This window comes from Gadus morhua, chromosome 14 (assembly GCF_902167405.1).
Source record: "Gadus morhua chromosome 14, gadMor3.0, whole genome shotgun sequence".
Classification (NCBI taxonomy): Eukaryota; Metazoa; Chordata; class Actinopteri; order Gadiformes; family Gadidae; genus Gadus; species Gadus morhua.
In genome coordinates this window covers 20,873,316-21,015,655 of record NC_044061.1, presented here as the reverse complement: position 1 = coordinate 21,015,655, position 142,340 = coordinate 20,873,316, and the positions used below count along the sequence as shown (strand labels likewise).

Below are 142,340 nucleotides of genomic sequence, written 5' to 3'. Positions count from 1 at the left end.
TGTGCTTAACCTTAAGCATGTGTGGCACGGTTAATACAGCTTTGACCAAATGCTTGGGCTCTAGCTTACACAAATGCTTGTGTAAGCTAGATCCTGAATACATTTCTTATGAAAAGAAATTCACAATATTTTAGATCTCAGGGGTCATTTTGTTTTTCCAAAAACTGTACATAGATATGTTATGTCAGGGAAACACATTATTTTTTCAATCTTTTATTTTTATTAAGACTAAATGAAAAGTGTTAGGTTGTTAATGACACCAGATTCACAGTTTATTTTTTGAAAGAAATGCATTTGGAATACATGGCTTCCAGAACAAACGGTGCATCATATGTGCAATACGAATGGGCGCATTTGTTAAGGTCGAACTGGGCTTAGTTATGTCTTTCTAAATTGAGGTCACCTCAATTCGACTTTGGTGAATACAAATTTGTATCTGCTTACCAATATAGGGTTTCCTTGTAAACAAAGCAGAATTCTCTAGTGCAAATATTGGAAATCGATAACAGGAATGGCTTTCACATTTGAAAGTCAATTTGTATGCAAAATTGAATCATTTTTAATAATAAGTTGGCTGAGTTTTTTTTCTTAGTCATGTGCCAACGCATACAAACTAGAAGACTGAACACCTCTAGGCCCACGCCACCAAAACAAATGCATTGACATACAATAATGTATAATAAATGATAAACACTTCAAAAAAGCCGCCTTCTAATACAAATACTGGCTACAGCAGATGAGTTTTACACCCATCAAAGGCACGCCCACCGCACCCTGCGTTCCTCTCCCTGTGTATCAGGGCACAGGCAAGAATGAGGCTGAAACGCACATAGGACGAATGAGGCTAAGCTATGGTGATTAGCCGCCTAGCGCTGCAAGTGGTATTAGGCTAAGAGTTCATTTAAGAAGCCTTCGTGGCTCGGAGACAAACAAGTTTGGTTGCAGCGCAAGGGAAGCCTGAACGGGTGCATCACAATACAGTAGCATCGATACGAAAGACCACCAAGGACCCTTAGAAGACCTGATCATGGTATTGGTAACTCTCAAAGCTTTAAGAAAATAAGCCCAGGGATAGTTTTCTAAGACACTGAGTCCACTGGCACTTCTTATTTTAGAGATTCTGGGTCTCAGTTGACCACCTGAAACTGATGGATCCTTGGTGCCCTTTTTTGCAAATTCAAACACCCTAAGGCATAAAAAAACGGTTCTTGACTAAAAGGTCCGGTATAAAGCTAATACCATTGACATTCAATCATTTTCTTAGTAAAACAAATGAATATAAAAAAAAAAAAATTGCATAAATAATGATATGCTAATGAATGCAAAAAAAAAGAACATTACAAGACACAATAGTATTATTGTGCTGTATAGGCGTTACATATATTAATACTGTGTGGATGAAAAGTACATATTTAGTGGAAGAGTATTGAGGTAATTTCATAGGGAGTGTCAAGGCGGGAGTGGACGGGCACTTGTAAAATACTTATATGCAAAAAGGAAAAGGGAGACACTGACATGCATAAGACACATGATAATCATTTGAAATGTAGATAGAGGTGATTTGTGTATATGCCCCGTGGTTCGTACAATTCAAGTTTTTTTTTTTTTTTCTTTTTCAAGGCGCCCATACAAGCATTGGTTAAATACGATAACGATATTTCCGTTGGATATCAAAATCTACTCCCAATACAATTGGATACCTTCCTTTTAAAAAAAACAAAACAGACCTTTGTACGGCTGCAGGTGAGCCACTTAGCTCAGGTGTTGCAGGGGGGAGAGTGAAGGGGTGTGTGTGTGTGTGCGTGTATGTAGGGGAAAGATTGAAGGTGTGTGCGTTGCAGGGGGGAGAGTGAAGGTGTGTGTGTGTGTGTGCTGCAGGGGGGAAGAGTGAAGGTGTGTGTTTGTGCGTGTGTGTGTATCTTTGTGTGTGGAGGGGGGAGAGTGAGGTGAGTGTGTGTGTGTGTGTGTGTGTGCTGCAGGCAGGGGAAGAGTGAAGGTGTCTGTGTGTGTAGCAGGGCGTTCAGGGTAGGAGCTGTTGCAGCTCCTCGTCGTCCAGCTCGTTCGCGGCCACGATGTTGTCCAGGTGCTGCAGGTATCGTTCCGGGTCCTGCATGAAGTGTGGGATCCTGGTCCTACGAAGCACGGCCAAGGGTCGCAGCCTGTCCACGTCCTCGAAGGACACCTGGTGCGGCCATCATCATCATCATCATCATCATCATCACCATCACCATCGTCATCGTCATGACATGGTAAATGGACTGCATTTATATAGTGCTTTTATTCAAAGCGCTTTACAATACTGCCTGACATTCACCCATTCATACACACATTCACACATCGACGGCGGAGTCAACCATGCAAAGGGACAGCCAGCTCGTCGGGAGCAGTTAGGGTGAGGTGTCTTGCTCAGGGACACCTCGACACTCAGCCAACCCGCCCTGCCTCCTGCGCTACCCTGACGCCTCGTGCCCACTACCTCCGTCCGTTGACTGATCCCCATTGACTTTGAATGGGGACGGACGCGCAATGCATTGTGGATCCGTCCGTTCCGTTGGAGCCTTCGGCTCCGTCAAAAAGTTGAAAAATGTTTAACTTTTTAGGCAGCGACGGATCCGTCATCCAATCAGATCGCGTATGCAAATTTAAGCTCTGTGACGCGACTCGGGCTCTGACGATAGTGGAAAGCGGGTCATCTTGCATCGGAAGAAGCGGGAAGAACCTGGCGAAGCGATTTGATTGGCTGACGGATGCCCCTGCAAAGACTACTCCCCCATCAGTCAGCCACGCCTTCCCACGTCCGTTGACTGACGGTGGAGTGGGCACGAAGCGTAACGCCTTGTTCACGCTACATGCGTCCGTCGACGGATGGGGGATCTTTGACGTATCCATGTGTTTTTCCGGGTTGTATTACAATGGCAATTTCATTGGACAGTGTCCTTGCATATATTTGCATAACGCAGTCTGATTGGCCAAAGGATTCGGCGCTGCCTGAAAAGTTCCAACTTTTTGACTCAGGCCATGGAGCCGACAGAACGGATGGACCCACAATCCATTTCGCAAGTGTCCCATGCAAAGTCAATGAGATCCGTCGACGGACGCATGTAGTGTGAACAAGGCGTACACTTTATGATCGGTTGACACGAGACTCACCTTGCCTAAGGAGGTTAACATTTTGAAGTCGATGGTCCGGCGGTGTCGAAGAATCCTGAGGATCCCGTCCAGGTAGACCTGGTCTTTGCTGAAACACCCTAACGAATGGCCATGATGCATAAGTCAGTTATTAACTCAATATTTATGGTTAATACACGGCTCTTCTTAATGCTGTAGAATGCTCCCTTCACTTGAATGGGCTTCCCAACGTCAATTACTTTTGCCTAATTGACCGTTGCTAAGCATTATTGACCTCTGTCAAGTAAAGTGGATTTTTTGCCTCTGATTCACGTCTTTCGTATCACGGTAACTTATCAACCCAAATGTATTTGGTTGCTAATCGACGTCAACGTCTTTGGAAAACTATTTTGCTGCGGATCAACACCAAGAATGGTAACAAATAAATTCTAAAAAGACACACCGTGTGAAGTTATTCTTTCATTTTGGCAAGTAGCCGTATAATAAGCCGGATAATGTATAGAACGCCGGTCATTATTCCAGACCTGTTTGTGCGTGCGTGCGTGCGTGCGTGCGTGCGTGCGTGTCACCTGGCTGCGACGTGTCCATCTGTCCCCTCTTGGCACGCAGGCAGTACTCCCAGCGCACGGCCGGGTCCTGGACGAAGCGGGCGATGTGGCCGAAGAGCTGGCTGAAGCTCATGGAGGCGGCGTGGTACACGGTGTAGTAGAGCAGGGCCGCGCGCCACAGGTAGGGCTGCTTCCTCAGCAGCACGCTGTGCAGGCTGGCCAGGCCCTCCTCCGTGGGGTTGGCCGGCTTCAGGCCGAACTGCTTCCTGCCCACCGCCGTGCTCCACGGCTGCAGGTTGTTGTTCACCCCGCGCAGGTAGTGGGTGCCTTTGACAGGAGAACGGAGCGTGCGACATGACGAGAGGAATAAACTCAGAGATTAGTTCAGGCGCGAATCGGTAGCCTCATAGCAGGACGGCCTAAAGACTGGTTCAATGTCGACGCAACGCAAGGGGGTTTACGGACCCGTTACGTCCGTGCGGACCCTCCTTGCGTCAAACGCAAGGGCCTGACGTGCGCCTCCCAAAATTGTGAACCTTGCGTCGAGGTGATGCAGCAGCAAGGGGCTGTGATTGGTCCGCTCACTAAAACCCGATGCAGAACCAAAACAGGTTCAAGACTGCGTCAAAGCGTCTGCGTGGTCATTGCGTTGCGCAGAGGTGGAACCATAAATTAGCCTTTAGTCATATTTGGGCAAAATGTATCTATCTCACTCTGTTCTGCGAACGCTGCTGATTCACTGTGCCTCATTGGCTTGATCCTAAGCCAATCAGAGTGCTTTTCACATTCCATGATCACAATCTGCCTCAGTTTTCTATTTGATTCAGGCATTTTTGACGCTAAATAAAAGATGAACCTTAAAATAGGACAAAATAGAAAATATAAATACAGCCTGTTTGAACTCTCGGCCGACTCATGTTGTTTCCAGGGCCAGGTCGAAGCCCCTGAGGTTTATTTATTTTATAAAGATTTATTTTTGCCTTTTTATGCTTTGTTATAGAGGGAGATAGAGAGGAAGGTATGGGAGATAGAGGGGAGGACATGCAGCCAAGGACCACGGGGGGGAGTCGGACCCAGGTCGCTGCGATCAGGACTGGACCTATAGGCTACGCGCTTGACCCGATGAGCTCCTGGGGTTCGCCCATCCAATGGAAGCGCACCTATCTCGTGCCTCAGCATGCCCTCCAGCCAGTGCTGTCGCGCGCCTCCCAGGTTGATGGTCAGCGTGGGTCGACATCTCTCCACCATCATCACGGCCTGAGAGAGGAGCTCCTCAGACAGGCACACCACCACCTGGGGAGCACATCCTTCACCGTCATACATCTCCGGATGGAGCTCTCTGCAATGGATTCCTCCTGGTGTTTGTGGGGTCATTTCAAACATGTCTTTAACACTTTATTGGGATACGGAGGGTCTTGGAGCCTCATGGGAAAGCACTTTAGAAATAAACTGTTGTTATACGTGTATTATCGTGTAACAATTAATAGGACATCCTGCCATAGATGGATGGAATTATTCAGGCTTTGTTTCCTTGGATTATACCCAATTCATAAATGTATTATAAGTAGATAGATAAGTAGATGATCATTATATATTATAAATATATATCACTATGGATCATAACACCATTCGTGATAATGGTACGGAAGAGTGATAATGAATGGAAGCTGTAGTAATGACTATTTTATACCTGTCTGATTCCCAAACTTCCCACACAGGGCTCACCTCTCCTACGCAGTGCTCCTTCTGCAGATATTTGCGCACGGCCGCCCACACTCGACTCTTGGGTAGGACGCTGCCACCCGTCACCTCCTCAAAGTTCTCATAGGACTCGAACTTCCGGAGAACACATTCCATGATTCCGACTGCCTGAGAGAGAGAGACAGAGAGAGAGAGAGAGGGGGAGAGGGAGGGGAGAGAGAGAGAGAGAGAGAGAGAGAGAGAGAGAGAGAGAGAGAGAGAGAGAGAGAGAGAGAGAGAGAGAGAGAGAGAGAGAGAGAGAGAGAGAGAGAGAGAGAGAGAGAGAGAGAGAGAGAGAGACACCAGGTTTCAGGTGTCACAGTGTCTTTCCACAAATTCCTCAAAATAGGAGGGGAGATGGCTCCCTACCTGCTGCAGAAAGAGTCCGGACCCTTCCTTGTATTTCTCCAGCACGCTGCTTGGCTCGGGCTGGGAGTACTCAAACTGAGGCTCGTACTTATAGTCCGCCTGGAAGAAGGCCTGCCTCTCCTGCTCCAGGTTGAGGGGCCGGAGGGCCACCAGCAGGCAGGGCCTGGGCCCCGAGGCCAGCGGGCCCCCGCCACTCAGGGGCCCCTTGGGGATGTGTGGCAGGGAGGTGGCGGGCCGCATGCGTCCCGTGCTAGCCCGGAGTCCCAGGGATTTGTTGACAGAGCAGGAGCTCTCGCTGCGCCGCATCCACCCGCCAGGGTTCAGGCTGGGGCTGGTGAGGCTCCGCGTGGGGGGCGCCGGCGGGACCGGCCCGCTGCGCCAGGGGGGCTGGACGGCCCGTCGGTCAGCCGTCGCCGTCTCCAGGGACCCTCGAATGCGCTGCGGCGGCGGCGCCGTCATGTCCAGGCTGAGGGGCCGTCGGAGCAGGGGTCTGGGGCTGGACCGGCCCCTGCTGGGCTTCTTCTCTGCCGTTCGGAGCTGGGGATCATCCAAGGCTTCATTAGGTGCCAGGAGTCCATTGGTGGATGCTGCCTCGTTCCTGGTGAGGCTACTCTTGTTGGCGCCCTTGGCGTGCGATCTGCCGGTGACTTTAGCTTGATCTGTTCTCTGCCCTGATCCCGACAGGTCCACGGTGCTCTGGCGTCTGCCGACATTATCCCCTGAAGCCTGATCCATACAGCCCTCGCCAGGGTTTAATACCATCCCCACGGCAGCAAGACCGGCAGCCCGAGGTACAGCCCCAACGCTACAAGAAACACAACGTGGATGAATATCTTTTTTTTTTGTGCATTCTTTTTGTTCATTTGCCTTCATGGTTTGTTGCAGTCAGGGTGATCTTTACACTTACCGTAACTCTTTAAACAAGATTAGCTTAAAGAAAGACTCTTAATCACGGCCATATCGGATTAGGTCCTTGTAAGGAATTTTAACCTCATTTGTAAACATTTTCCAATCTAAAATGTTGGCGTTTACAGGTCCAGCATAACCAACATTGTTTTTAAGCCGACAACCTTAAAATCAAAACAACCCACTGTATTTACACTTACGACATGCAAACGTGCAGACACCGGTGCAGTAATTCAAAGGAAAACAGTTGTAGCATAAACCGTCCACCATATGGAAAGTGGGTTCGGCTCGGAACCAACTGCTTTTATTCTTAAATCCCACTGAGCTTGTGAAAACAAGAATAGAATAAACCGATTTGTTTTTACCTTGTAGCGTATTCTGGGGCTTAAGCACACAACTGTTAAGTCAATTTTTTCTTTCATTCACTGCGAATTGTATTCCATAGTCAGAGGTAAAGGATCCCCGGTGTAATAGTGTCTTATGAGTGTTGATAGCGGATTTGGGCCTGGGGACCTGGACCGGTGAGGAAGCGAGGATCGCGTTGGAAGAAATGACGTGTGTGGGGCGGGGACCGTCCCGCCGTGCTTCACTTGCACAGCGTACTGACGTAGCGCCGAGGCAATGGCGGGTAGTTCAAAAATCATTTCTATAACTAACAACATATTTGATTGGCTAGAAAGATAGGAGAAAAAGTACTTGATTGTCCTTGTCTAGGAGACATGATAGGCCCATTTAACCGTTCACATTAATTCAATGGAAGTAACGTAAATCCTAAAAATAGACGCAGTAGCCTACTGCTGCAATTTTCTTGTGTCCATTTTATATCAAAAATTGTATTTGATAATTAAACAATGTAAAAACACTTCTGATAAAGAACCTTATTACATTTCAACAGTGTGGCATGTCTGTACTGTGTGTCGGTTTGTTCATGCATTGACCATTAGATCTTAAGCCTACAACACGGTCAGCAGGGCCCAAGAGCAGAGAAGAATGACAGTTTGCTTCAGCCATACGTTTAAGAAATCAAACAGAGATAAAATAGACGATACAGACATTCCTGTTTCATAGAACTTCAAATAACAACCTGATGCATATTTAAGGGCTACTAAAAAATAGATAGTAGCACACGAGAATATGTATCCATGTCAACGTGTTTTAGCATCTGTTAGATTTAGAACAAACCCTGCTATCTGTAAACAACGTTTCCTTACGAGGCATTTGTCGGTATAAAAAACATGTGGTCATCAGATTATTTTTTTGGGCTTTTTTGCACTTGTAAATAGTTAATCGTGTTTGTTTGCAAATTATCCTAAAGAGGTCAACTCTCCGTGCATAGCCCCGCCTACTCCAATGAACCAAGAAAAACGGCTCCGGAATTACCCATCGGTTTTACCCTTGGCAGGGTGTGCCAAGCCACAACCGTACTGGCTTGGCTGTATAGCCTACCACATGTAATTATAGGCTTCTGCTTATTTATTTGAGGAACGTGTTAGACAACGGGCAGTTTTTGTAATGAAGCCTGCGCTTTGTTTTAAGCTTCACCTCTGAAAATATTTGAAACCTTTTATGTAGGCCTATTAAATGTTATCGAATTAATATGATCTAAATGTAGCCAATCAGTTACATTATTTGCTATCATCAACAAACACAGCAGTTCACGTGTTGATTTTTTAGGCCTAGGCCAAAATAAGATTAATTTCTAAAATAGTCACAGATTTGTGAGTTTTTATTCTGCCTTAAAATAGACGACGGCTCATTATTTTTTACTCAGATCTTCATTTAAGTTTTTCAATTAACCATGTTGCAGCCTTAAGGGGATTATTCTTGCAAGCTAGCATATATTAACGTGCGGTTTTTGATGTTAATACACAATCACGTTAGTTTTGAGAGCACTATAGGCTATAGGCTACACAGTAAGTGGTGTTTACATTTCCAGGTGAGCCTCCACGTCACTTGAATCCCAAGTGTCCTGTCTCTTCGCCCTTCATTTTCACTGCATTGAGGCTACCCAAAATCTCACAGGCACACCGTAATTATAGAGATCATGGGACCTCTCATAGGTCCCGCTCATGGGACCTATGAGATCGAAAAATATGAGTGGGTGTCAATGGAGAGAAAATAATTATTTTCTGGTCCCAGTCTTTATATGCCCTGGATTACACATATGTTGTTTGTGGATTTAAATTATTTTAGGATTTTAGGTTTTATGTGAGGCCGCTTTGTGAACTACAGCTCTTCGCTGCTCTCGACGCATATGATATACGTCACCACACCCGCACTTGGAACTCGGCAGAGATGGCACATAGAGATGGCACATAACTAAAACTCTCCACATGCCCCGACTTATAGTGGTTTTCACCTCTTTCTATGCTTTTATCGCCTTGAAAAAAAGTGGTGAAGGGACGGAGAGATCGCCATCTCTGTGCCGAGTTCCAAGTGCGGGTGTGGTGACGTATATCATATGCGTCGAGAGCAGCGAAGAGCTGTAGTTCACAAAGCGGCCTCACATAAAACCTAAAATTATCAAACTTCTTCACGAACATTTTTAGTTTTATTTGCATGAAGTATTATAATTTAAATCCACAAACAACATATGTGTAATCCAGGGCATATAAAGACTGGGACCAGAAAATAATTATTTTCTCTCCATTGACACCCATTCATATTTTTCGATCTCATAGGTCCCATGAGCTCTACCGGAAGGGTCGTGACTTCGCCACTCCATAGCATTTAAAGCTACAGACACGTTTGTGGAAAGCACATTGGGGGACTGGCTAGTATAGCGGCCGTAATTCTGCACCAAGACTGAATTTCTTGAACTAATAATGTATCAGGGGCCCACTAACACCTATTTAAAAGCATCCATGAAGTAGCATGCTGTGGGACCTTTAAGGAACCTTAAAAAAAACCTTACAATTAGGCCTACTTGCCAAAAAATTACATCAATAAAAGGTAAACAAACAAAACATGACTCAATGGTCATTTTCCTGTGAAGATAAAAGAGGCAAAAATAAACAGATTTGCAAAAAATATGCCAAAATTATAAATAGTAGCTATTCTATCCATAATTTACATTCCAGTTTTAACATAATACAGAAGTATACTCTGCAGAAAATGCCCTCTGACGGTTCTTCTTGTTGTGTACTGAACCATTTTGCTTTTTTGCAAGGGGTGATCAAAGAGAAGTCACAACAGTCTTTACTTTTTTGGAATACAATAATATAGCAATTTATTAATAGGCTAAGATTGCATTCACATCGTTATTCATCAATTTATCTATGTTATTAAACTATTTGAAAAAACCCAAAATCCAAACTTCCCATGGCCCTCCTCTGCCCTCAATCTGATTTCACTTGATATAATTCTCTAGCCTGGCTATGGCCAGACCAAGCTCAATCGTATATTGCACATAGGTCTGGGGAGGCTCCCGTCATTTTCTTCAGAACAAGAGGCGTTATCAACGGGCCTAATTCAAATGACTCTGTACGCAATTGGCTGCTTGCCTTCGTCATTTTGTTAAACCACCCATCTTTGAAGAGAAAATTAAGATATGTGTCTGTGCACAATTTATGTTTCTCTTATTTAATATTAATAATTGATTAATACAGTAGTAAATCATGTATTATTATCTAATAGCTCAAGTCAAACATATCAATTACACTTCATTACACACCAAACAGGGCCTTGGGTTCTGTCTATTTCTTAACCCTTTCGGGGTTTATAGTAATAGGGCTTGCCCTATTTCACAGAGATGACACAATTTTATCGGATGTTTTTTTGATTTGGTATATTTAATAATTGCCACATTGAGCCCACAATCTAACCGGGTCCTAAGTTCATAATTGCTTATGGAAAATGGTTCTAGTTGAGAGAGCACTTTGAACACTGTCCCTTTTCCGTTCTGTGATGCCATGGTCTGTGAGACTATCTATACATATCTCATCCTATCCTTTTAATGATTACCTCACCCCTACACATAAACATTCTTTCCCCACTCGTGTCTGAAGAGACCTACACATCAATCTCAACACTGCTATCTCCTTTAAAGTTTGTTCACCAATACCACCCTCTATAGGCGCTTGTGAGTAAGTGTTTTGTGAAATAAAGAAAAACTGATATATTTACGGCATACTTTTTTATTGGTTAGGTCATCCAGCTACCTTACCTTCAAATAGTACCATTTAAATATAATCTTAAAAGATGAAAGCCAAACAAAAGCCATCCAAACATAACGTGATCCGATTTCTGAAATAAAAAAACGGGGACATTTGTAGTTTGGCGATCCATATATCAACAAAATATCTGATGTTAATGTTTCGGGAAATGGAAGAAGCAGACATATTTACATTTAGTCTATTCTGATCATGGTAAATGTACGAATACTATGTATTACTATGATGCATTTTAAACCCAGATACAAGCCAAAATAGGTTAATTAAAATAGGGAATCGTTCTATATTGTAGATAGCCTATTCTTTATGATCGGTCATGCCTGCTTATGGTATAAAGTCTATAGACCCCACTTAGCTAGCTCATGTCAAACGCCATTAGATAGACACAAGACTAATTACCAACTGTCATGAAATTAATATTCATCAGCAAGCTAGAACCTCGGCAAAAATCATTAATATATAGTTTTATTTTAATTTTTTTTCAGTTACAGGCCTCCAAAAACAGATGGCCCAGGAAAATGGGGACGGCTGGTCCCCCTATCCGAAAAAACAACAGAAAACTAACCAACACACACCTAACGCCTACAAGAACTTCAAACCACACTGTGACACAATTGAAATCACGACTCATAAGTGAATCAATCATCGCAAAACGCAGCATGGGCCAAAGCAAGCACACAAGAGCCCTCCTCACTGACGATCATCCATTCCAAGTGAGCCCGCAGTCAACGTCCCTGATGCCTTCAAGCCATTCAATTTCTCTGGGAAATTCCAGCAGTTTTTCCAAGGTGTCGGTGGTGGGGGTGGTGGTAGAGGTGGAGGTGGTGGTGGTGGTGGTGGCGGTGGCGATCGAGGGGGGGTTTGATCACGGTTGTGGGTTTCAATAACCGAAGGTGTTCTCTCCGCTGTAAGCCACGTATAAGAAGCCGTCCTCATCCTTCTCCTTCTCATACAGCTGTCCCATCGTGATGCTGCAACGAGAGGGAAATCATTCAGGAGTCACACACAGACAGTCACCGTCCAAATTAAGCTAATATATCATTGTAATAATATAACTATTAATAATATAAATTATTATAATTATTTATTTTATAAACTTGTGCTTTATTGTCGATCATTCTACCTTACATTTATGAAATCCTGAGCACAATTAGTTGCGCTACATACGTAAATAACTTCCCCCTCCAGAAATGATTATAGAACTTTGCAACATTCACCATAATATTCCCGAATGAGAATACTAATACACTGTTAGTAAACACTACTAGCAGGTACATTCAAGTAAATGTTTTGTATATAGCCAGCCCTTAATCCCGGTTACAGTCTCAAAGGGCTTTTGCCCTCCATAAAGGGCAAGGAACACATTATATTAGGACACAAAAAAAGCTACTGCAGCCTAAACAGAATACATGTCTGAATAGGGGAGGCAATAATAGTCCTCATAAAGTGTCAAAAACCAAGTAAATTCCATTACCAATGTATCAGCACAAACATGGTAAAGTACAGGCTGATTGTACATTGAAATATTTCTCCTTTAAAAAAAGGAACTAAAAAACATGACGGGAAATGTGTCTTTGTTTTTGCCGAGGATGCATTGTGATACGAGCGAGAACACTTTGTCAAGCATCTACTGAGGAGGACTCTGACCTGGACTGAGGCACTGTCTTGTCCACAAACAGGTAGATGGCCTTCTCAGAGGGCATCTGAATGCGTTTTCTGATGATCCACATGAACTGGGCCACTGTTATGTCAGAGGGGACCAGGTACTTCCTCTTGTCAATCTCCACGATTTGTGATCCTGACACCTTCTCCACAATGACCTAACATACAACAACAACAGAATACATTGATTCTACATTGATTCAATTTATTTCCATGCAGTTATGACAATGTCCAATCCATGAAGTGATGAGGTAAGCTGGTGTCACTCACTGGAACCCTATCAGGGTACTTGTTGCGGATTTTGGTTGACTCTATGCACCGATGTTCTGATGGTAAAGAGAAAATGAATATCCAATTAATTAAAGCAATGACCTCACAAGCACCCTATGCCAGTGTCATATGTCACTTGACGCCGACTGAGCTCAGCTGTATAAAAAAGTGCTCTCGTGGTAAGATAGTTGTTTTCCTAAATAAACACAATATTAGATCCCAAAGGGAAATCATTATATTTGCTCATGAATATCCTTAATTATACTAAGAGAACATGTCGTTTTTTATGCCAAAAGGCTGTCATTCTGTTTGCCTACTTTGAATATAACGGGCCCTCTCAAGACCGATCAAAAGTCACTCGTTCTGTTCACGGTGGATATTGTTCATATTGATCCTCCAAGAGTGAAACATGTGCACAATGTCCGGAAAAGTGTTGGGTAGGACCGGCTGTAAATACATGGCAACAGTAGGCTTGCAGAGCAGAGGCTTAAGAGCTTGTTGTTATCGTTCCTTTGTGTTGCTGTCCTTCCCTAAAACGAGGTCGAGTAGGTAGGCCTACTAATCACATGAACACGTCGTCTTGACAATGTACACACGTTAGTCGACATAACGGGATAAGAAGAAATCGTTGTATATCATCACAGCGGATGACACGACCGACATTTGCTTTGTTTTGACTCTAATGCTTCCATCAAGTCAAAAAATAGAAGGGTAGAAATATGGGAATCTAGGGAGTTGTGTTCTCGGGTTATAGATTCGGATGGATCAGATATTGAATAAAATAAACGATCCTACAAACGGTTTTGGTAGATGTTGTGTATTTTTATTATGATCAAATAACCCTCCCTTACCCAAGGAATGATCCTCTTTGAACATCCATTTCATGTTTGACGTTTCCGGGCTCTCGATGCAGTAGGAGAACAATATGTTACGTGGTCAATTCGTATAAAATTGGTGCTTTAATTCAATGTAAACAAGCCTTAATACAAGATGGTAAACTAATCGTCAACAATAAAGCAAAACAACAAGCCTCCCTTGACCTACCAAGCACTGCCGAACCGGTTACGTCACGACTGGACTATACCAAACCGTTTACAGGGGTGACTCACTCGGGTGAAGAAATTGAGCATGGATGGTACGGTCGGTCCGACTTCCACTAAAAGTAGTCCGACTTTTCTATAATTGTTTTAAATAAATTAACCAACTATATTGTGAAATGTGCTTCGATGGATCCACATTTTCGGGTTGACCAAACAAATATCATTTCATGAACAATGCACTTAAATATTTGCCATAACTTCATCCCACAGGCCATTAGACTTTTGAACTCCTGAGCTAGCCTACTTAATTCACCACTATGCCACTTTATAACAGTCAGCATCTGTAAAAATGTCTGTTTACATTTCACACACTCAGTTTATGCTGCATCTGACCCCAGCCATCCCAACCAGAAACTGTTTGAGCTACTGCCGTCAGGGAGGCGGTAAAGCCTATAGGGCCAAAACCCAGAGGATGACAACAGTTTTTTCCCCCAAGCAGTCAGACTCCTGAAAAAACACACTACCCCCCAACCATCCACACGCACACCACAACAACAGACTAGTATTTAACCATCTATTGTATTTGTACAGCATTTATCTATTGCACAATAACCCTACCTGTGGCTGCTATCACTACCACTTGAGCACCCTACTCTTAACACTTTATTACACCTCATTACTTTTTATTATTATTGATGCTGCTACTTACTTATTTATTTTTATACTTATTTTATATTTTTATATTTATATATTTTTTTCATGGTTTCTTATCTTTATTTTTTTTTATCTTGTACTGTTGCTGCTGTATGTGAATGTTGAGGAACCAAGCCTAATAATTTTACTCTTGTGTACAGTACAATAAGTGATTCTGATCTATTTATACATTACAGTCATTACTAATTCTTTATATTATTCGAATTATTATGTCCAGTATAGTATATATGTCCAGTATGTTTATTTTATACTTTTATTTTTATATCGCACTGCGGAAGGAGCCTGAGACTCAAAGATTTCATTGCCAGGTACTGCTTTTGTAATTGTTGTGTTTATGTCAATAAACCATCTTGGATCTTGTAGATATATTATTATTGAATAGCTCTGGTCAAATATATGAATTACATTTCATTACAATGACACCTAACATGGCCTTGGTTGGTTGGGTTTAGTCTAGTTTTTACCCCTTTTTTGTGGTTTATATATACTAGGAGAAAATAGGCAAACGTACACCACTTTGTGGGTAATATTGAGGGTCGCTGGAGTAAGTTACAGGAATGTTCTAGTTTGTGTTGTGATAAGTAATGTGTGACTGGCTACTGACTTTTTTCATTAAATTATTATAAGAAAACACAATATACAGGTATACATTATATTATTGTGCCAGATTTTTTAATATTAAGTAGGTTACACTGAGTAAAAAGCTGTAAATGTCATGCTATATCAGTAAGGAAGCTGAAAGACCAGAATAAAACCTCCTAATCATGTCATGCCTGTTGCCTACCTACGACAAAATTACAGAAAAATTGTCAACTGTGTGCAAAATAGGTCGTTTTGTGTGAGTGTTTTTTTTTTATCTTGCGAAGGTTAACAGAGGTGGTAATAATAATTGTCCAAATACTAAATGATCATTATGAGGACGATGATGATTATTATTATGATGTTTATTATTGACAGATAATTTACCACTAGCCTTCTAAAGAAAGTAAATAATCAGAAAATCATTCGCTAAATAAACAATTTCAAGAACAAACAGAATGCAAACAGAATAAACATTATATAATCGTCACAAAATATGGAAAACACTATGGGTAATGCTGATTGAATGGCTTACTATGACTTACTATTATTAATGTCATCACATTATCTAGATGTGAAGTTGGTAGGCCTAGAGGCTGACGGGCCACCACCAGCTCCACTCTGCGGTGGAGCGTCTGTCTGGTTGTCAGGGGGCAGAGGTTTCCCGAGGTGGTGACCCGTAGTGAGGCCGTGTGGCCGCGAGTTGAGCTCCTCTCTGGCGTCTGGTCGGAGCACGAATCCCCCTTGGAAGCTGAGGTCAAACAGCTCACAGGGGGCAAAAGTCAAAGGCCTCTCAGCGGACAATCCCCGGAGTCTGTCGCGCCATCCGTCCAGCATCGCGGTGCGCACTGGGGCAGGGCAGTGGGCGGGGCCCCAAAATATCTGCGGAGCCAGAACCTGAAATCCACAGAAGTGGAGAGTGCCATTCTGAAAGACAGAACATTAGAAAACATAAATGAAAGGCATAGAAAGTAAGATCGTTTATTGACAATGGTGTTATGCAAGTTATCCTTCACGCACTTCCAATTTATTCTGCTACAAACCTGTAAGGGCCACAGTGTCACATTTATGTCTCCGTTGATTCCATCTGGCTGGAACATTGTCTTGCTGGCGCCTGTGCTAAAGGCGAGCATTGCTTTCTTATCCTTCAAGGAAATACACCACAATGCAAAAAAATAAATAAATTATAATTCAACATCTAAGAGACTGCCCGTATTTTAGTTTTAGGTGTAGTTTAGAATTGTGACCTTTTTTTTATGAGACTAACCTTAAATATGCCATTGTTGTACATCTTTTCCATTGAGAAAGCGAACCCCTGCGCTAGCACTCTATCCATCCATCCCTTCATGATGGCCGGGACACTGAACCAGTACAAGGGAAACTGCATGGAGGGATACAACAAACAGAATAAGCCATATTGGGACTTCAACTCCAACAACACATTTGTTCCACAGGCCTATATAGAAAATAGATAGTCATCTGTAGAACATTTGCAAAAATGAACACCAAGTATGTCAAAAGTCACGCCCAACAACGTTCCCCCCCTCGTAGTTTTATTCAGTTGCATTGTATTGAGATATTGTTGTATTGTGTAATTGGTTTATAACTGTTTTATAGATGGTTGACTTCCACTCTACAAGGAGTCTCTGTGCCAGCAATCCTGGGCTGGATACCGGTTGAAGACTTTTAACTGAATAACTTTACTGAATAATCGTGCTTCAAAAAAGAACCACTTCAATGATTCTAATGACCTCTGACCTGGAAGATGATAAGCTCGGCCTCTTGAACTTTGCGTTGTTCCTCCACAATGTCCTCACTGAGGCGTCCCTCCATCCAGGCATGCATGGTCTCGTCTCCATACTGGAAGAGGTCAGGGTTCTTCAGATCGCCTGTTCCAACCCCAGCCCCGCAGAACAGCACGGTTACTACTCAGGCTTGGGCGGCAGTAGCTCAGGAGGTAGAGCTGGTTTGTTGCTAGTTCGATCCCCGGCTCCTCCTAGCAGAGTGTCGAGGTGTCCCTGAGCAAGGCACCTCAACCCTAACTGCTCCCGAGGAGCTGGCTGTCGCCTTACATGGTTGACTCAGCCGTTGGTGTGTGAATGGGTGAGTGTTGGGCAATTTAATAAAGCGCTATGTAAATGCAGTCCATTTACCATTTTAATGCTCCAGTATACGCATGCCCCATGTGTGCCGTTTGCCTGATATTCACCATGGCTAGTTTATTTGCTTATTTGGATGTACAAAGACAGACATGTGTTATGTATTAACAACAGTTTAACTTATTTATTTTGCATTATTTATATTATTTGATGTTTTTTTCTTTTTTTTCTTCTTTGTATTATTTTTTTTGCCAGAATGTAATTATTATTTTAATTTAAAATGTGTATAATGTTCAAATGTTGTCGACCAAGTCTGTTAACACAACACAACACATTCTTTGTGAATGTATTCCTAAGAGGACCGCTAGATAGTCAGCTGATAGAAAGAGAGAAACACATTCCACACACCAGTGTTTCTGGTTCGAAGATATCGCCTGTGTCGTTTGCCTGTAATCTCCCCACGTGCTCTCGCGTAACTCTAACAATATCTCCAAGCGCTGCTGTTAACTGTGCCTCATTGGCTATAGCATAAACCAATCAGAATTATTTTTAGATTACATAATCACTTTCTGCCTCAGTCATCTATTTGACTTAGGCATTTTTGATGCTGAATAGAAGATGAAACTTAAATTATGACTTTAGAAATAATGCTATGAAGCTTACGATTATTAGGATATTTGTCCTTGCATCTATCCAAATAGATGTAAGGACATCGCTCCCATTATTGTTGTCATAGAATCCACTCAATGCAATTGGATTCCAAGGGGGCAGGGAGATCCATGGTGTACAGTTTAAGGAAGGTTACATCTGAGATAGAGGTTATACTAAGATAGATGAGCTGGAAAAACGAAAGACAGCCATCCCCTGTGTATAATGTGAAAAGACCTTACCTAGGATGTCTTCTCGAGTGGCTGCCGCTCTGAAGTTCATGACATACAGGTCGGACACCACGACACTGTAGCCTTGCTCTTCTAGAACATTCACAGCCACATCCTGCACTGCCTGGTTAAAGGAACCCAGGCTTTGGTGAGCGTACACGATCAGAACCGTCTTCTTCTGAGCTGCTTCTCTCACAAACACACACACACACACACACACACACACACACACACACACACACACACACACACACACACACACACACACACACACACACACACACACACACACACACACACACACACACCAGATGGAATAAATGGATATTTACATTAATATATATACACTACATGTGGCTATTAGTTTGTCCACTAAAAATTGGAACCTTACTCATTTGCGCAGACATTTTTAAGTATTTCCAAATCCCTTGGCTGTTGTCAAAGCTGTCAAAGATGTTACAGTACATCAGGTTCTTCCTCTGTTCCGATCATTATCATAAAGTTCTCTGAACTCTGCAGTGCCACAGACCCAAGCTCTTATACAATGCCATGTCTTGATCTCAGCAAGAAAGCAGCATTTGATTGGAACTACTACGAATGCAGTCAACTCAGACCACTTGCCATTGGCTGAGGAAGAACCTTTTTTCTTCATGTTTTGATCGCAATCATTGAGCTAGCCAGTTGTTCCACCCACAAGCACAAAGGAATACGTTGTGGCTTGTTGGTCCGGAAAATAATGTTTGTGTCACTTTCAAAGGATTATCCTATAGTCATGTGTTCAATACATCTTAATCCTACTTAATTTTGGCTCATTAGGTCGACTACAGGAATATTACTTTGAACGTTATCCGAGGACTTACCCATATCCTTCTGTGACAATAATCCTTGACAGATTCAGTTGGAGGACAGTAACATTCATGCGGCAGGGTGCAGGTCTGTGCTAAGGTATTTGCGTGTCTGGAACACACAGGATTGGAATGTAAACCAGTTTAAAAAAAAACCAGACATGCCTCATGTTACCTGGGCAGTGTTGTCACCTGTTACTGTGTCACATGCAAGGCACAATGCTTCAATTTAATGAGTACTATTTGCAATTTAAATCAGGAGAGACTCGTATTTAAAACAAACCACAACATTTATTGACAATAAATTTGTCAATAAGACGCCATCAAATTATTCTTCATGGGGACGATGGATCCATCCATGCCAGCGGCGGACTCAGGGTGCACTCACCCTAGGCCATCTGGCGGTGGCAGTTTTCACACCTAACCGTGCTCAAATCTGCCAGTGTGAGTGTGGCCAGTCTGGCCAGGCCAGGCCAACTTGGCCACTTGGGAGAGATGTGCTGCTACGGTACGGGCCGCCACGGTACAGATGCTAATGAGCCGACACGCGCACACACACGGCTACGCAACCTGATCTGGATGACGTATAGTCCATGCCACGACCATGGACATAATAAAGGTGACGAGCCTTCTTTCCCATTAAACAGTAAACATGGCGTCAAGCGGTTCAACTGTTGGTTCACATTGGTCCCATCGAGAAGTCAAGTGTCTGTTAGCCATTTGGGCAGACGATGCCATTCAGGCACAGTTGGAGAAGACACACAAGAATTCCGAACTCTGACTGGCGGCAGACTTTAGTATGGTCCATGCTGCGGACGCTTGGTGATGACGTGTTACGACGTGATGACGTATGTACAAGATTTTACCGTGGCCAGGCCACAGTTGCGACGGCCAGCAACGGTCACGGCCAGGTGGCCCAGTGTGAATGCAGGCCAGAGAACAATGGGGCCAGTTGAGCACGGTTAGGTGTGAAAATGGCCAACGGCCACGGCCAGATGGCCTAGTGTGAGTGCACCCTCAGACTGTTTGAAGGGCAGGGACGAAAAAATTAAAAGGCCATATTCTGCACAACATGGGGCCCAACCAGCGTGCAAAAAGCTATGATACATCATGCATGATGAAATAGTCCTCTTCCTTGATTAAGATTAGTATTCAATTACAAGGAGATCCAAATCAAAGTAATTAATGATATGACAATTACAATTATAACCCCTCCTCTATGATAAAACCACACAGGGAACTACAAAACATTTGCAACATTTATTCCACAAACACAGCAAAACACAGAGTGAACTATTAACATTAGTTTCACTATTTGATAATGTCTTTTCCATTCAAGAAAGACAGACCCAACTTACCAGATAACAATATATGTGCTATCCACCGTCTCAGATGCCTAGAAAGGAAGCTGGAGAGAAACGAGCCGTACTACCAAGACTACAAGACCTTCATGGACGAGAGATGCATAATCCGTGGAGATGCAGAAAAGGTCCCACAAGAAGACATCAGCAAAGCCCCAGCATGGTACATTCCCCACCACGGGGTGTATCATCCGCAAAAGCCTGGGGAAATTTGTGTCGTCTTTGACTGCTCCGCAAGATTTAAAGAGACATGCCTAAATTATCATCTCCTGACAGGCCTAGAGTTGACAAACACCTTGGTCGGTCCTCTGTCGGTTTTGTCGAGGTCCTGTAGCAATCATGTGTGATGATGCATGTTTCACCAGTTCCACGTGAAGACAGAAGATCAAGATTACCTACGTTTCCTTAGGTGGGAGAATGGAATTCTCGAAGCAGAACCCTCCATCTACCGGATGAAAGTCCACTTGTTAGGTGCAGCTTCCTCATCAGGCTGCGCCAACTTTGGACTCAAACACCTCGCCACTGAAGGACGTGGACGCTTCAGTGAAGAAACCATCAGCTTCATCCAGAGGAATTTCTATGTTGATGATGGGTTGGCAAGTGTAACATCTGAAAGGCAAGCAAACCAACTAGTGAAAGAGGCAAGAGAACTATGTAGTACAGGCAAACTCCGGCTACATAAATTAATCTCTACCAGCAAGGAAGTCCTAGCCACAATCCTTAAAGAGGAATTTGCTAAAACTGCCAAGGACTTGGACATGGCACTCGGAAAGCAACACATGGATAGATCACTCGGTGTTCAGTGGTGCGTCTCTTCTGACCAGTTCCAGTTCAGGGTACTTGTCAAAGAAAATCCATTTACCCGAAGAGGACTCTTGTCCACGGTTGCCTCAATATATGACCCACTTGGGTTCGTGGCACCCTTCATACTGTTCATCAACCGGCGTTGTTAGCAGGAGCACTACTAACACAGCAAGAGTCCAACAGTGCAACAACAGAAAAGTAGACGAGACGAGTTTTAATCTTCAGCCTCAAGGCATATTTATTTTATAGTGAATAGCTAAACTGCTCTTCCAGCCTTCATGTTGGGAGCGGGCTAAGAGAATGATCAAGTCCGGAACATTCATATTTATAGGGGGCATGACGTCACCAATCATATCACATCTCTTATCAAACTGATAACACCCCCTTGTGGTGTGGAACAGATATACAGTACAGAATACATCACAGACAATCATACATACTTATGTCAACAGGCGTCAACTCATTCTGCTAAAGAATGAGTTGACGCCGGGAAACCAGTGGAAGTTACGATTATCGAAGTTGACCCCGGGAAGGATGAGAGAGTAAGGAAGCTCAAGCTGCTCATTGCCGACTCAACTCTGGATGGAATGGGAAGGCACACCTCCAAGCCGGTGTTGTGTCGAGATCTGTTTCCCCGTCGAGATGTGTTTCCCCTAGTCCCCGCCCCCGTCCGAAATTACCCGAAGAGCGAAGGAAGCGCGCGTACACAAAAAGCTTGCCCACGAGCTGCTGTGCTCGTACCACAGAGGCACTTTGGAGAGAGCTAAGGTTCAAAACTGAATTTTTAGCGAGTTTTATCTGAAGATGTTGTATTGTAGATTTCCATCAATAAAAAATATTATTTTTGTGAGAGACTTTTCATTTTGAATGTTATGGACTTTTGGAAGGAAGTGTGCTCATTCATAATACTGTCAGATACTGTTCCCCCTCTGTTCCATAGGAAAGGAGGCTCACACATCTTTCAAATTCACACTGCTAACTTCTTTCCCCACAACAGATAAGTGCTGTGATTTTCAGGCTGATATCATTCAATTTTACCATTTAGAACAGGGGGAACGCATCCTGAAAGCTTGGAATATTACTGTCAGATACTGTTCCCCCTCTGTTCCATAGGAAAGAAGGCTCACACATCTTTCAAATTCACACTGCTAACTTCTTTCCCCACGAAAGATAAGTGCCGTAATTTTCAGGCTGATATGATTCAATTTGACCATTTACAACAGGGGGAACGCATCCTGACAGTAATATTCCAAGCTGTCAGGATGCGTTCCCCCTGTTCTAAATGGTCAAATTTAGTGATATCAGCCTGAAAATCACAGCACTTATCTGCAGTGTGAATTTCAAAGATGTGTGAGCCTCCTTTCCTATGGAACAGAGGGGGAACAGTATCTGACAGTATTATGAACGAGAACACTTCCTTCCAAAAGTCCATAACATTCAAAATGAAAAGTCTCTCACAAAAATAATATTTTTTATTGATAGAAATCTACAATATAACATCTTCAGATAAAACTCGCTAAAAAAAGTCAGTTTTGAACCTTAGCTCTCTCCAAAGTGCCTCTGTGGTACGAGCACAACAGCTCGTGGGCGAGCTTTTTGTGTACGCGCGCTTCCTTCGCCCTTCGGGTAATTTCGGACGGGGGCGGGGACTAGGGGAAACACATCTCGACGGGGAAACAGATCTCAACACAACACCTGTTCACCTCGAGAGACCCATTCGTAAGACAGTCACACTGTTGGAAGCAGACTAAAGACCTCAGGGTATTAAGCTCACTCTGTTTATTAGTGACCAAAAGTTAGACAGTACCTTTTATTTGATGTTTTATATGTCCTTAAGACATTTAAGTAATCACAGGTGATTGGTGGGTGTGTAACTGCTGCACATTGGCAGTTTGTTTAATTTGTTACCCTCCAGTTTTTTGTTCCTACTGTTTATGATGGCATTGGGGCGGAACTAATTGCCGCCGACATATGTTTCCTACACCACACCTTTTAGCGACATAGCATTAGCATTCCAATGCATGGTTGGTGCGTGATGTTTATTTGCATACGATGAAAAGTCGTGAATATGTATATGTTTGTTAATTAAGTTAGTTAAGTTTATAAACGTACAAGTTAATATTGAGTTGCGGACTGTATGTGATGTGTTTGTAGTGTTTTTTGGTGTAAATGTAACACCTGTTGTGCTGCTGAAAAACCGGACATTTGCATATAGTCGTATTTATTTATTTGAATTACTTTTCTCTTTAAACCCAGTTCTCATGGGTTGGTTCGACCTGGAAAATAAACCCTGTATCCTAGCAAAGACCTCTGGCCTCGTGTGTACTACTTGGGAGCTACAGACCCTTTTGTCAGGGTACATGGACTGTTGCATTTTAACAAACGCAACATGGCGTTTTGCAGATCCGGCAAAAAATGTGTAAAGAATTTTCCACTAAGTTGAAAAACCAAACAAAATGCTGGTTTGATTTGGCACTCTCCACCAATACCAGGTTTAGACAGTGGGCATAGTAGTGCACGTATGAAGCTTTGTAATTATGGCTCTGAATTTGCGACTGTAGACCCTTGTAGCTTCCACTTATGCAGACCCTACATAAGTGGAAGCTACATAAGTGTCGTCTGTTGTAGCTTTGTTTTGTTGATTTGTGGATAGGCCTACTGATGATTGATTTTAAGTAGCCTGAATTAGGCCTGCATAAAATTGGAAATGATTTGCTGTTGCAAAGAATCGTTTATGAATGCACTTTTAAAAAGGTTGTGGAAATAAAATGTCTTCAAATACAATGTTAAAAAATATTTACATTTGATTAGTTATTGAAAGTCATCATTGCCTGGAACACACAAAAGATGGCAATAACTGAAGAGGCGTGTGTTATGTCAGCCGGACGGGGCTCGGCTGTCTTTACCTACTCCGAGGGGAGGCTCACATTCACCCTATTTGAAAACCCCTATTGTTTCTGTAACGTTTTTTTTTTCTCTCAAATTCTATAAAAGTCATACTGCAGCTTATACCGTGAGTCGAAAACGCTTACAATTTTTAAGGTATGGTTACCACTAACCACCTCTACCGATGAACCCAAATCTTTGGTACTGCACCCAAAGGTGGCACTATTGTAAAAAATCATGAATTAGTCTTATTTCTCCTCACCAGATTGACCTGGACTCAAAAAATGTTCAGAATATTAATCTCTAGAATCAGTCACATTTATAAAACCCTGAAGAAATTCACCAAAATCGCCACATAAAATCTTTAGACCGAGCCTCACAAAAATCATCGAATAAAATTTGTTTAACCCATTTGAGAAAAATTGCCAATAAAGTTGGAGCAGTTAGCCCATTTTTCTTGTATGACCATTTTGTTATTGTATAAAAAAACATACAACTATTATTAAGTGGATACCAATACCCCCCACTACTAATAAACCCAAATTCTGGTACTGTACCCAAAGGTGGCGCTATTTAAAAAAACTACGAACTAGCCTTATTTCTCCTTACGAGATTGACCTGGACTCAAAATTCTTACATCATATTAATCTCTAAAATCAGATGCATCTTTTTCACCCTGGTCTTCTGCTCTGTCACGTTTTTGAAGAAAGTAGTCCAATCCGGGTCGCTTTTAACTCACTTTATTTGTTAAAGTATTTCCGTATGGTAACTATGAAGCAAAAGGGAGGGAACTGTATCTAACACGTGTGGAGAGAAATACTTTGAGCTACTTCGAGCCCCAGGGCTTAGGCCCGAGGCTCTCTGCGGGTCCGCCTATGTCTCTGCCCTCCAATCTCACTCCTGCGCTTGTTTGTACTGTTACGTATTTTAAGAACATGAGCTGCCCCCACATAGCCTCTAGGAAGCAGATTCAAACACACAAGCTGTATTACCCTCACATAACCACTAGGAAGCAGGACCAAACATATAAGCCGTAAATACTATACATAGCCACAAGGGGAGCAGGACCTTACTGAAGGCTGCAATAGCTGCTCCATCCACAGAAGGCAGCACCTCAGACAAGTGAGGAAGCCGAGGCTAAGACGTCACACCGGCCACGCCCACTTCACACAGGCCACATGGATTTGACCATAACAGTCTCTAGAGAGAGGTGGGACGGGAGAATCTTCAGGTAGCTCAGGACTCGCGGGTTAGAGTTTTGATCAGCTGGGAGACGCTCAGCATGTGTTCGACACACTTCCCCTCCTTTTGCACCGTAGTTACCATACCGATATACTTTGACAAATAAATGAGTTAAAAGCGATCCAGATTGGACCACTTTCTTCGAAGAATGCTGCAGTACCAAGTGGGCGGGCCTATGTGAAGTAGGCCTGGCCTGTGTGACGTATTGGCTCCGCCCTCCTGACCTGTCTAAAGGTGCTACCATCTGTGGCTGGAGTAGTTATTGCAGCTTATGTGTTCGATCCTGCTTCCTAGTGGCTATCTGAGGGAAATGCAGCTTGTGTGTTCGTCCTGCTTCCTAGTGGCGATGTGGGGGCAGCTTATGTGCTTAAAATATGTAACAGCTCCAAAATGTCCCACAATTTCATAGAAAAGCCAAACGTTCACAGTCTCAAACCATTTTGCCTATATGACCATTTTGTTATCGTATAACTACCATACGGCTATCATTAGGTGCCTACCATTAACAGTGCCAATTTTCAGATCTGTACTCTTTTAAGAAAGCCCATAATTCTCTTGTGAAATGTGTGCTTGGAGTTTTCTTGACGTTGTGTGCTTATCAATCGACATTGTCACCATGTGAATGAGGCTTCATGCAGTTCAGGAAGGTCAGTGACTCAACGGGATAATGCCGTGTACTGGTGATCCTTAGGTTGAGAGTCACAATCCTGATTAGAGAACTATGAACAAGCCGAACATGATATGCTGTCATTGCCACTCATTTTAGAAACATTGAACAGCACCTGAAATTCATCAGGCAATCAACATTCTGGCTCATTTGTTTCAAAGAATCGGACTGCCAAGACACAGTATGACATTAAGGGGATCTTCTTCGTTAACCATCTTTCCTAAATTATTAACTCTATCATGTTTATATTTCATCCATTAGTGTTCTTGACTACAAATGTTTAATTTCCCCAGAATTCCAAAGATTTTTCAGGTAAATGATTTACCTTTAAATAAGTAAATGAGTTAAGTGCTCTATTAGGGTGATACACCCTCATATGAGTTTGTGTAAATTAATCGTTACATAGAACTCCTAAAGTAAGCAACCTGAGTGTCTTCATTAATGCTCCTATCACATGAACCAAGAATAAATATTTGTAGGGGTTGTTCAGAATGTTGTGTTTATGTAACATTTTCATGTTCATGTATTAAAAACAGGTTATATGAGTGCATGTTACAGAAAAATTCAATAGTAGCCCTAGGTCATAAACAAGTGCACATGGATACATTTGATAACTTGGGGGCGGGGGGATTCTGAACAATGAAGATTATAAAATAAAAGGCACATTTCTAACTAGAACTGTAGAATGCATTTTAATGCTGAAGCAATGTTATTATTGCATTTTACACTGATAATCAGATGAATGATAATATAATATAGAAAATAATAGGCCAAAAAAACTAGGCCATTATCGTAAAAATACTGTGTTTTCCTGTGTGGACTACTACGTTTTGGTGTGAGACTAGTTTGGAACTGAGAGAAGTCTAATCTTGTTACCTGTAATCGAGAACCCAGGAAAAGTTAAGCTATATAGCATCATGCCATTTAGTTAATGTTTCTAAATGATTCAATATTCATTCATAATTCATTCAATCATATACATATTTGATGTGTTACATTCACATACATATTTCATACGTAGCTCAAAATATAAATACATCTCACTTCTTATACATTAATATAAAATGCTTCCAATTTGGGAAAAAACAGGTCTTGATTTGAAATAAGGAAATTATTGGGCATATCATTGGGCCCTCTTTGTTGGGGCATTAAAGGTTGGGTAGGTGATTTGCGAAACGCCAGCAGATTTTGAAAATACACAACTCAAATGGTCCTACCCCCTCTCCTTCAACGCTGACTCTGACTCCACCCATTCCAAGTACCTGGACGCGCAATCATGCACGAGCGCGAACAGAGATGCGCGAGAGCGAGCCAGGCTAGCGTAGGTTTTCGTTTAACAACATGGCACTACATTCAGCTGTAAGTTGCACCAAGTACCGCGGGAAGTAGGGGTGCTGCAACACCCCCTGTCCGAGGCCCTGTCTTATCACAGAAAACGATCATTTCTAAAAACTCCAGCCAAAGTGGAGATTTCTGAAAACGCCGGTTATGTGTTGTCGTGTCAACGGGGAGAAACGGGATTTTAGGTTATGAAGCGTCACATTATACACCAGGAAATGCTTAACGTCATGCGAGCGCCCGCTGTACCGTATTGGTCCGAATATAAACACAAACCCCATTGTAAGACGACCTATATTTGGAAAAAAGATTTGAAGACCAGATCCGGTTTTTATGAATAAATAAATTGTATTCATTGAAATAATATACGAAAATAAAAAGGCATCGAATAAAACACTGCATTGCCACTAAAAAGTAGTGCAAATAGGCCGTACTGATGTGTACACCAAAGACTATTCCTGACACTCCTCTGCCCCGCTGTGTTCGCTCTGGCTGTGGTCGCTCCGAACTGTTTCGGCCCGTGGCAAAGCGAGTCATCCTCGCTGCTGTCCAAGGCATTTTGAGACGCAGCATTTATTTAATGCTCATATGACCTAGTGCTGAAAAAAGGTTATATGAAAAAGTGTGAGGGTAGCGGTGGTGCGCTAAACTTGTTCTGTGAGCAGCTGAATGTGAACGATCGATTTTCAACTGTGCGCGCATGCACTGGTGTAATTGAGCTGCGCTGCTATACATCTTTTTTTATCAATGTAACGAGTTGCGAGTCTAGTGCAGGCTGAGTTTTTTTTCCCAGCACCCCCTGCTGAGAATACGTTCTCGCGGCTATGGTTGCACCAGATGTTATAAACATTAAACGGTCACATAAATCATTACTATTTTTAGAAAATGTATGTTTGTTTCATATAATTGTATTGGAAGTCCTGGTTTTCACTAGGGTTGCTGCGGTGTGGACATTTTCACAACGAGTAATACACTCGTCTCAACACCGGTATTACCGAGTATAAACGGTATAAACCTTGAAACTAGGTCAACCGCCACACAAGCATCGGTTTTTAGACCCTTCTCGTCCTTCAGTTGCCGCCAACGTTCGAAAGCAGCGCCTAGGATTATTCTTGATTTCAGTTTTTCTCTTTCAGCGTTTTTATTATCAATTACTCTCTGAAAAAGAGTTTTCCTTCTCTTTGCTGGTGGTGGTGGTGATGTCGGGGATGGTGGCGTCTTGTCTGCCATGGAAATTGTCTTCTACTGCTAGGTCCAAATGTGGATTAACTAGTTCCAGTAGCTACCGCAGGATAACAACAAACAGGAGCTTGCTCTGGGTCACGAGCTCTGGGTCACGAGTACTGCACGAAGGGGTCGCGCGCGGGGCGCGGGGGAGGGGGAGTGCAGTACGACAGTTTGATTGACGTACTTACTGTCCAATGCAACTCGGTGGCAATGGAAATGATTGGCTGGAGTTTTTCGAGCCCTGCCCGTTCCACAGATGATTGACTTGTTTAATTTTCATGTCAGTACTTCTAACTCAGTGGCTGCAAGCGGGTTATGATAAGGATTTCAAGTAATTTTGCAAAAATGGCCAAAAAAGCGAATCACCTACCCAACCTTTAAGGAGGGGAATCTCTTTCTCTTCTTGGCAGAACGGGTCCTCTCTGTTAAAGTCTTCCCATACCTGTATGCGGTTCGCATGAGGTTCGTACGTGATGGCTATCAGCCTAGAATAATCACAGCGGTTGTACAGCACGGGAACAAAATTGAAGTAGTTCACCTGTGGCGGGTCGGACAGATCTATCCCCAGGTACTTCATACAGAACCCCAGATGTATATCCTCAATGTACAGCGGTCTGACATGCCTGGAGGCCTCTACGAGCTTCCCGGGAAGGTCCAAAGACACAATGTACCCCAAGCCCAGAGCGTATCGTGGGTACACTTTCATTGGTAAAACATCCACCGGCAGGTACCACTTGGAGCTAGGATCTCTTCTGACTTCTGCGCCAGTTGTCACCAAGCCGGTCATGTAGCTTCCCCGCGGCGCGTCCAGCAGCATGTTCACCAGGTTGCGGACGTTGAGGAACATGTCTGAGTCGATCTTCATGGCGTAGGAGGCGGCGGGGCAGTGGGCGTCCAGCCACTCCATCATCACCATGGTCTTGATGGTGAGGTTCTTGTAGCAGTCCAGGAAGTTGCTCTGCAGCAGGTCACCATGGACCCTGCTCTCCTGGAGCAGGAGCAGCTGCTGCTGCTGCCCGTCCCCTGGACCTCCTTCTCCTCCTTCGGCCAGTCCCAGGAGGAAGAACAAGCTGACCGTCTTCCCCAGGATGGAGCTCTCCTTGCCCCAGGTCTGGCGGATGATGTCGCGATGGGCCCGGTTGTGTGGCGCCACGGGAACCACGAGAACCAGGAAGGGCCTCAGCCGCTGGCACTTCTCCTCCTGGTTTATGATAAAGTGGTATTTGTGCGGGTATTCCACGTAGAATTGTTTGTAGGCATTTTCCCCTTTCAGAGAGATGTAAAACAGCCTCTCACTCGATTGGAATAGATCTGAATCTATAGCGATTTTAATAATAGTTGTTGTGAGCATCAAGAGAAGGAAAAGAGGGAAGTATGGACAGCAACACCTCTTCCCCTTGCTGAATAGCTCTGCTCCTGCTGGACACACAGAAGGTTATGTTAATTATGGTGACCTAAATGCTTGTATGAATAAAGTTGGATTGATATAGATTATTAAAGACATTTGAAAACCAGAGTTTGGCTGTACTCTGGATCATGAATGAGATTTATGTAACTCAAGGATTAGCAGAGCTCCCAGAGCCGCACATATCTTTAATACAGGCCATATTCTATGACAGGCCTATTCAACTAGCGGCCCGTTGGCCAAATGCAAAAAATAAATAAAATAAAGGAGAAACATAGTTGCATGCAAATCAGGTTTCTGTGTGTAGCCGGTGATACTAGCCAGTATCAGTACCCCACAATCAGGAACTGGCATCACTTATTCTGACAATGTTTGGCTCATCCGATACGTGTGAGTCTAGCTTTTCTCATATGAATGCCATTAGAACAAGGGCACGTTGCTCCATGACCTATGAGACGCTGCATGAGTGTCTCAGGATGAGCCAAACTAGGCAAACAAGGCAGTGCATCTTTCTCACTGACTCACTGGCTCAAAATGTCTCATATGTACAGTAGTTCTTTTTTGTGATGATTCAAACTACATTGTTGAATTCTAAATACCTGTCCAAAATATGTGAGAACAAAATATTTTATAATAATACAATTAAAAGTCAAGAAGGAAGGAATGCGTCTGACAAGTTTATTCCATGTAGTAGCATTATATATATTAAGTTAACACTACTTTAAGTAAGATTCATTTGTAGCGATTTATTCACGTAGTTTTACTCCGTGTGGCCCATGAACCCCCAGTGGTTTTCCTTTTCGGCCCACTTGTTAAGGAGGTTGAATAGCCCTGTTCTATGACATGGCCCTAACCGCCTAGCCTAGCTTCGCCAACCAGACGCACCTAGAGACACTTTAGTGGAGCTGCCAAGGTGTTGGCATGCAGAACACATGGTGAATGCTGACGTGTCATAGCTCTCTTGGGCTTGTTTGGTGAGTGCTGGGTTAACATGTGTACCTTCCTGATTACCAACCGCCCTGAAGATGTGCAGCTGCCTTACCCAGCCTCACAGTCCAATCAGATTGACTTAGGCCAGGTTTGGCTGCTTGATCCAGCTCCCAACAAAGAAACCTTAAAAAATGTACAGACAGGGATATATTTTTAGTGGGACTCACCCGGCTTTAGTGAAATCCTCCGGGTGCCCATTTGAAGCTGTCCTGATGCAAACATTGTCCAAATAGCCATCTGTGGGCTGTGCTGTAGGAAAGCAGAGGATACAACTATCAGGTCTTGAATCGATGTAGGGAGGAATGTGTGATGATGACAATGACAATATAAAGTGCTATCAGTAAACCCTACAATGATAATTAAATGGGCAATCATTTAATGTAAACAAAGCAAAAGGATTCATCCCTTTGCTAAGACAGCCTTATATGGGGCATGAGGATTTCAACTCCTATCGCTTAAAATGTATTGAGATAGTGGTATTATCTTCAATGGTTGTTCCTGATTAAAGTTATAATGGTTTACTGAAAACATTTGACATTGTTTTGATTGTTATCAGGCATACCTCCCTACAAAGATTCAAGATATGCTATAAATAAATTAACCATTACTTAATACCTGTTGAGGGATTGATCCCTTTGCTCTGTAATAGTTAAGCCAGCCTTCTCGAGAATATAGTGCCCGAGGATTTCAACACGTTTATGCGTAACATGAACAGATCCTATCTTCATTCCATTGTGTGTCTGAATGACCGCGGTTCCATGACTTCTAGTCTGATCTTGCCTCAACAATTTTTTTTATTATTATTATTTATTTTTTTTCAACAATAGAAGCCTATGTAGCAAGTGGGATGTAGATTGTGCGAGAGAGTTACAGGGTTCCGGCTGTATGACGTTTTGACAAGCACTCTTCCAGAATGCAGAACAGATGTGAACACGTTCAGCAATCACAAATTGATAGAAACATCAGAAACAATGATAGTTCTTGTCGTAGCAACTATTTTCATAATTCCCTTGCTTGGAGCTATTTCCCTTTCTTCCACCATTCAAGAGAATTCCCTTAATAGTGTCTATGTTGTTTTTAATGACGCATCTTAAAGTTTAATATAGTGTAATAAACACACACACATACTCTCTCTCTCTCTCTCTCTCTCTCTCTCTCTCTCTCTCTCTCCGTCTCTCTCTCCATCTCTCTCTCCGTCTCTCTATGCCTCTCTCTCTCTCTCTCTCTCTCTCTCCATCTCTCTCTCCGTCTCTCTATGCCTCTCTCTCTCTCTCTCTCTCTCTCTCCGTCTCTCTCTCCGTCTCTCTCTCCATCTCTCTCTCTCTCTCTCTCTCTCTCTCCATCTCTCTCTCTCTCTCACTCTCCGTCTCTTTCTCCGTCTCTCTCTCCATCTCTCTCTCTCTCTCTCTCTCTCTCTCTCTCTCTCTCTCTCTCTCTCTCTCTCTCTCTCTCTCTCTCCCTCTCTCTCTCTCTCTCTCTCTCTCTCTCTCTCTCTCCATCTCTCTCTCTCTCTCTCTCTCTCCGTCTCTCTCTCCATCTCTCTCTCCGTCTCTCTATGCCTCTCTCTCTCTCTCCGTCTCTCTCTCCGTCTCTCTATGCCTCTCTCTCTCTCTCCGTCTCTCCCTTTCTATCTGTCACACACACACACACACACACACACACACACACACACACACACACACACACACACACACACACACACACACACACACACACACACACACACACACACACACACACACGCAAACATGGTACATAACCACTTTCCCTGAATATTTATACGTACCTTAGGTTTGAGATTTAGCAGTCCCATATGTGAGTTTCAGAGATGTCACATGTTAATGGTGCTGCCACTGTCTTCAGTTAGATGTTTAAACCACTTTGTATCAATGTATTATCAAGCCATACGACCAGAAACGCCTGTCCATTTGGTCCAACTGTATAGAGGCAGCATGCGACTGTTCTAAACACCTTGTTGTGCCTGCACTTAACCCTAATGTCTTTCACTATATGCTCCCTGGGTCATCTGAGTCAAACCCACACACACACACACCCTTATTTACCATCTCACCTTCTCTGGGCATATCACCTTTCAGGAAGTGGGTACCAGAGAGACTGTTGGTTTGATCATAAATACATTGCACATTCTAAAATGTGCAATGTCTATTCTATTCATTGTTCAGAATCTATTTTACTCATGTTTTGCATATGTTTTCTTTTGCTTATCTATTATTTTATTTTATTGTATGACAATGTTTGGCCCGCCGACAGGGGGGGACAAACGGGTACGTTGTCCCGGGCCCTGGACTGGCCCTGGAATGGGGGGGGGGGCCATAACTGGACCCCCATGAAGTTGGGATTAATTATTGTATGTATACTTCAAAATGTGTTGATTTAGAGAAGAAAAGTGCTTTATTTGCATTCAATTAATGACTCCTAGATTGTTTGCCTTCATTGCCCTTCAAAAAACGGCCAATAACCCCCTATCACCCCTATGCCAAAATGGTTTGGTCTTTGGAGAAGAAAAAAGACGACATCATTCCACTAGTGGTCAGTGCGCGAGTTGATTCAACATGCACAAGTCAGGAGCCCTGAGAAAAAAAGAAAGGCGAAAAAGAGAGGAAGAAGCCGAAAGCCTGAGGGGATCTCTTTATAAATATTTATAAATATGTCGTCAAGTAACACAGGCACAGGGGGCGTGTCAAACATATTAGCGCAGCACCACATGAGCAAGTCGCACGGAGATCAATATCAGACAGACAGGGGGCATTGAATAATTTGATAACCACAACGGCTTTATTACACTGTGTTTCATACGCCTATATCTAATCGAATCTTAGAATATGCACATTACCCCGCAAATAGGCCCATGTCCAAATCAAATGTTTCAGGCAGGCACGTGCTGCGCACTCCAATCAGGCTGAATTGATTTGAGAATCATTCCCAGTCAGCTGAATTACAGCCAGTGTAACGCGGCTCATGGTTTAAAATAAGCCAGTGGCATGGCAACTTGTGAAATTGCCATTTAGTTAGAGTTGGATGTAACGAATGGGTTATAAACGTGACGTTTTGGGGTAGCCTGTAACTTAGTTTCTGATTGCCGTTAACTTGAAACTCGCCAGATGAACGGGCTCCGCCTTGTTCCCCAAACATTCTCTGGAAGTTCAGCGGACATAAACGCGGGTCTGGCGATAAATAAAAGTACCCTTGACATGATTCCCCTTGGTCAAGTGAAAAATGGTCGATGAAATGTGCAGTTAATGAGCTCTAAGTGAATACAATAGCGTGAGTTTTATTGTGGTATGATTCTGAAAGCCATAACTTCACTCAGTCCATATCAATAGCCTATCCAATTAAAGTTGTAAATAATCCTTTTGGTTTATCCGTAATAAATGGGCTTGTCATCCAGACGTCATGTGTTTGGGAGCTGCACAAGGGAATTCTGTGGTTGTGTTTCGGCGTTTGACAATTTTGGGAACAAAAAAAACAACCTTAGATTTTTAAACTTTTGTAGTCTTTGGGATAGAGTTAGCCAAGTTGATCAGTCTATTATTTTCTGTGTTAAATCGTCAAATTAAGGTGTTTTCAATTTGTTCTTTTTTAAATGGTTCATTTTGATCCCTGTTAATTTAGATATAGCCCTTTTTATCGAAATATGTTCACCTTTATAGGAGAGGCTAGAGAGGATGAGAGAGAAGAAGAACAGGCTACCAAACAGGATGAGAGAGAGGAAGAACAGGCTACCAAAGAGGATGAGAGAGAGGAAGAACAGGCTACCAGTGAGATAGAGGAAGAACAGGCTACCAGTGAGAGAGAAGGGGAGGAGAGTGAAGGGAGAGAGAGAGAAAGACACAGTGATTCAGGAGGAGTGGATCCATCCCCCAGAGTAGAGGAAGAGTCAGAGGTTTGAAAAATGCTATTTCAATAAAGTTGCCTTGCCTTGCCTTAGATACAATATAATATATATGTATATAATATTAGCAGCTAATATATACTAGCTGACTATTTGAACGGACTGTAACCACACTAAGTAACTTCAGTGAATCAGGGTAACAGCTCATACTTAAGAAAAACATTTTAGGGGAGAAATAAAGTCCTACAATTATCATACAAGTAAAATTAGCATTACGATACGACAGTATAGTTGATCTAGAAAATGCAATTCCTGCAGAAAATGTGGTGAGTGCTGTAGTACAAAGGGAGGTTAAAAAACTTTTTAATAAAGCCATATCGACTAAAACATAAAGAAACGTTAAATGGCTTAAATCAAGTGAGGAAATAGCTGTGTTTCAATCGTCCCGTGTTTCAATCGACCCGGCTCTCCCCTATCTTAAAAAGTATTATATATTTAAAAAATCGGAAAATCTCTATGTGAAAAATTTAGGAAGGAGATAGGTCCCAAAGTTTGTAGAGTATAATAAAGAGGACATTAAGAAAGAAAGAATAAAACTTATGAACAACAGTAGTCGAGCGCTGCACGCAGTACACGCCTATTTAAACAATAAATAAAGCTTCATTTTTCCTGTGGCCAAGTACGATAAGAAACGATGGGAAGGCTTTGCACCAGATCAATGGGCAAAGTCACAAGTGTCTCTGTCGATGGGCTCCTACAACACCCAGACACAGCTAGAGACAGTTGTGGAGTTGACGGGATGTTGGCATGCAGAGCACATGGTTAGTAACGACGCATTAGAGCTCTCTTAGGCGTGTTTGGTGATGACTGAATGCTCAGTTATGGTTCCACGTCGACACAACGGAATGACAACGTAGTCTTTTCGACGCAGTCGTGAACCTGTTTAGTTCTGCTTCATAATTTTAGTGAGTGGACCAATCACAGCCCTTGCTGCTGCGTCGCCTCGACGTAAGGTAACAATTTTTTGGAAGCGCACGTCAGGCCCTTGTGGAGGACGCAACGAGGGTCCGCAAGGACGTAAGGGGTCCGTAAACCCCCAAGAGTTGCGTCAACGTGGAACTATAACAAAGCCTTGAGTCCTCCTGATTACCAACTGCCCCAAATATGTGCAGCTTCCTCACCGAGCCCCAGAGTGTGATCAGAAAACTACAAGTCTGATCACAACTCAGGCCAGGTTTGGCTGCTGTAACCAGCCGTCAACCGTACACACACACTCCACATAGATTTATCTTTTTCGTAAACGGAAAATTGTGTGGTAAGTAAGACACTTAAAGTTACAGTTAGGGTTTCCTGATTGTGTTGATGTTGCAAAGGCAGGGTCACCTGGTTGCAAACCACCATGCACCATTCATTTGGTTACATTTGGTTACGCAAACTCACAAGGCAGTACCATTGCTGTAGAAAGATTTAGAACGATTCTTTGATATACTTGCTTACAGCAGATATCATACTACTATAGCTAAGTTTAGCAAGGTCGTTTTTTTTTTTTTACTAGCACTAGCAGTTGATCATATATCTGAACATATAAAGCTTGGTGGTTCATATACTAATTGGAATTGCTAGATTTCTAATGTGCCTATTAGCCAAAGGGCCGAGGAGGCAAACACCCTGTAATAACACCAACAATAATCACAGAGGGACTCAAACATGTAATACCACACATACATGAGTCACATACTCATGTCTTTTCAGGAAGCCATTTTTTTATTTCATTCATTGTTATTAGTACTAACTTGGCCTGTCAATTCAGTTGTTCTTGTTGTATATAACTATACATATATTCATGTGTAGCAATGTCCGTGCTACAAAGGCATCGACATTGTATGCCCTATCTAAATACAATCTCTGTCTTTCAGCTGCATTCTTCCGAACACTTTTACCACGGATCTCCCTGCCCCTACCGAATCCCATTGCATGAAAAGTGTAAGGACATGGTGGCACACTCCACCCAGGTGGTTTGACTGGGCTCCTCCAACAATAACATGGATATGGCGTGTATTGTTGAAAGCCGGTTATTGTAGAATTTGATGGACAATGGTACATGAGATGATGACGATGCTGCCATGTAGGAGATCCCCTTGATCGGTGTGGTGATGGCTGGTTTGAACTGTCCACATGAATTGCTCAAGGGACAACAGGTGTGCAGCCTCACCCAGCCAGAATCTATTCAGACTGGGCCAGGTGAGGATACTTAAACCGGTCATCAACCACACACCCTCCACACCTCCCTGTGTTCCAGTACCAATAGTACCATACTATTTATTATGCCATAAAAGGATTGAGTATGTCCCAATACTTAGTAGGGAAAATGCAGTAAGCCAAAAATACCAGGATGTTGTACTACATCCGGTCACATTTCGCAGAATGCAATCCAGCGTGCTTTTTTAGCTTTCTGCCCCACAATCCTGTGTCATCCGAAATCGGCAAAGAAAAGTGCAAAAATTGTTTGTTGGATATAATTGGATATACCCAATTGTTATATAGTAGAAAAGGCGATTTCTCGCAGCACAGCCAGACAGCCAATCTTTTTGGCGGTACCACTCTGTTTGAAAAGACTGCGTTACTTTCTGTCCCGTTGTTTGAAGCAAACCGTTAAGTTCCGGCATTGGTCTTTCTCCATCATTTATTACCTATTTTTTTGATTGAAAGTCCAGTTTTGAGAAATTTCTGAGCTTGGCTATTGAATCATTATCTTCCATGTTTGCAGTCAGAAATGTTTTTTTTTGCACAATGTTATTTTTGAAAACGGAGGGGGGGGGATATTTGTTTCTATAAATACCCTGCTACGTATAAACGTGGCCTAAATTCCAACATTCCTTGCAGGCCCCGCCCTTGATCTCTCAACCAATCAGGATCGCAGGTATAAACCGGCGAACAATTGCGAGCCAAACAAAGTGTATACAAACCTCTGTCATTCATGCTTGTCGGCTGTCATTGGGATGAGGCTCATTGCCCCTCTTCCACTCCCTGCACCTCCGGTACTAATCTCCACCTGTCTATGGAGAAATAGGTGACGTCCTCCATAGCTGAGGAACTCCTTCTATGGTCACACCACCAAAAGTGTCTAGACACCATCAGGGGGAACCATAACCCGGATACTGCATGGATAATTATGAAGGAAAGAGGTTGATGAAGATGTTCCACTTAGTGCAATACTGTGCTTGGCTTTCAGGTGAGCTGCAGAGCAATGGCCGAATGTCATGTTCAGCATGCTCATGCTCTAATCAGGGTTCGAACTATCGCTATGACAGAGTTAATTAGAAAGGAAAAATTGTAAACGAAGAAGTTCCCCTTAATGCCATACTGTGCCTTGCTAGTCAGATTCTTGGAAAGTTACTGATGAGCTGGAATCTTGCCTGATGAATTTCAGGTGCTGTTCAATGTTGTGTTTCTTCAATGAGTGGCAATGACAGAATGTCATGTTCAGCTTGTTCATAATGCTCTAACCAGGATTCAAACTCTCAACCTAAGGATCAATTCTTCTTGGAAACTATTGAGCTGGAAACTTGATTGGCTGAGGAATTTCAGGTGCTGTTCACTGTTGTGTTTCTTCAATGAGTGGCAATGACAGAATGTCATGTTGAGCTTGTTCATAATGCTCTAAACAGGATTCAAACTCTCAACCTAAGGATCACCAGTGCAAGGCATTATCCCGTTGAGTCACTGACATCTCTGACCTGCATGATCCTCATTCACATGGTGAAAATGTCTATTGATAAGCACACAACAATAAAAACTCCAAGCACACATTTCACAAGAGAATTAAGGGCTTTCTTAAAAGAGTACAAATCAGAAAATGTATCCACCTAATGATAGTCTTATGGTAGTTTTACAATAAATGTCATATACAGGCAAAATCGGTAGAGACTGTGGACGTTTGGCTTTTCTATGAAATTGTTGGAAAAGTAAAAAATTTGAGCAGAAGACCAGGGTGAAAAAGATGCATCTGATTTTAGAGATTAATATGATGAAAGAATTTTGAGTCCAGGTTAATCAGGTGAGGAGAAATAAGACTAATTCATGTTACTTTGGTACTGCCACCTTTGGGTGCAGTACCAAACATTTGAAGCATTTTCGAAAAAGAAAAAACGTTACAGAAACAATAGGGGACCGAGCAGAGAATAAATAGGACATAACTGTCCATGAATTGAAAATACTACTTTGATGTTGATGAAGAAAATAAAGTTGTTATTTTAACAGATATACCAGCGATATATGTAAGACCAGCATACTTCTTGACCAATGTCCTCAGCAATGTTCCAGTCTGATATCTGAACCACCAACATCCGGTTCCCTCTCGACCTGCTCATCTGCAATTTCTTTATTTTTTCTGTATTTAGGTCCAAAAATAAACTTCGGAAGGATGTGGGACTATTCAGTGCTACCTCTGTTCCTTCCAAAGTCTCATGCGAGCTCTCCTTCTCATGAGGAAGGCTATCAGGCCACTGCAAAGAGCCAGCAGAGGGAAGGAGCCACAGGCCAGTAGGAGACTCCCCTCCCCAAAATCCCGAATCATCGCTGGCCTTCTCGACAGGAAGTCCTGGAAGAGAGCTTCCTGCTGAGCCAGCGTGCAGAGGGCCAGCAGCAGGTGGAAGAGCTGATGGCCGTGGCCGACGTTGTCGAAATGGCCCGGGGCGTACCGCTCCGGCACGGGACAGGAGAAGAAGAACGCAGCCAGGATGAAGAGCAGCATCTACAGAGGGAGCACAGTGGGCCATCATCTAGCTCACTATCTAGGCAACTGGACCAGGCGAGTAGGACATCTCGTCTACCAGAGGGAAAACTTTACCGGGAGGACTGACGCCCCCCTTCACAATGTATACACGCTGAAAGCCTACTATATGTACTCTATTGGAGAAAGTACTTTATAGCACGGTAGCACCCTAAAAAAGTTAAACCGCACAGGACTACAGTCACACAGCAATAATTAGCCAAGTTATATCCGAGTCAAAGTTAGATATATCTTTATTATCTTTAGCCTGAACTTCTGTGTAGGTGCGGTAAAGAATAAAAGCATGAAGGTAAATAAAGAGTTGCACCTGTAAGCTATGCAGGGGGAATGCCGAGTTGCTGGCCCAGCTGTTGGTAGCGAGGCGGTGGGCGACCGGGCTTATGTCCAGGAGATAGGCCAGACCTGTGGGGACCACCTGGAACAGCTTGCGATGGAGAGGGTATGGCCGCCGGTAATGCAGCTTGGCAAAGCAGCAGCTGGCGCAGGTCAGCCATGCCAGGAGGGCGGCGGCAGGGAGAAAGACCTAGAAGGTGGCAATTAAGAAATACATTAACACCATCACCACCACCACTACCACTTTACCACCGCCATTATACCACCACTCTCACAATCCTTACCACAATCTCTACAAACACCACCATCCTCGCCACCATGCCTACCACCACCTCCACCAACCTCACCCTCACTACCACATCATAACCACCGCAGTCGTCCCCAGCTCACCTCCCCAATCCCGCTGTGTCTCCAGTCAGCAGCAGAGCTGTAGAAGAAGTGGGCCAGGGCACAGCCATACTGATAGACGGCCACACCCACATAGTCCAAGAAGAACAGGGAGTAGTGCGCCAGCTCCGAATGGGACTGCAGCAGGTGTGCGGCTGTGCTGGAAGATTGATTTAAAGGTGACATATTATACCGCCAGGTGAGGGTGTGATTAGCCATTAAAAGCTGTTTTGAAAATCAGCCTCTTCTGACATCATGAATGGGCATGTCCATGTCCTAGATGTGTGCTAGATAGATCAGTCTAACAGCCTACCCAGTGGACTGTAGCAAACGTTGCTCCTCTATCCGTCATACGCCAACGTATGATGTCAGAAGTGGCAGGTTTTCAAAACAGCTTATAACAGCTAATCACACTCACACTTGGTGGTATATTATGCCCCCTTCTCATCACTTCTCGTCACTTCTCATGGGGAAGGAATGGTGGCTCCAGTCAGGTGTTAATTGATGGATCTTGTGTCCCTTATAAGGTCTGACTGTTTCTTGAGGATGTATAGAATAACTGTTTTCTAACCTTTGTATTAAATTAAGCACATGTTATGTATTTAATCTTCGTCAAGGGCCAACCAGGTTGGTTGTAGGTCCTCATAATAATAATCATGATGCATTGGCTGTATCTAGTGCTTTTCTTAGTACCCCAAACCACCACAAGGTGTAAGCTGTTACAGGCATTGAGTAGCAACCAAAACTACAAGCAATGCATTAAACGTCCAATGTTCTTTACTATTATCAAAACTTGAAGAGTTATCCCCTGCTATGAATACTAATGCAGCATATGTAATTAAAATGGTGGACAGTCATTTCAGCACATTGTTTAACACACTGCACTTTGAGTCTGCCTTGTGTATGAAAAGTGCTATATAAATAAAGTTGCCTTGCCTTGCCTAACTTTGCTTAACTTTGTGCTAGCCATGTTTGCCTAGCCACTCTCTTGCTGTTGCCCTGGTTGACACAACCGCCCCTAATTACATCTACATCCTGTACGGATGTAGATGTAATTAGGGGCGGCTGTGTTCCGCACTCACCTGCAGCTCAGGTAGGTGAGGGAGGACAACACGTAGATCACCAGGGGGAGGGAGGCTGGGTCCAGTGAGAGGCCCTGCCCCTCAGGGCCTTGTAGTCTCAGGCCAAGAACACCCTTCACAACAAACACTTTGGTGAGTCACTGTTATGGAAATTCACCACTGGCATGTCCCCCTGTCAAAGTTGACACCAGACATGCCAGGAAGGAATTATTTAGTGTTATATGGTGACTTAAAGGGACACTGTGTAAAAATTACTCCCATACAATTGTAGTGGTACAATTGTACATTGCATTCAAACTAATAGTGCTCGCTTGTTCAAAAACTACGGTGGGCAGTATGTGCCAAGAAGCTGTGTCATGACATCCAATACTACCTCATCGAGTCATTCGAGTGATGATGAGGTTCGTTATTTCAAACAAATTTCATACTGCATTGAATCATTAGTGTAAGCTAATGATGTATGAGCAATATTCCTCGAGCAAGATAGTGAATTATTTCAGTCATCATTCACGCTGGCTCAGTGTTTGCATTTCCTGTACCACGTAGTGCTTTTTGTCCCTCTCGGCAGTTCATAGAACGGAAGAACATGGAAGCCTCCATGAAGCTTACCCGTCCTATGTAACTACATATTAATTATTCTTCGCTCAGGAGGATAAGTGAGATTTTTGGCAGAGATAATTTGACACCAATGAGGACTTATTTATGAATGAATACGTTGATTTGAGGTAATAAATGACTTAAAATATTACACAGTGTCCCTTTAAGGCACAGTTATGTTAACACGTCACGCATCGTAATGAGCAAGCAGACGCTTTGTCGCAGTCGTGAACCTGTTTTGGTTCTGCGTCGGGTTTTGGTAAACCCCTTGCGTTGCGTCGACATGAAATCATAACTAAGCCTTTGGGTAATACAAGAAAGGAATTCAAGCAGATGCTACCCCTCCACGAAACACAGCAAACGCTCCAAATCTCAGCGCAACGCACACTCCGGCCAGCAGGTGGCTCCACACGTTCAGCGTCTCGTTGTGCATTTGGAAGATGCTCAGGACATAGCAGCGCCAGGAGAGTCCCACTGGCCGGTAGCCCGACAGGATGTAGGGCTCCCGGAACAGCGCCGGGACATCTGCGTCTCTGAGCGTGCTCGGCTCGGAGGGTAAGCCGCCTGGGGCAGGTGTAATAAACAGGCCTTTGAGAGGTTGGAGAGAGGGGCAGGAGAGCGACACACGAGGCATTCTGACATAGAGATAGTGAGTGCTAGACCGATGTGACGCTGTTGAGCGTGTATGGCTGGAGAGGTGGGTTTGTACAGGAAGGTTGATCCCAAGGAAGAGCTGTTTCTTGATTGGAAAGCCACCGCAGGGTCAAAGTGAAGGCTGCATTAAGAGTGAGGCTCTAAGCAGACAGGAGGGAAGAACAGAGAGCCAGAGAGAAAGCAGGTAAACAAGATGAGGTGAATAATTGTTTTAGTATATACTAAAAGTGAACACTCCAAAAATAAACCAGATATCACTTTTTGCCTGGGTTTGTTAGTTTTTATTAGCGGCTTATTTGTTTTTAATAGTGTGACGAGACGACCGTCACAATATCCAGAGTTTGACAACTCGATCATGGGATATTGCCCAATAACCCGAGATAGCGAACCAATCGAAATGCTCCATCTTAGGAGGTTAACGTGAAGCATATATTAACATGCTTTAACCAGATTACCTTATCCCTACATTTTCTCAGTGTATAAGTGAAGTTAGCATATCATTGTTCTCATGACGTATCGTAATAGCATCGTACAAATAAAATAACACAAAAATGAACAAACCAGAAATTTGCCAAAAAATAGTTGCATGCTTCTTCATGAATATTGCCGTTAAATTCACACACATATAACGTGTTAACATACACGCATACATATCACAAAGGGATAAACCCCACGACACAGTAGAGGCATCAGAAGGCCAAGGTCTCTGAGGTAAACCCTACCTGAATGCTCTGTCTTTGGTGGTGGGATTTCACAGGCTGTAACCCCGCTGTCGTCCTCATTCGTTCCTCCTCTTAACCACGGCTACTTTCTGTTTCTTCACCCTTGCCCAATTCACTCAATGAACTATTGTCCCATGCAGGGCCACGCACACACCCACACGCACACACCAACACACGCATACAAATTCTCTCTCTCTCTCTCTCTCTCTCTCTCTCTCTCTCTCTCTCTCTCTCTCTCTCTCTCTCTCTCTCTCTCTCTCACACACACACACACGCCAGAAAAACATATTTAATCATGCTTAAATACTTGAACGAACAGTGTTTCATTGAGTCAGCTTATTTTAGGAGTGATTTCGGTGCTGAGTTTCCCATTGTTAATGCGTGTGAGAAAGGGTCGACTATGCATGAGTCCATGCAGAATCTGAACAAGGAGATTATATGTCATGAGAAACTCCTTAAAATCGCCTCAGGCTCCACACAGTATTAACACTAGCTCTGGTCGCTAGTATTTTGTTTTTTCCTGAAGTTTTCTTCAGGACATAATCTCACCTGGTTGATCACATTTTTTTATTATAAGAAATGTGTACATATATATATTAATAAATACATACATTTGTTTTTGTATCTGGAGTGATTTATGTATGCATAATGGGTGTCCTGGGTTACCCTCCAACCCCTTCAAATAATGTCTTATTCACAATATAACAGCATATGTAACAGCATAGTACATTAAAGTTTACGATTTATGTATCCCTTTTTGATTTCCTCTTCCCTGTTTTAAAGCCCTTCATTCTTGAATCATTGAGTGTTTTGAAAGTGTTATGTCGCACTATTCTCCATAATATTTTTGAAGTTAAATATCCTCAAAGTAATATGCGGATAAGGTAAGTATTTTCATGTATAACAGTCAAGTCAAAAGTTTAACCACTAATCAAACCACTATTTATTAAGAAAACCATACACTTATTGACATATACTGGCATGGGGCCGTACAATAGCAGGGAAAATGTAGGAAAAGAGATGTTTTATTTTTTCTTGTTTCAAACCTTTATTTACACTCATAAGGCATTGAGGTTTCCCTCATTTACAATGACGACGAGCAAACAGGAGGGGACATGCGCACAACAACAGCAATGACAAATAAACGTGGAAAAAACAAATGAAATAAATATAAATAAATACAACTAAAAACATTTGCAATTTGATGAGCTGAGAATAAACACCAAACGTTTAAAAATAGTAGCTTAGCAGAATGGAGTACCTCTGAGTTAAATATGTAGGCGAAAACAATGTGTTAGTTGTCAGAATAAATCGAATTTCCATACATTTGAGATATTTGAACATCAGACTTGGCACCCTGAGGGCGTCATGAAAAAAGTCCTCTCAAAATGACGTCTTTATAAGATGTCAGGCCGAATACAAGTGCAGCCCACGGCAACCATCCTGTGGGAGGCGATGTAGCAGTTCTTCTCTGGCCCTTTGTGGAGCACCAGAAGGTTCTGGTATATGGGCACAGCGTTGTTCCTGGCTCCGGCTGGCTGGCTGGGCTCAGAGCAGTCACTGTGGCTGCACTCCGCCTCCCAGATAGTGTGTGGAATCCGGTGTTCTTCCGTGGTCGGCCTGGACACAGAGAAGGCAAAAAAAAACCATGATGGTTAACAGCAAAGATATTTCCAGGAAACCCCAATGTTAAAAAGTAGGCAGAACAAAATTAGGTGCGTTGCCACGGAGATATGGAGAACATGCATAGAAAAGGATTTAGAAGAAAATGAAAGTGAGAGATAATCTTTGACAGAGAGAATGCCATGGTATCATAGTTGTTGTAGAGAATTCTTACAAGGATGAGGTTAGGTATTGACTTGACACTTTCTTTAGATGAAAACATGATTAAAAAACGACTCCCCCTGTAGAATCAATAACTTTCTTTAAAATATATATATATAAAAATGTATTAACTTTATGTATCATGTCAGGTTAAGTCAACCCTATTTGTATAGCTTTATTGATAACATTTTAAAGGAAAAAAAACGGAATAATACAAGCGTATCGACTCACCTCCACGTCCAGGGCGACAGAGAGCGAGTGTGGATGTCGCCGTTGTCATGAGTCACGGCCGTGAGCGTCGAGGAGAAGCTCCTCACCATGAGGCATCTCTCTGGGATCTCTCCAGGCTGTTCCTTGGCCATGACCCAGGTCAACACACAACATACGACCTGAGGAAACAGTCGGACAACAGGAGAAGCAAGATTTAGTGAGCTATTCAACTCAGTGAATGAATAAACAGATTTGTAATAACAAAAGATTAGTGATATCTGTTACGCCGTGACCAGGGCAAAACCAAGTTCCTACATTGACTATGGTCTCTCTGTCTATCGCTCTCTGTCTATCTTGCTATTGTGCACTGCATTTGGCGGGCGCGTCATAGCAACAGTATATCTTCAGCTCACCAGGCACTGGAAAGAGGTGCGTCTGACTGTCATGATCTGTCTTTGAGTTTCGTCTTCACCTCGTCCTCGCTCTCTCTGAATGGTGCTTCTTATATCTGGCTGCCACACTGTTATCTGATTGTGCCGGGCAGATTTGGCAAACTGATAAGATGAAAATGGAAGACAGAATGGAGATTTTGCGAGAAACCCAAGAGGGGGTATTTTGACCTTTATATCTGTCTAAAGGCATTGAATAGACAAGCCTACGAAATGTATAGTTGGAAGTATGTGAGATTAATTTTTGTATCAATGTCACAGCTACAATGACATTAAAGACGAAAATATATACGTAAAAGATGAAACATTACATAAAAGATGGTTATAAATAGGCCAAATTTTGTATTAACAAATAAATAGCCAAGTCGATGAATTATGAATATAATGCAGAATAACCTAATTTGAAACCAAAAGCATGCATTGGCGTTCTTGGCTTGGAGTCCCTATCTGATTAGATTATATTAGCCAAATAAAATGTTAAACTGTTCAGGTATATCTGGGCCTGACACACAATATGATTCCTTTTTGTGAGCATCGTATGCCTTTTTGAAACAACAGCCTTGGTTCATGTCAATTGTATCTGAAGACACTATCAGACATTGTCTCATCAACAACAATACACACCCCCATTGAGAAAAGAGAGGTTGATCCATTGATGACACACCAAACCACTATCTATTTACATGTATTATCAAATCACACATTTGTGAATCGCAAATAAACTGCCTGTTCCATGTCCTTTTATTTTTTGTGTGTATATTTGTCATGTTCAGACCAGCTATCCCTGCTTGATTTACAAGCATCTCTCTTCAACCAAAAGCTTCCTGCTTACAATACAGGGTTTCTGCTTCAAGTAAAGGCTTATGCTTAAACTAGAGGCTTCTGCTTAATCGACAGACTCCCTGCTTCAACTACAGGCTTCCTACTTAAATTACAGGTTTATGCTTAAACTAGAAAATGCATTTCCTGCAGAAATTGCGGTGAGTGCTGTAGTACGACGTGAGGTTGAAAAGATGTTTTAATAAAGCCACATAGATTAAGACATGAAGAAACGTTAAATGGCTTAGATCAAGTGAATGGATTTTAAAAGAGTTCAAAAGTCTAAATGGAGTAAACAATGTAGAAATGCACACCATTTAAAAAAATGTAAATGGTTGGAAACGAACAAAGTGACCGCTGAATGAAAAGCGCAAAGCATTGCAAGAATGCAGAAATGTAAATGAATTGAATTGAAGAATCTGAAAGTTCAAATGTATTGCCCTGTACTGCTGAAAAATCGGAGAGGTCAAATGTATTTTGCAAAAAAAAAAAGTGTATTGCAGTGCACTGCTAAAAAACCTGGAAGCTGAAATCGAAAACTGACAGACGCTGAATTGCATTATCTGAAGAAGCAAAGTGCTGAAGTAAATTGTTACAAACGCTGGAAGCTAAACTGTAATACTGTCAAAGCTGGAAGATAGTAGTAGTAGTGGTACTAGCTGTAGTAGTAGTAATCATGGGCGGTTCTAGGGGGCGGGGGGGGGGGGGGGGGGGCCAGCAGGGGCCAGCTCCCCGTAAAACTGAGCTCGTACCCCCCTCCAAAGTTTTTTTTTCTTTTTACCTCCGTCTCGACGGGGAGTCGATTGCTTGCGATGGTGTGGCACTGACACACAAGGCGGAACTTGATATTTATGATATATCACACTGAATTTATTTCTGTTGGTGATGCATGATACTGAGTGGCTTGGTCAGTGAAGGAAACCCCAAATGTTGTGTTATTAAAATTGCTTTAACCAATGACACATTTAAAATGTATTATATTGACAATTGCTGTAACTGAAGGAAAAACTTAATTCTATGCTACAGAAATAAATGCTGTAACGGGAAAAAGCCAATTATGTATATTGTGTTTTTGAATGCCGTTACTTAGTACTAAGCTAAATATTTTGTGTCCCGAGTTCAAAATGCCCCTCCAACAAAACAACTGGCCCCAGTCTGGCCCTCCCATGAACATTGGTCTAGAACCCCGCCTGTAATGGTAATAGTAGTAGTAGCTGAAGTAGTAGTAATAATAGTAGTAGTAGCAGTAGTAGTAGTAGTAGTAGCTGAAGTCGAAGTAGTAGTAGTAGCTGAAGTAATAGTGGTACTACCTGCAAAAACGATATGCTTTATGAAAGGTAGGAAATTGATGGATATTTGTAGGAAGAATTAACCTTTATAACCAGCCGAAATTGTATGTACTCGCCTAATGCTAATTTTTCCAGCCTAACGTCGTAAAAAGTAGATAAATTGAGCGAGAATACTCCCCATCTTGCAACACTGCCTGCACGTCCTCGCACTCTAACCTCAGCTTAACTCAATGAGACCAACTGAAAACAAGCTGACATGGAACTTAAACTGTGATTTTGAAAAAATCGAAATTCTGTTTTCAGATTATTGAAGATACAAGTGTGTTGATTTGTTAAACCTTTGAACTAAGGTTAACGATAAAATATTGACCAAGTTACGAAGTCTGAAGTAGTAAGTGTCAGAGAATGGGTGGATGGCTCCGCCGTCCTCCCATTGACTTCCATTGGAAAAAAAAATATTTTAAAAGTAGAATATCTTAAAAGGTATAAAATAATTAAAAAATCGGAAAAGAATCGCGCGATTCCAAGCTAATATGAACATTGGAATGGAGTCTCTAGTGCCGTGTTCCGATATCCATACTTCCATGGGTACACTTAAATGAAGTACACTATCCGCACTCACTAAGTGCGCTGATTTTCAGATGTCAGTGTTGTTCCAAATCTAATACTCCGTGGTGCACTAACCGGAAATTATGATCACGACTGCCGCCGCGGCTCCTCCCCCCCAATAAACTTCCCGCTTTGAACGGTGAACTCTTTACGCCTAGCAGCTACGAAAAGTGTACATCGCCACACACTTCGCGATTTGACCGTTTTGAGTACACCATCCGGGTCCTTTCGGTACACTTATTTTAGCCCGATCTGAATCGGAACGCCCTACATACTCAAACTTAGGCTAGTAAGTACGGATAGAATGGATATTGGAACACGGCATTGGTAAAACATTGAGGAAGGAGATAGGTCCCAAAGTTTGTAGAGAATAATAAAGAAAGAAAGAAAGAAAGAATAAAACTTAAAAAGAGCACTGCATGCAGCACTCACCTAATGAGAACAATAGGTGAGCGCTGCATGCAGCACTCACCTAACTACAGGCTACCTGCTTCAACTACAGGCTTGCTGCTTTAGGCCCCGTTCACACAAAGCCGATTTCATGGCGAAACCGCAAAGGTCTTGTACGGTTCGGCCTTCCGTACACACGAAGCCGGCGAATCCGCTGACCGAAACCGCAAACTTCTGAAACCACCCTCGGAGGTGGTTTCAAATCTACCCGGTTATGTTTCGGATTCGTGTGTACGCCTGAAACCGACTGAAACCGCAAACCATGACGTCATCGCCCCACCCCTCGACCTCCTAGCCAATGGCTCTTAAGCCCGCGGAGTCTCAGAAATCACATGCGAGCATGCGCATAAGGGCAGCCTTTATGCGCATGCTCGCCTCTTCTTCTTATTTAATTTCTTCTGGATTTCTGTACCAGAAGAGGCGCCCCTTATGGGCCTGGAATGTGTACTACAGCGTTTCTACAGATCTACCCGGTTTCGCTTGGCTTCGTATTTACGGAGATACTTCGAAACCGGATAGATCGAAACCGTAACGGTTTCGCCCGTTTCGGCTTCGTGTGAACGGGGCCTTAATAGGCTGTCTGCCTCACCGACAGGCTTTCTGCTCTAACAGACGTTCTGTTTCAACTACAGGCTTTCTGCTTCAACTACAGGGGATCCTGCTTCAACTACAGGCTTTCTGCTTCAACTACAGGCTTTTTGCTTACACTAAAGTTCGCCCTCCCACCAAATAACCTGAAACAAACAGATGAAACAGACGCAAAATGTTGTTACTTAAATGGATCATGGTTCAATGACTTCATTTCTTTACCAAGGAGATGTTATGCAATATCCATGGACACTAATAACACATCTATAGAGAGCGACAGCAGTAGGGTATGTATGTTAGACAACTACAACTCTGTGGTCTCTGAGCTGCCCAGGTTGAAACAAGCTGCTGCCATATGTTGTGACCTGGAAATATAACATATCCAAATTGTATAGCTTGTTTATCGGAAGGAGACGTATGACCCGGAACGTCATCAGGCGGGGTTCCGGAATGCGGTGGTGAAAAAGTTTACGTGAATAATTAAATTCAATTCAATTTTATTTGTATAGACCCTAAATCACCATTACAGTCTCAAAGGCCTTAACAGGCCAAATATTTATGACACCCCCCTTTACCCAAGCCCCCAAAAGGGCAAGAAAAAACTCCCACAATAAGACACAACGTGTAAGAGTCCAGAAAATCTTTAAAATATATATATGCAGTCTGGGGTGAATAAAGTTGCCAAACTAAAGAAGACGCTGTAACGCAATGGTTGCGTGGTTACGAGCCACGTCCAAGCTCATGCCGTAAAAGGAGACTGGCGTGGGATCGCTTGGGTCTCATACGCAGTGACTGCACTCATCCGTCATTCCTTTAATGGTGCCCTCGGAGAGAGCATGAAAGGGTGATTAGTTTGGTGAGGGGGATTAGTCAGTAGTTCGGTGAGGCTGGTGCTCTGATGTGGTCGGCTGTTTGGGGTTTCCTGGATGCGACGGCAGGGCCCTAGCGACGGGCTCCCTAGGGGCTACTGGGGAAACAGTCATCATTGTCATCGCTTCCCCTGACCTGGTTAGGCAAAGAGAGGAGGAGAAGATGTGGGTCAGATAAGCTCATCCAAGTTTCAAACCTGATGGTATCGTTGCAATGATTGTGTTCCAGACGATGGTGGTAGATAGTAGTAGGTAAATGTTTATCTTTACCAGTAATAGTCACATACACACACACACACACACACACACACACACACACACACACACACACACACACACACACACACACACACACACACACACACACACACACCTGCAAACACACATACAGACATACATACACACAAACACACATACACACAAACACACACACACATACATACAGACATACACAAATGCATGCACAAACATGGATACACAAACTCACACAAACTCAACACAATATCTTTTTAAACATAAGATATTTTATATTCGAAATAAAGGGTGTGGAGATTGTAATATGGCAATTACACGTTGGGTATTTTCAGCTCAGCCACTGCTACAGAACTGATACCTAGCTAAATTAGTCCTGGCGTTTGGTTTTCCGACAGTGCAAGTATTTCTGAGATCCTACAATACCCATCAACCATGCCGTAGCCAGCTATGAGGTCATTTTTCTAGAGATAAAAATCAAAATTAGAAACGAAACACAACTGTATTCAAAATCAGTGGTTGAGAACCTCTCCAAGATGAGTAATCTCTTAATTCAGTTGAGACTTGTAACTTTGTCACACACAACTACCCCCCCCAAATGAAATCCCACAACTGAAGCCCCCCCCCACGCACACTCACACACACACACACACACACACACACACACACACACACACACACACACACACACACACACACACACACACACACACACACACACACACACACTACGGCCTTGCCTCCCACCCATGCCCCTTATGAATGATCTTCTGGGCTTGGCGTGGGCATGGTTGTGACAGCCACATCAATAGAAACCAATAGAAACCAGGGCAAGCCCCTGAGGCACATCCTAAAGGCATGGGCGTTCCTATTGACACCTGCGACAGCAGCCTCAGAGCCCCACGTAAGACTACCTGGTTGATTGACACAATTACTGTAACGGGGGGGAAGTCTGTGGTTGAAGATCGGTCTGCGTCGATGGCACACTTCCATTGTTGTCATGGGATCCTGGTCAGAATGATCATGATGGCCTTCTAAAGATGTCGATTCTTCAACGGATTGAGGATTTGATTTGACCGAACGTTTCTGAGATCTACTTCTACTCCAAATGGCCGTTTTAGTGCCGGCCAGTCCTCCACATTGTTGATTGAAAACCATAACAATCGGAGTACGATTGTCGGCATATGATGGTGGGTGTACACCCACTAAGGTCCTCCACAGATGCTATCATCACCTCAACACGGGGTCTTCTGCGTTGCCCTACTATTGGGAGTCCCCCGTCACCTACGCAGTCCTCCACCCTCTGCTGTCCCCCCGTCGCCCTCTACAGCGGGGGGGCCATCGGCACCGGGGCCCCGCTCATTGCGCCGTTCACTATCAACATCATCAGCGTCGGCGTTGGCATTCTTATAGGGCAAACGCAGCTTCTTGAATTACGACGAGTGAACACAGATCACATCAATGAGCAGACGGGGTCGGCTTGGGTGAGGAAATTGTTCCTTTGGGGGCATCTTAAGTGTCAGATACTCATAAAACCCCCTGGTTCTATGAGATATTGATCAGGTCTTTCGGGAAGAGGGGAACGATGACAAAACAAATACTTTGAAGGGTGAAATAAAATGGGTGCATTTTGCTGCCGAGTGTCTATCGCTAAATCAATCTAGGTCAAAGAGCCCGGAAGTTGACAGAGCAAATGTAGCTGTGAAGAGAGCAGCTCATGTACACAGAGCAAAACTGGGTAGTAATGCTTTAGGCTAAATATGTATTTGTTTAGCTGTTTATATTAGGTTATGAGGTATGAAACAGATATAACCCCTATGACCCACTGACAAAGATGAAAAAAAGATGAAACAGTGCAATATATGACACAAGTGCTTAACCTATATTCAAGGTTGTCCTTTTGGTAGGTTGTGATAGGACAACACTAACCACAGGATGAAGGTTACGTCATCAGAGGAAGCCTGAGAAGCAGATAAGGAGTAGGTGGAAGAGGAGGATGAAGATGATGTCAGTGATGAAGAGGATGTCGGTCTGATCAATATAAATCAGACTGCATGTGGTCAATTGACACAGACCTCCAGCAGATTCACTCAAGCAGCTCCTGAAGAACTCCTACCAACCACAAATACTCAACATCTGAGGCACCGATTACAATATAAGAATCTGCACAACCAATACTTACCAGAAAGAACATCTTCCAGAAAGAATAGCTTCCAAAACCAAGCCGAAGAAAGCAGTCAAACGTTCAAAAGTCCACGAGCCAGAGTAAGCTGAAGGTGCATTGGATTTGCAATTAGAAGTCCTCACACAGGAAGGCCCAAACCAACTGAAAAAAAAAATGTTTTCGGCAACAAAATTGGTAAGTAAATGATATTTATGAGATATATATATGTCTATTTATTGCTTTTATCGTAATTATTCTGATTATGATCATTTTTTTTATTATTAGTAGTAGCATTAGTAGTAGCAGGTAGTAGGCTAGTAGTAGTCGTAATAGTAGCATAAGTAGTAGGATGTTAGTGTTATTATTATTCAGAATATATATCTATTTTTTTCACATTTTCTTGTCTTTTTCACAATAACTGGACAAACCATTATGCAAAATGATAACATCTACCGAAGGCATTATGTGAAATACTATAGTTATTGATGAAAAAATGTGCATATGTTGACAAACATTTGTTATATATTGCAGGTTATTTGTATGTCAATTCTGGCGGCGGTGATCATGGAGGAAACTGGAGCCATGCCACATGGGCACCTGGAGAAAAGCGTACCCCTTTACTTGGACTCTGTTGCGCCATCGGCTCCGACACAATCTGTCAGACCCCTGTCCAACCACTCCATCTCCCCATGGACGTCCAAGTAAGAGCCCCCTACAACGGTGCTGTGGGGTACTATGTAACGCCCCATCCTCGTCACCGTATTGATCCACTGCTTGATCCAATGAAAAAATAAATGTTTTTTGATTAGACCTAGACACCCATATTGCTTGCTACTTACTTATTAACAACTTTGATTCGCCATTTGATCCAAAGTCCACATCTCACTGGATGCTTTTGATGGACAACTTGGGTCGTTGGCTGATGAGATATTATCCCTTTTACTAACCGCTTCATCTTTCTCTCTCTCTATTTCTCTGTTCATCACTTCTCCTTCTACCTTCTCTCTCTCTCTCTCTCGCTCTCTCTCTCTCTATCTCTCTCTCTCTCTCCCCCCCCCCCTCTCTCTCTTTCTCTCTCTCTCTCTCTCCCTCTCTCCATCATCCACAGCATCACCTACGAAATGGATCGCGTGCCCCACTTCATCACGGAGGCGCGCTGCTCCCTGCAAGGCTGCCTGAACAGCCACGGCATCGAGGACCGCAGTCTAAAGTCGGAGCCCATCTGGTTCCAGACACTTTTCCTGCGGAGGGTGAAGAACCCCACGGACAAGAAATACCACTACCGCCTCGAGTCCAAGCTCATCACCGTGGGCTGCACCTGTGTACGACCCAGCATCGTCTACCAGCAGTGATCCAGGAAGAAAACGCAGGCTAGCACACACACACATGCACTGATCCACGCACACACACATAAACACCGGCACTGATCCAAGCACCCACACACGAGCAGACACAGACACAGACACACGGATACAAGCACATACACACACACATACACAAACACGAATACATTGCCAACATGCACACACACACACACACACACACACACAAACAGACAAATACATGCACACACACACACACACACACACACACACACACACACACACACACACACACACACACACACACACACACACACACACACACACACAAACACACAAATACATAAATACATGCGCACACACACACAAGTAAAAGTGTCTGTTGTTAGACACCTCGTACGTTTTTTACTTTTGATAATATTACCTTGTTACCAAATTTAAACCGTTGTATTTATATTATTTTGTATTGTTGTGCTTTGTTTGAAAGTATGTTATCTATTTATTGTTTAATTTAAGAATAATGGGTTTGACCCTGATGGTATTTATTAAACAACAATCAGAAAATGTATAAAAAAAAACAAATAAAAATATTTGATGAAAAGTTAAATGAATATTCTTTTAATTCCGGGTTGAAATTGAAAATATAATGCAATTTCTGTACATTTTTATCATCATCATAATCTTCATTGCAATCATTATCATCATCATCACCATACCCTGGCTGCCATTCAGTTCAGCTTGACAGTTAACCTCTAAAGGAACATTTATAACTTAGGCAACCACATGTAATGGGCATGTAGAATCCAGCCTGTGCGTAGGAACTCAAAGCGCATTGCTGTCGGGGATGTTGGCTTTGGTGAGGTATGCACAAGTCCACTCTCATGCATGGAAAAAACACGAGCGCAGGGCCACACCTATGCATATATATGTAAATGCACACACAAAAACACACACAAACACACTCTTACACACACAAACACACACACATACAAATGTCTCCATAAAGAAACCACACAGCTGCAGTGTCTTGACATCCTACTTCGACAAGCAAAATGAAAGACAAACACACGCACAGCAGAACAACGTGGGCACTGTCGGCAGTGACAGCTCTTTCTGAGTGGATTAATGATGTAGCTAAGTAGCAAACAATTCTCCTTGGTGCCTCCTTAGCATTCACCTTTCTTCAGAGTCTCTTGTGAAAGAGTATTGATTCTACAGGCGTGTAGTCAGGCACATTCCTCTTGCATCGGCGATGTCACCTCCCCCTCCTCTTCGGTTTTCCAAAGGTTCTTCGCATTGGGACAGTCTTAGACAAGGACTTTGCTCCTGGCTAGTCTAGCCGTCACTCCTGAGGGGATTAGCCTCCAAAATGGCTTCCAAAATAAGTTCAGCTTGTGTTGTGATCAGGCCGTCATGAAACCTAAGTAAATGGACAAAAGGAGATCAAATTATGCCCACATGCTCATAAAAAAGAGATCAGATAAACAGATGATTCAAAACGAAAGCGGAGTACTTATAAATAAACAATCGCAGACAAAACGCAAAACCATACAGACAAATATGTTCAGTTAGTAATTACTTTTAATTCATCTTTTACACTGAATTTAAACAACACAACTGTATCTCAATAAGAAGCAAACTACCGTGGGCAATTTTAATGTCCATCATGGTAAACTTTTTGAAAACACCAAATACATGAAGTAGCACAACTAATTTGACAACTCACAAACAAACACATCATGTCTACAACAAATCATGGCACGGAAGTTGTAACTTTATCGATGCCATCAGAAAATGAAACACGACATTTAAAAATGCAATATCGACCGATTCAATAGGAATTTGTAAGTAAACAAAAAAGGTAAGTACAACTCTAAATAATTGTACTTACATCACCTAATTACAAATTAGATACACTAGATTTTCCACGATATTTATGAATGTCAATTTAATATGAATACTTGTGTATGTACTCCTGATACCTCATGTCCTCAAAATAAACACTGACATGGTATTTTCTTGCCCACAATGGGCCAATGGTTTCATTGAGCCTCTATCAAAACGACAAGATATGTGCTGTTGTCGGGTCCCATCTTAAGCAACCAAAAGATTAAAAATTGAAGGCAAATCTCAATCAACTCTTTTACTTTAGCTGTTGATTGTTACCCCTCCCCATGTGTCGGCCTGGGCATGTCTCCTCCTCGTGAATATCCACATATTCCTTTCAATTATTTTGAAATTGTTTGTTGTGATCTCTCTTATCTTTACAGTCTACCCAGAACCCTCCTCCTCCTCCTCCTCCTCCTCCTCCCCCTCCTCCTCCTCCTCCTCCTCCTCCTCCTCCTCCTCCTCCTCCTTCAACTCTTTGTTTCTCCTCACCTCCACACAGTGCTTGTCCTGCAAAAGAGGAAAAACAGAAGGAAAAAAAACATGTTTTAATGGTCAGATTATATATATATATATTATGGATACATAATTACCAATTATATGGACCGTATTTTTTTTTACATTAGAAACTATACTTTTTTATCAGCTATGCTTTCCAGTGTTTACCTTCTCCTGCAGGCGCTCCAGCATGGCGGCGAGGTGTGCCTGCCTCTTCTCTTTGTTGAGCTCCATGCGGTGCTCCAGCTTCTCCTTGGCCAGCCTGATGAAGTTGTTCTGTTCCTCCACTGCTTTCTGCGCCACCTCCCGTTCGTGCTCCCGTTTCTCGGCGAGGTGTTTGAGAAGTTCCGCCTCTTGGCACTAGGGGGCGACAGAGAGAAGGAGGGGGAAAGGGAACAGGAGGGGGACAGCGAACAGAAGGGTGGGTCAAAAATGGAAGGAGCAGAAACACATGGAGGAAGAGAGAGAGAGAAAGAGAGAAAGAGAGAGAGAGAGAGAGAGAGAGAGAGAGAGAGAGAGAGAGAGAGAGAGAGAGAGAGAGAGAGAGAGAGAGAGAGAGAGAGAGAGAGAGAGAGAGAGAGAGAGAGAGAGAGAGAGAGAGAGAGAGAGAGAGAGAGAGAGAGAGAGAGAGAGAGAGAGAGAGAGAGAGAGAGAGAGAGAGAGAGAGAGAGACAAAGCAGCAGAGTGGAGGGTAAAAGGAGAAGTGATAGACAGAGACAAATAGAGAGAGACAAATGAAAGGATGAAGGAGAAAAGAAAGCAGGAAACAGAAAGAAGAAGCGGTTAGTAAAAGTGATAATATTGTTATATTATTTGAATGACAACCCATGTTGTCAATCAAAAAGCACCCAGTTGATCCATTGTAAATTACAATGAGCTCCGATTCAAGAAGAACGTGGAACCGACATCGAGTATAAAAGCCTCACTTTTCTCCGCTCCTGCGCTGCGTCCAGTTTCTTCTGGATCTCCTCCAGGGAGGGTTCTCTGCGAGGGGGGGTGGTGGCTCGCAACTCCGGTCCTCCGTCGAACGACGGCGGCTTCAGGATGACCTCGAAGGCCTGGCCCGACGCCCTCTTGTTCAGCTCGATGACCTCCATATCCCTGATGATGCAGAGGTTCAGGTCCACTACCCCTAAGGACGATGGGAGGAGACCAGGTAGGGGATGAGAAAACGGCTTTTTGTAGTTCAAGAAATCTAACGGCTGTGAGTGCACCACTGAGAATGATAAAAAAAAAAAAAGAAAAAAAAAAAAGAAGGATCTACGGCGCTATTTCAATTCAAAATCATTTCCTGGTTGATGGTGTTTGAGAGTCCTCAACGGTGATCGTAGGACGGGTGTGTTTACCTGCTTTCTTCTCTGAGGGCTTTTCTTTGGCTTGCGGGAGGATGCAGGAGCAGAAGAGCGACACCAGGGGGAGCTCCCGCATCTTCTCTTTGTATGCTGCATGGGGCGAGCAGGGGGAGGAGCTATTATTAGCACTTGACCTCATCTCTGTCCTCATCGGCTATATTCAGCAATTGTAATCTGAACTCATTGTTACTCCTTTATCATACATCAGGTTTCTTTCTTTCTTTCTTTCTTTTTTTTGTCGTTCTTCGTAATCTTTCTTTCCTCCATTCTCCACCAGCACATCCACATCTTGTCTATGGTCACCTTCATTCCAAATACCAACTTCTATACTCTCCCCCCCTCCATCATCCTCACTCAAGCACACACACGTGGACACATTTATAGAGGCTGGGCAGACGTACCTGCTAGAGTCATGTTGTCTTCCCTGTTTTCTTTCCAAGACACGTTGGTGAGATTTGCTGGTCTCTGGTCCTTGGGAGGGCAAAATAACAAAGAAACAAAAAATATACCATGAGAACTACACAGTAGCCCAGCTCAGATATCGCTCTTTCGGTTCTGTTATGAAGCCAACGTGACACAGAGACAGACGTGAGGCCGGATGAGAAGGTAGGGGCAGAGTGGGGAGGGAGGAGAGGGGGGGCAGGGGGGAGGCAAGGGGAAACGAAAGCAATGGCTTTGAAGAGCTTATTGTGAGATGCAAAACCCCCACACATGCACACACCTACATACACACACACACACACACACACGCACGCACGCACGTACGCACACACACACACACACACACACACACACACACACACACACACACACACACACACACACACACACACACACACACACACACACACACACACACACACACACAGAAATGTCTAAATGTCTGATTGTAATTGACACCTTTCAGCTCATAACTCCCCACAAAGTCAGGGGCTCACTCTTTAAAGTGCAGGTGCTTTTAATAAAAAATAATCTAAAATAATAATGATAAAATAAGTGAGGTCTCCAGAGAGTCTGAGAGAGTGAAGTGAACAGGAAGCCCTCCGCCTACTGCAGCGCAGTGTTAGGCGAGCTAAAAAAGAGGGTCATGTTCTACACTGACATGCGCAGTCACAGGTGCACAGAGAACCACCTCAGCATCTCCCATCATGTCGCCTGCGCTCCCACCGGCCTCGCTCCTAGTGAACACGATGTGCTTTCCCACCCGATGGATGACATCATTCACCTAACCCCTGGACTTTGCCTCCGTGGCTGTTTTCGAGTTTGCTTCAAACATGCTGGTAACTGAGTTGGAATTGTATTTTTGTTCATAAACATTACATTAATCGTGCTATATTGATATCAACCAGACCTTAGTCGTACTCAATGTGTTCCATTAAAAAAACATAAGAATGCATTCAAATGCATCCATCAAGAACACAGGAACCAAAATGTCCATTGCCCAAATCTACAAAAAAAGCTTTTTTTATTTTAAAGCAGACCACAAACACATCCTGTGAGGTTGATCTGCAGATTATTGTTTAAGCGCCAGTCAAGACACTCTTGCTCATCAGAGTTAAAGAATGACAAAAGCAACCCCAGCAGAGAGATCAGATCTGCTCGAGTCCCCAAGCAAACCCCATGATGTCATCGCCCTAACAGCGAGCGCATAACGTCATCTGCAGCAGATGTTGTGATCCTCCAACATGCGGGTTGGGGCTCAGGTTATTTTGCACGCACACACAAACGCACACACACTCACACATGCATGCACAGACATACACTTGAAAATATACAAGGAAATTAAATAGATATTAAGTATAAAATCTTAAAAGAACAATTTGTTTCCTGACGCAAACGGATCCGACAACACCTTAAAAAAGCATGGAAATGGATGGAGGAAGTGTGCAGCATTGCCCAAATAACAGTGAAACTAAACACGCAGAAACTTGAAACCGTGCTCCATTAAGCTGAGAGTGCACATATAATAGTCCAGTATGTAGGTTGTCTTTAAATTTGGTTGCATAGAAATGAGAAATAAATAAAAAAGCTTGCTGTTATGTATGCATTGCTGTCCTGAAAATGGGCTTTGCAGTTTTGCAGTGTGAAGAATACTCACCCTGCAGGGTTGGATGCTGGTGATGGTGATGTGCTTGTAATATTTCCACCTCTCTTTGTCTCTCCCTTCTTGACCAGAGCGGGCTCTGTTGCTGTTTGCTCTTCAAGCCTAGCAGCATCAGGACCAACATCAGCGCTGCTGCATGACATCACCTATGAACACTCCTATTGGCTGGTCGAAATACTGGCTGGTGATTGGTTGGTGGGGGAGCAGAGCAGAGAAGGGAAAGGAGGGGGGATTAATTTAGTAGAGGGGGATGGAGGCTTTGGGGATTTTAACTCCTTGTGTGCCAGCCACATAATAGAAGATATAGCTGTTCGGTTCTTTTAATGAAAACATTTGAAAGATGTAAAAAGATGAAAAGACGAAAAGGATATATTTGATGAACACAAAGGAAATATTCATGCATGAAAATATTAATGCAATAACAATGATAACAATATCTATACATGTAAAAGAGAGAGAGAGAGAGAGAGAGAGAGAGAGAGAGAGAGAGAGAGAGAGAGAGAGAGAGAGAGAGAGAGAGAGAGAGACACACACACACACACATACACACACACACACACACACACACACACACACACACATGCCACACACACACACACACACACACACACACACTGTAAATTGGTAGATACAATGACAACATAGATTTGCATTCTTGTTTTACAAAATAATAACCCTATAATGTTGAAAATAAAGTAAAACGGTGAACCTGAAGCAGTGGAAATGAGGTTGAGGTTGACCACTGTTGGACTCTGTAGGGCAAATTAGAAGTCACAGGTTGGAATCCCCGTGACACCACACCCCTGCTGAAGTGCCTGAGAGGCAGATGTTTCAATCCCAACCGGCATGGACTCTATCCAGCCCACATGTCTATCACCCTTTCTATTTCTATTTCTTAATGGAGATAACACTAAATGAGCTTTATTTTCTCAACTAACAGAAAAGTGTGGACTGCCAATCTGGTGTGGGCTGGTTTGTTCAGTTTGTGATTTTTTGTGAGTAATGTCAGCTCTAAATTTGAAAGTGGATAACAAGCTGTTACTCATCCGCCTCCTCTCGCTCTTCTTCTGTCTCTCTGCCTCGACTGACATGAGCACACACACACGCACACACACACACACGCACGCACGCACGCACGCACGCACGCGCGCGCGGGCGCACACACACACACACACACACACACACACACACACACACACACACACACAAACACACACAGTCCCATCCCTTACAGTCTGTTAACAGAACCACTAAAGATCTGTTGCTTCTTTGGAGAGAAGCAATTCTATTTTTTTATATCATTATAAATATTCACATGTATCTCTGCATCTGCTTATAATGTATGACACCTTGCAGCAGCACATTTTGGTTTTTACAAGAACACCCCAAAAAAACCTGCAATGCGATCGCCTAAATGTAATTCATTTGGGGAAACCTGAACACTGAACACATATAAAAACCAATCAACATTTAATCAAATGTTGACATTAAGTACTTAAAACTAAACTAAATCAACTCAGAGACAGGACAGAGGCATGTATTGAGTCTGTGTTTGTGTGTGTGCATGTAATAAGTAAATAAATATTCAAATTAATTACATTTAAGTCCAGTCAGTTTATATTTGTGCATTCGCATTTCCCATTGCAGTGCAAGTGAATTGTTTTATCATATATAATGTTTGCTTCTCTTTTTTTTGTCTTTCATGGGGGATGTTTTCTCCAATTTCCAGGGCACCCCCCGGTTGATTCACTTCAGTGTTGTTCCAGTGGTTAGCAGCTAGCACACAGGTGTAGCGGCGACGGTATCACAACACTACCAGGAGAAAGGGGGCAGGCAGCTCCTGTACATAGTGAGACATGCACATACATCAACACACATGTATGGAGGGCCACAGTGAGTCATACAGCGGCACGACACAGGGACGAGGATGGCTTCTCTGCATGTTTCATGAACCTAGAGTAGCAGTTTGTCATGCACTTAAACACACACACACACACACACACACACACACACACACACACACACACACACACACACACACACACACACACACACACACACACACACACACACACACACAAACACACACACACAGCCCTTGTTGGCTATTCTTGTCACGCTAGCCCAGGTGATGTAATGCAGAGGTACTCTACGTGGAGGCAGAGTAGACATCCAGTGTGCTGCAAAGTAGAGCAAGAGAGAGAGAGAGAGAGAGAGAGAGAGAGAGAGAGAGAGAGAGAGAGAGAAAGGTTTGTGAAGGACCGTGTGGGTGATGATAGGATGCGTGCGTGCACCAGTATGTGTGTGTGTGTGTGTGTGTGTGTGTCGTGTGTTTGGGAGCGGCACATACCTTAGCTCAGCAAATGATTACCTCACCCTGAGGCCGCTGGGCTGGTGGTGTCGGCGTGGGCATGTGTGTCAGTGTGTGTCAGTGTGTGTCAGTGTGTGGGGTGGACACGCGAGCAGACGGCGGGCCGGGGGGTGGACCTGCCTCTGCCTTGGGAGGGAGGAGGCGACGCGGAGGAGGAGGGCAGGGAGAGAGCGCTCAAGAAAAACAACGGAGGAGGATTAGGATATGTGTGTAGGGGGGGGAACCGAGGAAAAGACTCAAAGGAGAGAGGAGAGGAGTGGGTGGGAATGTGGACGAAAAAGAGATGGAGGATCCATTTGGGTTGTGGGCGAGGATTAGGAGCGAGGGAAGGGAGAGTGGAGAGGGGGACGGGAGAGATGGGGAAGGGAGACTAAAGGGCTTGGGGGAGAGGAGAGGACAGGAGAGGAGAGGAGAGAAGAAAGGAGAGGAGAGGAGGGGAGAGGAGAGGAGAAAGGAGAGGAGAGGAGGGGAGAGGAGAGGAGAAGAGGGGAGAGGAGGGGAGAAGAGGGAGGAGAGGAGAGGAGAAAGGAGGGGAGAGGAGAGGAGAAAGGAGAGGAGGGGAGAGGAGGGAGGAGAAGAGACGATAGGAGAGGAGGGAAGAGGAGAAGAGAGGAGAGGAGAGAAGAAAGGAGAGGAGAGGAGGGGAGAGAAGGGGAGTGGAGAGGAGAGGAGAGGCGAAGAAGGGAGGAGGGGAAAGGAGAGGAAAGGAGAGGAGAGCAGAGCAGAGGAGGACTAGGTAGAATAAGGTCCCTGCAAGGAAAGCCTCTCCATAACAACTGGCACAGCGATGATGTCATTTCTAGCCAATCCGGGAACAGCTCCGTCAGATACCCTCTTCAATAACGTATAGTCTGTGTGTGTGTGTGTGTGTGTGTGTGTGTGTGTGTGTGTGTGTGTGTGTGTGTGTGTGTGTGTGTGTGTGTGTGTGTGTGTGTGTGTGTGTGTGTGTGTGTGCTGCATATGTGTTTGTGTGTGTTGTTTGTGTGTGTGTGCACACAGTTGTGTGGTGCTCATATATCAATGAAGGGGAATGGGATAAACAATTCCTGTGCAATATTGGAGGTCCAGTAAGATATCCTATCAGCAAAAGGGCACAGAAGCAAAAACAAGAAACAGACACCGTCCTGATCTGTGGAGTCGGGTACATAGGGGTTTGGCCATTCTGCACAAAGACATGTATACGAATGGAGCATTTGTATATAAGGGCTTTTATAGTGCTCGACCTGCAGTGCGATGAGCTCATTCCACTACTGTCTAGCTTTTGCTCTCTTTCACTCTCACATCCACACCACAGAAGATTTTATGAATTATTAATTTCCTCCCAAAAGAGTATAGTAGACTCTGTGAGGTCACACTGCAGTGGACCTTTTGCATGCTCACACCTTTTTAGTTTGAAGATGTGTTCCCCTCATTGTGCTGCTGTATCATTTTATTGGGTTGAGTTGAAAGACCAATAATACACAAATATAACGTTTTGGTGCTATATTGTTGTAGATTTGATTCTAAAAAGACAGATCCACAGTTTGGAATTCAATCCAAAACTATGCAATTATAACTGGTTAATCCTGATATGTGCAGTAACCCCCTTTGTCAGCCTGAATGATTTTTATCGCAGTAATAATACAAATGACTTGGGAATGGGCCAAAAACCACTCACTGACGTAAGCGATATAGTGCTTTGATATTCAACTCCGCTCATCTCTCGGCTCCAGTAGTGCACTGCCGGAGCAACATTAAAGGAATGACATCAGCTTAAAGGAATGACATCACTTCTGTAAGAGCTCCTGGTGGGTGAGGTCAGTTTATTTTACTCTCAATGATCATTAGAGTGATGTCATTGGAAAGAGAGGCACAGAGGAGGTGACCCTACTATTGGACTAAGGATGATCTGTAAAATTTCTAATTTAATAAAATAATTGAATAACCATGAATAAATGAAACTGCTTATAATAAATTATCTTTTAATGCCAATATGATTCCATAAGTTGTTCTCCGTGAAACAGGAAATATTTATACCATGAAATAAATAATATAAACATGAATATAAATAAACATGGCATATTTAGCTCGTTCTCATGTTTACACTTGAAGTGCTAAGCAGGCCATGCATGCCTAATAAATAATCCAGCACTACTTTCCCTCTTTGAGTCAGAAATGATGCTTTATTGTTGCAATTATTATTCCTTTGCATTAATGTGCTTCACTTGAAACCTTGGGATCATGACCTAAATGTGTTCTCCAACTGCTTGGACGAATGTTGATCTCAACCCAAGTGCCTTTGAGCAACGCCACCTTCACCTGCAGCATCTGTTCAGCTGCATTGATGCCAGCAGCAGCAATCTTTGCTTGTACTTCACATGTTTATGAAATAGCACAAACAAAGCCAAACTTAATGATACAGGAGACGGGGTTTATAGAAAAGGGATAGTCATTTTAATCACTTCATGCGAGTCTTGAGAGACTGACAGTGTTTTTGCCTCCTCCGTCTGTCAATTCTTTCATTTTTTTCCCGCTTTTGTTCCATACGTGCCCACTGCCATGTCTAGCCCACGGCAGGGTGGACCAGAACGGCGAGAGGGGGAGGGGGGGCTGGCTGTGAACCAGGGAAGGGGGGCCGGGATGTAATGAACAGACAACACAGAATGATAAGAATGAGAGCAGGGAGTGGAACGTCGTGCTGAAATGTCACAGCGGAGGTGAGTCATTGAAGGGTGGGGGTGGGGGAGGGAGAGAGGCGGAGGCGCAGGCTTCGTGAGCACGACTCCACAACCCTCCAGCTGGTAGGCAGGCGGCCGAGAAGAACCCACCAGATTAAAAAGATTTCGACTTGTTGGCCGGTTGAGGACGCGGGCCGAGTTCCAAAGAAGCGGGCCGAGTTCCAAAGCAGCCCTCCCGAGACGAGAGACATCGTCGTAAATATAGTTTGATTCATGCATTAATTCGTTTTTGTATTACTGGATCTCGCCCGGCTCCAGCAACACACGCACCGAGCGGTGTGAATGAGAGAAGGGACAGACCGATGTAGCGGAGTGCGAGTGCGGTTCCTCATGGCAGATGGTGACAGAGGAAGGCTCATCCTTTGAGTCAGTTGTCGTTAAGCCGCCCTGGCATCACGGACAACCTTGCAGATGGAATGTAAAAAGCTGAATACTTCCCAAAAAACTGTTGACTACTCAAGTGGCACCTTCCCGTTCATCTTGTCTCTCTTGTGACAAGTTGTTTGAACCATTCTGTGTGTTTATGCCCGTTTTTTGTATCCAACAACTGTACTGTCACCCAACTGTTACCACTACTGATATATTAATACACCAATATACTTATTTATTACATGCTACCATGTGCTTAATAATGTATCATGTCTATTTTACGTCAACTAATAATGAAGAACATCCATATAATCTATGGTTCGGATCCAGTAAAAATATTGGACACTTTCCAATCAGGCGGATTGTAGGCACACATGAATGTCCTCCAAATAGCAAATAGATCCAAAGCATGTCGCTGTGAAAAACCACAATAAGCCTTCAACTCATTCAACATTAAGTTTTCATGACGCATTCAACAAGATAAATAAAAAGTGACTTTATTTCTTGGAAACATAAGCAGACACTGTCATTGCCGGCACAGAGAAGCAAAACAAACATGTTATTGTAATATAAAAATAAGTAATTTATCTTCCCAATGCAGGTGGAGAACATCCTGTTGCATCAACAGGATGTTCTCCACCTGCATTTCAACCATCTACCACTGTGTTAGCCACACACCGCCCTGAAGGACGGCATCGCTACTGCCTAGTGGTTCAGCAGCACGCCCTAGGACAACCGGCTTCATGCTGGAGCAAGCCAACACACAGCCCATCAACCAAAGCGCACCCGGGTCAACGGGCTCGCAGCACCGTGGGGCCCTTGACCTGGTCCCTAACTGGTGTTTTACCCTGAAAAGGCTTTGCTAAACGTATGCACACCGTGGTCAGGAGAATAGTGTGGGACTTCTTTATTGAAAACGCAACTGTTGCGGAGAGTTTTGAGACGTACCCTTGTCGTTTAGGAGCCCCTTAGCGATACATAACTGCACTCTCTGGAAGGAAAACACTGATGCAAGCGGTCATGACCTCCGTTTGAAGTCACTCTATGTCCGGTTCTGGTCCTGCGGGGGTGAGAAAGGTGAAGCGCACAGCCCGCTCTCCCCCTCCCTCACCTGCTGCATCACCTTACGGGCGGTACATACATAGTCTTATGAGGGGGTACACTCAAAACTGCCCACCATCTTCCACTCGACATTGCCTTGGAGCAATCAACGCAGTCGCCGTGGTCACCGCGGGGTCCCTTGCTCACGGCGCCTCAGGAGCCCCGGACGTCCTGGTGTTTCGAACCTGGACCACTTCCTTCCTGTCCTTCAGGAAGTTCCTGAAGGCGTCACCCTGCTTGCTCTCCTCGGTCACTAAGAAAAATAAAAGAGAGAAACGATGATGGCCATGGCCATGCACAGAAAGGCTAGTCGAGGAGCGGTTCAGATGCTAACCGGGTAGCGATTGTTGGTGCTTTGCACTTGGTTCTATGAACATCCTTACTGTATAGACAGCGATATATTGTTTCACTCTTATGACAAATGTACTTATTGTAAGTCGCCTTGGATAAAAACGACTGCTAAATGCCCCAAATGCTAATTTAGTGTTAACAGTTACACATCTAGATTGCCACAAATGAACCAGCACGGACGAGTCAGTGTTTACCACCTGCTGTGGCTGCAACGTCAAGCCAACGCTCCAATAAACTGGTCAGTACACAACATCTGACGAGCGTCGTCGGAGGCGGCCAGCAAAGCCACCGGCAGGAGGCGTGAATGAGAGCGGCAGGAGCAACTGTCCCACCTGCTCCCAGGGCTGTGCAATTAATCCAATTTTGATTGATGATTTTCGATTTTTGACGATCTCCAAAACTAATATAATCAAGTTTAAACTATATATATGTTTTTTGATATATTTATTTTATTCATTAAATGTTTTATAGAAATACCAGAACAGCTGGATACATATTTGCACATTATTTTTAAGGGGCAATTTCAAAGTGTTTTTTTTGGAGAGAAATGCTCAATAAATGCATCATGTTTTCAAACTCAAAAATAATAGTTTCAATAATCCTGATTCCAATATTGACCAAAATGATCGTGTTTATGATTCTTTTCCCCATCATCGAGCAGCCCAACTGGCTGCCGCTGAATCGGCAAGGGACACAGAAGGGCCGTTCTGAGGCACACTGGATAAACAGGCCGACAGACGGCCACCTCCCAGCACCGACCGCACCTCTGCCAGACAGCGCCGCAGCCCCGTGCCACGGGAGGGAGGGGGGGCTGAGACCGCCTCACCCTGGGGGTAGTGTGAAGGGGGACGGACGGGTTGGCTGAAGCCCATCAAGCCACTCGGGCGCCAGTTGGACAGACGTTGTAGCCAGAGCAGGTGGTGAACGCTGACACGCCCACGCTCTTCCCCATTCCCCCCGCCCCCCCCCCTCAAAAGGCCAATTCCTCGAACTACAGTTCAGCGCGCTCACCGGTGTGGTCTATGTCGTCCGTGTCGCTGTCTTCGTCGTCGTCCGTGTCGTCAGGGTTACCGCGGGTGAAGATGAGGTCACTCGGCCCGGCTATGTTGCTTTCCTCTGCAACGACATCACATCAGCCAGAGTGAGACATGGACACAATGAACACCAGACCTAAACCAATCAGGGTTTAGTTAAGTGCCTTGACAAAAAAAGATTTTAAACGCTTTTAGATCATTGTGATTGACAGCTAACTCTACTAGTATACATGAATGGGAATGAAATTAAATGTGACTTTTAAAAAGGCTAAGTTCATGTTTAAAAGGTGACATATTATACCACCAGGTGAGAGTGATTAGCTGTTACAAGCCATTTTGAAAATCTGCCTCTTCTGACATCACAAGTGGGCGTGTCCACCGTCCTAGATGTATGACGGATAGATCAGTCTGCCAGCCTACCCAGTGGACTGTAGCAGCATGCTCATCTCTATGTCAAACATCTAGGTGGACACGCCCACTTGTGATGTCAGAAGAGGCAGATTTGCAAAACGGCTTGTAATGGCTAAACACACACCTGGTGGTATAATACGTCAACTTTAATTCATGTTTAAATAAGATAAATTCTACCATTACACCACTTTTCATTCATTAGTCATGTGTTGAAGCCTGCTGGTCAGGGTGGGGGAGTAGCTGGTGGGTTCGGAGACCCCGACTATGAGATGATCCCACTACTCTCCAGACACTAGGTAAAAGGCAACCAATAGAAGCAGAGACGGAGCCAGAGCAGGGGTCCATGTGCACGACGTGTCCACGCTGGACCGGCCTCCTAACCTGTAGTTGGCACCGTGTTCTGCATGTTGACCGCGCCCATGTCCTTCCTCAGCCGCTCCAGCTGCTCCCCCTGCTTCTTGCTCTGGGCCTCGGCCTGGAAACCACGCGGTCGGAGGGCGGTGGGCAATGACAACATTGTTAGGCTTCATTCAAAGATTCAAAAGGTCGTCCATTGGTCACATAGTCAAAACAGGATGTGCAGTGAAATGTTGGGGGGATTGCCCAGCAGTCCGGTATCACTGAGTGACTGGGTTCAGGGCTCCGATTGCCTGTGCATTCATGCGCACGGCAGGACGGGCAGCCAGGTCTTCCCGCAGCCATACAGGTCATAACACTCGGAGGCTACTCACCAGCTCTCTGTGGAGGCGTTCATACTCCGGCCGGTATTCCCTGCGTGAACACAAGGAGGATGGGAACGTCTTAAAACAGGACATGGGATTTCCACTGCTGAACCTTTTTTTAATAAAGAATAACCCACTGGAAGTAGTGCGTAAACCATTGGTTCCCACGTGCATGCACTTCCACACAAATAGATAAACAGGAGTTATTTGGATAACTGGTGGGAATGCGTCATCACACTCACGTATCGTACTCGATGGCAGCCTCTGCCACCTGGACGAAGAAGTCATCTAATCCACTGCCCGTCACCGCAGACACGCCCACCACCTGAGGACACACACACACACACACACACACACACACACACACACACACACACACACGTTATGGCAGAGACTCATGCCTCCCCATCATATAATGCCTACAAGGCAAGTCAAAACCAGTCCGTCAGACGGTTGGGCTGAACGATTTAGGGAAATTATCAAATTGTGATTATTTCAAACAATATTGGGATTGCGATTAACGTTCCTGATGTTCTGTATTATTTACTAAACACAAGCAATTAATCATCCTATAGTATGACCAACACAACATTGAAAGCAGTCTACATATAAACTGTTCTTTCCTTTAGGCCAGGTCTATGTGTTTAGATGAATTGAGGCATGAGTTGATATAATAACATCTTTATTTAACTATTGAATGGTAAAGGAAAAATAGATACAAATAAGGCCTGTACGGTATGGACTGAAATGTATATCACGGTATGAATTGGGGCATAGACAGTAACAGTATTATATCACGTTATGTTAATTGTATCTTCTAATTTCGATATAAATGCTTCTTAAAGTGTAAAATACTGGTTAACAAAACTGCATAGAAAAAGATGCTACAAAAAAAGATGCTTGTTTTATTGTTCCTTCACTGGCTTTGGAAAATGTCTGTGGAAGCGAGGTCAGAGATGCAGAGACAGCTTCACACTAACAGCGTCTGCCTCGTATGGTGTAGAATGAGAAGGCAGTATCGCTGTCAAATCTGTCCCTGGCAAAATAACGTTGCGCCGAATTTAAAAAGGAACTTATTTCGTCACCATATTTTAAGTAGTTGCGCGTAACATGAAAAAGTAGTTACGTTACTGTATTAACGCGTTGCTTACTTTGGAACGCGTTACACACAACACCGTCCACTGGTCACACGGTAACGTCAAAATCCATACAGTTGCGTAAATTCACACCGGTGTACTTCTACAGGGTTTATACCGTACAGCCCTAATACAAATCTTACAAAAAAATCGCAGCCTTTGCGATTTGCAAATCGCGCTCCATTACATTGTGATGTCCGTTTGAATTCGATTAATCGTTCAGCCATAAGAGACAGCAAGAGACAGTCAACCATGGGGACCAAAAAACTACAGTCAAGTGGTCCCCAGGTTCCCGCCAAACCTCAAGCATGTCAGGTTGCTCTCACTTGGAGTGAGTAGAACCATGCATGGATGGAAAAACCCTGGGCCAACCAGTACCGGGGTACAATCCAAGAGTACCCCGTCCCTGTCCCCCCTCGCCCCAGCCTCCTACCCTCAGGTGGGTGTAGAACTCGTCCAGCACCAGGCTCATGGAGCGGGTCAGGTTGCTGACGTAGGACGTCTCCTGGTTCAGGGCGTCCTGGAACACCTCAAAGTCCTGCATCCACTCCACGGCGAAGCTGTGGTCGATGATGTCCGTCTGCAAGTCAAAGTCAAAAGTCAAAATCGGCTTTATTGTCAATTCCAACAAAATGTACAAGACAAATAGAGGAATCGAGATTTGATATGTCTCCGACCCAAGGGCATTAAGTATAGAAGGATGAAATTAGGTCAAATTAAATGAAATAAGTAATATTTACAATAAAAAAATTCTAAATAGTGCAAAATAGTCTAGAATAGTGCAAAGGTAGGCAAAACCAAACGGTATGAATAAATTAAGTTAGGGGAGAGGCCGGCCAGAACACACAAGCTTTGGATGGACCTTGTTATCCCCGTACCACCCCATCACACCATTGTACCAATGGGGATGGCTGCATTTTGGAGCTGGTAGGATGTTAAGATCTTCTTAGACAACTCCGTTAATTACTCCCAGGATTTAGTTACTATGCAACAACTAGCTGGAATAAACTCCCCCAGGATTTAAGACTTGCCCCAGCTCTGACCACTTTTAAAACAAGACTGAAGACTTTTATGTTTGATTTGGATTTCTGCTAAATCTTAAATACATTGCACTTTCTAGAATCCATTTTATTTTACTTTGCCTTTGTTTTCTTTTACTTATCCATTTTACTTTTGTTATTTCCTTATATTGTACGACAATGTTTCTATGTGAAGCACTTTCAGTCTGCCTCGTGTATGAAAAGGGCTCTGTATATGAAGTTGCCTTTCCTTGCCTTTCTGCATGTTTTGGTGAGACTTTGCATTAAAGCATAAGGAGATGGTAGGCTGTCAACTGTAGATGATCAATTTCAAAGTACTGATCGTATAGGCTTGTTGCATGCTACTCATCGCGGTTCCCAATTGGCGGTGCATGATGTCTTGCCACAACTGATACAGAATAAAATCATTATACAGGCCAAAGAGTCATGAGAGTAAGCTCTACCTTGTTCATGACCACGATGAAAGGCAGCTTGGTCTTGTACAGAATGCTGTTGGGAAAAAATAAAGGCCGGAGATCAGAGAACCCAGCTTCAGGAGAAACTCAGGCCTCACATTGCTGTTCGGCACCCTCTGGTGGCACTGTACACATACAACACACTTCAAAACTAACCACAGTTAGTACATTTGTTATCAAAGACGAGGGGAAGACGGGTGTGGTAAGCTGCATATCATTCATATAGCATTACGCTCATAAAAAGTCCAGTCGACAGAATGTCAGGGTTTCTCGCAGAAAATGTACATCAAGAAATATTTATTAAACAAAAAAGAACAATGATAAAGAAAAAAGATAAAAATAACAAATCAAGGGCCCTTTGGTAATTGCAATCCTTGACATGTGGACCATTTATGCTTATTTTCATGCAGGCTGTCAGGCCCGCAATTTGGTCTTGATCTATACACAGAGAGTGAAAGATGTTTAGATTATTTTATACTTTTGTAGTTACGGTGGTGTGTGTTGCTTGGGCGACTGCCTAAGCTTCTAAGCGCATTGGGAAACCCTGCATGCGTTTGGATTCTCACACAGCGCACTACCGACCTGCAGGCGTACAGCATGTTGGACATGAAGGTGACGGGGTTTACGCTGCGAGACGTGTCCATGACGTACACCACCACACAAGGGAAGGACGAGGCCTAAGGACACACACACATTGGGATCCTTTACACCGTGTGGGACATGTCCAAAATCCATTCGTTTGAGAGTGGGAAATAACAATATCTTTCCCTTAGCAGTAACGACAAAGATATCCCATCGGTATGTACAGTATGTGTTATACAACCTGCAGTGATTTGTGTTGCTTTATAAAAGGTCTGACGCTATGTGTAGGGGACCCACCAGGCTCTCTGTGATGATGGTACCAGACGCAGACCAGGTGAACACTTCTATCTGGCCAGGTGTGTCGATCAGCACATACCTGGAAACAAACTCCTCAGCGTGATCAAAAGGAAGCATTGTTTTCTTTTTGTTCTTTAACAAGAAAGGGTTTACATGATCCAACACATTGGGCCTCGACAGCTTATCAAAACAGTAGGTTGTACAGTAGTTTAATAGTGAGATAACAGGACTTTGATTGGATAGAAAAGTGTAACTTAATCACTTACTCATGATTGAATTGTTTCTTCTCAATGAAGTTCATCACCTGTGGATGGCAGCATTAGTTTAGAGGGAAATGTGTGGCCATTCAAATTAAGCAGAAACAATTATCAAAATCTTATGTCATGTTGTATTCAGAACGGCCTTCCATTGTGTGTGCCTTGGAATTGTAGACTCTTGAGTTCAGATGTTTATTTAAAAAAGGAGAGCTTTGTTCTACCTCTTAAGTTTCACAATCTTTTTGCTAGACTTGTGTTCCGATACTGGTAATGACACAGACATGCTTATGCAGCAACAGACTTGGATGCCATTACCTGATCAAAGCGTGTTGCAAACAGGTTGAGAGAGGTCACTATGCCTCCGTTGGGCCCCAGGCCATACTGCTTCATGACTTCCTTGTAGTTGACCGTGTCGCGAATATCTGCAGGGCAATGTTGAATTGGATGCATTAATAGGCTTAGCTCATTAGCAGACCGACAAACATGACTTAACACTAGAATACCACCCTGTGGTACCTGTAAACCAATGATCTATTTCTGCAATAATGCCTGTGATTTATTTTCTTTATACAAACATTGGTCTGATCCAAATTAACCAACGGGAGGTGCAATTTGAAAACAACAGTTTCAGTTACAACCTTATATGTATATGATTAGCATCACTATGAAGTGGATAGACACGCCATAATTTACTTTCAGCAGTATAATAACAAAAGAAAAGAAAATGCAGCATATGGGACTCCAAATATCATACATTATGTTACTGCATGTGGGTAAGACAGGGATCACATTCAAAACAGTGAACTCGAAAGGAAAATACATTCCCTGCATTTCCTATGCTGAGCCAAACTTTGAAGAACCCATGATCTGCATGGGTTTACAAAATGAATGCAACAAGGTTAAATCCGCACAGATGAGAAATTACGTCGTGGGTAGGACTACCTGCTTACTATCGGTAATATACACCTTTACACAGCACGAACAACACTAGAAGAGACCCTTGCGCAGAACCCTACATTTTTGGGAATTAAAACGAGGTTTTGAAACTAGTAGACTCGGTAAACTCACATTCATGTGGATCGTCGTCATACTTCCAGAGTAGGACAACATATCGTTTGCGTTGTACCTCAATGGTCAGTGTTTACGGATAGATTTTGTCTCGTGACCCATTAACGTTAATTGTTGGGTCTCCTGCAGAGATAACTGCCATGATGATTAACAGTGATCATCAGTTCCCTTAACAGTAGTCTTACCGATATTGGCGGGGAAAGGGACTTCGTGCACTGCTGGATCCAAGTTGATAACATAAGGAGGGGACTTCTTTGAATGCAGGTGCGCAGTCAGTCTCTGAAAGGATGATAATGAGTGACGATAAGTTATTCATTATGTGACACATTTGCGAACGGAATTAATTTGCTTGTGATCATAAACATACTTGGTTGGCCAAGTATTAATTGGTTAGCCCCACAGACTTGCATTACCTGTACAAAAGTAGTTTTTCCAGACCCCGCCATGCCCAGGACTATAAGACACACGGGTTTCTTCTGGGCTGTATCTTCTGGAGAAGAAGACTCCTCCGTAGGGCGACTAGGCTCCGCGGAAGGACCATCTTTGTTTTCCAGCGTGCCATCATCTGCCCCCATGATGTTGCTGGATGAAGTCGCCATGTTGCCTCTCGCTCTTTCAATTGCTGTAAAGCAGATGTGATCGTCGCAAAATGCCGTGCAAAGCAACAATTCAAGAATATCCGGACTTTGTCATGACCACCATTGGCCAATAGGGGTCAGTGTTAGCGTTCGTTTTGAACATGGAAATGGAGAATCTGTCCCTCACTTCAACCCATCCCAACAAGCTGGAAGAAGAGGAAAATAACAGAAACAAAGCCGCACACCCGCACCGTCTCTGATATGATATAAAAAGAACGTGTTTGAGATTATGTTCAATTTGAATTAGCACATGCTTTTTTTATGGAATGCTATGGAATTTGATGCGACCCGTGGTAAATCATAAGCATGAAACCAGCTCAGCGACATGGCCGTAGGACCCCTGTGGGTTAAATAAAGTACAAAGACATCCTACATTTCTGCTAGGGCAAATGCACAACTGTTTAAGCTAGGAGGTCTAATTGGCCATGACCAATAAACCTTAAGCATGCAATAACACACACAATCATAGATACATGCAGGATGTCACTCCAGGACAACTGACAGCTTTTGTGTTGCTTTATTTTTAAATAATGGCCTCAACAGATGTGCTTTAAATAATTAAATTACATTACCAACCAACAGCTTTGTTCCAGGTGTAATTTATAGCAAATAATGCTATTCATTTCTCTCTGCCTAGCTAAGCCTAGCTATTTCTAGCCTAATATCAGAACCCTACTGGACCCTACTGGCCCTCAATCACCTCTGCCAGACAATTAAAGGCATTCTTTCATTCATTCATTCATTCATTCAGCACCATCTGATCTCCAGTGTCCACCCAGCCCTGCTCATCTTCCTGAGTAAGCACCACTGCATTGAGGTAACCATGGTGCTGCAGTCTAGTTAAGCTGCACGTAATATGATAAAAATATGAATGAATCAATGAGTAGCATCACTTACAGAATCGTCATTAAAACGTTTACGCAGGAGCCCACCACTGGCCAAGATGCTGCTTTATTATAAGACTTCTTACATAATAATCACAATCACAGTTTTGGTATTCATGATGACTTTGTTTTAACTCAAGCCAACTGAGCTGTAAGCAAGAACACAATCAATCAAAGACTATAGTGTATACTTTCGTTATTAATAGATTTTTTGAATGACAAAAAAGCTAAATGTATATATGACTGATTAAACCCAAATGTAGATGACCACCAATTATTTTATTTTCATTTAGTTTATATATTTTCTAAGTGCAGATTTTTCATTAAGCAGTTCCCCATCTTGACTCATCCATTCTATGTCTGCTTTACTTTCAACCTCAAGAACGGGACGAAGCTGTCTGACATTGAGGCCATGATAACAACATTGCTGTATTCATATCGAAGAATGCCATCAGCGGCTTTCCCTTTCTCAAATTCCAAGGAATTGAGGTTATACATTTCATTGAAAAGCTGTTCATCACATAGTTTGTTGTTGTCGAACACTCCCACAGCAAGGTAGTTGTCATAGATATTGAAGTCAAACGGCACAGAAAACATGACGGCCATTTTCTTAGCGGAGTAAGCACCGTTGAGGGACAGGTCATAGGTGAAGACGCCAGAGCAGCCTGTTGCTGTGCTCATTTTCTTGGCAAAGACTGCACCATCTCTGGTCGCCGGGTAGAGCTCAATTGGCAATGTTTTGAGGCAGCCTCCCCTGGTCAGGTGAAACCTAATCAAATTATCAGAATAATCATTAACAATATTATAAATAACAATAATAACCTCATCATAATTCTCATTAATTGTGTCAACTCAATAAATGTTTAGAGCAATGGCGGTTCTACACGGGCGCCTAGGGGGACACAGTGTCTCCAGACTGAAACTATTAAAATAAATAGGAAATGGCATATTGTTATGCACATCGTTGTACACATCGTTGCACCTTTTCACATTGACACACTTTATTTGTACCCTGTACTGTATTTTTCATTTTTTATGGCCCTACCTCTCTCTGTTTTGCACGCTTGTACAAAAAAATGTTTATATGATTTTAATGATTTAGGGGATAAGCTCCATCAATGTAAGATAGTTTGACAGAAAAATACAGACTGGTGAAGTAATAAACTCTTCTTTAAAGTAAAACAAAGTTTATAATTTTCAAATATCATTTTTTGCCATTTTATATGTGCCCCTCTGGTTAAACACTGGCCCATTCTTGGCCCCCCTAGTAAAAAAATTCGAGAACCGCCACTGGTTTAGAGACACCAGCATTGCCTGTAGAATGCCAATCGATTAACATATCGTATTTTGTTAAATAGCTCATTAATACATTAATTATTTATATTTATTGCATCCATATTTTATTTTTTTACAATGGACAAAAGCAACATATCTTGATGAGCAGCTTCCATGGTTTTGCTGCCTGGTTCAGAGAGGTAAATCCATTAACCACTTTCAGGCTGTTTGCCAGCTGTCATTATCATGGTCTTGTTTGGAATGGAATGGGGACCAGTCTGTCATGCATGGGCCAAGGCTCACTCAACTCAACTGACTCAATGCAATGCATACATTCTTAGACCTTCACTCATTCTTTAACATCTGTAAATCATTGCACTGAACAAGGTGGGTCATAGGATTAACATGTACATCTTTGTTTGTGGTTATTCATTGAAAACTATCTTCTGACAAGCTAGGCTGTAAATCCTCCTTTTGTCATGGTACAGTAATACCTAAATATTTAAAAAAGGAAACATGGTAAAAACTCAAATATGACGATGCCTACAATTGCAGAGCATGAAAAATAAATCAGTTGTTCATGTGTCATACGGAAAGACGCATACCTGGGGTTGATCAGGCAATAGGCCTGGGTTGCATTTTCAATATCAATGGTGATTTCGCGAATGGTTGGACTCGCACCAACCATGGCCCCCAATATCCCAGTCGTATCTGCAACTATCCCAGCCGCAGCTGCACCCCCTTTAACTGCCATTATGGATCAAAACCTGCTGTGACACACTACAAAAAAAAACACAACCATTCATCATACTTTATTATACATATTTTTGTAATATCTTTTGAGAATGAGAGATTAAAACTAATTGGCTATATTGGTTTGATTTTGCTTTTAGTTATTTTTTAAACAAGCTATATCCAAAATACAACATACTGTTTATCAAACTAGCCTACACCAGTGTCAAAGAGAATACCCAGATTTACTATATGTTGATTCATGGCATCCTGATTCGTTTTTTTTTTTTAATTCATATGTTTGTATTATTTTTGTCGCTGTATTCCAATAATGTTATCTTTGCATGTATTCAACTGAATGAATTAATATGTTTAAATAAGCTGGCAAGATTTCTCCAATAAAAATATAGAACATAATAAAATGTGATAGTCCAATTGTATTAGTGAGGATCTTACCAACATACTGTAGTGACAACATACTGAGCCCATTCTGTTACCTTAATGTTTTGAAGAATATGACCATCAAATCACATTCATAAGGGGCACTGAACTGTTCTCTCTGTACTGAACGTAAAACATTATACTATGTATAATATATAGACAATTTTACGTTTAAACCCAAAGCCGTTTCTATTATTATAATATATATATTCGGACATAATCATTAAAAAGTCATACTCACATTTCCTCTGCTCTATCAAGAACCTTGAGGTGACTTTGGTCCAGATGGATTGAGAGGAGCAGTGTTCCTGTTATATAGCCTCCTACCTTCCTGTTATATAGACACGATACCGTTATAAATGTGGGCGGTGCCCACGCTGATTTTTGCATAGTTTGACATTTTCAGCGCGCGCGAGCCTGCGCACGGGACAAGCCCATAAGACGAAGGCCGTTTCTCAATTCCTAGCACGCGTACTACGGACTCGATGACTTGCAAGTAGGGGTGTAACGGTACACAAAAGTCACGGTTCGGTACGTACCTCGGTTTTTAAGTCACGGTACAGTACGATACGGTACGGTTAATAGTTAAGGGGAATTAAAAAAAAAAAAAAAAAGCAGCAATGAAAACACCAATAAACTTTGTTATGGCATTTGCATTTCTGAATTCCCAGTGAGCTGGGTTTGTACAGCTCGCTTTTTTTTTCACAGCAACGGTGATAGTAACACCTGGATGGCGCCTTTTCAAATGCGTGTGCATGTTAAAGTGCTGTAAGTAGACACAGGGAGCCCTATCCATAGCCGGACAGCCTGTCGGAGACCCTCTCCGTAGCTTACGTGCACATCCAATATTTTTAACTATTATTAAATAGTTAAAAATATTCTGTCCGAAATGTGACACTTGCACTGAAACGGCTACTATGCACGTTTGTATAGTAGCCGTTTCAGTGGTGAGTACTTTATACACCACTGTGTAATCTTTAGAGAGCCATCTGCTTCAGGTCGGCTGTCAATTCCCTGCTGAAAAATCTTTGAAATTCTGGGGAAATTAAACATTTGTAGTCAAGAACACTAACGGAAGAAATATAAATATGACAGAGTTAATTATCAAAGAAAAAATTGAGTCGGAATGTTGATTGCCTGTTGAATTTCAGGTGCTATTCAATGTTGTTTTTCTTAAATGAGTGGCAATGACAGAATTTCATGTTCAGCAGGCTCTAATCAGGATTCAAACTCTCTAAGGTTCACCAGTAGAAGGTATTATCCTGTTGAGCCACTGACATTCCTGAACTGCATGAAGCCTCAAACACATGGTGCAAATGTCTATTGATAAGCACACAACATCAAGAAAACTCCAAGCACACATTTCACAAGAGAATTAAGAGCTTTCTTTAAAGAGCACAGATCTGAAATTTTGCACTGTTAATGGTATCCACCTAATAATAGCCGCATGGTAGTTATACAATAACAAAATGGTCATACAGGCAAAGTGGGTTGAGACTGTGGACGTTTGGCTTTTCAATGAAATTGTGGGAAAGGTAAACATTTTAGGGCATAAGACCCGCGGTTTTATAAATGCATCTGTTTCTAGAGATTTAAATTCTGAAAGAAGTGTGACTCCAGGTCAACCTGGTCAGGAGAAATAAGCCTTCATGATTTTTTACAATAGCGCCTTCTTTGGGTGCAGTACAAAAAATATGGGTTTATGGGTAGTGGGGGTTATTGGTAACCAAACCTGAAGAGTTTTCTACTTACGGTAAAGGCTGCAGTATGAATTTTACAGAATTTGAGGGACAAAAAAAACCGTTACAGAAACAATAGGGGACCAAGCGGCTTTGCTGCTCGGACCCCTAATAAATAAAAAATGATGCTTCCAGAGACAAAAGCTTCAAAGCACTAATATGTCAGAAGCAGTGAGAAAGACACAAGAAAGACAGTGCGTGGTTGTGGTCCAAAGGACTGAAATGTAAATTGTACTGCGCTACTCAAACTTAACGTTTATTCTTGGTTTTCTTTCTGATTATTACACAATTTATCAAGTAATGAGGAACACTTACTGGGGTATAAAGAAGTGAAACAATTTCAAGGATGTCAAAAAATTGCAGAATCGCAGAAATGTATGTGAGTTTGCAGAAAGTGAAAGGCACACAAACCATGCAGCAATTCATTTCACAATGATACTCAGAAATAGGTCAAGTTTCTATGCAGAAGATGATTATACATACATGGCCAACTTTAAGTTCCTAAAATGTGACTTATTGGTACACATTATACTACTCAGCAGAGAATGACAGGTCGGCTGTCAATTCTCTACTTCTTTTCTGGATACATTTTACTAAAATTTGACTTATTGGTACACATTATACTACTCAGCAGAGAAAAAGTAGTTAGAATGAACTCTAAATCGTGGCCTCTTACACTGTAATATAGGAATAATAATTATTGTTATTGGGCTGCCATGATTTTTTTAAGACCACAGCTTAGCATTTTTGGGATACAGAGGCAAATGTGCAGTTCACTCAGTGTTCTTATACACACTACTTTGAAGTGAATGTTGTTTCAACTTGGCGTAATCTCTCAAGAGCCATCTGCCTCTTTTATTGACAGGTCGGCTGTCAATTCCCTACTTTTGTTCTGTATACATTTTGAACATATATAAAGACAACCCAATGGCCACTTCACCATGATCACTGTTGATTTAATACAGCAGATGAAAAAACTTTCTCGACTCTATGAGGATGACCAAATAGAACTTGCTGCAGATTCAGCATCACTTGTAACTCACTTTATGTGGTAGAAGTTTGTTATGATATCTCTCAAGCAAAAACAGAGAATTGTATAGGCACGGGTGGGGATACGCTTAGCTGGGAGCCTGGAGCCTTCTGGCCCCTTGGGCTTTGTGTTATGACTTTAATAATGGGAAGGCATGGACTCCGTTATGTGCACTGATTGGCTAAGCATGGTGCTGAGCTCCCGCCTCCTGGATACCCGTATGTTTACTTGGCGGTAATCCCGTGTCTGAGCATTACAACTTGGTTTGTTGCTTGGGGCTGACCTCTTGTGGCTATGTGCGGGAATTACACTTGTTTTTCTGGCCTTGAGAGTCTGGGTTTCTCAGACCCCTGGGGCCTCTACGAATAGTCAAATCTCCTTGCCTCCTTTCCTTAACCTTTTTGGAAAACGTCATCGGGTCAAGGTGAGATGAAAAGTTGCTTCCCTTCGAACATAGGAAAAGACAGCACTGTTTAAAATGAATTTGACTCCACTCTTCCCAACCGGCGTCATTGCGCGACGGCGGGTATTGCTGACCTCTACCGTCTCTAGTGTGAAACTACAATTTTTCTGAAGATTGACTAAAACAAGCGCTCTTTGATCCATGCGTTCTTGTATTGAGTTCAATCAGGTTATCGCCAACATTGAGAATCACTTAGGTCGGACTTGGCCGACGTGAATTTTTTAGGCCACTTGAATTCCAATTCACAGGTGGAAAAAAAAGAGGCAAAACTTATGTTGATGTTGAAATCAACTCTCCCTAGTCTTTCTTAAATGTGAAGTTGACATATTATTTTCTTATGGTGAATTTTATGTGCTAAATAACCAGCAATAAATTAATTCATTTATATTCAAATAATTATGTTTCTGGAATTGGTATCCATTATTATCAATTGTATTTTCTTCTCTTCTATTCACCGCGTCTCCCATGCGTCTTCGCGTAGAGTTGTTACCTTAGTCGGTGGCATGTTGCTTTAAATAATGCCTCCGTAAAGGATATTGGGATACCACTATCTCCTTTCCTTTTGCAAAGGAAGCTCAAGAGTAACCTATGCTAAAGGAGGGTTAAAGGAAACATTGAGGCTCCTTTCCTAAGCAACTTAGAATTCGAACCACCTTTCGTCCAGGCACTTCCGGGTCATCTGGGAAGGCATGGACTCCGTTATGTGCACTGATTGGCTAAGCATGGTGCTGAGCTCCTATGCAAAAAAGAGAATTTGAAGAGAGCCCTGGCCTCGTGAAGGTATCTTCAGAATAGATGCATGAATGGATGGCTCCTCACATGAGCCGGACGCCTCCCTAGTCGCCAAGGTGTGATGGAAAATCTACATGTTGTTACATTTTTGGTCTATCTATGAACTTAAGTTTTGTTACTATTTTGTGTGATGCGTATATTGCCTGCCTTCTACTCTCCTTTTGGGTCATTTAAAGTGTGAACGTTCGAGGGTCGTGTGATGCATTTTATTGCCTGCCTGTCCCTATGTTTTCGTGTGTTGTAAATCATCTTCCATGCAATCCTTTGATGTATGGGCCTGTTCCTCGACCCCCTGGCTAGCGTCAACGAAGCCAGAGGGTTACATGGCACACCTACCCCATCCAGGGGAGCTTCAGTTGTAAAGATAATCACCTGGTAAACAAAGGCTTTTGGTTTATTGGGGGACACACCCCCTCCAGAACCCAACCGAAGTGAATAAGAACTCATTGATTCGAACACTCAGTGGACTTCTCTGAGCGTACCTTTAGAGTATGAATTAAGACGCAACGAGAAGCTCCCATCTGAGGCCTCAGATTATTGTATTGTATGCCTGTTATGTTGTTTGTTGATGCATGTTGTGATGTATCTTTGTTCGTACATTTATTACAAATATATATAACCAGCAATTGCCTGCAAGTATTGTGTGCTTTTTGCATCTAAATATCTCATCTGCTTAGACGCAATATCTGATAGGGAAATTGCCACGACAAAGGACATATATGGCCTTTTAGTATGCGTCACTCCCTCCTTGGTCATCACAGATGACCATTCTACAAGCCATATAAAAGTATAAAATATAAAGCTAAATAAAAAATCTCAAGGTTACACTACCATGCAACAATCATCAACACCGCCAACCGAAATTTAGGAAAATTCCGTACTGGAGAAACCACGTCACGTCCCCCAAAAGATGGAACGGCATACACCTTGGTGAGTCACATGGAATACACAGTGGGCTGTAAACCTCACTCAACAACGGTAAACACCGTCATGCACCTACCCGACGTCAAGTGGACCTGGTGGAATTCACCGCGGGTCTCTCTTATATATTTTTTTAACAAAATTAATGCAACACAATTAAATCCGCAAAGATGAGAAATGCTGTCATGGGTAGGCCTACCTGCTTATAATCGGTAATATACCCCCCCCTACATTCACCTGCATCTCAGCAAGATTTGTAGCACAGGAAAGGCAACATCACAATAATTATTACAATCTTTATTATCTTTATTTAAACAAAACAGGATTTACAAGGGTTGCCATTTTTGGCGATTTGAAGGGGCAATCTGCAATGGATTATTATTGATTTTTTTACGGACAATATCGGGTGTTTGCATACGGAGTGTGCACTGCGGACAGAAACATAGACATAAAGACAGACACATAAAGACAGACACACAGAGGCAGAGACAAAGAAAATTGTTTTGGCACACTCACTTTGGATGTTCCCCCACAAAGCCGGGCCTGTGACAGCTTCAGCCCATACATCCTTAAAGTGCGTATTGGAAGTTAATGTTTTTAAAAATATTTATACATAACATTCTCTGAAAATTGCCCTTTGAAATTAAAATGCAGGATTTTATCACTTTAAAAAAGTATATCGGCAAAAAATCCAGTTTTAAAGTGACTATTTTCAGCAAGGCTTCAAAAACCGTTGTTTTTTTATGTGATACGTCAAACGCGTCATATTACGTAGGAATTGGTAGACGCGGTCGCTGTTGCTGCCTCAGCTCTATGCGTAGTTGTGAGTAGTTACCGCGGTGAGCGGCCTTGTATTTCCCCCCCCTGTTGTTTTTGGGTTTTTCTAATCGACGAGATGAGGTTTTGTATCTGTGGGGGTTGTTCCAACTCCGACCTCCTGTCCGACCATCTCCGATTTCACAGTTTCCCCGATCGGAGAAAGGATGGAGCAGGCTTTCGAGCCTGGGTGCATTTTGTACAGGTGAAGAGAAAGGACATTTTTTTCCGCCTCTGTCACCAAATACACGTTCATTTGCGCGGCTCCTCTGCTGCCTCTGCGTGTGTTTGTTTTGCATTGTCATGAGTGGACCCAGTCTGAGCTGATAACCTGTAATAACCCAGCTGCCTCACACCGCCAGCACGGATCTGGGCTTCCTCCGACAGCCTGCAGACGAGTGGGCGTGTCCGTGTAGAACGTCTCCCTCTCTCAACACAACCATCATGGGATCTTGTGATTGATCGCAAGCTAGTGCTGTGCAAACCATCTGCGTGGGTCCTCCCGGCGGGAGGTCGAGGTCGTCGCTCCGGAGGCTGAACGAGGTTGGGCTCGGATGGGACCGACCCGTGTAGGTCAGCCCGCCGTTGGTATTGGTGGACGGAGTTCTTGAGCGCTCCACAAACACCTGGAAACGGATCTTGTCCAGTAGGGAGCAGTTTATGTGATCAACCCGAACCAGGTCCTCGATGCTCTTGAACGGACCGTGTTGGGTCCGATAGGCGACAAAGTTCCGGGCGATTTTCTCCGTGATGCCGCGGATGCTCATGAGCTGCGGCGGGGTGGCGGTGTTGATGTTCATGCCGCTGCAGGAGGACATATGCTTCGGGTCTCTCCGCAGGGAGGACGGGGAGTGCTGCGACGAACTGGTCCTACTCGACACGCAGATCTCCACTTAAATAATCTCCCGTTTGGTGGCGCCTATCCCACTCACCAGCGCTAGGTCCTCCACCTTCTTGAAGCCCAGGCAGGGTCATGAGCTCTTCCTCCGTGGCCGTGTTGATGTTCAGCCGCTCCTGGTTCACCATAATTCTCCTGACACCACAACTCTATCTCCCTCCTATTGCCATGGTGTCTCCCCCTATTAGGTGGTTGCTGTTCTCCCTCACGGCTAGCTGGCTCAAAATTGTACGGAAGTGGTCCGAAACTGTTATCCATTGTTGTTATGTTGCCTATGTAGTCTATGATGATCAGAACGTCCGTCTACCAATTCCTACGTCACGCTCGAAAACGAGCGTTTGAGATGCGGAAGTAAAATTGTATCACAAAAACGGCTCAAGATGCCACTTGTAGTGTAGATTTATTAATAAAAACTAAAAAATCGTGTATTCGAATTTTTTTCCTATACGATTCTTCACTGCAGTATCTAACTTCCAATACGCACTTTAACAACAACATCTCCTTCATGAGGCTGTAGATTTCACGGTTCCTCTGACGCTTCTTCATCTTCCTCCTCACCAACCAACACTAACTCCGGTACTGGTGGTGGTGGTGGTAGCGGCACGTTAGCATTGTTGCTAGCTGGTTGCTCTTCATTAACTCCCGTAGAGGCGGGCTCCTGAGCTTCTACAGTTGTTATTAACAATCAGTGGATTGTATGTTTTTGTTTTTTTTTATTAGAAATACGAGGCCCCTTTAGCAAGGCAGCAGCTTCTCTTGTTTCTTTTTCTTTTTTTAATTTCACTTAGCTGCTCCACTTATAGTTTGCCGATCCTCCATGTTGAAATCACAGTGACTTGTTTTTTCTTTTTTTTACTCAATACTAATAGGCCTACTATTGCTGTTTTCGCTTGAATTTTTTTATTTCTCTGCTGATTGCTTCGAACTTGCAACATTACTAACAGCGACTTCACACAGAATCTCTGGCTTAGGGCCCCCCTGAGCCCTTAAGCCCCTGGGCCTCTATCGTTGTCATACTTCCAGAGTAGGACAACATATTGTTTGCGTTGTACCTCAACGGTCAGTTTTTAGGGATGGATTTTGTCTCGTGACCCATTAACGTTAATTGTTGGGTTTCCTGCAGAGATAATTAACATGATGATTAACAGTGATCAACAGTTCACTTAACAGTAGTCTTACCGATATTAGCGGGGAAAGGGACTTCGTGCACTGCTGGATCCAAGTTGATAACATAAGGAGGGGACTTCTTTGAATGCAGGTGCACAGTCAGTCTCTGAAATGATGATGACGATAAGTTATTCTTTATGTGATACATTTGAGAACGGAATTAATTTGCTTGTGATCATAAACATACTTGGTTGGCTAAGTATTAATTGGTTAGCCCCACAGACTTGCATTATCTGTAAAAAAGTTGTTTTTCCAGACCCCGCCATGCCCAGGACTATAAGACACACGGGTTTCTTCTGGAGAAGAAGACTCCTCCGTAGGGCCAATAGGCTCCGCGGAAGGACCATCTTTGTTTTCCATCGTGCCATCATCTGCCCATGGACATAATAAAGGATGGACCACGGACTGGAAAATGGCCGCCCATTCATTCCTATGCAAACTGCTCAGTGGTGCATGGTAACATACAGGAGCGATTTGCTTCCGCGGTATGTGGCCAGGACACGTGACCTAGTCCGTGACGTACCGGATGCAGAGATCTTCTTCTTCTTCTAGTTTAGTGGCGGTGGCGGATCATAGTTTTTCCCCATATACCTCGACCTACTGGACTACTACACAGGAGTTTGTGACAAGGACGTTGACAAGGACAAGGACGTTGGCAAATCATACTTTAAATCATACAAATAAATTCAAAGAAAAAACCAAACTAACAGAAACAAAATAAACAAAATAAAACAAACTAACAAAAGAAATGAATAAATAAAAATAAAAAATATATATACTTAAGGTTAAATTCTTCTAATTAGGTTAGTATCTTTTAGCTAATTTATCAGCAATTTCATTGCCATATATTCCATGGTGGGCTGGAATCCAACAGAACTGAATAACTAAACCAAGGCTTATAATATTTAAAAGAAGATGCTTTACCTCTATCACCAAATCTTCACGTATTGAATTATTTGTTATAAAACTTAGTATCTACAACCCATCTAAGAGCGGTTATTATTGTGGCCATCTCGATTGAGTATACTGATAAAGTCACCCACTCTATATCCATATCCTTTTTCAAATTCTGGAATATATATGCCAATACCACATTGTCACATTGAGTTAATGGAAGTTAATTCGGAATTTAATTTAATTCGGAAGTTAATGGAGCCGTGCACTTCAAAATAGGTCCATAGCAAGGAGCCGTTTGTTTCAGTACGGCTCCTTTCAGCTGCCCACCCAACATCAACTGCTAATAAAACGCTTGAGGAGGCGTTATGAAAAGAAAAAACTTACATTTTTTTAGAACAGGGTAGAAAGATAATTATGAGCCTTTGATTGATATCCAGACATTTTTTGCGGAGACACAATCCTGTTCCCCACTTGTATTGGAGTGGACGGCGATATCTACTTCTGGGCCACATGAAATGACGGACCCCCGTCCACTCCCAGCTAAAACAGCTGCAATACCAGGCTTGGCCTCTGAGCACGGGTGGATTGCGGAAGTATATGCCTATCCTGGGGGCCTGCATCTGCCCTCCTTTATTATGTCCATGCATCTGCCCCATGATGTTGCTGGATGAAGTCGCCATGTTGCCTCTCGCTCTTTCAATTGCTGTAAAGCAGATGTGATCGTCGCAAAATGCCGTGCAAAGCAACAATTCAAGAATGTTCTGACTTTGTCATGACCACGATTGGCCAATAGGGGTCAGTGTTAGCGTTCGTTTTGAACATGGAAATGTCAACATACCCCTGCTGAGAATCTGTCCCTCACTTCAACCCATCCCAACAAGCTGGAAGAAGAGGAAAATAACATAAACAAAGCCGCACACCCGCACCGTCTCTGATATGATCTATAAGAACGTGTTTGAGATTATGTTCAATTTGAATTAGCACCTGCTTTTTGTATGGAATGCTATGTAATTTGATGCGACCCATGGTAGCATGAAACCAGCTCAGCGACATGGCCGTAGGACCCCTGTGGGTTAAATAAAGTAAAAAGACATCCTACATTTCCGCTAGGGCAAATGCACAACTGTTTAAGCTACGATGCAAGCCAACTGAGCTGTAACCAAGAACACAATCAATCAAAGACTATAGTGTATACTTTCTTTATTAATAGATTTTTTGAATGACAAAAAAGCTAAATGTATGACTGATTAAACTCAAATATAGATGACCACCAATTATTTTATTTTCATTTAGTTTATATATTTTCTAAGTGCAGATTTCTCATTAAGCAGTTCCAACTTGACTCATGCATTCTATATGTTGTTGACTGTCAACCTCAAGTACGGGGTGTAGTTGTCTGACATTGAGGCATGGATAACAACATCTCTGTGTTCATATTTAAGACTGCCATCAGCGGCTTTCCCTCGCACAAAATCACTGTTGTCTTTGTAATACATCTCAGAGTAAAGCTCATAATCACATATTTGGTTGCTGTCGAACACTCCCACAGCATGCCAGTTGGAGTAGAGGTTGAAGTCATACGGCACAGAAAACATGATGGCCATTTTCTTGGTGGAGTCTGAACCGTTGAGGGACAGGTCATAGGTGAAGACGCCAATGCTGCCTCTTGCTGTGTTTCCTGTCTTGGCAAAGACTGCATTATCTCTGGTCGCCGGGTTGATCTCAAATGGCAATGGTTTGAGGCAGCCTCCACTTATCAGGTGAAACCTAATGAAATGATCAGAATAATTATTAACAATATTATGAATAACAATAACATCGTCATCATAATTCTCATACATATTTGTCAACTGAATAAATGTTTAGAGACACCAGCATTGCCTGCAGAATGCCAATCGATTAACATATCATGTTTTGTTAAAAAGCTCATTGATACATTATTTATTTATATTGATGCATATTTTTTTTTACAAAGGAGAAAAGCAATAAATTCTGACTTAGCTTCTATGGTTTTGCTGCCTGGTTCAGAGAGTTTAATCCATTAACCACTTTCAGGCTGTTTGCCAGCTGTCATGATCATGATCTTGTTGGGAATGGAACAGGGACGAGTCTGTCATGTGTGGGCCAAGGCTCACTCAACTCAATTGACTCAATGCAATGCGTAAATTCTTAGATCTTCAGACATTCTTTAACATCTGGAAATCTTTGCACTGAACAAGGTGGGTCATAAGATTAACATGTAAATCTTTGTTTGTGGTTATTCATTGAAAACTATCTACGGTATCTTCTATCTTCTAAATCATCATTTTGCCATGGTACAGTAATACCTAAATATTTAAAAAAGGAAACATGGTAAAAACTCAAATATTGAAATTCACAGCACATCTGCTTCAGAAGAACTATACCCTTCATGGAGATTCTCCAACAAAGTGGAGCACCACCACTTCCTGAGATGTGTTATGTCATGCTGTGGAAGATAACAGTATATCAGTCAGAATTAACTTCCAAAGACTGCAATGAGAGTAGACTGTTTGTACTCGACTACATCATAATTTTGCATTAACTTTAGCCATTTCATTTTCATATATTTTCCTTTATATATATTTGTATGTATCTAGTATACTATTTGAAATTTCGTTCAGATTAATAAATTGCATGTAATTATAACTATTATTTAAAGTGTCTTCTATCGTGGATAAATACGTTAGTTTAAGGCAGTGACATCCCTATGCTGTTTATTCGGGGCTAAAGCCTCGGACGGTATTTATTAGCCCTGAATATGATCTTTGGGAAAAAAAATTAAAGAATAAAATAAAAATATTCATAAACATTTATAAGTAGCCTAGTCTAGATAGACATAGTCCTTCTGGCAAGAGAATAAACAACAACCTGTTTTCCACCTCGAGTGTATTAACCTTTCCTATCCCCAGTCAGATCTGTGTGTGTGTATGGAGTGTATCTTTTGCGTGTGTGTGTGTGTGTGTGTGTGTGTGTGTGTGTGTGTGTGTGTGTGTGTGTGTGTGTGTGTGTGTGTGTGTGTGTGTGTGTGTGTGTGTGTGTGTGTGTATGTGTCAGTGTATGTGTATATGTGTAAGGTCTGCCTCACTTGTATTCATTTGCAATAACTTGAATGGAACTTTAGACATTTGGGGATAAGCAGCATAACAGTCAGGTAGCTATTTAAAGCTATAATAAACGGCGTATTTCGTTTATTTAAATAAAGCATTATGAAAAAGTTTGCATGCACAATAAAGCATACACATAAATTTGGCGCGCAGCATTTTCATTTTCACTCTGGGCTAAGCCCCCGGATGTTTAGGAAACCTATCCCCACCCAAAATCTATTCTCTTGAGTAGAGGCAATACAAATGCGATATGTGTGGAAGAGAGACGGAAGGAGAGGAGAAAAGGATTAGAGGGGAGAAGGAGAAGAGTGAAAGAGGAGTAGTATTTAGTGACCAGAACTGTATGGAGTGTATCTTTTGCGTGTGTGTGTGTGTGTGTGTGTGTGTGTGTGTGTGTGTGTGTGTGTGTGTGTGTGTGTGTGTGTGTGGGGGGGGGGTATCTATTTAGTTTGTATCTATATTAAGTTAATATTTGGTGTGTCTATTTGGTGTGTTTATCTTTATGGTGTGTATCTATATGGTGTGTAACTGGTGTATGTGTATCTGGTGTATACCTATGGTCTGTGCGTTGTGGCGTCCCGCCCCTTAAACCTCGGCCCAGACGGGCCCGAGGTTTCATCCTGGACGGAAGATACGACCGTCACCCACCAGCTGGCGACGGAGAGCACCTACCAAACCCCAATCAGCGAGATGGGAGACACCTGGCTGGACAGCCAGGAAGAGACTTTAAAAGGAGCATGAGGACTGACATTTGCGAGGAACGGGAGCCAGAGAGAAGGAAGCGCTCGGGTCCGCGAGCGGCTAGAGGCTCACGGAGACCCTAGAGTACGTGAGTATAATGTATTGTCTAAGATGTATGCAATAAATGCTGAGTGCGGCTTAACCCTTGCTTAAACGTGTGATTTGTACCTGGAACCCGGCCCTTTGGGGGGGTGTGTGTGTGTGTGTGTGTTGACTCCAGTGTGTGTGTGTGTTGACTCCAGTGTGTGTGTGTGTTGACTCCAGTGTGTGTGTGTGTTGACTCCAGTGTGTGTGTGTGTTGACTCCAGTGTGTGTGTGTGTTGACTCCAGTGTGTGTGTGTTGACTCCAGTGTGTGTGTGTTGACTCCAGTGTGTGTGTGTGTTGACTCCAGTGTGTGTGTGTGTTGACTCCAGTGTGTGTGTTGACTCCAGTGTGTGTGTTGACTCCAGTGTGTGTGTGTGTGTGTGTGTGTGTGTGTGTGTGTGTGTGTGTGTGTTTTTAACCAGTGAATGAGTCTCTCTGATGAAAGCTTCCTTCTCACACACTCACTCGCGCGCACACTCACTCGCGCACAGTAAGGTGAATTGAATCAAGACTTTTCGTTTTGAAGTATGAATCTAAATCAGACTCATCCCTTTAATTAAAATGAGGGAGTTCATTTAAGATCAAACACAGAGCTGAAATAGCCTCTCACTGTTACCAAGATGACCACAGGGCGCCGAACCTGCATTGAGTTTTACCAATTGGCTCACCTGCCGCCGCTCAGCTGCCAAGTGGTTTTCTTAATTAGTTAATTGGTTGCACCTGGTGCGTTTCACTTAAGAGGGAACCGGACAGTATATTGGTGTGTTTGGCAGTGTAGCGGCTCCCAAACGTATGTTGTGTTCACAGAAACCAGAACATGTGTGTACTGTTTTGTTGAGGTCTGTTGTGACTTATTTAACATCTCTTCCTGTTTCACAGGTTAAAGACTTTTTGAAGTAAAGAGGAGCATCTCATGTGAACCTGATGTGAGTAGAATTGTGTGGCAAAGCACAACTGACGTGACTTGTATGTTGAATATAAATCACTGGAAATTGGGGATTTTGGTGGTTTAACTCTCATTTGAAATTTTGACCATGAGTAAACTGTTCCTTCCTTCAAAGGACTATCATGGATATTTAACTGCAGTTCTGTGAGTATCCCAACTTAACCATGAAGATGAACTGCAAACTGTAAGTCATTAATTTCTCAATACTCTTGGGCACATTGATGTATTTTGGCTTCCTGGTGAGTTAACCTGTTACCTGATTGTTGTTCTGAGTAGTAAGGATGTTTTATTGGTTCATGGGTTACTTAGGTGTTTGGTTGATGTTGGTTTTAATGATTTGTTAAAATGGTTACAGGCTCAAGTTATTGTAATCTGGAATAATGGGTTGGGTTCTGATTTCGTCAGTCTTCTTTCATTCTACTCTCCTGAGCTCTGCATCTTCATCACATGAGTGTTGCTTTACTGATGAGCGTGTGGTCTGAGTGAGCAGAGGTGCATACTGGGAAACTGAGCTTTCTGAAGTCTACAGGTCTGTAGACACGCCTCCTCAGGGGAAACCAAGTGTTTGAGAAACTGTCGTGACGTCAGTTACATGGACTGGAATGTTCTTAAAGATGGACACGGATTCAGAAGGAGAAACACCAGGGGGAGATGAGGGGGCTCCTCATCTCAACGAATAAAACACAACTTCAGTCTTACACAGAGAACCATGGAACACATTCAACAGTCCCCTCCAGGCATCGTGACTCCTCAGGAACAGTTTCATTTCCATGAAGGTCTTATTTGGGGCCATCCCCAGATGGATCCTGCTCCTCAAGAGCCACCCCACTCCACTGGGTGGTCTTCTGAACAGATGACCTCCTTCCTGTCCTCAGGTGGACAAAAGCTGCACCGTTTCCATCTCTGAAGGCCCCTCATTCAGGAAACCACTGGACTACAAAGACATGAATTTAGAGACGTTGAATCAACCTGGGAAACATTTGGAGACGCCAAGCATAATCCATCACCAATGTGGGACGCCACTGAAGAAGGTTGTAAATAATTTACGTCTCTGGAGACACTGGTTGTTCTGTTCTGGGTGCCCTGGCAGGAGAGCTGGAGGTGGATGATGGAATGTTATTTGGCTTGAGGTTTTTACCCTGCATGATTGTTTGGCCTTTTATGGCTCAGTGGTGTGTGTGTGTTTGGGTTTGAAATTAATTGGATGTGTCCGTGCGTCCGTCCGTGCGTCCGTCCGTGCGTGCGTCCGTCCGTCCGTGCGTCCGTCCGTCCATGTCCCACTCACACCTGGCATGGGGTTCTACGTGCGTGTCCTAGGTTCTATGTGTGCGTGTCCGGCTTGCTTTGACAGTGATAATGTTCATACGGGGGTCTGTGTGATTGGCTTGGGATATTGGAATGGTCAAATAAATCATACCTCATGGATGGCCACACGTTTACTGAAGGGCCTCCAGTAGACATGAAGAGCCCTGAGCGACGCTGCGGAGCGATATCCAACACACTGGGCACGAAGGAGAGTATCCAAATCAAGTGTAAAAGGATGAAAGCGGCGTGTTCAGATCAGTGACTTCAAACTAGGACTACACCAATCAGGATCAATGGAGGATGGACACCTAAAGGAATTCCACAAGGAGAGTCTGAAGTTGGAAAGGGTCCTCAATGGATATTCAAGATGACCTTCAGACCTGTAATGAGACGGCTCTTCCTACCTGGCTGGATTGATGGAGAGCCCTGTGGATCTTGTCTTGCTCTCAGTTGCACGTCTTCTCAGGCTGAACTGTATTTGTTTCGGACAGGACTCGCTGAACGATTGGTTCCCTTAAATCAGAACCAATCCGGAAACTCCAGCTAGTGCGCTCTTCGAGCTGAAGTTGTGCTCTTCAACTGAGGAGGTAAGGAAACCTTCAATGGGGCTTCAAGGTGTAAAGAGGAGAATGTTTCAAAGTGTTCCATGGTACTCTGATGAAGCCCGTTGTTGTGTTCCACTGGCTGAGAGGAAGAACCCACACATCTTCATCTTGGCCTTTCTCCTCTGAGAATCCTGCCGCCATCTTGAAGGATATTCCAGCTTCATGTAACTGATGTCACGGCAGATCCTCAAACACTTGGTTTCTCCTGAGGGGCGTGTCTATAGAACTGAAGACTTCAGACAGCACTGTATCCCAGCATGCATCTCTGCTCACTCAGACCCCACCCCCATGAGTAGGATGCAACACTCTAGTGATGGAGATGTAGAGTTTTATAAGTAACGTGGGAGCAGACTAAGGTGATTAGAACACAATGGTATGTCAAGTCTGTAAATCTTTAAACAATGAAGATGGTTGGATAGTTCAGGAATTGGGCTTTTTATTACGGGCAGTCCTTTCACTCAGATGCCCACTTCGCACTGGAGCTGTACATGTGTTGGCTGGCTGGCATGATTTGCTGTTGGTGATGAGGCGGTCAGGATGACGTTGCAGGGCTATGGTCGGCTCTCTGTGAGCTCAACGTTTAGATTTGCTCTGTATGGTTTGTACCCTGAATAATCTATATAATTGTAAAATGTAGACACGGTTTTGTATTGAATGATTCCAGGATTTTAGGTTTAAAGTTGTTTAAATGGACGTACATGGTAGTTTGGTTCTTCGTACGGTTTTGAGTGATACAACTTGTACACACTGGGTGCATAATAATGGAAAGGTACACTGAATTGTAGTTATGACCAACAGCTCAAGGTGAGGCGCTGGTTCTGTCTTTTCTTTGGTTGGTTCCGGCCGGAATGTTCCGCCGGAACATTCTGGCCGGAACGTTCCGCTGGAATGTTCCTCTGGAACATTCCGGCCGAACATTTAGGCTTCCCGCAGTGGAAGGTTCTGAGTGCGATCACTTGATTTAGTCCCAATGGTTAGCGTAGAACGTTGTAGTTTGGTTCTGTTTTTTTCTTTGGTTGGTTCCGGCCGGAATGTTCCGCTGGAACATTCCGGCCGAACATTTGTGCTTCCCGCCATGGAAGGTTCTGAGTGCGATCACTTGATTTAGTCCCAATGGTTAGCATAGAACGTTGTAGTCTTGACAACCATTACAAACCACCTGGCAGTTAGTTGGACGGGAGTGCCCTGAGGGGATCTGGCGGAACGTTCTGGATTGTATTTGCGTAACCTCGAGCCGTTGCCAACGGAAACAATTTTCAGGCGGTTTCGATTGGGAATTGTTGCCCCCTATCTTAAACAACTTAAGTTAGATATTAAATACATACTGACACGTACGTCGTACAATATATTAATTTCCGATGGTTGCGCCGTACTTTTAACCACGATGACGTGACGGGACTCTCACTGCGTACAAAACAGCGTTCTACTTGCGGGCCCATTTTTGACATCAGGGAAGACTGAAAATCATTTCAAGGTAGAAGATAATTTGACATTTCTTCAACGGAACCCAGCACCTGAATATGGCTGAGTATATTTGATTTAATATCGATACTGCTTAGTGTTCTTTGTTACTTCAGCTTTTGTACGTTCTAAATATCTGCTGTCATTAATTGCCACAGAAGTTAAACCCTACCCAATGGAATGACGTTAAACGACTCTGGTACAGCTTTACCAACTGGATAATATCAAAGCTAAAATAATGGCCGTCATTCCCACGTTACAGTAGAAGATACTCTAGAACTGTACAAGGTTAAAAAGGTAACATGTAGTTTGTCCCAAGGTGTCTGCCTCCTCACCCAGAGCAAGACCTCCACCTCCTCCCCCAAAGCCAGACCTCCACTTCCTGTCAGAAGTCCTCCAGAACAGGTCAGTGCTCTGTGTGAGTAGAGTCTTCTCACGTCAGTTTCAATGCATGGCCTGAACCACTTCTTTAAACTTGTGGACTGCTCTGTCTTCATTCCCAAAAACGGGATGCTCATGTCTGGTTTAAGTCTTCTCTAGCCTTGAGTTATAAAATAATAGTTCAATTAATTGTGTAACTCTGTTTCGGATGAGTCAATTAAGTTTATTGTTGGGCAAATGCTGATATAAACCTGCTGCTGTAGCTGAAAGGCGAGGCTGAGAGGCTGGGGACCGGAGGCTTGTGGTGCCAGGGTGGACCGGAGACTGGGGCTGGAGACCAGGAGCCTGCAGCACCGGACCAGAGGGTAACCATCACCAAGCTCATCTGAAACATTAAAATCCACGGTAGTTTAGGTCTGGTTTTGATCATCTTATGACTTTAATTCTGTGCCAAGCTGTGATTTGAGTCAATTCATACGGGGGTTATGCAAGAGTCATATGAGCCATTAATGTTATTAGTGCTGCTACAACCGTTGTGGATGAATTGCTGAACGTGACAATCTGCAGACATTGTCGAATTAAGTGTTTAAATTTGTCTTACATTTTACAAGTGAACCTCAGATGCAGGAGGTGGGGTGTGTTGCGTCCCCAGGTGATTTACTGCTGAGACCAACTGTGTTTGTAACCAGACCAGGAATCCATGGCTGAAGGAGCTGATGGAGGTGCCGTGCTGAAGGAGATGATGGAGGTGCCGTGCTGAAAGAGCTGATGGAGGAGCCGTGCTGAAGGCCCTGGGCTGGTGGAGGAGCTGGTGGAGGCCCTGCCTGGTGAAGGACGTCTGTCGTGGGGTAGATGGAGCTTGACTCTGAAGTGATCATCACACTCACTGCCACTTCTCGTAGAATACTGCTACCACAAACTACCGGCGTTTGTACCATATATACCAGACGACTACATCTGTTTTAACACATGTTGAAGCAAGCCTTCCGCTGTTTGTTCCAGACCAGGACTTTGTCTGAGGAGAGCTGATGGAGGAGCTGAGACGCTGGACGACAACTAGGAATTGACCAACCAGGATTCCTCATAAGTTTGTATTTACTTAACATGGTTGACTTAAAGGGCAACATACAGCTGTTACTTTGACATGCAATAACCAACTACGGCTGTGTTTTCTTACTAGAACGTGTTTCTGGAGCGGAGGCGAGTTGGTAGGGGAGCCGTGAATCTGGAGGATGACCATCCCTCTACCAACAAGGACTGCAAGTCTTTATATGTATCTGTATAACCATGTCTGGTTTAAGTCTTCTCTAGCCTTGAGTTATAAAATAATAGTTCAATTAATTGTGTAACTCGGTTTCGGTTGAGTCAATTAAGTTTATTGTTGGGAAAATGCCGATATAAACCTGCTGCTGTAGCTGAAAGGCGAGGCTGAGAGGCTGGGGACCGGAGGCTTGTGGTGCCAGGGTGGACTGAGGCTGGAGACCAGGAGCCTGCAGCACCAGACCAGAGGGTAACCATCACCAAGCTCATCTGAAACACTAAAATCCACGGTAGTTTAGGTCTGGTTTTGATCATCTTATGACTTTAATCTGTGCCAAGCTGTGATTTGAGTTAATTCATACGGGGGTTATGCAAGAGTCACATGAGCCATTAGTGTTACTAGTGCTGCTACAACCGTTGTGGATGAATTGCTGAACGTGACAATCTGCAGACATTGTCGAATTTAAGTGTTTAAATTTGTCTTACATTTTACAAGTGAACCTCAGATGCAGGAGGTGGGGTGTGTTGCGTCCCCAGGTGATTTACTGCTGAGACCAACTGTGTTTGTAACCAGACCAGGAATCCATGGCTGAAGGAGCTGATGGAGGTGCCGTGCTGAAGGAGCTGATGGAGGTGCCGTGCTGAAAGAGCTGATGGAGGAGCCGTGCTGAAGGCCCTGGGCTGGTGGAGGAGCTGGTGGAGGCCCTCCCTGGTGAAGGACGTCTGTCGTGGGGTAGATGGTGCCTGACTCTGAAGTGATCATCACACTCACTGCCACTTCTCGTAGAATACTGCTACCACAAACTACCGGTGTTTGTACCATATATACCAGACCAATACATCTGTTTTACCACATGTTGAAGCAAGCCTTCCGCTGTTTGTTCCAGACCAGGACTTTGTCTGAGGAGAGCTGATGGAGGAGCTGAGACGCTGGAGGACAACTAGGAATCGACCAATAAGGATTCCTCGTAAGTTTGTATATACTTAACATGGTTGACTTAAAGGGCAACATACAGCTGTTACTTTGACATGCGATAACCAACTACCGCTGTGTTTTCTTAGTAGAACGTGTTTCTGGAGCGGAGGCGAGTTGGTAGGGGAGCCGTGAATCTGCAGGATGACCATCCCTCTACCAACAAGGATTGTAAGTCTGTATTAACCTAACAAAGTGGAAATAAAGGGCTTTAAAATAAGACAAACTACATGTTGTCACTGACGTCACTGACGTGACTTGAATGTTGAATATAAATTACTGATGTGTGAAGGAAATCTGGGATTGTGGTGGTTTAACTCATTTGAAATTTAAACAATGATTCTACCTTAAAGTAACATTTTAGAGACTATACATTCAAAGTAAGAGGTAAATAACTCTTGACTTATGACAGTCAATTAATTAGTATAACTTGTATCAAAAAGCTGGATTAGTTAATTATCATAATCATTATTTAAAAGTTGGATGATCCCAAAAGCCCTGAATTTGTATCGTCGTTCATCTGATTTAATGGAGATGGTAGATGTTGAACTGTGGGACGGTGGCCAAGTTTGGGGACCATGAGTAAACTGTTCTTTCCTTCAAAGGTCTATATCATGGATATTCAACTGCAGTTCTGTGAGTATCCCAACTTAACCATGAAGATGAACTGCAAACTGTAAGTCATAAGTTTCTCATTACTCTTGGGCACACTGATGTATTTTGGCTTCCTGGTGAGTTAGCCCGTAACCTCACGGTTGTTCTGAGTAGTGAGGATGTTTTATTGGTTCATGGGTTACTTAGGTGTTTGGTTTATGTTGGTTTTAATGATTTTTTTTAAATGGTTACAGGCTCCAAGTTATCTTTGTAAACTGGAGTAATGGGTTGGGTTCTGATAACATCAGTCTTCTTTTCAGCTACTCTCCTGAGCTCTGCATCTTCATCACATGAGTGTTGCTTTACTGATGAGGGTGTGGTCTGAGTGAGCAGAGGTGCATACTGGGATACAGAGCTGTCTGAAGTCTACAGGTCTGTAGACAGGCCCCCTCAGGGGAAACCAAGTGTTTGAGAAACCGTCGTGACGTCGGTTACATGGACTGGAATGTTCTTTGAAATGGACTCAGGGATTCAGAAGGAGAAACACCATGGGAAGATGAGGGGGCTCCTCATCTCAACGACTAAAACGAAACTTCAGTCTGACACAGAACCATGGATGACATTCAACAGTCTCCTCCAGACATCGTGACTCCTCAGGAACAGTTTCATTTCCATGAAGGTCTTATTTGGGGCCATCCCCAGATGGATCCTGCTCCTCAAGAGCCACCCCCCTCCACTGGGTGGTCTTCTGAACAGATGACCTCCTTCCTGTCCTCAGGCTGACTAAAGCTGCACCGTTTCCATCTCTGAAGGCCCCTCATTCAGGAAACCACTGGACTACAAAGACATGACTTCAGAGACGTTGAATCAACCTGGGACACATTTGGAGACGCCAAGCATAATCCATCACCAATGTGGGACGCCACTGAAGAATGTTGTAAATAATTTACGTCTCTGGAGACATTGGTTGTTCTGTTCTGGGTGCCCTGGCAGGAGAGCTGGGGGTGGATGATGGAATGTTATTTGGCATGAGGTTTTTCCCTGCATGATTGTTTGGCCTTTTATGGCTCAGTGGTGTGCGTGTTTGGGTTTGAAATTAAATGGATGCGCCGTGCGTCCGTCCGTCCGTCCGTGTCCCACTCACACCTGGCATGGGGTTCTACGTGCGTGTCCTGGGTTCTATGTGTGCGTGTCCTGGGTTCTATGTGTGCGTATCCTGGGTTCTATGTGTGCGTGTCCTGGGTTCTATGTGTGCGTGTCCGGCTTACTTTGACAGTGATAATGTTCATACGGGGGTCTGTGTGATTGGCTTGGGATATTGGAATGGTCAAATAAATCATACCTGATGGATGGCCACACGTTTACTGAAGGGCCTCCAGTAGACATGAAGAGCCCTGAGCGACGCTCCGGAGCGATATCCAAAACACTGGGCAGGAAGGAGAGTATCCAAATCAAGTGTAAAAGGATGCAAGCGGCGTGTTCAGATCAGTGACTTCCAACTAGGACTACACCAATCAGGATCAATGGAGGATGGACACCAAAAGGAATTCCACAAGGAGTCTGACGTTGGAAAGGGACCTCGATGGATATTCAAGATGACCTTTAGACCTGTAATGAGACGGCTCTTCCTACCTACCTGGCTGGATTGATCGAGCGGCCTGTGGATATTGTCTTGCTCTCAGTGCTGGAGGAGCCGTGCTGAAGGAGCTGATGGAGGAGGTGTGCTGAAGGCCCTTCCCGGTGGGGGAGCTGATTGAGGCCCTGCCTGGTGAAGGACGTCTGTCGTGGGGTAGATGGAGCTTGACTCTGAAGTGATCATCACACTCACTGTCACTTCTCGTAGAATACTGCTACCACAAAGTACCGGTGTTTGTACCATATATACCAGACGACTACATCTGTTTTACCACATGTTGAAGCAAGACTTCCGCTGTTTGTTCCAGACCAGGACTCTGTCTGAGGAGAGCTGCTGGAGGAGCTTTGATGCTGGAGGACGACTAGGAATCAACCAACAAGGATTCCTCGTAAGTTTGTATTCACTTACATGGTTGACTTAAAGGGCAAAATTGTTACTTTGACATGCGTTAACCAACTACCGCTGTGATTTCTTAGTAGAACGTGTTTCTGGAGTGGAGGCGAGCTGGTAGGGGAGCCGTGAATCTGGAGGATGACCATCACTCTACCAACAAGGATTGTAAGTTTGTATTAACCAAACAAACTGGAAATGAAGGGCTTAAAAATAAGACAAACTACATGTTTGTTACCAGACTTTAGGGCCAGACTCGCGCTGTTTGTTCCAGACCAGTACTCTGGCTGAGGAGAGCTGATGGAAGAGCCAAGACTCTGGAGGATGACATCACTCTACCAACCAGGATCCTCGTAAGTTTGCATAAAATAAACGTTACGGTATCCTACTGTGGTTGTTTACCAGACAAACTACAGCTGCTACTTTTTTCGCGCGCTATTAGAGCCCAACTACTCCTGTGTTTGTTACCTGATATTAGAGACAAACTGCTACTGTGTTTGTTACCTGATATTAGAGACAAACTACTACTGTGTTTGTTACCTTTCATTAGAGACAAATTACGTTTGTAACCAGACCAGGAATCTGGAGGACTGATGGAGAAGCCTACATCTGGAAGGCAAATCCTGAGGACAACCAGGACTCGACCATCAAGGATTCCTTATAAGTTTGCATCATCTGGACATAGTGGACTAGGTAGGGGGTTGGGGGTTCAACTCTCAAACCAATGTTGCCGGGTTCAAGTCCTCAGAATACAGTGATGCATCCTTGAGCAAGGCGCCCTAAAGCCTGCCTGCTCCTTAATGACTTATCTTTGGTTCAGATAATGTTTCATCTTTTGAATATTGAACCTAATCAATGTCCTTGTTTGGTCCAGGCAGACACACCTGAGCTGAACCTCACCTGATCCTGTTTGGTCGGGGGTAGACACACCTGCGCTGAACCCGCCCTGATTCTGCTGGCCCGGTCTCCTCAGTTCATCTGAGCCTCGTCCTCCAGAAGACCTGCTGAGCTCAGCAGTCTGAGGCTGATGGATCAATGACCTCCAGTGGGAGTGATCTTCTTGACCCCACATGTAACCGCGTGCTTCAACACGCCTTTCCCTCACTTCTGTCACTAACCTCACTAATTCTCTACTGCTTCCTCTTTCTTCTTTATCTGTGGTTCAAACCTTTACACTGAAGGCACGTCTTCCTGCCCTCAGAGGGTTCAGCGTTAGGATTGAGAGTCAGGGTTTAGAGTCAGGGACAGAGCTGGTCAGCGAGGACTGCTTTTACACAAACCTCTTCACTTGCTTTCGGAATGGTGGTGACATTTTGAAAAGATTCATTTGGGAAAATGTTTTCCTCTGCTTCCTTTACAAAATTGTATTCAACTTCTGTCAAGTGTTTTTGTTTAGATATTAAAATCCCTCATTGACTTCTACATGTTTGGTGCGGTTCATTTAATTGTCCTTTAACTTGGTTAATGTCCAGCTAAACTCCTGCAATACATTTAATATACATGATTGTTATTCAGCAATGTTCGCATAATCCATTTAGTAAAAATATGAAACCTCCATATTACTGCTAAATTCAAGCCTATTCATGTATTTAACAATGTACATACTGGCCCGCAGGCCATTCTCTATGGAAGCATATATGTAGCAAAATCCGAATGGCAATGCAATTTGCAATTACATTATGCATTTGACAATTCATTATGCAATTTTATAATGTAATTTGTAAATACGTTATTCAAAGTGTATTTTAACATGCAAAGTGACAATGCAATCCTCAATTAAATTTGTAAAAGTTATAACGATACAAATGGAATAACATTTTGTCAAATTCTTTGAGTTCCTTTATACAAATTGAAAAGCTATTGCGTCCCCGTGATTGCAATCCACTTCGCCACTCTCCGTGTGTTGCGATATTCAAATGACATTTCAATCCGCAAAACGAACGCTTTGCAAAAGATTTGGCAAAGCGGAATCCAAACAGTCAATATGCAAAGTGGCAAACGTATCAGCCAATCAGCGTCTGGGCGGGAACTACGTCACTTTCTATTGCCTCTGTCACGTAAAAATTGTACCGGGGGTGAAAATTGTACTGGCCTACGTCATCTGTTGTTGACAAATTCCAAACCTGCCTGGCAACAGACGACGCGATCGTCTTATGCCTGGCAACGGGCAATCGCGTCGAATAACGTGGGAAGGTTCTTGAACATTCGCGCGTCGAATGACGTGGGAAGAATCTTGAACATTCGCAAACTTTCATGCTCGTTCATTGCACTCCTTCATTGAGCGTGACAAGATATGGAGGTAGATTTGTGTCTTTATTATGCAATCAACAATAATAGGTTTGAGAGCAAAACTTTCCACACTGCAATCACTGCAATCAAATTGGCAAGCTGTATCAACTGTTGATACAGCTTGCCAACACCTTTACTGTCACTGGCATTTGTTAATTTGTGAATCAGGCCTCTCTCTGTCTCTCTCGCTCTCTCTCACACTAAGCAGCACCAAATACAATCTTGACGATTTTTGTAGTGCTGTGTGTAGTGTAGCCACACGTTTGCCCAATTCTGAACTTGAACACGCAGTTAATTTCCTTTCCTAGCTCCTCTTGTTTATGTTGGTAGCTTAGCCATGTCATGTCACGTTGTCAACATTGGATATATGCAGCAGAACATAGTGGGTCATATGTATATGTATACATTTTATTCCTTAGTATTGGCTACATGGGTGTGCCGTCTTTCAGAACCTTTCATTAACTTCACTAAAGAGAGAAAAACGAGTGCATCCAGCACTTCTGAAAATGCACTTCCGAATGCAACTCTGTCCCCAGCACATTTAAAACCAAACTGCCCATGCATTTAGATATAATGGGCAACATTTCGGAACATTGAGAAGTCGGCATAATGAGGCGTTGGAATTACGGAATGGGCCTGGGGCTATGGATGTAAGGTGACCAGATTTCTGAACTGAAAATCGGGGACATTTTCAATGCGGCGGTGAAAAAGCCTTACATATTATCATTATGAAATAAAAAATGGGGACAAGTACTTCTTCATGTATTTTAACCAGCTTTTATTACACAAAAGGTCAGAGGCGCCATTAGTGGGCGAAAAGTTAGGACAATTCTGTGGGCCAGTGACTGACAGGGGCCCTGAAAAAATATTAGAACATTAGTTATGTTAATAAAAAAACATCATTAATGGATTGGATATTAATGGAAAATCAAATTTATAATTAAACAAACACTATCAGTATGCAGTGTTATATTATCACAGCTCAATGTCATATTGTAAAGTTAGTATCGGACAATAAGATAATTGAAGCCTTCACAGGTAGAGGTGTGGTTACAGAAACTGCACATGGTTGGCGTTGCCTGCGTGTGATGGTGGGACCCAGTGTGATATATTTTCATGGGGCCCAACATCCCTGGTGGCGCCCCTGCAAAAGGTTAATAAATCAAAATATCAGCACCCACAAATATCATGTATCAGTAGTGCACAGCAGTGTCAAAAACACAAATATAGAATAATACGTCATGAGAAAAAAATCTCTCTTCCAAAGTTAAGTGTCATGTGCAAAGACAGCTGCCAGACCAGTAGCTAGTAAATATCATCAAGATGTAATAATTACCAAGTCAAAACATATAAAAATATGTAAGACTCTCGTCTGTTCTCTTCTCCTTCAATGCTTTTCTTTTCTTCACCCTTCTTTCTTCTCTCCTTAGCTTCCCTCTGTCTTTATTTCTGCCTTTCCATACTATTCTCCTGCTCTTTTCATCTTCTCTCCTTCACTCTGTTGTTTACTTATTTATTTCTTTATTATACCTTTACTAAAAACATTGACATAAAACAGTGACTCAGGGCATCAGCTAATCAAATGGTCTGCATTTATAACTACTACAGTCATTGGTTACCCACACAGCCCGACACAATAAACAGCAGCCTAACACACACAACTATCAACCATTGATTATTAATTAATTTATTATTAATAAATAATGTCATCATTATTATTATTTTAAGTCTCAGGTCCCTATGCCTACAGGAAAATCATATGCTACCAAAGCAGTCTTCCACCTCCCCCTCTTCCAAAACAGAGCCACATACAATGTCATCACCTGGTAATCTCATGCTAACGTTAACATTACAGCTTCACTAATGACCGATATGAAAACATTGTCATGATTTTAACGTTCACTGACTTTTATAACGTTACGTTAGGTCTTCAGTTCAGATAAACAATCATACTTATTTTAACGTTACCACTTCTCACACACACACACACACACACACACACACACACACACACACACACACACACACACACACACACACACACACACACACACACACACACAGCCAAGTCTACTGCCAATTCACACAAAATAAATAAGTTCATACACAACATACCATTTATGAGACCGCTGATCTTCTCTTTTTCCTTTTTGCCGCCTCTAGATTGTTGTTGTTGACACTGCTGCGTCTGGTCGTACGTCCTGATAACGTCTGTACGTCATACGACGTCTTCTCTGGTGCTGCGTTAAATTACTACCGTAATAACTGGTGTTTGAGTCTGCGCGCATTTTCCCCCCATTCACTGTCAAAATCGGGGACATTTCCGGGGACAGCTTTGACCGGGGACAGATCACCGAAAACGGGGACTGTCCCCGGAAATCGGGGATGTCTGGTCACTTTGTGTCTTTATTTTGTAATCAAAAATAATAGGTTTGAGAGCAAACTTTCCACACTGCAATCAAAAAATAGATTTGAGAGCAAAACTATCGACACTGCAATCAAAAAACGGAAAACGGAAACGGAAACGCGACCCGACCCGCACGAGCAAGGTACGTTTTATTACTCTGTTTTCTGGGAATAATTGACACAAGCAGAAACCAAAAACCAGCCGTTTTTTCGTTCTTTCGGTTTGTCCAAAAAAACGAAAATCAAAATTTAAGTTTGTTTATTCGTTTTTTGGTTCTTCTTACCAAAACGAGTTTACCACTCAATATCTGGTTTCCGCCGGTGGGCGGGTCCTCTTGTTGGCTAGCGTGCTTCATTGCCCTGTGCTCTTCATAATAAAAGTTCTTCCGTTTGATAATGTCGACAAAAATATTACTGTATTATAGACACTAGCAGACACAGAGGACCACACCACCCACAGTCAACCTGACACGGCTTCAAATAACAATAATAGTATTCATAATCATTTGAAAATGAGAACTTATGAAATTATGATGACTTCAGTGCAGTTGATGTTTAGCCACAGTTAATACATGCAGAGCAGACCTGCGATCGCTGGCTGCTGATTTCCTCACAGCCTGAGAGCTATGAGGAATAGGCCTACAAGTGATCACAACACATTACTGACAGCTGAAAATTGCGCATTTGTTGACCTTTATCCATTTAAAGTAAACAAATTATTTTTTCTTGTTGAAAGATATTTTTTATTGTTTTCATATTATTATTTACTGATGGTGTTTACAGAATGCGAGTGCGTGTTATATTGAAAGCGAGGCTGAGTGTGCCTATGAATATAGGCTACAGTGAGTTTTTTAAGGTGGTGTACAAGCCAATCATATTGTCTACTCTGTACAGTGACAGGGAGTGTAAAGTAACCTACTTCATTCAATATCGAATAGGCTACTGTAGCCTACACTATGTACAAATGGATTTGCTCATTGCAGTTGTGACAGTCATTTTAACGTGTCAGCAGGCAAGCTTCACTCATTCCAGGATGCATTATGCGTTGTCCTATAGCCTACTTGGAACATGTTTTGGAATGGATCTATAGTAGCGTATAGAAATTTGCTCATAACAGGCCAGCTGGAATACAAAGCAAACTCTTTGTATTCCAGCTGTTTTTTTTGTGATGTTTTATGATGTTTCAATGTTGCGTTGGTAATGTGTTAGACAGCTTAGATGTTATGTTTTGTTAACCTGATTCCTATCCCACTCTGTTTAAGTAAAAGTGTGCTACTGCTGCAAAATCTCTTTGCTTTTGTTCTTTTCTTTTCTTTAATGTGTTTGGAAATGACTTTTAATGATGTTAACTAGATCTCATAACTGGCCTAAACACATAGAAATTTGTATATACCCTATACCGTTTGACTATAAGACCTCTATAAGAATCTCTATTCATGTAGTCAGTCAATGATCAAACTAGTAGCATGAATATGAATTACAGTCCAAGCGGGTTAGGCAAGGCAATTTTATTTTTATAGCCCGTTTTTACAAACAGTTTGTCTCAAAGGGCTTTACATAGCATGAGCATCATAACAACATCCTCTTCCCTTAAGCCCTCACATCGACTGAGTAAAAACTCCCAGGAAAATCAAGGGGAAAAATTGGGGGGGGGGGGGGGGTACTTGTGGACAGTAGGGGTGTACACTAGACATAATTGGGAAGCAAACTCAGGAGATGGAATGACCTCTCGCAAATATTTATTTAATAAATTGTTTCAAATAACCCTGCCTCTTTAAATCAACATCGTTCAACATTTTGAACGGGATGTGGGCAGGACGTTTTTTGCAGGCAGGACCTGGCAACCCTGCGTCCTGCCCACATCCCGTTCAAAATCCACCCAGAAGCAGCCCAAGTTGTTGTTTTAGCAGCGAAATGCATTGTGTGTGTGTGTGTGTGTGTGTGTGTGTGTGTGTGTGTGTGTGTGTGTGTGTGTGTGTGTGTGTGTGTGTGTGTGTGTGTGTGTGTGTGTGTGTGTGTGTGTGTGTGTGTGTGCTTAAACACGCTATTTTATGTTGAAATGCGACGTAATCCAGTGTTCACTAAAACGTACACATTTCAACGTTCCAAGTAGGCTATAGGACAAAGCATTATACATCCTTGAATGAGTGAAGCTTGCCTGCTGACATGTTAAAATGACTGCCACAACTGCCATGAGCAAAGAGCAAAACCATCTGAACATAGTGTAGGCTACAGTAGCCTATTCAATATTGAATGAAGTAGGTTACTGTACTCTTTGTCACTGTAGTCAATATGATTTGCTTGTACAGCACCTTAAAAAACTCACTGTAGCCTATATTCATAGGCACACCCAGCCTCGCTTTCAATATAACACAAACTCGCATTCTGTAATCACTGTCAGTAAATAATAATATGAAAACAATATAAAATATCTTCCAGCAAGAAAAAATTATCTGTTTAATGTAAATGGATAAAGGTCAACAGATGCGCAATGCAGGGCTCTCCATTTTTGAACTGAGTTCAGAGTGAGATTTTGTCGGGGTGGGGGGGATATATTAATATGTAACTGCATACAAATTTATTCACAGACATGGTGACTAATGTATGATAGTAGGCCTTATTGGCCCTTAACACTAATATTCAGAAACAACACTGCCTCAAAAGGATATTGGTCTAAGCAACACCAGTAGAGGCATATACTTTCCCTGAACTTTTAAACGTTGCAAACGTGCAAAACATATATTATATTTACGCGGCATTCAGTCCAATCCTTAAAAATATATCTGTGGCATTCAGTAGGCCAATGCTGTGGTAAAGTGTGCAAAGTATGAGTGAATATGAATATTTGATGGAGTATGAGTAAGTGTTCCCTTCTGTTACATAGATAGAACTTTATCAATCCCCTGCAGGAGAAATGTGTTAATGTTTGTCCCTATAAAACAATAATGGTAAAAAAATATAATACAAAACATGACGGTAACTCTAAAGTCAAACCGTCCAATCTGAAGGCTTTACTTAACCACTCCCCCTACTCACTTCCACCAATGCAAAGCGAACAGAACTGAGTATGGGAGGGCGTAGCCCAACTAGTTTGTGACAGACCCAGAGGAACGCAACGCAAATTAAATGTGAACATGTATTGAGGCTTTATTAAAATCCCGGACGATTTTGAAATTTCACCCGGACGCATTTGATTCCTACCCTTCCACTGTCAAATAGCGGCGCAAGTTGTGTGGCGTGTGAGCGTGTGCATGGGTTGAATTGCGTGCGTCTCACGGAGAGCCCTGCGCAATGTGCAGCTGTCAGAAATGTGTTGTAATTACTTGGATTCCTCATAGCTCTCAGGCTGTGAGGAAATCAGCAGCCCGCGATCTCAGCTCCTTTGATGTGAACGCGTACAGAGCGCATAGTTCAGAGCCGGACAATGATGTCGTAGTAAAGCCCTCAGGTCTATTCTGCATGTATTAACTGTGGATAAACATCAACTGCACTGAAGTCATCATAACTTGTTAAGTTCTCATTGTCAAATGATTATGAACACTATTATTGTTATTTGAAGCCGTGTCAGTCTTGACTGTGGGTGGTGTGGTCCTCTGTCTGCTAGTGTCTATGATAAAGTAATATTTTTGTTGACATTATCAAACGGAAGAACTTTTATTATGAAGAGCACAGGTCAATGAAGCACGCTAGCCAATAAGAGGACCCGCCCACCGGCGGAAACCAGATATTGAGTGGTAAATTCGTTTCGCTCAGTAAGAACCAAAAAACGAATAAACAAACTGAAATATTGATTTTCGTTTTTTAGACAAAACGTAGAAACGAATAAACGAACTGAAATCTTGATTTTCGTTTTCCTGTCAAAACGAAAAAACGAAAAAACGGCTTGTTTTCTGGTTTCTGCTTGCGTCAATTATTCCCAGAAAACAGAGTAATAAAACGTACCTTGCTCCTGCACCTTTGCGATCCGATCCGTTCCGCACCCTGCAGTGGAAACGCGCCATTACACCCCCAGTCCGTCGGCGCTGGGTTTGCCCACTGTAGTTAGCCCACTGTAGTTAGCCAACAATAGGAGCAAGGTACGTCTTATTATTCTGTTTTCTGGGAATAATTGACGCAAGCAGAAACCAGAAAACAAGCCGTTTTTTCGTTTTTTCGTTTTGACAAGAAAACGAAAATCTAAATTTCAGTTTGTGTATTCGTTTTTTGGTTCTTACTGAGCGAAACGAATTTACCACTCAATATCTGGTTTCCGCCGGTGGGCGGGTCCTCTTGTTGGCTAGCGTGCTTCATTGTCCTGTGCTCTTCATAATAAAAGTTCTTCCGTTTGATAATGTCGACAAAAATATTACTGTATTATAGACACTAGCAGACACAGAGGACCACACCACCCACAGTCAAGACTGACACGGCTTCAAATAACAATAATAGTATTCATAATCATTTGAAAATGAGAACTTATGAAGTTATGATGACTTCAGTGCAGTTGATGTTTAGCCACAGTTAATACATGCAGAGTAGACCTGAGGGCTTTACTACGACATCATTGTCCGGCTCTGAACTATGTGCTCTGTGCGCGTTCACATCAAAGGAGCTGCGATCGCGGGCTGCTGATTTCCTCACAGCCTGAGAGCTATGAGGAATACAAGTGATTACACAACACATTTCTGACAGCTGAACATTGCGCAGGGCTCTCCGTGAGACGCACGCAATTCAACCCATTCACACGCCACACAACTTGCGCCGCTATTTAACAGTGGAAGGGTAGGAATCAAATGCGTCCGGGTGAAATTTCTAAATCGTCCGGGATTTTATTAAAGCCTCAATACATGTTCACATTTAATTTGCGTTCCGTTGCGTTCCTCTGGGTCTGACACAAACTAGTTGGGCTACGCCCTCCCCTACTCAGTTCTGTTCGCTGTTCATTGGTGGAAGTGAGTAGGGGGAGTGGTTAAGTAAAGCCTTCAGATTGGACGGTTTGTCTTTAGAGTTACCGTAATGTTTTGCATTATTTTTTTTACCATTCTTGTTTTATAGGGACAAACATTAACACATTAATCCATTCTCCTGCAGGGGATTGATAAAGTTCTATCTATGTAACAGAAGGAAACACTTACTCATACTCCATCAAATATTCATACTCATACTTTGCACACTTTACCACAGCATTGGCCTACTGAATGCCACAGATATATTTTTAAGCATTGGACTGAATGCCACATAAATATAATATATGTTTTGCACGTTTGCAACGTTTAAAAGTTCAGGGAAAAGTCAACCCAGTCTCACCAATATGCGTACAGATCGCACGGTTTGACACTTTCAAAATGCGTGCGCCTAATGACCATTTCGCGTGCATATGATACGCAAAACCCAGCATTAACTACTGTGGAGGGCGGATGCGTCCATTTCGCGTGCATATGATACGCAAAACCCAGCATTAACTGAATGGGAAATGCAATATTTTAGGACAGATTCACCATTAAACGTGTTTCTAATGACATTTCTAGCGAGAAATGTACTTTTTCCTTGAATAATCTTCAGTCAGTGAATGTGTATGATCTTTATTAATCTTTATTATCTGAATGGGAAATGCAATATTTTAGGACAGATTCACCGTTAAACGTGTTTCTAATAACATTTCTAGCGAGAAATATACTTTTTACTTGCATAATCTTCAGTCAGTGATTGTGTCTGATATTTTGTTTTATAGTTATAAGGAAGATTTTATCGGCTCGCTCGCATGTTTCAACGACGTCAGGTTGCTAGGGACGCTGCTTTCGCTAAACCAGCAGCTCACGTGTTTCCTGCGTTTGTGTTATTAAACCGTTACTTTATGTAACTTTTAATGATATTGTCATAACCACAGGCGAGGTAGTGAGCGAAGTAAGCTTGATAGCAGGTTTATTGGATTCCACAATCGGACAGGCAGGCACAGCTCCACTGGAAAACTACAACAACCAAAACTCCCGCCCGGAAGGAAACCCCCGGAAACCCCTCTCAGAAGGCCCGCCCCTTCCTCCCGAACCCTGTGATGCTACAATATCATCTTTTTAGAAACACGTTTTTCTGAGAGCCAGCCCAGTCGCCAAAAGCATACGTTACACGTTGAGTGTACGTTTTAGTGAACACTGGATTACGTCGCATTTCAACATAAAATAGCGTGTTAAGCACACACACACACACGCACACACACACACACAATGCATTTCGCTGCTAAAACAACAACTTGGGCTGCTTCTGGGTGGATTTTGAACAGGATGTGGGCAGGACGTCCTGCCCACATCCCGTTCAAAATGTTGAACGATGTTGATTTAACGAGGCAGGGTTATTTTAAACAATTTATTAAATAAATATTTGCGAGAGGTCATTCCATCTCCCGAGTCTGCTTCCTAATTATGTCTAGTGTACACCCCTACTGTCCACAAGTACCCCCCCCCCCCCCCCCTTCCCCATATGGATTTGGATCATTGTTGCCACGTCCCAGTGGTGGTGGTGGTATCATATATATGAAAGAGGGCATTCAATTATGATCAATTAGGAGGCCAAATCCCTAAAGGAAGTGATGCAATAGGTGACAACATTTAAGCAAGCTGTACCTTGGCGTCTCTTATATATCAAAGGGGGTCTCAAAGGACGCATAGACGCTTTAACCTGTGGCTCCAGCCATACAGGAAATGACTCAGCAAGTGCTCCATCTCGTTGCACCTCACCCAGCGGCTCGCTCACTCGCTGAAGTTCTTCCCAGACCTACACCCTAGCCATCCAACATGCATATCTGAGAATCAGGCCTCTTTAATAATAACAAAAAGTTATGAGAGAAATACACATTAACTTTTTGTTATCTCATAAGCGGCGTTGTGCCGGCTCCTTTTGACCTTTTGACCCCAGACTTCAAAAACGTGGCCACAGGCCAGCTGTGTCTACACACCTTAAGCCACAAATGTACAGCTCCATCACACAAAAAATGGGGACTAGAAACTAACCTCTGTCTTATGTACATGTACTGTACTGTTGGAGGTCACGCCCCTTCTCCGGCCTTTTCGAGATAGCTAGAGATGCTAAAATGTTTACACACATTTCCCGGGGCCCCGAGAACGACATATCCGAGATTTGGAGTTCTAGCCCTTAGAGAAAAAAAGTTTTCCCAAATGGATTTTGGGAAAACATTTGGACAAAGCCCCTCAGAAGTGTTGCTTGCAAGAATGGTTCAGAATGTGGTGGAAAAACAGTTTTTGAGATAAGAAGGTCCTACACCCCTGAAATTTGAATACCTTATTCTAGGGCCTACCTGGGACCCCCACACCGAAACTTGGCCCGGTCGGACCCCGAGTGCAGGAAGGGGGGGCCTGCCCTCGGGGTCCGACCGAGGGCAGGACTTTCATAATCTTCGCTCGGTGAATGTGAAGGATGTTTGGTTGGATAGTTATGACGAAGAATCATAATGTGAATGGGAATATTCTATAAATGTCTTGATATCATCTTTCTTCTCAACACTTCTGCTGCAGCCGCTTAAAGTCTCACTGCGAGAACCTTAAAATATGAATCAATCCATTAGAAGTATGAAAATATCTTCCCGGTGGCGTAACGGGGCAAACAAGGTGTCCTTTGACATCTACGTTTCGAGGCGATTGCAACAGTGCCATGATCATATTTGAATATGTTTCGGGGCAGTAATTAGCTGTCGATTTTGGAGGCCTTTATCAATAATGACCAGCTATAGATTTGCTTCCAGGTGGGGATTTTTGACAAATTACATGTTATTTAGCATCTACACGTTAAGCTGAGTCCAATGAGATCAAGCTCGCCCTCTTGCCACACCGAGATCATGCCCCAGACCATAGGTGTACCATGTCAAATACATGTTACCATTTGCTAGAGTGTCATGCTTGGTGTCATTGGACTCAGCTTAACGTGTAGATGCTAAATAACATGTAATTGTTCACATATTTCTATCGGGAAGCAAATCAATAGCTGCTCATTATTGAATAAGGCCTCCAATTTCGACAGCTAATTACTACCATTAAACATGTTCGAATATGCTCATGTGTGGCACCGTTGCAATCGCCTGGAAGCGTAGATGCTGACGGACACCTTGTTCGCCCTCTTACGCCACCGGGAAGATATTTACATACTTCTGATTGACTAATGAATTGATTCAGCTATTCCCCCAGAAGTCTGGGGGTAAAAGGAGCCGGCACCACGCCGCTTATGAGATAACAAAAAGTTAATGTGTATTTCTCTCATAACTTTTTGTCTGGTTTCCGCCCACCGGCGGAAACCAGATATTGAGTGGTAAATTTGTTTTGTTAAGAAGAACCAAAAAACGAATAAACAAACTTAAATTTTGATTTTCGTTTTTTTGGACAAAACGAAAAAACGAAAAAAACGGCTGGTTTTTGGTTTCTGCTTATGTCAATTATTCCCAGAAAACAGGGTAATAAAACGTACCTTGCTCCAATAGGCCCATGATTTTGTAGTGAAGTATTATCCATGGGTTAACACATTTATCCATGCCTTTAGAGTACAGTAGTTCGCATTTGTTCATATGAATGAATCAATGAGTAGCATCACTTACTGAAACATCATTGAGACTTAAATTCAGGAGTATACTGGCCATCCCACCACCGGCCAAGTTGCTGCTTTATTGTAAGACTTCTTACATAATAATCACAATAACATTTTTGGTATTCATGATGACTTTTGACTCAGGCCGTGCAGATGAAGTCAGTATGTTGAGCTGTAACCAAGACAACAATCAATCAAAGACTATAGCGTATACTTTGTTTATTGATAGATCTTTTGAATGACAAAAAAGCTAAATGTATATATGGCTGATTAAACCGAAAGTGCAGATTTTTCATTAAGCAGTTCACAAACTTTACTCATGCATTCTATCCCTGCTCGACTTTCAACTTCAATTCTGGTGTGCAGGTGTCTGACATTGAGGCATGGATAACAACATCTCTGTGTTCATATTTAAGACTACCATCAGCGGCTTTCCCTCTCACAAAACAACTGCTGTTGTCGTTAAACATCTTACAGTAAAGATCATCATCACATATTTCGTCGATGTTGAACACTCCCACAGCATGCCAGTTGGAGTGGCGACTGAAGTCATACGGCACAGAAAACATGACGGCCATTTTCTTAGTGGGGTCTGAACCGTTCAGACCCCAAATGTCAGACAGGTCATAGGTGAAGACGCCAATGCTGCCTTCTGCTGTGTGTCTTGTCTTTTCAAAGGTTGCAGTATCTCTGGTCCCCGGGTTGATGTCAATTGGCAATGGTTTGAGGTAGCCTCCACTTATCAGGTGAAACCTAATCAAAGGATCAGAATAATTATTAACAATATTATGAATAACAATAACATCGTCATCATAATTCTCATACATTTTTGTCAACTGAATAAATGTTTAGAGACACCAGCATTGCCTGCAGAATGCCAATCGATTAACATATCGTGTTTTGTTAAAAAGCTCATTAATACATTATTTATTTATATTTATTGCATGCATATTTTTTTTTTTACAAAGGAGAAAAGCAACAAATTGTGATGAGTAGCTTCTATGGTTTTGCTGCCTGGTTCAGAGAATCCATTAACCACTTTCAGGCTGTTTGCCAGCTGTCATGATCGTGATCTTGTTTGGAATGGGGACGAGTGGGTCATGTATGGCCCATACATGAGTGAGCTTGAGTGAGCCGTGCCCCATACAGAATGGGGCACGGCTCACTCAACTCAACTGACTCAATGCAATGCGTAAATTCTTAGATCTTCACTCATTCTTTAACATCTGTAAATCTTTGCACTGAACAAGGTGGGTCATAGGATTAACATGTAAATCTTTGTTATTGATGATTGAAAACAATAATCTGACAAGCTAGGCTGTAAATCATCCTTTTGCCATGGTACAGTAATACCTAAATATTTTTAAAAGGAAACATGGTAAAAACTCAAATATGACGATGCCTACAATCGCCATGCATGAAAGTAAATCAGTTGTCCATGTGTAATAGAGAATTAGGAATACCTGGGGTTGATCAAGTAATAGCCCCGGGTTGCATTTTCAATCTCAATGGTGATTTTGCGATGGGTTGGGCACACAGTGGAGAGGCCCTGCTCTTCCTCAGCTCCCTCGAAAAGAGCAAACTCCATTATTGATCAAGACCTACTGTGACACAGAGGAAAACACAACCATTCATCATACTTTATTATACATCTTGTTTTACTGAGAATGAGATTAAAATAATATTGGCTATATTGGTTTGATTTTGCTTTGTTATTTTTTGAACAAGCTTTATCCATAATACATCATGTTTATCTAAATGACTAGGTAGCCTACACTCATGTGTAAGAGAATACCCAGATTTACCCTGAAGTACTGTTGATTCATGTTATCCTGTTTAGTTTTTATTTGGAGTTCATATATTTGTATTATTTTTGTCCCTGTATTCCAATGATGTTCTCTTTGTATGTATGAAACGGGATGCAATATAACGTTCGAATAAAATAAGCTGACCAGATTTATCCAATGAAAATAAAGAATATAATATGTGGTAGGCCAACTGTATTAGTGAGGATCTTACCAACATACTGTAATGACAACATACTGAGCCCATTCTGTTACCTTAATGTTTTAAAGAATATGATGTATATATATGTGTGTGTGTGTGTGTATATATATATATATATATATATATATATATATATATATATATATATATACTGTACACATATATATACATATTTGGATGTAATCGTTAAAAAGTCATACTCACATTTCCTGTCCTATCAACTACCTTGAGGTGACCTTGGTCCAGATCAAGGATGGACAGGAGGTGTTATATAGTCTTCTGGCTATCCAAATCAAAACTCCCACATGCATGACAACAAGTGGTGTCTCGTACAGCCTATTACATAAATATGATGAGTAAGCAGCACGGCATTAACATGGCGTGACTAGTGAGTTTGCATACAACAGATCCAGCCGAAGATGTTGAGCCAATATCTCTCGGTTGAACAGGTCCTGCTGGTCCAGCTAACCTGTTGTTTCGATACGTACGTACACGTTAGCCAAACCACATTAGGAACCAATGATTCACTGAATGAGTCCAGTCCTGGGAGACTTGTTTGTGATACAACTCTGCTGTTACTTTGAAGGTAGTTGTTGTTTCATTGAAACAACAACATTCTTGTAAACATGCATCATTCTTAATTAATATAATGACCACAATTTGACCAGACGCCCAAACAAAGACTTCGGTGCCCAAGATTGTACAAGCTGCAAACTTGTGAAATATGAGGGGTGTGTGTGTGTGTGTGTGTGTGTGTGTGTGTGTGTGTGTGTGTGTGTGTGTGTGTGTGTGTGTGTGTGTGTGTGTGTGTGTGTGTGTGTGTGTGTGCATAGGATCATGTTGACCACTATTTGGCAATTTTGTAGAATATTCATAATTGTATATTAAAGAGCCCATGCCATTAAAATCACATTTTTCCTGTTTGTTAAATAACATAGGTCTGAATAAGTTTGTGAGCTGTGGTAAGTTTGAAATCTATGCAGTGTGTCTGCTGAATGCAATAGGCAATGAAAGGAAAAAGGCAGAAGAAATGAGCCAATCTGGATAAGGTGACACTGTGACGTAGCGTTGTCTAACTATTATTCATGGCCCTGCCCACTTGGTTGGTTCGTAACCACCCACAAGAATTCTGAAGGAGTCGTGATTGAGCTAGTGCTAAATGCTAATACGTGTGTGGTAGTTGCTTAGTTCGTAGTAACAGGCTAGTTACAGAATTTTGAATGCAATGGCAGAACGACATCGAAGTACATGAACTGCGACATGCTGCCTGCCGCCGGTTGCCGCGGCGCGAGGCACCACCGCCGCGAAGCACCACCGCCCGGCAGCGGGCAGCCGGGCGGTGGTGCCTTGCGCCGGCAGCAGGCAGCAGGCAGCGCGCGGTTCTGTCTACTACAGATTGATGTGGAAGTGGAAGAACCAGAGACGTCGGAGAACCCGACGAAGTCCTTTGTGATTCATTATATCGTCTGGACGTGCACACAGCTTTTGGCCATGATAATATGTATTATTTCATATAGATATCTATGTATTATATGATATTATTTAGATATAGAGCTCCAGGACTGTAACGCAAGTGTTGTACACTTCCTTGTTCATGGATAACCGTTCTGCTGTTGGTGTGATGGCGCATGACACGTCGGACTCGTCTCTGGTATTTCTACAACGAGACTCGTAGTGGGGGTTATCTCAGCCATGGTTGAGAATGAATTGGGGGAAAGGAACATTGGCTTTGACTCCCTGAAGTAGGCATGAACCACAACATGGAGGAGAAAGGGATTGTTGACCGCGGTCGTCTCCCGCCGGAGCCTCGCTGCCGATGGACCACCGCTTCAGGAGGCGGTGATTAGCGCTGACCGCTGCCGAGGCGGCGGGAAGCAGGGCTCAAGCGGGATACATTCGCGGCCAACAATCCCCTTCTCCTCCATGTCGTGGTTCATGTACTTCAGGGAGTCAAAGCCAAAGTTCCTTTCCCCCATTTCATTCTCAACCATGGCTGAGACAACCCCCACTACGAGTCTCGTTGTAGAAATACCAGAGACGAGAGTCCGACGTGTTGTTTAGATCCTAATAACAACTCCAGCAGCGTTAAGGTACGGCCACACCAACCGCGTTGCTCGCGTTAGGGGCGTTGAAAATCGGCATTTTTGCATAGGGAACCATTGGTTTAGGCGCGGTACACGCGTTGAAGCGTTGAAGCGTTGCGTTGGGGGCGTTAGGCGCGGCAGTTGCACGTAATTACGCACGTAAACGCAGTAACGCGCCCATCGCACCAACGCCCGGAGTTCAGAAAATTGAACTTTCAACGCTCCAACGCGTGACGCTTAGCCGCGGTAGCCAATCAGCGTGGAGCTTGACCCGACGTCACTGGCAGAGAGTAGTGAGCTTGCACAGAAGCATACGGCCGACATCTTCCTTTTTTCTGGGTGGAAATAGTAACATAGTTACGCCATTAAATGCGTTTATGGAAACATTTCTAGCGAGAAATGTGCATTTTACTTTCATAATGTTCGCTCGGTGAATGTGAAGGATGTTTGGTTTGATAGTTATGACGAAGAGGGAACGCTCCGTTCACTTGCATGGACAGAGTCTCTGGTTGCTAAGCAACCTCAACGTCTTGGCGGACTGCTTCTCTGCTGATCAACACTACGAATGCTGGAAACACACCAGACACACCATGTGAAGTTATTTAACCCGATTATTGTTATTTATATCCGAGATTATTTAATCTAACCCGATCTAAACTCTATCACCCAAACACGGCGGCGTTTGGGTTTCCTACCTCGGACTCCAGCGCAGCCACTGCCGACATTTTTCTTTATTCTGGGTGGAAATAGTTACATAGTTACGCCATTAAATGCGTTTATGGAAGCATTTTTAGCGAGAAATGTGCATTTTACTTTCATAATGTTCGCTCAGTGAATGTGAAGGATGTTTGGTTTGATAGTTATGACGAAGAGGGAACGCTCCGTTCACTTGCATGGACATGGACTCATCTAGCTGCGTTGGCGCGTTGACGCGTTGGAAGCGTTGAACCACCACACACTGGTCAAGCGTCAGGTTAGGCGCGTTACTCGCGTTGTCCAACGCGAGTAACGCGGTTGGTGTGGCCGCACCATTACAGTCCTGGGGCTCTACATCTAAATAATATCATATAATACATAGATATCTATATCAAATAATACATATTATCACGGCCAAAACCTGTGTGCAGACGATATAATGAATCGCAAAGGACTTCGTCGGGTTCTCCGACGTCTCTGGTTCTTCCACTTCCACATCAATCTGAAGAAGACGCGGTCGTTTGATCGTCTGGAGGCTCACACAGCTTTTGGCCGTGATAATATATATTATGATATAGATATCTATGTATAAAATGGGTTTCTAAGAGCCATTGCGATACATCCACCGTAAACAGAGCGCATGGTACCGTGGCTACAAGCTGCTCAGGGCCAGGTGATAATATATATTATAGATTATATGATATAGATATGTATAATATGGGTTTATAAGAGCCATTGCGATACATCCACCGTAAACAGAGCGCATGCAGGGCCAGGTGATAATATACATCATATATTATATTATATTATATAGATATCTATGTATAATATGGGTTTCTACGAGCCATTGCGATACATCCACCGTCAACAGAGCGGCGAGCGCATGGTACTGTGGCTACAAGCTGCCCAGGGCCACACCCCCACCCCCCTCCTTGACCTGCCTTGACACGCCCACCGTAACCAGAGCGCATTGTACTGTGGCTACAAGCTGCTCAGGGCCACACCCCCACCCCCCTCCTTGACCTGCCTTGACACGCCCACCGAAACAGCGCGTTTGGGGGAAGCTCAATGTGCGACTGGTTTGGAGTGGCTGTAACTCTGCACCACGGCTGAATTTCGGGGACGTCTTTGAATACTGTGTTTGTAGCCCACTAATACCTATATTAAAGCATCCATAAATAGCATGGCATGGGATCTTTAAAGGTAATTTAAATAAGCAATGATGTTTAGAGTCCGAAAATATTTTGTTTAGGATGATGGTGAAGTTCGGGTATCGGTTAGAAATGTTTATCTCATGATTGTAAGAAATTAATGTAAGAAATTAATGTAACTGTAAATATGTAAAGGGCGGAATAATAATGCAGAGTTGTATATGCTGTAATGGATTTGTAGTGGTACAGTCAAGGTAGGCTTTGTTTCTCTCCCTCGTCCCCCCTCTTTCTTTCTTTTTTCTCTCTGTGTGTGTGTGTGTGTGTGTGTGTGTGTGTGTGTGTGTGTGTGTGTGACAATAATGGAGCAATAAAAATGCGATATGCGTGGAAGAGAGACGGAAGGAGAGGAGAAAAGGATTAGAGGGGAGAAGGAGAAGAGTGAGGTTAGTATTTAGTGACCAGAACTGTATGGAGTGTATCTTTTGTGTGTGTGTGTGTGTGTGTGTGTGTGTGTGTGTGTGTGTGTGTGTGTGTGTGTGTGTGTGTGTGTGTGTGTGTGTGTGTGTGTGTGTGTGTGCGTTTTGAGTATTTTGTTGAGTATTTTAACTGTCTTGAAATTTCATAGCTTTAGTGAACAATCACTTCTCACATGTGTTTCTGATTGGACAACCAGATTGATCTCCATGGAAACCAAAGGAACACACCTGGAGCAAAGCTGTTAGTCAGTCTCTCTCTCTCTCTCTCTCTCTCTCTCTCTCTCTCTCTCTCTCTCTCTCTCTCTCTCTCTCTCTCTCTCTCTCTCTCTCTCTCTCTCTCTCTCAGTCTCTCTCTCTCTCTCTCTCTCTCTCTCTCTCTCTCTCTCTCTCTCTCTCTCTCTCTCTCTCTCTCTCTCTCTCTCTCTCTCTCTGTGTAATGAATTTAAATACCTGGCATTACAATTATTTTTGTGGTACTAATGAGGTTGTGAAGATCTGAGAAGGGGAAGCTGAGTAGAAAATGTGCATGTGTGTGTGTGGTATTTTTAAATTTTTGTTTCTGATAATGTCAACTATTTAAGGCATCTGATAAGTCATTGGGTGAGAATAAAACAACACAAACCTGTTTGTTGTCTTGGAGTGAACCCAGTCTGGTCACTATAAACATCCTGCCTGTGTGTTATTGTATATGTAAGGTTAATTGGTCTCGGCCAATCACAATATTTCAAAATTTATACATTTACAATATTAATATAATGAATATTCATAATGCTAAACCATTATGTTTTAGCTCTTAGACCAGCTCAGAAAGTTATATGCATTTGCCCATTGGACATTGTCTCAGAACATCTAAAGCAGAGGTAATTTATGATAAATTTGGCATTAATTGAACCCACAGGAGGTCAGGTCATCTCCCTGAGCTGGTTTCTTGCTTTCAACTGTTGGAAGTGTTAACACGTGTACAATGTAGGATTAATTCAACGCCATTAGTCATGTTAAATTGATATAATAATAATTGCATATGTATTTATTATATTAATTCTAACTACATGAACGAAACATAATATAGTCGTTTCACCCTTATGGGTAAAATAAAATGGACAGACGTTCCTCTGTTATTGATCATCATATCATGTACACAAATGCTGTTAAATACAGAAAATGCAGACTACATTTACATTTACTTCCATTGCTTTGGCGCCCCCTCTGGTGCGGCGCCCCTATGCGCTGCATATAGTGCATACCCACTTTTTGCGCCACTGGCTAGGCTGAAGGGAGGGTGAGGGAGTGTGACAATTCTACACATGGTTGTATAAAGATGTACTGCCGTTTAGTCTAACTGACTTATATATCTTTCCATAACTTATATATATATATATATATATATATATATATATATATAATATATATTTGGGTGGAAAGAAACACAAAGCAGGTCAGACTTTCTGCCCCTCGCTGCCTGGCGATGCTGCTGTCGGCGGCGTCGGAGACTCCTCTTCACGTTATCAGGCCCACATTACTCTTTTACAAGTGTCAAAGCTAGCGTAAAATGGCCTGCACTCGGGCCCCATTCCCCCGGAGAAACACAGAAGCACACACACACACACACACACACACACACACACACACACACACACACACACACACACACACACACAACAAGGAACAACACACACACAACAAGGAAGTCATAATGCCTTGAAGTTACAGGTGTGATACTGAAGGGACAAATTTTGAAGGGAATTTACCGGAGAGACTTCCATGAACGTAACAAAGTCGTTCCAATTCTTCCTTATCAGTAAAATGAAGTTGACTTCAATAATGCCACCACACCTGTATTGTAATAGGCGGTTGGAGACACCACTTGTTGTCATGCATGTAGGCCAGGGGGATTGGATTTTGAAAGCCAGGAGGCTATATAACAGGAACACTGTTCATCTCAATCCATGATCTGGACCAAAGTCACCTCAAGTTTGTTGATAGAGGAGAGGAAATGTGAGTATGACTATTTAATGATTACATCCAAACTATATGGAGTTGACCAATTATTGCAATTATCATTATCCTCACTGACAGTTTGGTCTATGTTCCTAAATATTGATTTGTACCTTTCTATGAAGAAAATATCAATGAGTACACGATAAAGTTTAAGACTGTGACGCAACATACAACATACATGATATATGATGAATGGTGTTGAATTGAAGTATGTTTTAGGAACATTATGTTAGTAAGATCCTCCATAATAGAGAAGGCAGGAAAAATCTGGTCAGCCAATTGTATTTCAACATAGTCTGCATTCATTTTGATAAATATATAATGATTGTGTTTGTCTCTGTGGTAGTGTGTCACAGTAGTTCGGGATTCATCATGTCAACGAAGCGAGATGATATTCGGGCGGCTGAAAAGAGAGTTCGAGCAGGGACCAATTCCTATACTATTGCTCGCGAGTGTCTCGTTCAGATCGACAGTGCTACCAACTCAATTCACTTTATCAGCTCCAGGTATACGTTATTCTCCCTAACACATGACCAACAGATTTTTTTTTTTAATGCTTGGTGAATATAGTTAGGCATCATATTTGAATTTTTACAATATTTCCCTTTGGAAATATTCAGGCATCATCAATGCCATGACCAAATGCCGCTGATTTTCCCGGCTAGCTTGTCAGAAGATTGTCCACAAACAACAATATACATGTTAATCCTATGACCCACCTTGTTCAGTGCAAAAACTTGCAGACAGAATTTTGGCATTGCAATGAGTCAATTGAGTTGAGGGAGACTTGCCCCAGGCAGGACAGACTCCCATATTCCAGCAATATCATGGGATCTGCTTATCGATACCTATTGCTTCTCAATTATCTTTCGTTTGTAATAAATATATATATGGCATTCGGCAGGCAATACTGATTTTATACTCTGAACGTATATTCTTTCGACACAATTAGTGTGAATGGTGATGATGATATTATTATTATTATATAATCATATAATATAATATTATTAATTATTATTCTGATTATTTGATCAGGACTTACCTGTTAAGTGGATACCGCGCCGTATCATTGGAATCTGAGGTCAAGCCAGGAGCCAATGGTTCAGCCCTCTTTGTCAAGACACCATACTCACTAAGAGGCTCCGTTGGCGTCTTAACCTATGACCTGTCCCTCTACGGTTCACTCACCACTGAGAAAATGGCCGTCATGTTTTTTGTGCCGTTTAACTTCAACTTCTACGAAAACTGGTTTGCTGTGGGAGTTTTCAGCAGCAAAATAAAATGTGATGATGAGCTTTACCATGAGATGTATTACAACAACAGCAGTTGTTTTGTGAGAGGGAAAGCCAAAGACGGCACTCTTACCTATCAACATGAAGATTTTGTTATCGAGGCTTCAATGTCCGACACTTACAACGCAATCTTAAATGTGAAAGTTAAGGAAAAAGTGGAGGCATGGGTCGAGTTGGTGAAGTGGAAAGTAAAAAATCGGCACTTTGTCATTGATCAATGAATCAATGAACAAGTTATAAACACTTTATTTTTTGACAATTGTGGTCATTGTGACAGCTATAAAATATGACTCCATCTGTACGTCTTGAGTCAATAAAGTCATATGTATCAACAATATGTGATTGTCATTATTATTGTTAGATGAATGAAGACAGCCACTTGGTCATTGGCGGCTAGCTCGTATACTGCTGCGTATTACACGTCTCAATAATTATTCTGTTAGTAATGTAACTCATTCAGCATTTTTCTTTTGCAACTCTAGCAATCTCCTTTCTCAGAATCCTCTTTCAACGTCACCTTCCACAATGCTAACCTAACCTTCCTCCTCTCTCATCCCTTGCTGCTCCCTCCTCTTCCTCCTTCCTTCCTCGATAGACAACGTTACCCTCCCTGACCTATAGGGCCCCATAAGGGCCAGGAAACACTCGGCTTCTATCCCAACACATGGAGGGGCCTGTGCTCGGGCCCCTTGGCCCTGGAAACACACACACACAGACAAAAATACACACACCGAACACACATACACACACCGAACACACACACACACACACACACAGTGAACACATACACACACACACACATACACACCGAACACAGACACACGCACACATACACCAACACACACCGAACACAAACACACTAAACATACACAAACACACACACAAACATCGAACACAAACATACACACAGAACCCCCACACACAGAATAAGGGGCGTATTATCTTTTCTCAAATTTTTCGGTTTTGTAATGACTCTGTCTGTGTGTGTGTGTGTTTGTGTTTGTGGGGACACAGAGAGGACAAACGTATTGGCTGGACGATCAAGAGGAAACTGCCAGGCATAAAAAAGTGAAATGAAAGTTTTTGAGGAATTTATAGAGTTATAGACTCCTGTCAATTTAAAAGTGTGGACTTAGAGACCTTAGAGATCTTGGAGACTCAGAACACGTGATATAATTGTAAATAATTTCACATCAAAAAAGCGGTAGCTAACGTTAGTTGAATCAAGCAAACAAATAGCTGCTGTTTTTGCTCCAAAAAGATTGACTTCCCTCGAATATAACATAAGATAGTTCCTTCAAATTAGGGCTTACGGTATGGACTAAAATGTATATCACGGTATGATTTGAGGCATAGACGGTAACGGTATTATATCACGGTACCTATGTTAATTGTATCTTCTAATTTCAATACAAATGCTTCTGAAGGGGTAAAATACTGGTAAGGCAGCAAAACTGCATACATTCTTTTTTTTTTATTCAAGTTACTTCCATCTCTGAAACACACTAATGTTTAATAGTATGGATTTGTTTCTCCACTTGCTTGTGGACGTTGCCGTATATTTTTGGCATCTCAATTTGGCTGAGGTGTGTGTGGGCAGGTAACGCGTACCTGGGATCGAGTGTTTTGACCATCTCTTTAAAGCCCTTTCTATCGACATTTTGAAAGGGAACCATGTCCTTACACAGCTAAACAGTGACAGCGTTTGTTATCTCGTTCCACCGTTGGCATTTTATCGTAAGGACTGGCTTTGGAAAATGCCTGCGGAAGCAATGTCTGATATGCAGAGAGAGCTTCACGCTACCAGCGTCTGTCTCGTACAGTGTGGAATGAGAGCTTGTGAAGGGACTATTGCGCAGGTGCCCTTGCTGCGCGCCTGCGTGCTTAGGCAATAGCATACTGCCAGAAGCGCCGAATTGAAAAAGGAACTATGTTTCCATACCATATTTTCAGTAGTTGCGCGTAACTTTACTTTTTACATGAAAAAGTAGTTACTGTATCAATGCGTTACTTAGCGTCAGAAGTCACTCGCACGCGTGCTCCTGTTTTGTTTATCTCGTTCGCATTCCGAAATATTCACTCGCAAATGCGAGTGAAATGGGCGCACTGTAGCCCTGCTGGTACGGTCTTCCCCCCCAACAACAACTTTAAGAGACCCCCACAGAGATGGAATCATAACTTCAACCCTGAACATACTTCAAACCAATGTGTCCCTTTTTTCTCCTCATGATGGATGTTTTTGTGTCAGTAGTGGTATGCTATTGTCATCATGATCTCCCAGTCAGCCTCCCTCTTCCATGATTCTCATAGCTATATTTGGTCTGACAGCCAACGCTGGTCTGTAGTAAAGAAGTGTCCTTCAGTTATTTTCTGCTTTCTGCCTTATCGCGGTGCATCTGCCTCTTAATCTTTAATCATGGTCGTCTCTTGCTACTTTCTTTATATTCTTTTGTCACCAGATTCTTGCTCTCTTTCCACACATCAAAATACTCTCTGCATAGGCCTATTCCTAAAATGAACCCCCATCTCACTGTCTGCATCTCTCTTCAAAAGTCAACATGTTTAAATATCAGATGGCCGCATAAACTTGCCCTTCTGTATGTTGTGTACACACTTAAATAAAGTTATGCATGATCAACTTTGTTCCTTCATTTGTGGGGGGTTTATTCCAGGAATCAACAGGTTATTACCACGCAAAACTGCTACTTGACCCGAGCTTGGTCTCACTAGTCTGCCCACGTCGCCAGGCAGGCCATTTTCTTTTGTCTACATGTTTTTTCCGCATTTCTATAAGTTCCTCAAGGTTTAGTTCTCTCTTCTTCCTCAAATTGAAACAAAATTCAACATTTCTTAGATTTGCTTCCCATCACATCGATAACGGAACTTACCTTGCTGACACTGTCATCTTTATTCAACCGTGTCGCTAGACAAAAGTGCAAAAACCTCCACCCACTTCGACCAATGAGTGGGGCTGCTAAATGTGAATGTTGCCCACCCGTCAATATAGGATCGCGGGATGCACCAAATAAGGGCAGCAGTCAGCTTGAATATTAGCTGTCTGCTGCCCTAACAAATATTTTAATGAGGGTGCCTGTTCTAGTTACCCGCGCTTCCCTCGCTTTTCTTCTTCTGAGAAACTCAAATAGGAAGTGCGAATTCCATGGACGGCCAACCCCCTTAGTGGTGAGATGGGGACACCTATTGGCCGTCTTCAGTATTACACATATGAATTTATAAATCTGGTTAACCATAAGAAAAAAACCGAAATAATAAACAATGGGAATAAATCTGTGTCCAGCAAAATTCAGATAAACTTATATTCTTACCACCAATTAAACAATTATACATTCATATATCTCCAATGGTTGCGGTGGGTTGAACTTCAGCCCGCTTGTTGTATTTTGTAAACAAGCTCACTAATGTCACTGTGTAATGTTGTGTACAACCTTGATTAACGCTTTGCAGGATTAACTTTGGTTTCTTTATTCGTGTTGGGCTTATTTCAGTGACCAAGAGGTGACCACACTGCTGTTACAGGACTCTGACGCTTTCTGCCTAGCCTGCCCGTTTCGCTATGTCCACGCACACTCCAATTGGGTCATGATAAACAATGAACTTGCATTCAATACAGTATTACTAGGAGGAGGGGTGGGTGTTTCAGATGCCCCGGTGAAGCTAGGGATAAGCAACTGGAACGCTCTATTTTCAATTGACCTACTCTGAAACACTGTGTGTGTGTGTGTGTGTGTGTGTGTGTGTGTGTGTGTGTGTGTGTGTGTGTGTGTGTGTGTGTGTGTCTGTGTGTGTAAAGGAAGCTCGAGACGTCCAGATTGAGGAAAAATAATGATAATGTATCTAGAGCAACAGAAGTAATGCACACAGGTTCAAATGGCATAATAATGAACAAAAACCTTTGCTAAGGTCACTCTGTAATGAACCAAGGTTTCTATGAAGGGTTGCTACACCACAGTACTACAGCAAAATAGGTTAAGTGTCGGTAATGGAAGAAAGAAAGCATAGGAAGGCAGTTAGAGGAGAGGTAAGGTTTGCATAGAATAACTGAAAGAAATAGAGGGAGAAAGGGCATTCCAATTCAAATCAAATAGAATGAATTGAAATGGAATAGAGGAAGGAACTGCATCATTAAAGATGGAGGCTCATTTTCTAGGGATTTGGAGCATAGTGAAAGAGGGGATCAAGAAACGAAGGCAGTGGGAGGAGAAAAGGTAATAGAAACGAATGAGGGAGCGGGAGAAGGAGTTAAAATATACTCTTGGCTGAACCCATGACCATTGTTTATCAGATCCTTTCGGATTTCCCATAATGCATTTCCTCTGGGGTTGGGCTGAAGTAACCCACACAGGACGATTACAGGATTTGAGGCGGAGATACGATTGGTGCAAGATTGACCACTCTGCTTCCTGTGCGGATGAGGGAACGTCAACCATTGTTGTCCATCGTAAGGGGTAAAGAAGTTAGAGCATGGCAATTATTTCAGTTAACTTTTAGCCTCTTTGACTGACCAACTGTAGGGCAGGATTATAGGGCTTGTCATTCACCTGCCTGGTTAGAAACATTCCACATTACTTTTAGAGAGGAGCAGATTTAGCTGGTTGTGAAATGGCAATTTTTCAAACAATGCATCTTTGCAGTCAAATAGGCTGTATGTACGTGTTTGTATGGCAAAGTTCCTTACTAACGCGATATAATTAACAATAGACTTTATACTGTGAGGAAATAACGTGGATTTTTTTTTTTTTTTTTTTGGCTCTAGGGGGCCCCCCCCGTGGCCCGGGGCCCCCAAACAATTGCGGGGCCCCAGGCAGTTGCCTGGTATGCCTAATGGGATGCGGCGCCTCTGCATATCATCAACCTTGAGTTACAAAATAGCATCACAGAGACTTTGCTTGTGAAAAGGTTATCTTCTGAGGGCAAACAAGAACAGAATACAAGGGAAAAACAACAATATGAGAGCATGTGCGATACGAATGTATTTGTATGAATGTCATTTGTGTGTGTGTGTGTGTGTGTATAAGTGTGTGTGTATGTTCTGTATCTGTACGTGCGTATGTTCTGTATCTGTATGTGCGTATCTGTGTGTGTATCTGTGTGTGTGTTCTGCATGTGTGTGCGTATGTGTGTGTGTGTTCTGCATGTGTGTGTGTGTGTGTGTGTGATATAATTCGATACACTGTCATTTTCTAGACAGTGTATCTTTCTTTTTGCAGGCATTTTTTAAACTCTTAGTGATCCACGGACTAGTTTTCTGTTTTTGTCCATCACTATGGTTTCACCAGACAGTTTTTGTCATAAAGTGATTTAAAAACATTAAGAAATCCATTTTATGCTTTGTCAGTATCTTCTACCTCATATACTACCCTCCAATTCAGTTTCAGTAAGTCATTCTTTGATGCAGTAATGTTTTATTCGGGTTAGTATTTTGTGTTTAAAATGACTTCATGGTGTTCTTAGTAGGGCTGTAACGATACACAAACTCACAATTCGGTTTGTATCACGATTTTTGACCCACGGTTCGATACATCCCACGATTTTTTGAAATTTAAAAAGCATTTTATTTAAACAACACATACCAATTAACTTAATGTAACATTTAATAACAAATAATTTGGAACACTGAACAGATTTGAACAGAAAGAATACTATTAAAGTATAGCTAAATGAATAAAGAAATAACGTGTGGGAGGATGCTTTTTTCAACTGTTTGGTTGGTTTAGTCAAATATCCTTATTAGCACTTCTTATTAGGCTATGTAGCTTAAATAATGACATAATCAGGCCGTATAGAATGCAACATGTTTAATAGCCTAACTTTCAATAGATGGAGAAAAACCTGAATGTCATTAACGTCGCAATAACGAGGCGTTACGAGTAGCATATGTGTGTGCGCCAGAATGGCAATGTGCGTATGCGTGTGTGAGTGACGTCAGCGAGTGAGTGGACGAGCGAGGAGAGCGAGCGGTAGCGCGTGTGTCTAGTGAAGAAGCGAACGAGTCCGGTAGAATAAAGTACCCATCCTGTCAATAATCGGTGGCCGCTTCATTCCGACCTATAAGCAGACAAACTGCCAGTCAAATCACACAAAACACTAGAGACAGGATCACACAGGCCCCCTCTGGATAAATGTCGTTCATATCGCATATGAGCACTTCGACGGCTGTGGAGAAATGCGATCCTCCGTAGCCACGGAGGATTGCAGTCGCATACTTACGGCATCGATAGGAGGGGGCGCTGTCAGCAGACTATTATTTAGACAAATTATTAGCAAATTTCAATCGGACAATTTGACCGCAGAGTTAGAAAGGGCGTATCGCGCTTCTGCCTTCTCACACCGCGAGACAGGTTCGTGGCTTTGAGTATCGCGATTTTCGGTTTGATACGCGTATCGTTACAGCCCTAGTTCTTAGGTTTCCTATAATTACAGTGATAAACAATAAAAAACGGCAAATGTTCACTGATGTCACTGTATAGCAGTACGCGTGCTGTATATATATATATATATATATATATATATATATATATATATATACACACACATATATTGTCTATTACTGTTGTCGAATGAGAAGTTATTCTAATAGGTGTTATTGTAGGATATGAACCCGTACTGTACATAGTATTGATGAATTGTTCCGTCATTTTATGTTTTATTGGAATCAAAAGGTCAATATTATATTATTGATTGAATTTTTTTCTGCTTCTCAGGAATCGGGCCATTCGGGTTTTCATTCAAACACACATCTGAGCCCTTCAGTCGTCTTCCCTGTTTCAGCAGTTCAGCTTTGTGTTTCCTGTTGGCAAACCAAATTATTATGACTGGTTTATCCTTCTTGTTTCTCCATGGGAGCCGGTGGTAGGCCTCAATGTTAACAGTGTCCAACTCAATCCCCTTTGCGTGGAGGAACGCCGTTACCTGTTGCTCCACATATAATAATAATAATAATAATAATAATAATAATAATACATTAATACATACAATAATTTAGAGGCGCCTTTGAAGACACCCAAGGTCGACATATGTCGCGTCCTGCTCGCTCATCTCCCCTCCGTTCAGCGTTGTTAATGCCCACGCATATGTGCAGGGTTTGGTCTCCAGTACAGTGACAATGCTGTTGTTCATATACTGGTATACTGTTCCAAATCACCCACCTTGTTCTCCAGCAAATTATCCGCTTGTCCTTCTCTGAGTTTTGTAGCCTTAGTTCTTCAACTTCCTCCACCAAGCGCATGATGCTGTTCTGCTGTTTTCGAACAGTCGAGTGATTGTTTAATATCATCGACCTCCTCCACAGATGCAGGATGTTTTGGTGGAATTGCGTTTATTAGAGCAACGATGAAATAGTCAGATCAAAGAATCAGATAAAATAATATGATGCAATTCAATTCTAGTGATCAATGTTGGAGCTTGTCTTTATTGGTGATAGATATGAAAAAACATTTTGAGCACTGAAGATAAAATAGCCGATCACAGAAAATGAAATCACATTATCTCTTATTTCGTTCATATTATGTACTGCAGGTTATGTTTACAATTCGTTACCAAATAGATATCTTGATTACAAGGATTAACGCATATTGTATTTCAACACATTTCAATTTCCAGAAAAACAATTTAAGTAATAAGAGTAAACAATAAAAGCATTGGAGCTTTTTTCAAGCAGAAGTGGATAACTTCTGCTCGATAATGTCCTTGATCACCCCCAACAGGGTCTCCTTGTTGTTTAAGACATTTTCACCGGCCTTCTTTATCAGATCCTCAATCATCTCTGGGCTGTAAGCACCCTGGAATGTGCCATACTTCTTTCTGTAATCCTCCAACTTGCTCCCTGAACACATCAGACAACATTTGACTCAGTGAATTGAACACACTTGGTTCAATATGTTTAGATTCTGTTTACTTTATTATAACCTACCACAGTTGTCAACGTTGAATAAGGGAATGTGGATTACAGTGGGGGCTTTCTTCAGCCCCTTGAACACATAGAAACCCTTCGGGGAGCTCACGTCACTTTTTGTGTACTGGATCTTTGGGAAGGAGATGTCCAAATCCTTACACTCTTCAGCTGTTTCAGTCAAAGTCTGTGAAATGAAAAGGTATAAAATTAATAAATGCAGCTTAACATAAGAGCAAGCCATTTCATCTGTAAGAAACAAAGATTTCAATATGGATGCATTACATCATTAAACTAATATGTAAATATTTCTTCTTGAATTTCTGCTTTAATATTTCAACAGAAAACATAATAAATGCAGTAGGTTGCAACCTTACAAGCACAATATTTGTTACCCACTGATCTGATCTTTACATGGACATTATTTCACTTCCTCACCGTCAAATACATGAAAAGGGAATTGCCTAAAATGTGTATCACTCTGTTTGATTTACTTGCATTGAGCGGGTAAAAAACCGATGGTTCTTAATATTCTGATTTTCACAGATGATATATGACAAAACGTTGCAATCACAGAGTAACACCTTTTTGCATGTGGGGAGTTTAAGCAAGCAAGTTTGTTTTATCTTCTCCATCACCTCCAACCATTTTCTGCCAGGGATTTGAATGTTTTTCAGTTGTGGACTTCTTACCTCCATTGGATTTCCTGCACTGAAGTCAAAGGAGATGATCAGATCTATTTCTCGTTCATGTCTCAGTGCACTCATGTAGGGAGAGTTGACTAGCAAACCGGCATCTTCAAAGTGAGTGGTTTCACTCTGCAGAAGCCTTTTGTCAATATGTGGAGCTTAAGTCAAAACAGGAAATATGTTAGTCCATGTCTAAAATACATGGAATATATTTTGTCAACCTTGAATGAAAATACAGTTTGCTGCATTGATTTCAGAGAACACATCATAAACCCTGAAGGCCTACCGTTCATTCTGTGGAGGTAATTGTAATTTGTTCCCCAAATCCAATACTTCAGCAACCATTCCAAAAATTGCATTATTTTCTTGACGATGTAATCCCAGATCGCTTTGAAAACAAAGCAATAGAATATTGAAATGTTTCACTGCAATTCAATGGATTTGTTTCAATGAGGAATACAACTAAAAAATACTGCAAACAGTAGATTTGTACCATTCTTCAAGTCTGGAAACCAACTCCAGAACGATTTGCAAATTTCCAATGAGAGTCCATGTGCCAATTTCTTCCTGGAATTTAGATCTGCTTCGAGCCACTCATCTTCGTTGATCATCAAATCACTACCGCTCACCGTCTTCTTCCCTACAGCATTTATAAAATAATGAGAATTGTAATAATGCAACCAATAGTTTCATCATGCATTTGCTTGGATTGCTAAAGATAATATAAATGACTTGGATTGATCTCAAGATCTAGGTTCAAGATTGTAAGACTAGAAATATGAGTAAGTTCTAAGTTGAAGTCCCTGGCAGATGGTACCTTTGAGAAGGGTATTCAACTCAACCACCAAATGAGTCCAGTCCTCTTCTCTGTGGATGCCGTAGTACAGTTCTAACACCTGGAGTATTAACCTCGGCCCAGCATGGCTCTGCAACGCCACTGCCTCTTCTAAAGAAACGTAAACATCAACATTGTATTTATGATAACACTATTATATTATATATATAATGATCTTGCCCCTCCTCCATTAAAAAGGTGTCTAGTCTCGCACAGAGAAAGAACCAAGAAATACCAGAGTCAGTGAGAGGTGACTTATTTTACGACATCAAATCAATACAAAGAACTCATCCTACACGGAAATCAGACTCCACATCTTAAACCAGTTCTAAATGCCTGTAGGGCTTCTACATCGTGACATATTGTATTTGTATGTTATATTATTGTATCTCTACCCAGGGACCACAGAGGAAGACTAGCTTGAAGCTAAGTCTGGTGTTGTGCATGGCCCCTGATAAATAAATAATAAACAAATTATTGCTTTAATAGATGGAAATCTTAGAAAATAAGTAACACTTACTTTCGACCCTGTCGATGAACTTCTTCAAAAGTTCACCCACCTTGCTGCCACCTGCACCACATATATAGAAAATTAATGAATTGATTGATGGATAGATGGATGGATGAATAGATGGAGGAATGGATGGATAAATTACCTCCAACTAGTTTATCGGGTGACTTCTCAGTTACTTTATCAAGGGTCTTCACAAAAACATCCAATTCCTCTCTAACCTCAAGATCGACCAAATCCTTGTTCCATTCAAAAAAGAACTTGCTGGCAGCTGAAGTGACTGTCTGAATCTGTTTGTTTTGGTCTGCGCTGTTCTTCCCATCGAAGTTCAATTGCAGCATAGAGCCATCCAAACCCATCTTTCCTGTACACAATAGGAAACAGTGAAATCAACAATTACAATGAACAACAATATTTGACCAATATCAGCAAAACGATAGAGAAAAAGATTGTATTGATTTGTATTTAAGTGTCACCTAGTAGCAGTTCATTTGTGGTCTGAAGCAGAGGAGCAGGGTCACAGCCGGTGTACTGGCAGAGCTGAAGGTCTACCACAGTAGAAAGAAGCTGAACACCCTTGTGGTCCTTTAATGCCTTCATGTTTTCCCCACCTAAAGACAACATGTGTTAGTGCATACTGATAACATGTTACAAACAGCATGTTTGCTATTGTGATACAATGTGTGATATACTTTGGCATACCTTCAAGCCATTCCTTCAATATCTTCAGAATGACCTCCTTGTCAGCAAGAGCACTTCCACAAAGACCTAAGAAAAGGCAGATTGTTAAAATAACAATGAAGTTGAAGGTAGCAACGGCAGTTTGTAGTTGTTCTCTTCACATACCTTGAAGATATGTCATGTCCATCTCAGGTTTTGGCTTTGTCAGAACGCCCTTGTTGAAGATACTTCCAAAATAGGCGGTTTCCACAAAGGCTCCAGCTAGAGTGTACCCGGCCTCATGGGGGGTTAGCTCAAAGAAGGTTTCTGTACAGTCAAACACGTTAAGAACCAAGTCAACTATGATGCTTAATGAATAAAGTGCTCGCCACATTTTATCAAACAGTGATGTCACTGCTCTAAATCTTAATTAACTTGATGAATTGATCAAATACATCCAGAATTACAGATGAAAACAAGAATGCGTTTCATCCTAACTAACTGCGGGAGTGTGTGCATCAGGCAACACTGCCTGCAGTGCACGCCCTCCGTTAATCAAGGGGACCAACTGAAAACGAAGCTGATATGGAACTAAAACTGTGATTCTGAAAAAAGTATAAAGGTTATTGAAATTCGTTTTACTGATTATTGAAGATACAAGTGTATTGGTTTGTTAAATGGTTTGAATGAAGGTTAACGTTGAATATTGACCTAGTTATGATGTCTGAAATAGTTCAAGTGTCAGAGAAGGTGGAAGGCTCCGTCTCTGTCACTTCGGGCCCTGTTTTAAAAGTCTGAAACGCAAGTTAGAAGCGCAAAACGCAAGTAGCTTTGGGGATGGTTCTGTAGCGATGTTGCTATTTTACCGGCGGATAAATGACTCTTGCGCCCGGCGCAAATCTAAAAAGGGTTGGTCTGAAGTAGCCTAATTACCCATAGGTGTGGTTTGGGCGTAACGTGCAATAAACCAATGAGAGTGCCATCTCCCATTCCCTTTTAGAGCCATGAGCGCATTTGAATTTGAGGAGTTGATATTTTGACAGTGCGTTTGCAGTCTCCGATGAGACAGATGCATGACCACATAATTTCAAACATCAAATGGCTGTTTATGGCCAAACAATATGGCGTAATTCACACATGGAATAGCGTTTTCTTCTACAACCTCAGAAGTACTTAGTCCGCAAATAAATTTCTACAAAGAAAATTTAACACACATATGATTTGCGGTAACTGTGATTCTATTTAATGATATATACGCAATACATTAACAAACATCGTTTCTTACCAGTATTGTATGCATTATGGTTATCGACTTGTGTTCCTAATATGCATGTGTCCCCCTGTTAATATAAATTGCCATGGACTGTATTATGCGGTTCATGTTTATTTTGCGTGTGTTTATACAGATGGACGCACACAAGCGCGCCTGCTTTCATTAATTATTTTACACATAAACACACGTGCGCCCGCATTCATTTGGGCGCACGCGTGTGTATGTGTAAAATAGAGATGGCCATCACGTCGTTAAAGAGCTGGACGTTTTGATTGTTGAAGGGTTTCTGTAGCTAAAAGTATGCAAGAGCTTTTAACTGCCCAAAAAACATGCAAACGGAATAAAGAAAACTTAAGAAGAACAGTAGATGTGCTTGCAGTAGCAACCACACTGATAATTGGGTATTGGTATTGGATATTTGGAAACCTTGTGATAGTCTCAATTCCATTACTGGAAATTTCCAAAACCAACTGCCAAATAGAAATGTATTGACCACACTGATATTTGATAATTACCGCGTTGCAAATGTTCGTATTTGCAGTCCTGGTTGATGACTGTATAGATGGGATATGGATCTTTGTCATGGCACGTTTGGTAGTTTGAGAGGGTCGATTTGTCTATCTGAGGAGGAATATGGATCCAAATAAATAATTTCCCAAGATAGAAGTATGCTATAGAAATGTACATTAGAATTATATTTTGATTATTGTTGTCCTACTTTCTTGACAATCGCAGGCACTACCAGTGCAGACCAGACATCTGTCAGTGAGAAATTTGCATTTGCTCGATAATATCCGATCAGATGCAAAACTCTGTCCTTTAGGCTGACACTGCCGTGCCCAAGTCTTTCCGCAACAACCTTTATGTACTCCATGTCTGATGACCAATTAGCCTTTTCATAAAGAGAAGCCATGCACCTGTAATTAAGCAGAATACCTTAATGAAAGCACATTTAAAGCTGTTGTAGGTCAGAGTCAAGAGTTTAAAATGGAGAAAGCAGAGAAGAACATTAAGGGAGCAAGGGAAGAGATGCCCTCATTGGTCACAAGTGAGCCGGCAGTAGTCTCAAAATGGAAATTGACTCATACAGAGGCAGGCGCAGTTAACTAGAACAGATATAATCACAAAGAATTTAACTATAACTGACAAGTTACCAAAATAATATAATAATTAAAAGCTTACCGACAGCATGTTTAAGTACATTACTCAGAAATTTCACAGTCTGGCTCTGTCCTTGAGTTGCCATTCTCCACCAGAGGTCATAACTCTTCCCTTGATATACAAATCTTGCTCCCATCTGCAATCACTTCATTCCCCACACCTTCCTTGTCCATCTTCCCAGCAGAACCTCAACCTCATGTCTCTCCCCATTTTTTTATTGCTGTTGCGGTTAGTAGAAAAAATAAGAACTCCTTGTTTTCCATAGTATCGGGTGACCTGACCTACCATGTTGATCCAGAGACACCACTCATGTAGAGGGCAGCGTCCAGAAGCCCCTGCTCCCCCATCTGGGACAGGGAGCCCAGCAGTCCAACCATGGCTCGCTCTCCCCCTCCAGAGCCAAGTATAGCGATGTTGGGTACCTTACTCTACATGGACAAAGCAGGCTCACTGAGTTACTACACACAAGACAGTATAGACTTATGTCAGTTCTGCACCACACTCACCAAAGTACAAGGAATGTTGTTCTTCACCAGACATTTCTGAACACAAAGCTTTCTACCAGAAAGGTAGTTTATTTCCCCATCACTGAGCAAATCCTGGATCCTGTTTTAGATCATATGCAAGATAATACTTTATTAATCCTACAGACATGAAATGGATTCAATAGTCTAAAATGATAAGCCATGTAACTCAATAAAAGAAAAACAAGGCTAACAATTACATACTTTAATACATTGGTATTAGAAATGTTTATCAACCTGACTTGTGCCATCTGGAGACCTGCTTTGCAGAAGGTTTACTAAAAAGAGATAGATGAAGAATTAAAGAAGTTGCTCTCTTTTCTTAGTGCCACTGCTTGATTATAACCATTGATCAAAAAGCCCACTGAAAGTTTAAATAAATAAGAAAAAATTTTAAGGAATTAATGTTGCGGTTTACCTTGACTGAGAAAACACGGCCCGCTGAGTTGTTTGTGGTTCCGGGGCTAGGTATAACTTGAAGTGTGGTAAAGTGTATAAAGGTGCTTTATCAAGAGATACAAGGTAAACTGATGTTCACTATGGATGTGGTTCATAAAGCATCTGTCGAATAAAGGTAAAAATTCTGTTTATATTGGTATAGGCGGAATGGGGAAGAAGCCACGCCTACAGGGTCGGATTTAACGAGGTAAATCTCAGTCTGTATTGGCATGGGCGGAATGGTAAAGAAGACACGCCTACACCCAGGTGACAACAAAGATAAGCTTAAAGGTTGTATCAGCCATTCTAGTCTGAAACATAAATGATCACATTCATCTGATCTTTCCTCGCGATCCACCAGCTGCCCGCTCAATAAGCAGGCCATCAAAAAAAACGCGTCTCTGTAGCCAGATTATTTTCAGAGATCGTACACAAAAACAAATGGTGCTACCAACTACTCAAAACCAAAATAAATAGCATTCCAATCAATCACTGACATGGGGTGGGTTTTGTGGGGTTTGCGCTGCGTTCATGATAGTTTTTACTGGATGCACGAAACACGGAAGGGAGGGGCGATCTGGCTTTGTTTGTTTGGGATGTTGTTTCAAATACCAACACAAGTTAAGTCACCCAACATCGCTGATACAACCTTAGTAGATTTACTAAAGGAAGTAGATTGTAGAGCACCACCTCCACAAACTATGAGGAGGTGCGCGGGGCCAGAAAGTAACCGGATGGTTGGGACTGTTATATATACGCCACGCCCATGAAGGTAGGGAAACCTGTAAGCCTTTAGAATAGAGACGTCGAAGAAAAACATCCTTGAGATCCACTCTCTCACACAGTTCTCACTCCCTTGAGGCAACGCTTTGGTGATAAGCATTTAGAATTTAGAATGGGTTCTTCTCCCAAGAGACGAGCCCGTTGTAGAGCCGTGCTCGCAATGGAGTCCTGCAACCTAGTTTCCTTGGAAATATGCTTGTAGAGTATTGGGGGTTTGTGTGTGATGAACCCTGTTTATATTACAATAGGTCACTATGGAGACCCTTTTTAAACTTGCAAATAAACTTGCATACTTGAAGGGACGGACACATGTTGACATCTATTGTTCTTCTATGTCTACTGACCCTGATACTGTCCAATTGTAGAAGTGTGAGTAATCGTTTTTGAGAACGAGTCGGTGGTTTGAGGCCAGGTTCTTCATACATGGCTGATGGTCTGCTTCCGGTAGGGGCTCAATGCTACGTGTGTGCTTCAAAACAATATTTTCGTGCCATATACACAAATGAATTGTCACATGAAAGCTGAGACTTCACAAAGTCGAAGAATGTAAGCCACATCATTCTGTGGGCTAATCTCAATTAACTAGATTAGAGAAAGAATAACCACGATACCACGACAAATGTTACCTTACCTGTGTTTGCCATCAGGATGAGTATGATTGCATTAAACCATCATTAGGAGATTTCTCAGCTTTGGTGTGTGATTAGGAGCCTTAGCCATAATTCAACCCCACATTACCATTGCTCTCTTGATTCAACTTGTAAAAAAGGTAGCTGCACTAAGAGTAGCTGCACTAATTGACTCATTAAACAGAAATTAGTAAATTTCCAGTAAATTACATTTTGCTGTTGATAAACATTCTGTGTGTGTTCACTTTCAATGGGCAATCCAATAATAATCTATTCATTACAATTGTAAATTTGTTTGCAGGCGTGGTCGTGACCCTGACCCTAACGTTGGTAACCCTAACAATGATTCCGTTACTGTACTTTGGACTTGGATTTATGCTATTGGTGTTTTGATTGACATCTGGGAGTGGATGCTGATCCTCTTAAACTAATCCTAAAATATAAAGCTCTCCACAACAAAACTCCTTTCACATCGTTTAAGGCTGTATCATCTATTTAGCAATTTATTCACTGCTACTTTTTCTATCTTTGAGTAGTATTCTGCTAAATCAGTCAAAGAATGAGCCGGTTGATCATATGTGTGGATACAACATTTATGTATACCTGTGTATATGATGTATATACGTTGATATCCACATTTCAGATTTCACAGTGAGGTAGTTTAATGATATGCCTTTTGTATTGCACAATGTCTTTTTGGGCGAAAACTGATCAAAATCTGATCAGGATGATCAGTGTATTCTGGAGTTTCTCACAGTATAGATTTGCACAGCTGTTTCGATAAGCGATAGTTATAACACATTGGGTTGGGGAGCTGAAAGTTTAAAATATTATTATTTCTTTGGAAGCTACCATCAACTGTTCCTTGGAACCACCTCCTTGCCACACCTTAAAAAGAACATAACAGACAGTCACAGCCAAGCAAGTGGTCTCTTTGCTCTGGGAACTCACTGACCGTTTATTCTGTTCATAAGATGAGATAAGATAAGATAGCCTTTATTGTCATTGTACAGTCGCCTATACAACGAAATTGGCAACTGAAGGTGCATTACACATAGGCCTACAAAAAACGAACAAGCAATTTAAGTTAATAAAATTAAACAACAAGATAGAATAACAAGAAAAACATTTGGAACAAGACTAGGACAGATGAGGTGAATAATAAACATAAAATATAAAAGGCCGTAAGCATATTGCACTTTATAGATAGTGTGTTATATAAAGGTAGGTTACTTCTTTGGAAGCTACCATCAACTGTTCCTTGGAACCATTTCCTTGCCACACCTTAAAAAGAATATAACAGACCGTCACAGCCAAGCAAGTAAGTAGATACTTTATTCATCTCCTCGGGGAAATGTAGGTATTTAATAGCAACAGACAGTACAGTACAGTTGACAAACGACAAAATGGACAAAACGTAAAAGTCAACAAAATTTGTCACAATTAGTCAAATAAAAGTCAATAGAAAGTTAGCAATACTACACATAATTAAAAAATCCATAAACAAAATAGAGCCAGAGGTAGATACAAATGAATAAATATTAAATCTTCAAGCAGCACTTTACGGGGGCCAAGCCTAACGCAGACCAAGAAGACCCTGATAGACCATTAATGGCGCATTTCCACCGGCGGTTGCGCTTCAGACTCAGCTCGCCTCAGCTCAGTAGTGAGGGTGCGGTATAACCCAGCTCAATTACGGCTCGCATTTCAAGCACCGACAGTACCCCTATGGTAGGGCAGGGTTTAAGCCGGCAGCTACGTTATCATCGTGAGCTCATAGTCACCCAAAACAGTGTAGCCTGCTAATAAATCAAAGGAAAAAGAAGAACGCAACAAAATGAACAAAGAGCAACAATGTAGGACGTCTAAGAAGGACATCAAACTTTTACGCATCATTTATCTTCAATGAACTAAGTTGTCCAGAAATATCTTATTCTGTCGACTAATCAACAGACGGCGTGTGTAGCTCGAACTTGCCGGCACCCTTTCAGGCGTCCCAGTACCCCAACGGAGGAGTACTGCGAGACGAGTACGGCTCAATACGCCTCAGTTTGGATCACGCCAACTCTTGGTGGTGGAAACGCGAACCGTGCCGGTCTCTTTGCTCTGGGAACTCACTGACCGTTTATTCTGTGCATAAGATAAGATAGCCTTTATTGTCATTGTACAGTCGCCTATGCAACGAAATTGGCAACTGAAGGTGCATTACACATAGGCCTACAAAAAACAAACAAGCAATTTAAGTTAATAAAATTAAAAAACAACACAGAATAACAAGAAAAACATTTGGAACAAGACAAGGACTGGTGAGGTGAATAATATACATAAAATATAAAAGGCCGTAAGCATATTGCACTTTATAGAAAGTGAGGTATATGTGCTCTGTTTAATGTTTGATGTCTAATGAGTAATAAGTATCCTGATTGCCCAAGGACATAAGGTGTTGTTCATTGCGTTGGTTCTGCTCTTATAGATCTCTGAAGAATAAGTCTCGCCTCCGAGGCTCCCCGTTCCCTCGGTCAAATGTAAATTGTTACGGCCACTGTTTGTTTTTTGCTGCCTTCTTGTTTCCCCTCTGTTATGTGCAACTGACCCAATCACAAAGACAAACGGGAACGCTATAAGTGCTACGAGACGGGAGATTCCGTCACAAGAAAAACTCATGCGGGTGGTGTACGAGGCAGTGGCGTACTTAGCCCTTTGGGGGCTCCAGGCGAACAGTCATTTGGGGGCCCCTGCATCTACCGGTCTAATGTACCTTATATCGCATAATGAGATAATCCAAGGGATGAACAAAAGTCACTATCCTTCTTTTATGCAAATATTAATTATCTATTTACAAATTGAGAATAGCATACAAAACAATAAGATTAGTTACGTTGACACATTACACTGACTGTTAACCTTATGTCATCATTTACCTGAGGGTTTCCCATAGGTCACAGCAGCTATCTGCTGTGACCTACTGGAAACCACTACTGGAAACCTACTGATAGCTGCTTCCAGCTATTAGTATTTTTCCTGTGCTCTTCAGACCTTTCATGCTTGATTAGATGCATTGCATGGTTATTCCAGTCTTTAAATCCTTCCTCACTCAGTTGTTTCTGTTTTCCATCGGACCCCTAGTTTACGACAAAAACAATACAATTGACGGCAGCTCCTTTGCCGATTTTTTTTTTACATCTCTCAAAGTGCCAATAATGAATCCCCTCTTTGCAGCCTCTCTCAGAAGAATCCATTTTAGAGCCTGTTTCTATGTACTGCCTTAAAAAAACCTATCTCATCTGACCCTGGCCCTTAATGTAACTGCCAGTTTTAATCTTTGAATCTTATCTGATTGGGTTCACCAGAATGGGCAGGTGGTTTCTGCAGGTGTTTTTATAACAGGTGGAGGCAGAGTTGTGCAACAGCAACACTTGTTGCTGTTGCACAAGTGTTTTTTGTAATGCCTTACATTACCGCGTTACAGCAAAACCGCACCTGTTATCAAACCAAGCTGCCTACCCCAAATGAACCCAAACGTGATAACCCTCCCGGTCAAGCCTAAAGCACACCGTCTAAACGCCTGCGAGCGTGACAATTCTACACATGGTTGTGTAAAGATGTACTGCCGTTTAGTCTAACTGACTTATATATCTTTCCATAATTTATATATATAGAATATATATTTGGGTGGAAAGAAACACGAAGCAGGTCAGACTTTCTGCGGCCTTGTCCCCCTCGCTGCCTGGCGATGCTGCTGTCGGTGGCTTCGGAGACTCCTCCCACATCGTCAGGCCCACTTTACTCTTTTACATCTGTCAAAAGCTAGCGTAAAATGGCCTGCACTCGGGCCCCATTGCCCCGGAGACACCCACATACATACATGCCAAGAATAACAA

General features: G+C 42.6%; 11 protein-coding genes and 1 long non-coding RNA gene across 17 annotated transcripts; 2 read left to right on the top strand and 10 right to left on the bottom strand.

Annotated features, from left to right (window-relative positions):
- Positions 1-197: 197 nt before the first annotated feature.
- kiaa0895l lies at positions 198-7,254 on the bottom strand. The gene is made up of 7 exons (XM_030376377.1): positions 7,058-7,254; positions 5,787-6,591; positions 5,403-5,546; positions 4,838-4,970; positions 3,699-4,004; positions 3,151-3,248; positions 198-2,182 (listed from the first exon to the last, which is right to left on the bottom strand). The coding sequence occupies exons 2-7, from the start codon at positions 6,546-6,548 to the stop codon at positions 2,021-2,023; spliced, it is 1,605 nt and encodes a 534-aa protein (XP_030232237.1). The 5' UTR covers positions 6,549-6,591; positions 7,058-7,254; the 3' UTR covers positions 198-2,020.
- Positions 7,255-10,808: 3,554 nt separating this feature from the next.
- Positions 10,809-13,896, bottom strand: LOC115558968 (gamma-aminobutyric acid receptor-associated protein-like 2). Its single transcript, XM_030377537.1, has 4 exons — positions 13,648-13,896; positions 12,797-12,852; positions 12,512-12,684; positions 10,809-11,835 (listed from the first exon to the last, which is right to left on the bottom strand). Exons 1-4 carry the CDS (start codon positions 13,679-13,681, stop codon positions 11,745-11,747), a joined length of 354 nt encoding a protein of 117 aa, XP_030233397.1. The 5' UTR covers positions 13,682-13,896; the 3' UTR covers positions 10,809-11,744.
- Positions 13,897-15,479: 1,583 nt separating this feature from the next.
- On the bottom strand, positions 15,480-19,072 carry nqo1 (NAD(P)H dehydrogenase, quinone 1). 4 transcript variants are annotated; one of them, XM_030377535.1, is made up of 6 exons: positions 18,967-19,072; positions 18,119-18,292; positions 16,888-17,018; positions 16,397-16,510; positions 16,173-16,274; positions 15,480-16,056 (listed from the first exon to the last, which is right to left on the bottom strand). In XM_030377535.1, the coding sequence occupies exons 1-6, from the start codon at positions 18,968-18,970 to the stop codon at positions 15,694-15,696; spliced, it is 888 nt and encodes a 295-aa protein (XP_030233395.1). In that variant the 5' UTR covers positions 18,971-19,072; the 3' UTR covers positions 15,480-15,693. The 4 variants fall into 4 exon arrangements, with proteins under 4 accessions (XP_030233395.1, XP_030233396.1, XP_030233394.1 ...); XM_030377536.1 differs by having other exon boundaries at positions 18,119-18,289; positions 18,967-19,061; XM_030377534.1 differs by lacking the exon at positions 18,967-19,072 and adding an exon at positions 18,498-18,726 and having other exon boundaries at positions 18,119-18,289.
- Positions 19,073-28,789: 9,717 nt separating this feature from the next.
- On the bottom strand, positions 28,790-32,895 carry LOC115558253 (beta-1,3-galactosyltransferase 2-like). The gene is made up of 3 exons (XM_030376187.1): positions 32,658-32,895; positions 31,039-31,120; positions 28,790-29,895 (listed from the first exon to the last, which is right to left on the bottom strand). Exons 1-3 carry the CDS (start codon positions 32,682-32,684, stop codon positions 28,790-28,792), a joined length of 1,215 nt encoding a protein of 404 aa, XP_030232047.1. The 5' UTR covers positions 32,685-32,895.
- A 5,648-nt stretch (positions 32,896-38,543) lies between these two features.
- Positions 38,544-43,480, bottom strand: LOC115559304 (membrane progestin receptor beta-like). Its single transcript, XM_030378115.1, has 6 exons — positions 43,292-43,480; positions 42,256-42,709; positions 41,319-41,431; positions 40,240-40,396; positions 39,824-40,039; positions 38,544-39,477 (listed from the first exon to the last, which is right to left on the bottom strand). The coding sequence occupies exons 2-6, from the start codon at positions 42,547-42,549 to the stop codon at positions 39,166-39,168; spliced, it is 1,092 nt and encodes a 363-aa protein (XP_030233975.1). The 5' UTR covers positions 42,550-42,709; positions 43,292-43,480; the 3' UTR covers positions 38,544-39,165.
- An 826-nt stretch (positions 43,481-44,306) lies between these two features.
- Positions 44,307-45,864, bottom strand: il17a/f2 (interleukin 17a/f2). The gene is made up of 3 exons (XM_030376102.1): positions 45,739-45,864; positions 45,347-45,504; positions 44,307-44,911 (listed from the first exon to the last, which is right to left on the bottom strand). The coding sequence occupies exons 1-3, from the start codon at positions 45,769-45,771 to the stop codon at positions 44,689-44,691; spliced, it is 414 nt and encodes a 137-aa protein (XP_030231962.1). The 5' UTR covers positions 45,772-45,864; the 3' UTR covers positions 44,307-44,688.
- A 6,871-nt stretch (positions 45,865-52,735) lies between these two features.
- il17a/f1 (interleukin 17a/f1) lies at positions 52,736-54,321 on the top strand. Its single transcript, XM_030376101.1, has 3 exons — positions 52,736-53,009; positions 53,346-53,515; positions 53,923-54,321. The coding sequence occupies exons 1-3, from the start codon at positions 52,989-52,991 to the stop codon at positions 54,164-54,166; spliced, it is 435 nt and encodes a 144-aa protein (XP_030231961.1). The 5' UTR covers positions 52,736-52,988; the 3' UTR covers positions 54,167-54,321.
- Positions 54,322-54,733: 412 nt separating this feature from the next.
- Positions 54,734-60,155, bottom strand: stmn4l (stathmin-like 4, like). 3 transcript variants are annotated; one of them, XM_030377667.1, is made up of 7 exons: positions 59,972-60,154; positions 58,275-58,344; positions 57,868-57,963; positions 57,448-57,653; positions 56,690-56,881; positions 56,516-56,533; positions 54,734-55,556 (listed from the first exon to the last, which is right to left on the bottom strand). In XM_030377667.1, the coding sequence occupies exons 2-7, from the start codon at positions 58,285-58,287 to the stop codon at positions 55,548-55,550; spliced, it is 534 nt and encodes a 177-aa protein (XP_030233527.1). In that variant the 5' UTR covers positions 58,288-58,344; positions 59,972-60,154; the 3' UTR covers positions 54,734-55,547. The 3 variants fall into 3 exon arrangements, with proteins under 3 accessions (XP_030233527.1, XP_030233525.1, XP_030233526.1); XM_030377665.1 differs by lacking the exon at positions 54,734-55,556 and having other exon boundaries at positions 55,700-56,533; positions 59,972-60,155; XM_030377666.1 differs by lacking the exons at positions 54,734-55,556; positions 59,972-60,154 and having other exon boundaries at positions 55,700-56,533; positions 58,275-58,488.
- A 5,765-nt stretch (positions 60,156-65,920) lies between these two features.
- On the bottom strand, positions 65,921-74,542 carry gpn1 (GPN-loop GTPase 1). Its single transcript, XM_030377236.1, has 13 exons — positions 74,302-74,542; positions 74,074-74,167; positions 73,136-73,242; positions 72,830-72,867; positions 72,564-72,642; positions 72,267-72,361; positions 71,673-71,718; positions 70,623-70,769; positions 69,296-69,378; positions 69,063-69,102; positions 68,713-68,806; positions 67,898-68,002; positions 65,921-66,788 (listed from the first exon to the last, which is right to left on the bottom strand). The coding sequence occupies exons 1-13, from the start codon at positions 74,485-74,487 to the stop codon at positions 66,679-66,681; spliced, it is 1,224 nt and encodes a 407-aa protein (XP_030233096.1). The 5' UTR covers positions 74,488-74,542; the 3' UTR covers positions 65,921-66,678.
- A 905-nt stretch (positions 74,543-75,447) lies between these two features.
- On the bottom strand, positions 75,448-78,203 carry LOC115558787 (DELTA-thalatoxin-Avl1a). Its single transcript, XM_030377237.1, has 3 exons — positions 78,100-78,203; positions 77,291-77,465; positions 75,448-76,179 (listed from the first exon to the last, which is right to left on the bottom strand). The coding sequence occupies exons 2-3, from the start codon at positions 77,437-77,439 to the stop codon at positions 75,765-75,767; spliced, it is 564 nt and encodes a 187-aa protein (XP_030233097.1). The 5' UTR covers positions 77,440-77,465; positions 78,100-78,203; the 3' UTR covers positions 75,448-75,764.
- Positions 78,204-95,536: 17,333 nt separating this feature from the next.
- LOC115559232 (uncharacterized) lies at positions 95,537-96,316 on the top strand. Its single transcript, XR_003979463.1, has 3 exons — positions 95,537-95,595; positions 95,920-96,078; positions 96,233-96,316. It is a non-coding gene; the product is annotated as an uncharacterized LOC115559232 (long non-coding RNA).
- A 34,134-nt stretch (positions 96,317-130,450) lies between these two features.
- LOC115559240 (cytosolic phospholipase A2 gamma) lies at positions 130,451-137,190 on the bottom strand. The gene is made up of 17 exons (XM_030378019.1): positions 137,028-137,190; positions 136,847-136,887; positions 136,592-136,691; positions 136,371-136,513; positions 135,643-135,841; positions 135,440-135,545; positions 133,838-133,978; positions 133,694-133,759; positions 133,468-133,602; positions 133,137-133,355; positions 133,001-133,051; positions 132,463-132,591; positions 132,139-132,285; positions 131,932-132,033; positions 131,649-131,803; positions 130,978-131,143; positions 130,451-130,890 (listed from the first exon to the last, which is right to left on the bottom strand). Exons 2-17 carry the CDS (start codon positions 136,858-136,860, stop codon positions 130,718-130,720), a joined length of 2,046 nt encoding a protein of 681 aa, XP_030233879.1. The 5' UTR covers positions 136,861-136,887; positions 137,028-137,190; the 3' UTR covers positions 130,451-130,717.
- Between the last annotated feature and the right edge of the window lie 5,150 nt (positions 137,191-142,340).

Bases quoted from the DNA above. Each gene is read 5' to 3' on its own strand.
- LOC115558787 (XM_030377237.1), bottom strand. From the start codon at position 77,439: ATGGCAGTTAAAGGGGGTGCAGCTGCGGCTGGGATAGTTGCAGATACG. The intron at 76,180-77,290 runs GTATGCGTCTTT...TAATTTGATTAG, and splicing joins TATTGCCTGATCAACCCCAG to GTTTCACCTGACCAGGGGAG.
- il17a/f2 (XM_030376102.1), bottom strand. From the start codon at position 45,771: ATGACAGTCAGACGCACCTCTTTCCAGTGCCTG. The intron at 45,505-45,738 runs GTGAGCTGAAGA...CTGTTTCCTCAG, and splicing joins GCACCTCTTTCCAGTGCCTG to GTCGTATGTTGTGTGTTGAC. The intron at 44,912-45,346 runs GTGAGTCGATAC...CTCTGTGTCCAG, and splicing joins CTGTCGCCCTGGACGTGGAG to GCCGACCACGGAAGAACACC.
- il17a/f1 (XM_030376101.1), top strand. From the start codon at position 52,989: ATGTTTTCGGCAACAAAATTG. The intron at 53,010-53,345 runs GTAAGTAAATGA...TATATATTGCAG, and splicing joins TGTTTTCGGCAACAAAATTG to GTTATTTGTATGTCAATTCT. The intron at 53,516-53,922 runs GTAAGAGCCCCC...CATCATCCACAG, and splicing joins ATCTCCCCATGGACGTCCAA to CATCACCTACGAAATGGATC.
- kiaa0895l (XM_030376377.1), bottom strand. From the start codon at position 6,548: ATGGTATTAAACCCTGGCGAGGGCTGTATGGATCAGGCTTCAGGGGAT. The intron at 4,971-5,402 runs GTGAGCCCTGTG...TGTGCTCCCCAG, and splicing joins AGGAGCACTGCGTAGGAGAG to GTGGTGGTGTGCCTGTCTGA. The intron at 4,005-4,837 runs GTGCGCTTCCAT...CTCCTGTCAAAG, and splicing joins CATGCTGAGGCACGAGATAG to GCACCCACTACCTGCGCGGG.
- nqo1 (XM_030377533.1), bottom strand. From the start codon at position 18,573: ATGTACTGTAACATCTTTGACAGCTTTGACAACAGCCAAGGGATTTGG. The intron at 17,019-18,118 runs GTAAGGTCTTTT...GGGTTGGAACAG, and splicing joins CACTCGAGAAGACATCCTAG to GCGATCTGAAGAACCCTGAC. The intron at 16,511-16,887 runs GTCAGAGGTCAT...CCCTCCATGCAG, and splicing joins CCGAGCTTATCATCTTCCAG to TTTCCCTTGTACTGGTTCAG.
- LOC115558253 (XM_030376187.1), bottom strand. From the start codon at position 32,684: ATGGGACTGCTAAATCTCAAACCTAAG. The intron at 31,121-32,657 runs GTACGTATAAAT...GCTTTCCTACAG, and splicing joins TGCTAAATCTCAAACCTAAG to CACAGCCCACAGATGGCTAT. The intron at 29,896-31,038 runs GTGAGTCCCACT...CTGTGTGTCCAG, and splicing joins GAGGATTTCACTAAAGCCGG to CAGGAGCAGAGCTATTCAGC.
- LOC115558968 (XM_030377537.1), bottom strand. From the start codon at position 13,681: ATGAAATGGATGTTCAAAGAGGATCATTCCTTGG. The intron at 12,853-13,647 runs GTAAGGGAGGGT...CTTTACCATCAG, and splicing joins CAAAGAGGATCATTCCTTGG to AACATCGGTGCATAGAGTCA. The intron at 11,836-12,511 runs GTCAGAGTCCTC...CTCTCGTTGCAG, and splicing joins AAGACAGTGCCTCAGTCCAG to CATCACGATGGGACAGCTGT.
- stmn4l (XM_030377665.1), bottom strand. The intron at 57,654-57,867 runs GTAAACACACCC...CATCGTCCTTAG, and splicing joins GCCCTCAGAGAAGAAAGCAG to GGGTAGTGGACCTGAACCTC. The intron at 56,534-56,689 runs GTAAACACTGGA...CCTCTTTTGCAG, and splicing joins TGGAGCGCCTGCAGGAGAAG to GACAAGCACTGTGTGGAGGT.
- LOC115559304 (XM_030378115.1), bottom strand. From the start codon at position 42,549: ATGCCTCGTGTGTCGCTCTCCTGCCCCTCTCTCCAACCTCTCAAAGGC. The intron at 40,397-41,318 runs GTGAGTGCGGAA...TCAATCTTCCAG, and splicing joins CTCACCTACCTGAGCTGCAG to CACAGCCGCACACCTGCTGC. The intron at 40,040-40,239 runs GTGAGCTGGGGA...GCCACCTTCTAG, and splicing joins GACACAGCGGGATTGGGGAG to GTCTTTCTCCCTGCCGCCGC.
- LOC115559240 (XM_030378019.1), bottom strand. The intron at 135,546-135,642 runs GTAGGACAACAA...ATTCCTCCTCAG, and splicing joins TGCCTGCGATTGTCAAGAAA to ATAGACAAATCGACCCTCTC. The intron at 131,804-131,931 runs GTAGGCCTTCAG...TTTTGACTTAAG, and splicing joins TTACCTCCACAGAATGAACG to CTCCACATATTGACAAAAGG.
- gpn1 (XM_030377236.1), bottom strand. From the start codon at position 74,487: ATGGCGACTTCATCCAGCAACATCATGGGGGCAGATGATGGCACGCTG. The intron at 72,868-73,135 runs GTAATGGCATCC...TGCCATCCACAG, and splicing joins TTGCAACACGCTTTGATCAG to GTGATGAACTTCATTGAGAA. The intron at 71,719-72,266 runs GTCGGTAGTGCG...TTTTCCCAACAG, and splicing joins AACATGCTGTACGCCTGCAG to CATTCTGTACAAGACCAAGC.